A 137,090-nucleotide genomic window follows, 5' to 3' on the forward strand; every position below is an offset into this window, starting at 1 on the left:
AATTGAAGCTCCAGACTATTGGCTTTCCTGGGGAAGGCCGGCTTCTGAGGAGTAGCCACAGCAGTGGTCTAGTCTCTGCTGACCACACAGCACAGCTCACAGGATGCTAACCCTGACTATCACCCCCACCACACCACAAGGCTTTCCTAGTGTCTGCTGAGTCTTTGTACTCAGAATAATGGCTCCGAGACAGCAATCCAGCTCACCTCTGTCTTTCCCCTCTTGTAGACACAGCTCGAACCTAAGCCTCCACCAGAAAGTATTGAATGAGGAAGCACTGGAGAGTGGTGAGGACCATTTCCGTGCTGCTTACCTTCTGCAAGATGTGGCCAAGGAGGCCTATCAGGACGTGGCTTTCACACCGCAAGCATCGCAGACGTCTGTCATCTTCAAGGGGTCAAGTGGCATGGGCAGTCTGGTTTACCCAATATCCCAAGTGCACAGTGCCCGTCTGGAGAGTTACAACTCCGGCCCCCCGAGCGAGGGCACCATCCTGGATTTGAGCACTACCTCAAGCATGAAGTCAGAGAGCAGCAGTCATTCCTCCTGGGACTCCGACGGGGTGAGCGAGGAAGGTACCGCCCTTCTGGAGGACAGCGATGGGAACTGTGAAGGGCAGAGCCTTGTCTCCGGGGAAGACGAGTACCCCATCTGTGTCCTGATGGAGAAGGCTGATCAGAGCCTTGCTAGTCTGCCCTCCGGGTTGCCCATCACCTGCCATCTCTGCCAGAAGATATACAGTAACAAAGGGACCTTTCGAGCCCATTATAAGACCGTGCACCTCCGCCAGCTCCATAAGTGCAAAGTGCCAGGCTGTAACACGATGTTCTCATCGGTCCGCAGCCGAAACAGACACAGTCAGAACCCAAACCTGCACAAGAGCCTGGCTGCCTCGCCCAGCCACCTCCAATAACAAGCCAAAGACTGGCAGGTGTCTGCTCTGATTTCAGGAAGAGAAGCATCCAAAGAATAAGGTAGCTGGAGTGGTCAGTACCATTTCTCATAAGCCAGGCAAAATGACTTGACAGTACGGTCTTCTGCGGCAGGAAAAGCACAAGGCAAGCCTTTTAGAAGTTGACACTGGGGTAACCCTGCCTGTTAATATTTTTCTTAGCCCACTGACACCAGGAAAACATGGAAAGGCAGTTTCCCCCAGATTTGTTTACATGTTCTCTAGAAGACCTCTAGGTCTACAGACCAACTGGAGGGAGTAGGGATCAGGAACTGGGCACAGCTTCACGTGAGGCCTGCAGTATTAAGGGTGTCAGGGAAGAAGTCTCCTTGAACACAACACTGTCACCATGGGCGTGCCAACCAGCCCTAAAGATGTCGTTTTCAGGTTTCCCCCCACTCCCTTTTTTTGGATGAATCCAAAACCCAGACTTAAGTTTAGGGACGTGACATTCAGAGACCATCCCTCCATTGTGAGTCAGTAATTGCTACCCTCACCGTCTCGGATGTGATTCCAAGGAGTTCTCCAAGGAAGCTGGCTGGCCCCTATAATGCCCCTTGTCCGTTCTTGATCTGTAACACGCCTTTAAGAAGCTAGAGGGAAAATATTTTGTGCACTTAAGAATAGTGGACTTCAGTTTAATTTAAAGTTATTTTGATAATATTTAACTTGTGTTTATATTATGTAACTATTTTTTGTGAGTGCAGACATGTCCGTGTCACCGCTGAGTCTGTTCAGAACTAGAACAAGTGACAGCTTACACTTCAGAACCACAGCCTGGCTTCCAGTGGTGAGCTGCAGTCTGTTGACCCCGTGGAATGAGCGCCAGTGTGGTTCTGACTGACACGTTTGTATATATCCACCAAGCTATTTAGAGAACATGGTTCTGATAGCTGTCGGGTCTTTTCAGTATCACTGGATCTCTCATTCTTCACCCGTTGGTAAATGTATATGGTTAGGATGAACTTTGAAATTTATTTGGTAGAAAGAAAAGTAGGGACCTTACTGCCGTGTTCTATGTCTTTAATATTTAACTTATTCCAAGATCTGTTCCACACTGTTAAATGTGCTTTCCACTATTGAAAGGATATGTGATCAGCCCTGTGAAATGAGACCATCTCTTGGAATTCAGCATTTGCAATATTCTAAAGGGCTACACAGCTTTTAAAGAAGTGGATTTTGTATTCAGAGTTTTCAAGTTAACTGTCTGTTTGACTCACGTTGACTTAAATTAAAAATCCTTAAAGGAAACTGATGGTTATAGAGGTATTATTTCCCTGGCTTAACGACAGGAAAGGCCAACAACCTGTTAGTGATTATTTCAACTAAAAAAAAAAAAAAGATTACTTAAAAGTTGTCTCTGCTTAAGGAGAGATTGCATCCTTCAAGCTTCTTTGTTACTGAGATGTTTGACATTCTAGTTTCTCCAAAATGGAAAAATTTGTATGCAGTGTTTTCTATGATTTAATAAAAATATATGGCATACCTTTTGTTTAAAGGGCAAATATTTATAACTGGTTCTGTTATATGTCTGTCTTTTTAACGAGTGGATTTTCTCATACATGCAAACACAGAGACACTGTCGTAGCTGAACGTCTACAGAGGACAAGACATTACGACACCAATGCAGATTGCAGTGCAGAGGTCACAGAGATGATGTAGGTCATTCAATGAGAAGATGAGCTGAGTATTGATCTTTAAAAACAATACAGACTGTGGTGTCTCATAAATACAGTACTGTCCGAGATAAGCCCAACTGATACCAAAAATTGAACGTCATGGAATGAATGGTTAGGCCTTTTTTTAAATGTGACTTAATCTCTTCACTTTTTGCCCACCCTCACGAATCCAGTTTCCCGGTTAAACTGGCATAGTTAAAGTATCTGGCAACTCTCCGTCAGTGCAGGAAGCTACACGGCCATTCAGTGGTGAGGTTGAGAACGACATATTCCCAGTTTGCAGACTGCTGAGTTTCCTGGGAAATGCTCACTTCTGAAAAGCAGTGAGTGACAACCCATACAGAACTGTCCATCCCACCTCCGTCCTGTCTTTGATGCCCTTCATACTTTACTGAGTAAAAGATGTCATTGGAGAGACACTGTCTGCTAGTTTCATGCTAAGCCATTTCATCTTTCCTGGATGGCAACGATGACATCCTAACTTTTCCTTTGTACCCTACAGCAGCTACAGTGATCTTAACCAGTTGTAAATTAGATCATGTAATGCCCAAACTCAACCCCACCTCCAGTGACTTCCCCTAACAGATAATACAAAACCCAACAGCATCCCAAGGCTCACAAAGACCTGCAGTATCTCTCTACCTCTGTCAGCATCTCCATCCTCTTGCCTGTTACCCTGCCACCTTTGTGCGCACTCTCTCTCGCTCTCGCTCTCTCGCTCTCTCTTTTTCCTGCAGTAGCCCTTCTAAAACTTCACAGGATTGAATTCCAGTTGACCTCAGTTCTTTCTTCCAATAACTAGACAGGACTCTGTCCACTCTTGTCTCAGTGCCCATATTCACATCCATCTTGAAGGGTCACATCTGCCTAGACCTGCAGAAGAGGCAGCTTGCATTTGGTGTGCCACCAGGCTGAACTGCAAATCCCTATGAGAAGGTTACCAGGATCCTTCACGACCCGTTTTTCTGTCACAACTCCGTTCCATCTCAGTCACTCTAGAACCACTGGTGACTGAAGGGTCCAGATTTCCCTAGTTCCACCCGTCTGGGTGTTGTTCTTTCTCCCATTTACAGGTATGTAGGTCTGAATCCTGCATGAAACAGATTTAAGGGACTGGGAGACTTTATCACAAGGAACTTCTTTGAGACAGAAAAGGGGTGAGAGAAAGCAGGACGGACAGCATTCATGGTGCATTTCTACCATGATGTATGTTCTGAAGGGACAGGAGGGGAGATCACATGAAAGTACCTGCTACACAGTCTAGGCAGCCCTGGGTGCTTGGGTGTAAATGCAGCTGTGAGCTTCAGAACACAGTGGTTGGAGCCCTCGGCCAACTGTCTTCTTTCTGATGGCCCTGTGTCCTGTTCAAAGTGAATTAAACCTACACTTTTCTCCAGACTCCACAGAAGTGTTCCTCCTCTCTGCAGGATGCCACTCTCTACCCACCCTCCAGGCTTCTACCCCATTCCCCCTTCAAGGATGGAATCCTGTTTGTTTCTCTCTGTCCCGTTCAGTGTCAAATTTACTTTCCACTAATTCCTCTGTTTGAAAAGACAAGTTCTCCCCACACACCCCTGCTGTCTTGAACTAGAGATCCTCCTGCCCCAGCCGTGCGAATGCCGGGATTGCAGATGCTCACCGCTGTGCCCACCTTGCTTGCATCTGTTCCTTTCTAACACTTGCAGGTCTCTTCCATCTGTGCAGGAATGCAAACCAAGCCCTCTGCACTCTCGTCCTTCCTCTTGGTACTCTCTCTCCTGCATCCAGGGAACTCGGATCGTTGCACTTCTCCTTGTCAATCATGCTTCTCTCTTTAGCCCACTCAAGACCCAACTCACACCAGGGTTCCCAGGGACTTCCTGATGGCTGCATTCAAAGGACATTATTGGTTCTTTGGGGTCTCTTGGTTCTCACTTGAACTTTGTCTCCTCTTCCCCTAGGTCGTAGCATCTCCACAACTGACTCTTGTCCATAGCTAGTACCTTCTAAGTCTTCCCCTCCAGACAGTAAATACATGCCCATGGAATGTCGCAGAATAATCCACAGCCTTTCCAGCTCAGCTTACCCTAAACTCAGTTCAAGAGCACTTCCCTCCACCTCAACTCAGCTGTTATCCTCTGAATACTTCCTCACCTTGGAAAAGATGTATCATTATCAGTGGAAATTGACTACCTGCGGGGAATGGGACCTCCAGTCAGGGATGTGGCTCTTCAAATTCAGCTGTCCAAGGTTGTAACATGAGGGGTGGCTACTTGTTTGTGTTTTCTGTCCCGCCTGGTACCCCACAACCAGCTTGTTGGGGTTTTCTGTCCTGCCCGGCCCCCCAGCTATTTAGTCCCAGAGAAAATCACACAAAGAAATCTCTGTAAGTTATAAAGCTGATTGGCCCATTAGGTCTAGCCTCTTACTGGCTAACTCTCAGATCTTGATTAACCCATTTTTCTGATCTATTTTGGCCATGTGGCTCAGTACCTTTTTCAGTGGGGCAGCTCACATCCTGCTGCTTCGGTGATCTGGGTAGGAGTGGGAGGAATCAACTTCCTCCTCCCCAGAATTTTCCTGTTCTCCTTGCATCATTTCCACTTCCTGTCTGGTTTTCCCACCTACACCTCCTGCCTGGCCAATCAGTGTTTATTTAAAACATGATTGACAGAATACAGACAATTCTCCCACACCACAAGGTCAAGCCTCAGCTACTCTACATTCTAATCAGGTGACTTTAATGAAACAAATCATTGTTTCCTCATCAATACCATGAGCATAAAAAATGGTCTCCACTTCAGGAGTCATGATAAGACTCTAATGACAGTGGGTATGTAGCATAGGCCAGTGCCCGGCACATAAGCATCCAATAAATGTGACTTATGGTGACACACACTAGCACTTTGTTTTTACCTCGCTCCCAGTAGTCTGCAACCACCAAATCCCAATACAGCTACCTTCCCCACACATTCAAATCTCCTTTGTACCTGTAATGAATCTTGTTCATCACGACCATCCTTTCCTCCTTTCCCACTAAGACTATTCTAGTATAGCTCTACTCCTCTTTGCTCTCAAATCCAACCTCTCCAGAGCAGTTGCAGGGAGTTCCACAATCACGTGCACCTGACTATGTCCCCACCTTTAGCTGTACCCCAACACCCCACCATCAGGCAGACTCCAGCAAGACCAAGCCTGTCATCTCAGACTGTAACCATGCTCAGCGGCTTGGCCTCTCCAGGTGGCTCCATCTGTGTTCAGCCTCTTGTGGTCTTGCATGTGACACCACTCTGCAGGAATTGCCTTTCCAGCCCTTGCCCACCAATCCTCAGTCTTCCTTGAGATATAGCCCAGCAATCATTTGTCAGGAAGCCTCTTGGTTCCTACCTGTTCCTATTTTCTACACCTGCAGCACCATGGTCTCAGGGTTGGCTCACAGATTTCCCTTACCCTGTGTCCACCCCCTGGGTGACCCTCCTTTGGTCAGTAGTCACTCACCTTGGTTGTGACCAAGCTTGACTGTGGCCTTCAGGTTGGTTTCCATCAACAGAGAAGGATCGAGAACCCAAGAACTGCTAAGTAAATACATAGTGGTAAGTATACTAGGCATGGTCCCTATCCTTATGAAGGTTAAAGTCCATCAAGAAAGGCAGATTTCTAAGCCAAAATTAAAATAAAAAATAATATAAGCTTAAATGTTATAAGATAATTATATTGTATTGTATTTTATTTGCTATAATCTCTCTCAGAATATCCATCTGCAGATAACTAAGAGTGAGGGTTATGACCCCTCCTACAGCTTTTCTTTAAAAAGAGGTTAAGGGCTCATACTGCTTGTGTTGGTTTGAATGAGAATGGCCTCCATAGGTTCATGTATTTGAATACTTGGTCCCCAGATGGTGGGAAGTTTGGGAAGGATTAGGAGGCATGGCCTGGTTGGGAAAGGATGTTTGGTGTAGGAGGTTCTTCTGTATTTGTGTTGCTTTTATTGGTTAATAAAGAAACTGCTTTGGGCCTGGTGATAGGGTAGAGCTTAGGTAGGCAGGGAGACAGAACTGAGTTCTGGGAGGAAGAAAGCACAGTCAGAGAGAGCCAACATGGAGCCACCAGGTCAGATATGCTGAATCTTTCCCAGTAAACCTCGTGGTGAACACAGATTAATAGAAATGGGTTAAATCAAGATGTAAGAGTTAGTCAATAGGAGGCTATAGCTAATGGCCAAGCAGTGTTTTAATGAATACGGCTTCTATGTGGTTATTTTGGGTGTGAGCTAGTTGGGCAGGATGGAACAAGGGGCCCCACTTCCTACTACAGATGTCACTGGCTTTGAGGTTGCAAAAGACAACGTTTCAAGTTCGCTCTCTCTCCTTCCTACTTATGGATCAAGACATGAGCTCTCAACTGTTCCTGTGGTCATGTCTTTGCACTGCCATCATGAACACTAACCCTCTAGAATCATAAGCCAAATTAAATGTTTTTTTTTTAATGTTACCATGGCCGTGATATTTTGTCACAGCAATGAGAAAGTAACGAGACACTGCTCGTGCAGAGGGCCCGAGTTTGGTTCCCAGCACCCATGTCTGGCAGCTCACAAGCTTGTGATCTGATGCCCTCTTGTGACTTCTGAGGGCATGCACGCTCACATGTACATACCCAAACACAGAAACCCATACCCATTCTTAAGAGTCAGTACATAAATTGCTCCCTACATACATGTAACTTAAGTGCCAGTTCCCTATAGTGCCCCAAGCCTCCAGTCTTCTGAGGACATCTTTCCGCCTCTGTTGTACAGAGGGCAGGCCCCTTGTTCAGTCCTGCCCGGCTAGGTTACACCCAAAATAGCCACACGAAAATTGTATTCATTGAGACACTGTCTGGCCCATTAGCTCTAGCCTCTTACTGGCTAACTCTCACATCTAGATTAACCCATTTCTATTAATGTGTATCACCACTTGACTGTGGCTTACCGGCATGAGTCTAACCAGCATCTGTCTTGGGCAGGAGAAGCATGGTGTCTGCGACACTGCTCTTCTTCCTCCCAGCATTCTGTTCTGTCTACTCCGCCCACCTAAGGGCTGCCCTATCAAAAGGCCAAGGCAGTCTCTTTATTCAACCAATGAAAGCAACACACAAACAGAAGACCCTCCTACACCACACCTCTATTCATATTAAATAACTGAGACTCCACCGGACACTTGAAGGAAAATTGTCTTAGCCATGACTCGCTCCATTAATCTCTAAATACCAGAAAAGCACAAACCTCATTCTGAAGACAAATTTTCAAATCAACAAAATTTTAGCTCCCAGACAAAACTTGCATCTTGGCTCTTCGTCACAGATCTGATCATAGACACTCCAGTCAGACTCCAAGAGCATTTTACTCCCTCTCTTGGCCAAGTGTTCAAACCCCACGGGTCATGTTGTCTATATCAGGTTGTTCTCCGCTGACTAAGTTAATAGATTAATAGCTGAAGGTTGGTCCTGGTTTCTTAAAAACCTTCATTAGGAAAGCTCACAGAACGCTGCGGGGAGCTTTGTTGGTTGTCTGGGTTTCCCCTTAAATAAAATCTCTATAACATAAAATTTACCATTTTAGCCATATTAAGGCATTTGCAGTGTTGCACCACGTCTATCTGGTTCCACAACGTCTTCCCCGTCCTCAAATAAACCTGGCTGTCCACTAATTATTCACTCTTTGGACATTCCCAACTCACACCAGCCGCTAGCAACCACTACTGTACTCTCTGTTTCTGTGGACTCACTCATTCTGGCTACCTCATGGAAATGGGTTCATACAATTTGTGAATTTTTTGAAACTCGTTGCCTTCCTGCATTCAGTGCTCATCCCGTGTGGTAGCGTTTCATTTCTTCTTGTAACTAGACAACATTCCACCATGTGTAGAACCCATCTATTTTAGTGTGTTGATCTGTCTGGATGCTGTGCCTGTGAACATCTGTGGGCAAGTTTTCGTGTAGGTGTGCATTTTCAGTTCTCTTGGGTGGATATCAAGAAGTGAATTTTCTGGTCATTGGGAACTGAGAAACTGCCAGACCATTCGGAAGTGCCTGACTCTTAATTGTGGCTGCTGGCTGCATATTGGAATCACCTGGGCTGCTTTTTTGTTTTTCCTAATGTATGTCTGTATGAGGGTTTTGGATCCTGGAGTTACAGACAGTTGTGAGCTGCCATGTGGATACTGGGAATTGATCCTGAGTCCTCTGGAAGAGTAGTCAGTGCTCTTAACTGCTAAGCCATCTCTCCAGCGCCCCCTCCAGGACTGCCTTTGAAGCACCAGTTGCTAGGTCCTGCAGAAGTTATGATGGAGTTCACCTGTTCTGTGGCCTGGGCACAATGCTCTGAAACTCCCCAGTTGATTTTCTCCATCCCTGCTCAACAACTGCTGTAGGCTTGAGGAATTCAGAGATGATGTCATTAATCAGTAACTCCTGAACCTACCCCTCACCCCAAGTCAGTATTTTCAACCCTGTTTGTTTATATTTTCTAACACATTTATGATTTTTTTAATAATTAAAAATTTAAAGCAAACATATCCCTAGGTCCTTTCTTTGGAGACATCCTCCTTTTTGGAGGGAATCTAAAGTGCCCATAGGCAGGTGGGCTGTGTTTCACACAAGCAATTGAAGCAGTATCTTGGGTTGTTCTCAAAGTGTGGGCCAGGACAAGCCCTGTCAGCACTACCCGGAACTTGTTAAGAAATGTAAAATCTCACCATAGAACCCTCATCTAGCGATGGAGGGAGATGGAGGCGCAGACCCACGTCGGAACACTGGACCTAGCTCCCTAGGTCCAATCGAGAGGCAGAAGGAAGGAGAACGTGAACAAAGAAGGCAAGAGCAGAGGAAACCTTCATCCGACGATGGATGGCGATACAGACAGAGACCCATATTGGAGCACCGGACTGAGCCCTCCACGGTCCAAATGAGGAGCAGAAGGATGAAGAAAATGAAAAAAGAAATCAGGACTGCGATTGGTGCCATCACCCACTGATACAAGGGGACTGATCTAATGAGAGTTCACCAAGGCCAGTTGGACTGGACCTGAACTAGCACGTGATCCAACCAGATTCTCTGAATGTGGCCGGATTCTCTGGATGTGGCTGGCCCGGAGTCTTCCTGAAAAGCCATTGACAATGACACTGGGACTAGTTTCCTCTGCATATACTGGATTTTTGGAATCCAGTCTGTTTGGATACTCACCTTCCTGGACCTGGAGGGAGGGGGGAGGAACTTGAACTTCCCACAGGGCAGGAAACCCTGACTACTCTTAGGGATGGAGAGGGAGGAGGAGAGGGAGTGGGGGAAGTGGAAGTGGGAGGGTGTTGGGAGGAGGGGCGGAAATGGAAACTTATAATTTAATAAACTTTGAAAAAAAAAGAAATCAAAAAAAGAAATGTAAATTCTAACTAAACTTATTCAGACCCTTTATCTTAATAATTCTGCAGAGGCAATGAGCAAACTGGCTTACACGGATGTTATTACACTACCAGCCTCCAGCAATGTGTTCCCTAGACAGGGCTCCCAGCTTGAGTGTCCTGTAGGTCATCTGGAGACACAGGCGTTGTTCTCAGCTTCTGGTGTAGCCTGAGGTGGGGCCCCAGACTCCACAAGTGTAAGAAGTCCTCAGGTAATGCTGATGTGCTAAGTCTCAGGACCACACTTTATAATTCACTAGTCCCAGCCCTTCCCCTATAATCAGACTGATCACCGCCCTAATTGTCATCATAGAACCTTCACCCAGCAGCTGATGGAGCAGATGCAGAAGTTCACAGCTAAGCTCTCGGCTGAGCTGCTGAAGTTCAGTTGAAGAGAGGGAGGAGGGATGATATGAGCAAAGGGGTCAAGATCATGATGGGGATACCCACAGAGTCAGCTGATCTGAGCTAGTGGGAGCCCACTGACTCTGAACTGACAACTGGGGGACCTGCATAGGACCGAACTAGGCCCTCTGAATGTGGGTGACAGTCCTGTGGCTTGGACAGTTGTTGTGGGATGATAATACTCTTGTACGCTGTAAAGATTTGTCACTCTTATTAGTTTAATAAAACATGGATTGGCCAGTAGCCAGGCAGGAAGTAGAGGCAGGGCAACCAGACTAGGAGAATTCTGGGAAGAGGAAAGACTGAGAGTCAGTCACCAGCTAGAAACAGAGGAAGCAAGATGAGAATGCCTCACTGATAAAAGGTGCTAAGTCATGTGGCTACACATAGACAAGAATTATGGGTTAATTTAAGTTGTAAGAGGTAGTTAATTGTAAGCCTGAGCTAATTTTCCAAAGAGTTTATAATTAATATAAAAACGTCTACGTGTTTCATTGGGGCTGAACAGCTGAGGGACCAGGTGGGGCAGAAACTTCTATCTATAGACACGTCTGTGGGACCACTGGCAATGAAATGAGAATTTATCCCACCGTGCATGAACTGGCTTTTTGGAGCCATTCACTATAGAAGGATACCTTGCTCAGCCTTGATGCAGGGAGGAGGGCCTTGCTCCTGTCTCAACTTGATATGCCGGACTTTGTTGACTCCCCATGGGAGGCCTTACCCTTTCTGAGGAGTGGATGGGGGCTTGGATGGGGGGAAATTTGGGGGAGCAAGAGAGGAAAGGGAGGGAGAACTGTGAGTTGGTATATAAAATGAAAAAAAAAACCTTTTAAATTAAAAAAAAAGAATCTAGCCTGAAGTCTAGACTACATTTCTCAAACTCAGCACTACCGACATTTCAGATCATGTCATTTTGTCTTTGGATGGCCTGTTCTGTGCACTGTAGTGTCCAGCTGCTTCCCTGACCTCAGCCCGCTAGATGCCAGTACCTCCCTACAACACTGTGACTGCTAAAATGGCTCCATATGTTGACAGATATTCCCTGATGGGGGCGGTGACAAAGCAGCTCCCAGCTGAGAGCTGTCAGTCTACCGAAGGTGCCAACCATTTCACATCACGACATGATGTCATCATCGGTAAATACGTCATTCATACAGCCATCCTGGGATATGCGGAGGGGCGTCGGGCAAGGTAGGCGTGAAAAGGAGGGCTTAAGGCATTCATCCCCCTTCAGAAGGACCGTGTGACGGGTGCCTGACTCAGGCTGCTTCTCTCTGCCTGTCCTCACACCACACAGATCATGAGACATCTACAGAGGAGCTGGAGACCCGTGGGAGCAGCCCTGTGGACATGGCTCTCTCCATGAAGGGGAGAAAAGCGTGTCGCTGAGTTTTTGGACACCAGCTGTGTCATCCTGAGAGGTCTCCTGGATCCCTGTCCTCTTCCACCTCTCACCCACGACTTCCGAGAGCTGTCAATTAAGCCAGCTTTACCAGGGATCTTTAAACGTAGCTTCAGGGGAACTTCAGAGGAAGGGTTCCGACTGGTCACCTGATACTTTCACCAAAAAAAATCTGTGTCTTTGGCAAGTTTTGTTTTGATTCTGTATTGGTATATAGTCATTGTACACAGTGGTACATTTCATAAAGACATTTTTAAATGTATAGCGTATACTTGGACAGTAGTTGCCCTCTGCGCACTCACTAGGGCCCCTCCTCCTCACTAGGGTCCTTTCCTTCCCCCATCTCACTTCTGTTTCCTTATATGTATGTATAACATCATTTGGTATATTGAATATCTACTTTCGTGTTTATTTATGTGAAGTATGTATGGGGGGAATGTATCTATATAAAATCTAGGCTCCACAAATGAGAGAAAACATTCAAGATCTACGTTCCTGAGTCTAAGTTATGAGTTTTCGTTAGTCATAATGATGGCGCTTTATCTCTATAGAGGGTCAGGAATAACGGAGGTCAAGAAAAAATGTTTTGCAAAAGAATAGTGTGGCTTTCCAATCAATGCTGTTAGCAGTTCAGATTATGAGGGAGGAGTGCCCTCTGCTGGAATTTGTAGGCTATTGCAATGGGCACTATGCACTCAATGAACTACGCTGGAATCCTCCAGATTCCTGAAAAACTGGAAAGTCCCCCTGGGGCTGCCATCCATGCCCATCAACTCTGAGGACTGCTCAGAGGAGGGTATGTCTGTCCCCCGCACGATCTTGCTCCCTCTTCCAGGAGTTAAACGCCTTAAATAAAACTTTAACCCAGGGCTCCAGCCACCACAGTGCTCGATATTTGCCTTTTGGGAACTCCACAGCGAGGAGAAAGACGCTTGGCAGGAACCTCTCGTTCCTGGCTCTGGCCCTGGTGTCAGCTTCCACGTCAGCCCACCTCGATATGAGGCCTTAAACATCAACTCTGGAGTACCCATCTCCCCATCTGTGACACGGTGGCTTCAGATTACATGTTGGGGTGTTCGGGGGGGAACCTCAGAAACGGCATTATTGAAGGACAAGAGGATGTAGAAGGTAGCTGCCATCCAGGAGTTCACTCTACTTCCTTCAGATAGAGGTCACTCAGTTTCCATCTGAGTGGGACTTTATTGGGGGGGGGTTGGTATTTTCTCCTTGGGGGGTGGAGGGGGGTGATTGAGGTTTTTGTTGTTGCTGGGGTTTTGGTTTTCCTTTGTGGTTATTGTTGTTGAGACAGGTTTTCTTGTAACTCAGGTTGTCCTTCAACTCTTGATCCCTTGCCTCCACCTCCAAGGGCTGGACTTAGAGGTATGTGCATTATATTCTCCAACATCGGTTCCTTTAGGTGCTGTTGATGTTGTTTGTTTTCCACGTCTGCTGTGAGAATTCCTTCTCTGTGGACATGTGATCAATGTCTACCCGCTCCTCATAGGGTCCCAATAACAAACCAAAGCATGAATCCACTGAAGTTCACCCTGGGGAATCAGTGAGTTTACTGGGCTTACCAACAGTGGAGTAAGGAGCCTGGGTGACCTCAGAACACTAGTACTGCAAAGTCTTCAGGCAACATGGATCCCATAGCTCTACAGAAAAAAAAAATCTTTAAGTTTCCCAGAGACTCCTAAGATCTAGAGACTCTGAGGTTGCATGCAGTGAGGGCCAATCTGGATGCAAATGGCTGGGAAGAGTGGCCGGGATCTCAACGAGGCATCAGTGACCCTTCCCAGTCTCCCATAAGAGTCATCGGGCTACATCTTCAGGGCCTCTTGCACGCAGGCACAACTGGCTTGGGGAATATGGCGGCTGTTTTGCTCAAAAGATCACCTCCTAGAATACATAAGCACACATGTACGGTCTAGTGTGTACTAATTCAGTGCAAGTATGTGGCGTGCGATGACCCAACCAAGCCTTTTCCCTCCTCAGACGTCAATTAGTCTTGTGCTAGTGACCTTTGAATGTCTAGCTGGTAGTTACTCTAACCCTTTCCTAACTCTGCCTCCTACCTTTCCAACCCCCACCCTACCTGGTTTATTCATCGGCGCTTTTCAACGTAGGACAAGACCATCTTCTAAACCTGCTCGCCTACCAAATGGCACAGATGCCCTGTTCGGCCTTGACGGCACTCAGAGCACCTGCGTGAACCTAGCGGGACTATCATCTGACGCGCCTTTCCGTTATAAAGTGTTAACGGTCGCACCGGATAGACACTTTTGCATCATCGTAAAAGCCACAGACCATTGACTATTTTGTGCATTGATACTAAAAAAGAGACTTTTCTCTCCAAAACCATTCAGAAGATAATATCTAAAGTCCCTCGTTCTCTGATCCCTGCCCTCAGCTTCCCTCCTCCCCGCCTTGCAAGCTGTGCTGTGGAGAACAAGGAGGGCAAGGGTGACCGAGTTTTCCCGTGAACTGCATCCGGCTGCTCAGGGTGTGTGATGACACCGGGTTCTACCGAAACCCGTTCCCTGTCAAGCTCGCTATCTTGTCCTAGACGCCAGGGTCACTCTGCACCTTCTGTGAAGAAACTGTGTGGTTCAATCAGATGCCACCTCGCTGGAGCTGCTCAGTAAGACTCATAATGGTACCATTTGGGGAGGCTGGTACAGCTCTAAAGAGTCACGTGGAGAATGCAAACCCCCAGGAAGGGGGAGGAGGCCCACTGGATGTTCACACTTAAAATATAAGACCCCAGGAATAGGGCGATGACTCAGAAGATAAAATGTTTGTCATACAAGCGTGAAAAAAAAAATGAGTTCAAATCCCAGCACCCACGTGAATGTTGGGTAGGTGTGAGGACACACCTGTAACAGGAGGCCCCTTGGGGCAAACTAGATAAAGAGACCAGCTTGATCAGGGAGCTCCAATTTCAATGAAAGACTACCTGAGGAAATAAGGGGGTGAGGGAATGGGGAGCAGGGGGCCTGGACAGATGTGTGAGCATACACACACACACACACACATTTAAACCCTTGACGGGATGCTACTCAATGGCAGAATACTTGCCTAGCATACATGAAGTACTGAGCTCAATCCCAGCACCAGAAGAGGTAAGGGGGATGACCCAATGGCCACCTGAATTCTAGACACTGTGACGCAACACTGGGTTCACACTCTGTGTAAATGGTAACGTGTGCCTTCTTCTGTGGATTTGCATGTCACATGCATATACATGTGTTCAGCATGTTGCTAAACCTTTCACTGGTGATATTACCTATTTTCTTCCTTGATGTTAAAATCCGAGGATTGAAGTCTGCCGGGTTTGTAAAACAGATAAGATTTTAAATTCTCACAAGGTCTAGTGGAATTCTCTGGATCAACAGTAGCTGCTGGGGAAAATCCACTTTGCATATACTTGAGAGGCCCCAGGCTCGGAGCTAACACCGCTGTTCCGTGATTAATTATAAACTACCAAATTATTCCTTTGGTTTTTGGAAAGCACCAAATAATTTGCAGGGCTCTTATGAAACCGCCCCCGCCCCACCCCAGGCAAGTATCTCAAGAAACAACAGAGCCAGGACTGTAAACCCTAGGCCAAAGCCCATGGCTGGGGAGGTCAAAGGCCCTAGTCGATTTAGTTTAACTAAACTGACACAGTGAAAACCTGCAGCCTAAATATCCATGTTTACACTCCTACACAAACACGACTCACATTCGTAATCAGAGAAGCTTGTCCTTGCAGCTGCTCCGGATGCCTAGGGTATGTGATGGTTGAGCGCTCAGCCCTAAGCAGGACACTTATACAACTCCCTCCAATGTGCAGGGAACATGGCAGGAGAGGGAGCAGAGCCCGAAGACAGGGAGGAGAGCTGCAAGATGCTAGTTTCAGGGCACAGCCGTTGCTAACACAGTCTCGTGGCAGCTGTGGTTGCTTCCATTGGGTCAGCACAAGACCGGGGTCCTGGCTTTCCCTGACAAACTATTGGCAACTGAATGATTCTGGGCTAGGGGGGAAGGGGTTAATCTTTGCCTCTGGTTATGTGTGTACCAAAGAGTGACCCATTCAGCTCCAAATGTAGTTCCAAGGAAAAGTTTCCTTTTCCCATGGCCAAACAGAGGGGTCTGGTTAAAAAACAATGTGTCACCAGATGGTGGTGGCGCAAACCTTTAATCCCAGCACTCAGGAGGCAGAGGCAGGCAGATCTCTGTGAATTCAAGGCCAGTGAGTTCCAGGACAGGCTCCAAAGCTACACAGAGAAACCCTGTCTCGAAAAACCAAATAATCAAACCAAGCAAACAAACAAAACCCAATGTGTCAGAAACAAAAGGCGTGAGTGTGAGAAGGGGACCCGTGGGGCGGAGAGAGCGGAATGACAGGGGTGGGGAGAGGATAAGAGAGGTGTTGAGGAAGAGTAAACAGAGTACCCCAAATACATGTATGACCTTGTCCAAGAACAAGCTTAATGTTTTAAACCGACTTTCTCCTAGAACTTTATCTTGGATTACCAATTTGCTATACAAGGCCAAGATTATTCCCAGCTGTGCACCTCGGCGAGCTCTCCATGCAGCTTCTTTTGCTGTGCCCAGGGAGTTTGGACACAGAGCACGCTACGTCCAAGTTGGAAAACCCTTCATGTCCATCAGTGTCGTGTGAACTTTCCCTGGGGAAATGCGGACCAACATCTACTCACCCAGAACAGGGTACCAACTACAGACCAAAGTAATGATTCCACCCAAGACCAGTGGGATGAACCCATGAGTTTGCTAGGCTCATTTACAGGTGATCCCCCAAACAGCCATTTCACCAAGAAGTTTTACCCAGGATGGATAACTTCCCCACGGCTGCAGAAATGGCGTCTCCCCACCCTCCTCAGTCGACTTTCCACATTCTCTATGTTCTAGGTCCTTCTGAAACCACACGCAGCTGGAGCAGAAGAGCTGGCAGGGGTGTGAAGACAGGGCGGCTAGGATCCCAGGTGACAATTTAATGACCCTCTTCCACCTCCTTCTAAGTAGGGATAGCAACAGGCCAGTCTTGAGGGTCACTGTGGTGGTCACAGCTACCCAGATGATGGTGCTGATCGCTGTTATCCTTGGAGGAGGGTTGCCCCTACAATGGTTCTTGCCCCCTAGCTCATCAGGCAGGGATGGAGTAGGAAGAACTGGGGGCAAGGGGAGGTCACCTCATCCATCTACTTCTCAATAGGAGCGATGGAACTTTCCTGAGGCGTGATTGACATTGTCTCTGTTTCGTGACTGGGTCACCAGGATTGATTTAGCCAGTAATGGGAAGGTGCCTGGAGCTGTTGCCTTCTGGTTCACACAGAGGGGCGGGACTATGTCCTCATGAGGTATCATTGCTCAGTCTTGTCAGTAGTGCCCGATCAGACGGGGCGTGGAGGTCTTCACTGTTGGGATCCACACAGATTCTCAGACAGTAAAAAATGAAGTTATTCCTCCCTGCTGCTAGCCACAAGCGACCTCAGGCCTCCCTGGTGCTTGGGCTTGAAAACAAGGTATTGACCAGGACCTTCTCTCCCTGTTCCTTTTCTTGTTGCAGCCTCCAGGGAGCAATAGTGAACAGGCCGCAGCTGGCTCCAGGCAAAATTCCTCTTGGCTGAGGATCTCTCAGAAGAGACTGAGGGCAGATGCTACCAACACCAGAGTTTCTGGACATTCTTAGGGTAGACATTTGGAGCAAGGCTGCAGCATCATGGCTGGATGGATCAGTCAGGCTTCTCTAGAAGAACGGAACTAATTGACTCTATGGCTATAAAGAGAAGGTCCCTGATTTCGATGGATCTTCCCACATCAAATGATTTAATTAAGAAAATGCCTCACGGGTGTCCACAGCCACTTGGGTTCTATTCATTCCAGATGTAGTCACGTTGGTGGCCAAGAATAGCCATCACCCTGGACATAGCTCTAGCACTCCACTGTGGATTTGTAGAGACTAATAGTTCTTTCTCCATCTTGTCAGTGATATGAACACCTGTGTTTGGCATTGAGACAGGGTTTGGACAACTGCTGATGCCACTGCCCTGGTCCTGGCACTCACGGGAAACTGCCCCCAGACTCAGCCAGCTGGCACCTCACCTCCTCATCCCTTGGTTCCTCTAGATGGCAGCCTGCATCCCTTCTGAGCTGTACTGACCCCTCCCTACAGTAGCACCCTTTGGGAGTCTGTGTCCATTCTGAGCTACAAGCCAGGTCTGGTTCCTGAGGCGGCCACCTGTAAAACCGATGCAGCAGAGTGTCTGGGGTCCCCAGGACAGGGATACGCAGGAATCCTAAGCAGCCTAAATTTGGTCAATTAGGGTACCTCTCAAGAGTGCTCCAAACTACTGCACCCTCAGGAGACAGCCAGGTGGGAAATGAAGTCAGTTCTTTTTCAGAAACAGGCCGCCATGCAGATTTCAGGGTGCATCTGTCTGTTCAGACTGTATGCCTTCAAGGCTGCAAAACGATCCATAGCCAATATTAGCACCATCTGCCTTGACTCCTTAAGAAAGAAGACTCTCTCACCCTGGTTTTGGAGCCGCCGCAGAGGAAGCTGGGATATTTTGTTTCTCTTTCTATGCTATTATCCATCCCAGGGTTGTTTGTTTGTTTGTTTAAATTTTACAAGGTATTTATTTGCTGGTTTTTAATGCCAGGGTTGTGTAGATGGAGGTTCTTCTCCATCTTGCCTGGTCCTACTTGGCCGGTTTCCCTCCGCCCACCGGGTCCCTGCAACCACTCATGAAATGACCCCTCTGAGATTTATCATCAGTTACAATTGTTTGGACTTCCCATCTAGCTATATTTTGCCTGTCCATCGCCCGAAACAGCTTTATCCATCAACCAATGAAGGCACCATATATACAGAAGGATATCCCACGTCAGGGTTGCTTTTATGACCCCTAGAAAGTTCTGATTCTCATTTCTCCCCCTACTCCACCCCTATTCTCCAGAAGCAGCCATTCTCAACTATTTAAAAAATATATAATAATTTATTTTTAGGGCCTGTAGAGATGGCTCAGTGGTTAACAACTGCTGGACGGTCTTCCTAAGTACCCAAATTTGATTCCCAGCACCCACAAGGCAGTTGATAACTGTCTGTAACTCCAGTTCCGGGGGATCCAGCACCCTCTGCTGGCCTCAACAGACACCAGACACACACAAGGTACACACACATGCATGTTGGCAAAACGCTCATACACATGAAAAATAAAGTAAATCTTTTTAAAAATTAATAATCTCTTTTCAAAAAAATGATTCATGTGAGTCTGTGTGGGAGTGTGCTATGTGTGAACGGGTGCAATGAAGAGACCTGCAGAGGCCTGAGGAGGCTTTAGGTCCCCCTGGAACTTGAGTTACAGGTGCCTGTTAGCTACTTAGTTAGAGTGCTGAGAACCAAACCCCAGCCCTCTCCAACAGCAGCAAATGCTCTTAACAGTGAGCTACCTCTCCAGCCTTCAATTCTTTTCACATTGTTATTAATGAACTATGAATACATTTGCATCTATTTTACACACACAGTAGAAATCAGCTTCAGCACTCAGGAGACTGAGGCAGAAGGATCACACGGTCAAGGCCAACCTGGGCTACTCAGTGAGACCAAGAAGAGTCCTGGGGTGGGGCCATAGAGAGATCAAGCTAATTAATACATGCATAGCCTCAGACAATGATTACTGGTTTGTAGTAGCAGAATTTGACCTTTCCTGCAGCACTTTTGAAATACACAGTGCCCTTTCAACTGGAGTCACCAAACTGAGCTAATTTGCGAGTTTGCCTCAGATCCTGTCTGAGCCTGGTAGCCTTTGCCCAGCGTCTCCCCATTCCCACTCCCTAGGCCCCGTAAGACCCCTTCAGTTTCTAGGGCTTTATTGTTAGATCTAATAGGCAAATGAGGTCACACATCTATGTCTTCAAAGGCTGACTTAATCCACTAAGTGGAATACTTCCTAACTCCACCTCTGCCGCCGTGGGTTGCAGGATTTCTTTCCTGTGAAGGACTGCTGGGGTGGGGGGCACATTCTTTAGTGTCTTGTCTGCCATGGGTACAGGTTGATCCCAAAACTTGGCTATTGTGAGGAACGCTGCAGTCACATGAGGTGTTGATGTCCTTTTGACACTGACTTTAACCCTTTGGGGTTAAAAAACAAATCCTCTGAAGGAGGATTTCTGGGTTATATGGCCATTCTGTTTTGAGTGTTTATGAGCCTCCATTCTTTTCCATGTCTGAATTACTATATAGTCCCATTGACAATGTACAAATGCCCCACACACACACATTCTCACCAATATCTGTCACCTCTCACCTTATGGTAATAGTTGTTCTGGAAGGCTTAAGTTATCTCACTGGGTCCTCTTTGCTGCCGGACGTCCGCTGTCGTGGGCCGGCACGCTCCCAGGAAGGACCTGTCCCAGTCCGTGCTGCCCTCATCAATGTCCCTACGTGACTGAAGCTGACAGTTGGTGGCGTGAAAATTTACACACTGGCCAAGAAAGGGACTCCCTACCAAATAGCTGTGATGCTGGGGGGCTCCCATGATGTGGCACAGTCCATTTTGTGACTGGGAATAGAATTTTGAGAATCCTTGAATCCAAAGGCCCTGCCCCAAGCTCCCTGAGGATCTCTACAATTTGATTAAGAAAGTGGTTGCTGTCTGCAAGCATTCTGAGAGAACCAGAAAGGATAAAGGTGCTGAATTCTGTCTGACTCTAGCAGCAGAATTCACCTATTGGCTCATTATTTTAAGACTAAGCCTGTCTTGGGAGTTGTTTTCCCATTTTCCAGGCTCACCTGTCATTGGTACATACTTCCCATCATGTACGTCCTGTCTTAGATTGCCTGGGGCGGGGAGATCTTACCCATCTCTGACTACCAGCCTCAATAAATAAAAGGTTAAGGAGGAATCCATCTCTAGGCCCTGTGCACCTCTTAGCCAACTTTCTGTCAGGGGAGTTAATCATATTCAAGCGGATAATGTTTGTGATACATATACTCCTATGGCTACAATATCTCCTGATAATGACCTGAGGTAGGATTGCCTTCTAAGGACTTATCATGTCAAGTTTTTCTCAGACAAGCTCTAATCTTTTTCTAAACAGTACCATCTTCATAATGAACTTCAGACATTGACAGGTCAATACCATAATTCTAGCGTAAACGCAGTTTGTCAAATCACAATTCTCTTACATCTGTTCTGATCAAAAGACAAGGAACGGTTTCTGTGATGGGTGAGCTCTGCGTCTTTTCTCTCCTTTAGTCCAGCTGCATTGCTGCCTCTAAGTTTCTGAACTGTTCCAGTCTCTGAACAACAGCAAAAACCTTTATGTCCTCCTCATCATTTCTGGAAAGGGGCTTCAGTGGCTCCCAGCCTGCACAATAGTGTTTCATGGCCTCAACAAGTCTCTTTCTCCCAGAGGGGACATTTTCTGAGGTCTCGGTTCTCAGGTCCTTTATTTTAACAGCAAATTGAACACCACACCGGCAAAATGAGTTCTGTGTCTCAAGATGAAGTACGGATAAACTGTCAAACATTCAGTCAGTGTTCGTGGACCAGCTCCAAAGTGAACAGGACTCACTAAGGTCTGAAGTTTGTGCAGTAGCCTCCCCAAGAAGCTAGGGATCACCAGTCCTCACCACGACCTTCCTTCCCTTCTTAGATTGCAGCATTGCCACTTTAAGAAAGTCAGGAATACAGCTTCAGGCACCTCGTTCTGCCTCTTCTGTGGGGACTTGAGTGGCTACGATGTCATCAGGACTGACAGTCTTCTATTTTACATGCAGTCATTTCACCACGGTTTATTTTCTTCCTGTGGAAAAAAGCACAGATATGCCCTCGACCCCATATTAAGACAGAATCAGGTTCGTTTTAACGTAGATTGTGGGCACCTCCCCGGTTTGTTTGTTTGCTTCTTTTCTTTTCAAAACTGTGTTCTAATCTCACCGAAGGGCTCAGGATCCCTTGTAAATCCAAGCTGCGAGCCTCTCTAGCTGACAGGCTTCCGCAGACACCTGGCTCGAGGTGCATTTGCATTTCAACAGACACTTGACTGCTTGAGGCTCCTTCTAGCCGTGAGGCTAGAAACCGGTCTCAGATCACAGCTTAAGTTGGGAGCAGGACGGACGTAACTGCGCTCTCCTCGGCTTGGCTGTCCACAGGGAACTTGGAACCAGGTGGCTGAGCCGCCCCGTTCTTCCTTCACCGTCCAGCGTTCCCAGCAGTGACTATAGTTGTGGCGTAGGCAAGGCGGCATCTTGACCTCTCCGAGTCCTGGAACTGTTTGTAGTTGTTGACTATGTCGCCAGCACGGAGGAGGTAGCCTATTAACAAACACTAAAAATCTCTGCTGCCGTCTCTGCTCCACTCCAGCTCCTCTAGCAATCAAAATACACCCAAGTAAATGTGCACACCGTGGAATACTATTTCCTATTCCCGTATTTACAGTTATATACAGTTTTACTCCCCATATAATCCCCCACCTTTCTTCCTTAATTATCTTTTATTGTCCATTATTGACTATTATTGAAAACTCAATTCTCCCCTCTACACCTGTGGTATAATACTCACTTTGCAGAGCCCTCCACGTTGTCTCCTGTATCATTGACCAAATGTCTGCGCGTTATCTATTCTGAGTCCTATGCCGGGCGTTGGTGCGCGAGATGTCGAAGATCAGTTTCGACAAAACTCGAACGTTCCAGGGCAGGAGCATGAGGATGAGAATTATTAAGCAAAAGGAACAGAGATTTAAAAGAAATAAGAGACAGAAACACAGAAGACCATCGGGAGGGACATTCAGTGACTACTGAACCCGCCTTGCTCATTAAATGCATCACGCCAAAGGAGAGGGGGGAGGGGCAACAGACTTCATCGACATGATAAAAGGAATCAACTTGAATTCTCCAACCTTTGGTCCAGGTGGAGGGGATCCACCTCTACACCCAAAATATTAATTAACCACACTCTAAGTCACAATCTCTCATTTGTAGCCACACCCACTGTCAACAACTTGGAGAGAGTAAAAGAAGCTCAAAGTCTCTGACCTCCAGTCAAGGTGAAATAGACTCTGTGGGCCTCACAGAACTCCATGAAGGAAGGAAGGGAGGAAGAAAGGGTGGGAGGGAAGAAGGAAGGAAAGAAGGAAGGAAGGAAGGAAGGAAGGAAGGAAGGAAGGGGGCAATCGAAAGAGGTAGAGAAGCCAGACCAAAGAAGTACATTTAGTATGGTTCCATTTGTATGAAAGGCACCATTAGAAAATGCACCCTGATGCATTGTGACATGGAGCAGATCCATGATTGTCAAGGAGATTATTGTTATACAAGAATGTGAGGAAACTCTGAAGACTTTGGGTATGTCCATAGTCCTCTTGGTTATGTTGAATCTTCCATGATTATAGAATTGGTCAAATGCTGTAAATTGTATGCTTTAAATCCATATTTTATCAAGGTTTATCGACTGTCTACTAAGCCTTAGTTGTTTCAAACCCTACATGGGACATGCCGTGGACAATGATAACTCCAACCAGCCCTGCTGGTGGAGAGCTGGCACTGTGCCATTGGGAGACTCAGCCACATCATCACACTGATTCCCAGCTAGTGACATCATGTCTCATGCCTGAGATTTGAAGTCTTGACAATGCCCACTGCGGTGGTCAGGGCAAGACTACCCTACCTTATGTCATCTGTCCTCCATGGCAGTCTCCGGGCCCTTGAGTATACGTAGGCTCTCCCATGTTTTAGCTGCTATGAAGTAGGGCAAATTGTCCTGGCCCCTTCTGTCCTGGCTCACGCAGGTTTCTCTCACAACACAGGGGAGACTCAGCAAGTCAAGGGACTGAGCAAGTACATCAGAGACGGAAATGCCAGCAGCCTCTGCATGTCGTCTCCCCCAAATGCTAGAGGTGATTCTTTGTTTAGGCTCCCTGATCTGTCTTTGATAGGGAAACAGTGGAAAGACAAAGACTACATGGCCCAGACAGTGTCTTCCTTCTTCCCAGACTGCTGTGGGTGGGAAACCCTGTGCCCCAAACTATACATGTTTTTTCGACTCTGCTCTCTGTAATACAAGTCCTTGAGCTGTTTCAACACTAAAGGATACTTTGAGTGAATTCATTTTAAATGAGCACCATACTCTGTTTTAGTTAAAGACTCCCTTCTCTTAGATTTTTCCCTTTTGATGAGAGTCTGTAAGCATATTAAAGGCTCTGAGAATTCCCAAAGATGTCTCATCTGTGCTTTAATTTAACATGTCTAAAGCTAATTTGTCTATGAACTTCATTTGCTGTATATTTACTGTCCTGGTCACAAGTCCGAGCAACAGGAATCTTTGCCCTGGATCCCACGTGTCACAAATATTGCTAGGACCTAGAAATTAGGTCATCTATTACTTTTCCAGTTTTTGCATCCTCAAACTCAAAGGTGACTGTGCAAAAACATAATTCAAGTGTGTGGGTGACTCTCCTGGGAGTGTGGATGATCCCAGCTGGCTAGGAGTCTGGAAGAGAGCCAATTTGGCGAGGCACTTAGGTAAAAGAAAAGAAAAATGATTGTACCAAATCCCTCGTCAGATAGCTGGAAACATTCCATCTTTATATAACTAAGTACCTTTTCCTGGTATGAGAGACTTCCTTTTTCTCCTCCTTCTTGATATTCTGAGTAGGCCAGTTATTCACCCACAGCTGATGCCAGAGTGATTGAAAACCATTTTGCATACTCAACAATTAAAATTATGTAACATGTGACATCAATACTTTACACTGGTAACTAACTGGACCTTTTATGCTGAGGAGGCAAGTACTTTCCTATTCATAAAATTATGTTTAACCCGATAGGTGTAATAATGGCACACATACCTTGGCAGTAACCAATGACTCTCTAGTTGGACTGAAGACCCTCAGAACAAGAGGGATCCCATGTGTGGTACTGGAAACCTAGCTAACTAATCAGTGCTAGTGAAATCATGGTTGTTGGAGGAGACTCCACAATCACTAATTTGTTAAACCAGCAGAATCCCTATATAACATTCCATAAACATTTGTTTGATAACCACAGGTAAGTACAGTCTACATCCCTCATCAAAGAAACTTCTCTTTGTAATAGATTTATATTCACAGACCCCCCCCAAACACACATATAATTAAAAATAAATTGCTAAAATAAAAGTATTTAGAGATGTTGTATGGTTCCAGATATCATTTTAGGAGACAGTAAAAGTCACTATATAGAAAATAATACGCAATGAAATTAAAGTATTTTGTAACATATTCTGTGATAATGCTCATTTGCATAAGTTAACCCATTATAATGATTTACATGTCATGTAAACATGCTGCTCTGTTTTAAATCTTATTTGAAAATATTATTTGCAATTTGGTGTGGGAGAATTATCTGTATTCTGTCAATCATATTTTAATAAAACGCTGATTGGCCAGGCAGGCAGTATAGGCGGGAAAGCCAGACAGGAAGTAGGGGTGGAACAAAGAGACTGGGAGTATTCTGGGAAAACAGAAAGCTCCCTCCGCGAGTTCTGCCCAGACCACTGGAGAGGAAAGATGTAACCTGCCCAGCTGAGAAAGGTACTGAGCCCTGTGGCTAACGTAGATAAGGATAATGGGGTAACATAAGTTATAAGAACTAATAAGTAGCCTGACCTAATGGGCCAATCAGCTTTATAACTTATAGAGATCTCTGTGTGATTGATTTTCTTTGGGACTTGCTGGCTGTGGGGTACTGGGCGGGACAGATACCCCAAGCTAGCTGGCCCATCCTGTTACAGCAATTAAAGCTTTTACAGCTCAGGGAAAGCAGTGGATTTTTTTAAAACTTTTTTTCCTTAAATTTTATGTCTATGAGTGTTTTGCATGCATGTACATTTGTGTACTGCATGCATGTCTAGTGCCTGCCCTGGCCAGAAGAGGGCACTAGATTCCCTGGAACTGGAGTTTCCGATGGTTGTGTGCCATCATATGGGTGCTGGGAACCAAATCTATGTCCTCTGTGGGAGTAGAAAGTGCTCTTAACCACTGAGTCATCTCTCCAGCCCCCATTTTTATTTTTTGGTGTTTGTTTATTTGTTCTCACGAAACGGGTACTTGCTTTGTTGTACAGTCTGGCCCTGAACTCCTAGGCCTAGGTAATCCGCCTGCCTCAGCCTTCCAAATAGCTGAGAATTCTGGTGTGTGCCACTGTTCGGACTCTGAAATAGCTTTTAGAAAACATCTCTTAAGGCTTGTGTTCCTCGACAGTTCGCTGTGATGAAAGAGCTGGTTCCCAGGGTGCCACTGCCAGGCGGTGATGGAACCTTTGCAGAGCGGGGTCTGGTGGGAGGTCCTGATATCATCTGGAGCCCCAGAAAGGCTGGCAGGTGCCAGTTGCTTCCTCCGTCCCTCTTCTTTCCTTCTCCTTTTGGATCGAGTCTCTTGCTTGCTCATGCACACCGCCACCACTGCGCTCTGCCATGATGGATCAGAGCCAAGATTTGATATTCTGAGCAGGCCTACTTTTGCTTATAAACAACCTAAAGCTCAGTCTTCCTTGGAACATCTGCCTGGGAGAAGTTGATGGACAGCGTTGTTTCCTGTTCTATTTCCATTCCGTGTTGACGCACTGCCAACACCCTTCACTATCCTTTGTCTTTCCATCAAACTTTGTTTTCTTCACAGTAATTGTATGGACTGGCTCACTGACTTTGCTGTCATAATATCCAGTATTAGCTCAACATCCTTTTGTTCCTACTGTGAGCTCCTGGACCAACAATGCTTTTAATTCAGTGTTCTGCATCATCCACCAGCATCCTGTGATTGGGGAATTTTAGGCCCAGATGACTAAAATGGCCTTGGGCCCCATTGTTTTGTCTTTAGCATCTACATACATTGCTGAGGAGAAGGTGGACTATTTCCCACTGATGCTATGTGTAGGTTCAAGATGCATTCTTCTATAATGTCCCAGGTAGCCACTGCTGATGGTTTGGAATTGGCACAGTGGATGAAATCTATTTGCCTACCCTAGCCCAAAGCTGGGTCAGTTTTCTGATGGATTCTCTCCTTTTGGAAAGTTTAAATACTATTGATAAGTGACTTTATTGGCCTGAACAAGATTCTAAGTGTCATCCAAGAATCCTCTCTCCTATTCCTGAAGTCATTTTGAAGCTACAAATCCCCTTCATCCCTCAGGGACTTGTTCAAAGAAGGAAACATTAGACACACAAACCCTTATGTAGCCTTCACTTCATAGTTTTGAAGCCACAGTTCCAAAACTTAATACCTGTTTTTATTTGGAAGCAAACTTTATTTAAGAAAAATAGTTATAGTATAGAAAATCTTGTGAGGAGCGTGATGGATCAGTATAAAATGAACATACCTGTGCAGCTAATCCCCCATGAGAAATAAGTATCACTTAGCACCCCCAAAGCCCTCTGTGCCCTTTCAGATTCCCTCTTTCTTCCTGAAAGCAGCCATTGTCCTGACTCTCAATGCCATGGACAAATTCTGATCTTGGTGTCAGAGAAATGGCATTGGGGTTTACTCTTTCACATGCCTGACTTCTTTTGGTCCATATTCTAATATAATCAATGCTACTGCATATAGGTGGCCCTTTGTTCCTCATTTCCATATGCTATTATATGGTTATCTCACACTGTGTTCATCCCTTTAGTGCTCACAGACAGTTGGCTTGTTCCCAGGTCTTGACTACCACGAATAATGTCTCTAATAAACCTGTTGTGCCTGACTCCTGTTGCACACATGTTCACATTTATAAACATAAAAAGCAAGCCCCTTCAGCTGTGGTGGAGATCTCCAACTTTAGTGGAAATTGGCCATATCATTTCCAATTTCTTGAAAGTTGAAATGGGAGTCCATTCTTAATCTCAGGTTTTTGTGACACTTTTGAGTTATCTCCTGGTCACCTGTGGCTGGGGACATAAATGGGAATTTTTCAGAAATAACTTGACTCATAAGTTGAAACTTTTATCACAGCATGGAGTTACAATCATTCTGCTCTTATTTGGTTGTTGTTAATCTCTCACTGTGCCTAATTAAGAAATTAAACTTTGTCATAGTATGCATGGTGGAAAATAAAACAGGACTTAGGACATAGGATATCCCAAATGTGAGACATCGCCCTTAACTGTAACTCCCAAGGGTAAAAGGGTGACTGGAGGGAGGAGGGTTTCGGTTTTCCCACCTCCTTGCCAGCACCTATAGCAGAATAGTATTTGTGTTTTAATAAAGTTTGCCTGAAGATCAGAGTGCAAAGCAGTCACACTAGTCAGTCACACAGGCCAGGCAGTGGTGGTGCACGCCTTTAATCCCAGCACTAAAGAGGAACATAAAACAGGAGGAGACAGGTCTAGGGCTCAGTTTCAGTCTAAGGTTTGGTGGAGAGCACAGTCTGAGGTTCGGTGGTTCACACCTTTCGTCTGAGCATTGGTAGGGGTGAGAACTCTCCAGTGCCTTGGCTGCTTTGCTTTTCTGATCCTTGGCTTGAACCCCAATATCTGTCTCTGGATTTTTATTATTCATGTTACAGCACTTTCTATTTTCCCATGTGTTTAACATCTTTTGCAAAGAACTTATTCAAATTCTCCACCCATCTTTGTTTTGGTACTTTTCTTACTAATCTAAATATTTTTTTCATACAGTCTGGATATAATCCTCTTATTACTTCTGTCTTAAAGACACTTTTTTCCACTCTGTAGTTTTTCTTTTCACTTCCCATCTAAACTGAAGAATCTTATGATACTGTATCAGTCCTTTCCTTCACAGTTAGAGCTTTTATGTTGATGGGGATATATTCTGTTTTAGGAATTTTATCTTCCTTGAGATCATCAGCTTGTTTTTCCAGTTTTTTTCACATTTAAATACATAAGATTTTTGATATGTTATATGAGATAAAATTCAAGATTTGATGTCAGAGAGGTTACACACACACGATGTCTCACCAACATGGTTGCCTAAAACAGACCTGAACAAGGACACCACTACAGACATTCTAACAGAGAAGGGGAGCGCTTAGAAGCCTCATCAAAGAGCTACAGGCAATAAAGAATGCTGAAGGCAGGAGAAATAGTCTTCCCCAGGGAAGAGAAGATTAATTCACTCTCCAGAACCAAACGGCCAGCCTCGAAAACAAATACATACAAGAAGCATCATACAGATTGGGCAGGTTGTGTCTATGTACTTAGGAATGCAATAACAAATTTGAAAGGCTATGAATTTGAGAAAGCAGAGGGGAGGTGCGTAGGAGGGACTGGAAGAAGGGAAGCGAAGAAGCAAAATGATGTGATTACGTTATAATCTCAAAAAAAATTTAAAGAAAATTAAATTTTCTTTACATATAAAGAAAAACTTCAGGACTTGAGAGAAGAAGTATCAGCATCTCAACTGATCCTGAATTATTGATCTAAAACACAGTACTCTTTCCAGGGTGCCATCTTTCTCGGAAGCCATTCATCGATATCACGGTGGTTTGTTTGCTCATTTATTTATTTAGCTTTGAGACAAGATCATTACACATAGATCTGGGCAGCCTTTTGGTCTAATTTCCCTTTTTTACTATTCTGTTGATAAGACATTCCAACCAAAGGCAGCGCCAGGGAGGGAAAGTTCAAGCGTACAGGTTGCAGTTCATCATCAGGGCAAGTCACGGAAGGAACTCAAGCAGGAACTTGAAGCAGAAATCAAGGAGGAGCTCTACCTGCTGACCTACTCACAGGCCCTTCTTCCTAGCTTGCATATACAGTCCAGGGCCAGCTGCCCAGGGAATGATGCTGCCCACAGTGGGCTGGGCTCCCTGACAGCAGGTAAGAAAATAATCCGCCACAGACATGCTAACAGGTCAGTGTTATCTGGGCAGTTCCTCAGCTGAGGCTCCCTTCCCAGACAACTCTAGGCTGTGTTAAGTAGACAGGTAAAGCTCACTAGGACATCTAGATTTTACTATATAGCTCAGGCTGGCCTCAAACTAGTGGTAATTCTCCTAGCTCCGCCTTCTGATTGCTATATACCTGGGTTACAGGTCCACGCTATCACACAGGCTCAAAAATTCAGACAGGTGTGGGTTAGCGGCTGATCCTGCAACTTTATCTCCTTGTCTGTTAATCTACTTTCATGCTAAAACTTACTCTCTTGATTACTGTATATTGAACTAATATTGAAAAATATTAATATCTAGGAACACCAATCCCCCAAATTTTTCTTTAATATTTTTAAGCTTCTTTTTGGTACTCATTCTATATAAGTTTTAGAAGCAAAGATCCACATACCCCAAAAAGTCACTGAGATTTTAATGTGGCTTAATTAGAACCCATACATCAGTTTAAAGTGGAATAATGCGTTTATAATATTGAGTTTCCAGGCTAGGTACATGAAATTCACGATATGTTGATATTATCTTTAATTTCTCTATATAATACTATATAGCTTCCTGTTTAAGGTTCTTATAATCTTTTGTTAATTTGCTCATAAGCAATTGATTTTTGGTGTTATTAAAAATGATAACATAGGGGATTGAAGAGATGGCTCAATGGTTAAGAGCATTGCCTGCTTTTCCAAAGGTCCTGAGTTCAATTCCTGGCAACCACATAGTGGCTCACAACCATCTGTAATGAGGTCTGGTGCCCTCTTCTGGCCTGCAGACATACACACAGAATATTGTATACATAATAAATAAATATTTTTTTAAAAAAGATAACATAATTAAAATTTAACTTTATAATTGTTGCTGTTGTAAATATCTTTATTTTTCTTTAAAAATTAAAAACTGATGCTTATGTGTATAAGTGTTTACTTGCATCATGTGAGTGCATTGCCCACAGAGGCCAGAAGAGGATATCAAATCCCAGATTTGTGCCCTAATTCTGACAGCTTCCAGTTTTTAAAAATGACTGCATTGCATAATTGCATTATCAGTGAAAAAAGTGGATTTATTATTTGGCATTCAAAATACTTTTTAATCAATGGCTTCATATCTAAGTCAATTTAGACTGTTACTCCCAAAGTCCAGATTCCCCCTAAACATCACCATGAGACCAAATCCGATGCAAAAGCAGAATCTTTATTTTGAGTTAACTTGGGCCTCCCTGTGGGTACATCTGGAGCAGAAGGAGAAGGAGCACAACAGGAGAGGGGGTTTTATACAGGAGAAGGCTTGGGCTTGGCTGCCCCCTATGGGGTGAGGGGACTGCCAGCTCCTTATTGGCTCCTCCCATAAAGGGGCGGAGCCCTGATGTAAGGGTGTCAGAGAGGTAGTTACTTCCCTGGGCTGAGGTCAGGAAAAGGCCATGGCATCTTTCGAGGCTAGAGGTTACTGCTTTCCTACATACCTGGGCTTAGGTCCAGAAAGGTCATGCCTCTGACTAGAGGTTACCACTTTTCTACTCGGGGATTGGTCAGTTTTTCCTACTCAGGGATTGGCTGGTCTCGTGCAGGAATAGCTAAGATTTCAGAGCCAAATTTTGTTTCTTTTTCTGGTCCTTTTTACCTTTTCGGCTCTAATTTTAGGCTCAGGGTGAATTCCTTTAATAAGCTCTGGGTCCAGGGGCAAAGTGTGTTCCTCTGGCTTTGGTTTCAAGGTCAGGGTGTTTTTCTCTAGCTCGGGTTCAGGGATGAAGTGATTCTCTCCCCGGCTCAGGTCCCTGATCCAGGGTCTGTTTCTTTCACTGGCTCTGGGTTCAGAGCCAGGGTGCTCAGGGATTGTGCTACAGCTACAGATCTGCTGGGGCTGGGCCTCGCAAGACTGCTATAATAAAATACTACAGACAGGTTAATCTTCACATTCTGGAGGCTGGGAAATTCAAGGAGCTGCTGTTTCCCGCATCTGGTGGGAGTGCTCCTTCCGGTTTGCAGATGCCATCTAGTCACGGTAGATGTAGAGAGGGGAAGAAACTCTCTTCTACCTCTTCTTCTAAAGGTATTATTAATCCCGCCCTAAGAGATCCACCTCATCCTTAGTGGGTGAGGGCTCAGAGATCGGGGTGCAGAGGAGTGTGGGTGAGGGCTCAGAAATAAGGGTGCAGAGGAATGTCGGTGAGGGCTAAGATAGGGGTGCAGAGGAGTGTGGATGTGGGCTCACATAGGGGTACAGAGTACTCTCGAAGGCAGATGCACCACCGGAAACCCTACCCTGCTTACATAAGCACTCACTGTTTGTTTAGCCACAAGGTAGTCCTTTGTGAATTTCCTCAGTTTTAGGGGCTTCCTGAGATCTGTAAGTTTCATTTGCTTCCGGAGTCTTCAGGAGTCTCTTTCTGGGAGGGAATCCTCCAATCAGAGGAAAGAGCTACACAACACAACAGGCCCAAGCAACTAATGCTACTGCACTGAGAATTAGTGTTTTGATATTCAAATGGGGGGGGGTCCTCACAAATATTCGATCCATACTGATACCTTCTGCTTTAGAAAACTGGTAGCAATAGTACTTCCACCTCATTCTCCCTTTGTCCCATCACTCGGGACTCCATATCAGACTAAAACAATTCATAGCTCACAGGTACTTACAAGCACTAGTAGCAGAATGTCGAAATGACTATATTAAATTCCTTAAGTCTTCTTTTTAGCTCCAAGTACAATTTTTTCTTCTGACCATTTGACTCTATTAAACTGCTATTAAACTCTGACTTTTGTTTTCTTTTCTTTTCTTTTTTCTTTTTTGTTTTGTTTTGGAGACAGGGTTTCTCTGTAGCGTTGGAGCCTGTCCTGGAACTAGCTCTTGTAGACCAGGCTGGCCTCTAACTCACAGAGATCTGCCTGCTTCTGCCTCCTGAGTGCTGGGATTAAAGGCGTGCGCCACCACCACCTGGCTGTTATCTTTTCTTAAATTACAATCTGCTCCCACATTAAAAATTATTTTTTTAGGGTTAGAGAGATGGCTCAGCAGTTAAGAGCGCTGGCTGCTCTTCCAGAGGTCTTGAGTTTAATTCCCAGCACCCACAGGATGACTCATAACCGTCTATAGGGATCCAATGCCATCCTCTGGGGAGCAGAGGAACACGCAGACAGAACAATCATATAAACAAACAATAAATCTTAAAATTTTTTTGCGTGTGTACAGGCATGTCGGTTTTGATATGTGTGCCATGTGTGGAGGTTAGAGGTTAACCATGGGTGCTGTTTCTCAGGAGTCTTCCACTTGGTTTTCTGAGACAGAATTGGTATAGGAGGTTCTGTCTATGTGTTGCTTTCATTGGTTGAATAAAGAAACTGCCTTGGCCTTTTGATAGGGCAGCATTTAGGTAGGTGGAGTAGACAGAACAGAATGCTGGGAGAAAAGCAGGCAGGCAGAGAGATAGCTGCCATGAAGCCTCCAGGTCAGACATGCTGAATCTTTCTGGGTAAGCCAAGACCTTGTGGTGTTACACAGATTGGTAGAAATGGCTTGAATCAGGATGTGAGAGTTAGCCAATAAGAGGCTAGTAATAATGGACCAGGCAGTAATTCAATTAATACAGTTTCTGTGTGGTTATTTCAGGTGTAAGCTAGCCGGGCGGGACAGAACAAGGGGCCCCGCTCCCTACTACACAGAATCTTTCAGATGTTGTCACCCATGGTGGGTTCCACACACACACATCAAGTAAATCAAGACATCTCTCCACAGATACACCCACAGGCCAATCTGATCTGACAGTCCACCAACTAGACTCCCCTCTCAGGTGACGAACTAGGCTGTGTCACATTGACAGTTTAAGCTATCTAGGACACCATCTCTCCATATGCCCCACCCCCATTCTACAGCAGCAAAGTACTCACAATTCCTGACATGGCATTGGGACTCTACGAGGACTCAGAATGGAAGCACTAAGCCTCTGAATGCCGCAGCTTGGAACTATCAAAACATCATTCCTTTTATGTCCTTCATTCCACATCCCCTTGAGACACCCAAAGTCAGATAGCCCAGTCTCCCCAGAATCCTGTACCACTGCGTTCATGACTTTGCATCCGGTACCATCACTCTTTGCTCTCTGTGGTCCTGGGTCTCTAGAAAGTGACCAGTGCGCACCAGTATTCAACAATAGTCATTGAAAAAAATGAAGGAATGGATGCTAATCCTAATTGACCTAATGCTTTCCTCATCTACATACATACTAACATTAGAACTACACTGACAAAAGTGACAGGCAATTTTGCAGATTCTTTGAGCATTTGATGTACACTACATCTTGAATCTCTTCTCTCCAAGTAGCAATTAACTCATCAAACCTATCCACTTTCTCTCCCGGTCTGGAACAGGACAATGAAAGAGGAAGAGTGGAAATGACCTCAGTGAAATAGGTTTTAAGCTCAGATTCAGAATTCCCAAGACCTGCAGTAACCTCAGACAGTCCAAGCAGCATTATCTGTGGCTTTTGCTACACCCTAGATTATTGAAAGAGCATCCTCTGCTTCTCTACCTTCTGACCTCCGTGTGGTTGCTTCTGTTATCCATCCTCACTCTGCTAATGCTGCCTGACCCCTGATCTCTCCAGTTCTAGCCCATGTAAGCTTTACAGTGCCCTCTGCCCATTTGACACTGCCACCAATGCACACATCAAGTGTGAAGTGGAGTGTGTGTGTGTGTTACATGAGCATTGATGGGGGAGTTCTCTCACAGCAATTTGCTATGACTTCCAAGAAGATGCCAGTGTCTGTAAGTCCATTCTCCCAAGGAGGATAAGACTTGGGATTGAGTTGCAGGCATTTAAGAGATGCTTCAAGTAGCAGAGTCTATTGAAATGAACTTATGCTAGGTCACCAGTGTTCTTGCCTAACACAATGATTGTGCGGGGAAGATTAGGCGCACCTTTTCCAGAATCCTTTTCAGTTACTCTCGACCCTTGCCATGTTAGCAATTAATGAGCAGTTACTGTGTGCTCGGCACTGTCTAACTTGTGTGGGTGTGTGTGCGTGTGTGTGTATGTATGTATATATATACATATATATAATGTACGATATATAATGTACTATATATATATATCATACATAATTTTCGTACATAATTTCAGGCAAAAGAACAGGTCATTGGAATGGGTGAATTTAAGGGCAGGGTGTGAAGGAATGACTAGACCCTTATTGGATGCTAACTTATCATATGAAGGAGAAGGCGAAAGCAGGACCAACTCAACAAAATACATAGATGAATATGAATGACATAGGATTGCAGAAAATAAACCTGGAGCCAAGACAGAGAGAAGTATTAGCCTGGGGGGGTTGAGAATACTGAATTAAACGTGATCGATGAACATGGATACTATTAAAAATTTTAAGTGGATTTCCCTCCAAGTTTCAGAAATAAAATTAATGTGCTTTTGTTGTTGTTTTTAGACATGGTCTCATACAGCCCAGGCGGGACTCACATTCATTTTGTACCTGAGGCTAGCTTTAAACTTTTGATTCTCCTGCCTCTGCCTCACAAGTGCTAATATAGCAAACAGACCAACTTCTGAGACCACACTGACTAAATAAATACATCCAGTTCTTTCTGTATGGTCCTAATGATACCTCTAAAGGGTTTCTTACGATAGTTACATATTGGATCGAGCATTTCCACAGCATCAGTCCTTTGTATAACGTGGAGAGACCATTCAGGCCGTTGGTGAAACCTGCAGTGTTTCCTCCCCATGAGGTCAGCATCCAGCCTGGCTGCAGAGACAGACGGGCCCTTAGCCAGGCACATCTGGCAGTCCTGATCATCATCCAAAGACAACCCATAAGGGGAGTCCCTGATTTGTGTTACTAAGTCTGGCTTGCTTAGGGCCTGAGAGTCAGGCCAATGATATGTGCTGAGCAGTAAGGCCAGGCTCAATTGAAAACGAGAAACCAAAAGACTGGGGTAAATGTCTGTCTCCTCAAAGTAACCAAAGCCCTGTCCATTATCCTCTGTACACCGCCTCTAACCACCTGGTTAGCTGTTTCCCCGTTTACAGACTCCTATCTTTCCTATCTTTAAAAACAAGCCAAGCACCATACAGAACGGCCCCCGTCCGCTTTCTTACTGTCTTTTCTCCACTTGTGTTGATTTAGTTTTTTTTTATCATAGAAGACATTTTAATACATTTATTAAAAATCAATACCAAACAGTGAGATATTTACAATTTCATCATTTTAAATATGATAGATTTACATCATATCCATGTTAGATACTTTACTTCAAACCACTGAAAAAATATTGGAAGGCCATTTTATTTACTCATTGGGCAAAATATGACATATGTCTTAAACATAAACAGATCAAATGAAATACATCTATGTAAGTCTTTAAAAATTATTAGTATAATGATTTAGTTTTTATTAGAAGCTGATGTGTTTACTTCATGAGAATGAGTGGTCTGCACCTTCTGCGTCCATGTTTTTGCCTCTGACACACCTCAAGCCACCTCTCTGGTTTCTTTCCACCTCTATTCAAACCGTCCTCAAAAGGTCCCCAGCGACCTCCCAGTCAGCATAATAAACGGGCCCGTCTCCTCCAGCAGCTCGCTTATCCTCTGTGCTATTTACCCAGACACCCCCTTTCCTCTAGAAATGCTTTTTAACTCTGGCTCCTACAACACTGAACTTCTTCTACGTGACCCCAAGAGTTTGGGGGCCTGTCTCCAAACTCGGCAGTTGCTTCTCCCCTTCGACACACTCCTGGACCCTGTAGACAGATGTCATCCGAATCTCTACATCCTGCCTTAACCAAGAGCCCACCAGATATGACCCACAGAAACCTCAACACACCCAAAACTCATTCACAGTCTTATCTGCAAACCTGCCAATTCTTCACAGACTTCCTAACCTTTCCCCAATGCTGACAATCCTGCTACTTTATCTAGAAACCAAGGAATCAGATTTCAATCACCATCTTCCTACCTACTTGCCTCCTCTGAGCAAGACGTCTGAGACCATGTCTTCTCTCTCCTGATGAAAGTCCCACAGTGAGGGTCCTGGTCCAGCCTCACTCCCCAATCCACCTACTCTACACTGGCCACCACTCTGTGTAAACCAACTACGATCATGTTACTTCCCAGCTCAACTTCTTTCCATGGCTTTCATAATCGTAACTTCTCCCGATTCTCTCCTCTACTCATGACCACCCTGAGCCCACGGGGAGACTGGACCATCCCGCCTTTGAACTTTTAGGGCTTTGGTAGCCTGTCAAGAGATGTGGCCTAGGAAACACTCTACAGGTACCTATAATGGGCGTGACGTGATTCTTAGAAGCACATCATTCACCTGATAATGGTACATTATCAGGCCATGACAGCAAAGGCAAAAGGCCTAGGTTAATTTTGCAGCAGAAGAGAAGGTGAGCCTACAGGAAAGGTGAGGGGTGGGAGTAGGGGACAGGAGAATTAAGAGATGCAAAAAGAAAAAGTGAGGGGTGTGTGTGTGTGTATGGTGGAGGGGGATTAAGAGACGCAGAAAGGAAATGCACTCGTAAAGAAATGGCTAAGTACAGCGAACAAAGTAAACACTCCACAGAAAGTCTACAGACTGCGCCCGGGGTCACTGGAAGCCTGCATTAAAACAATTTCCACAGCGCAAGCCAGGGAAACCGATGCCTGGAAAACCCACCTTGTACAGAGGGGAGAAACGGCAAAGAGGGTAGTCCCCAAGTCAGAACTGTCCTCTGCGCGACGGCGTGCAGGCCACAGCCGCGGCAGCGGACCTTCTAAGGAAGGTCTGTTCTAATGATGGAAGGAAGGAGCAGCATTCATTCATCCGTCGGGACAATTCGGAAAAGAGTGAATTCTCTTATTTACCTCTCACCAAGATGTTATCAAGAGTCTCGCTCCCAGAATGTCTTTGAAAGAAGTCAGCTGATTTCCAAATAAAACAACGGCGAACCCACGTTCTAGACCTACGGACCTGTATCAAGAAATCACCAGAAGCTGCTGTCCAGCGTGTCGCCAGAATCGAAAACAAGTGACTGGTCAGGCTAAGTCTTTTCCCCCAAAGCTGTTGGCCCATGAAGCCCCCACATAGAGAAGCTTAACGGCTATGAGCACTGGGCCATGGGTCCATGTTCAAAACCCCGACTGTGTCATCCTGTCGGTGAAGACTGGCCTTGACTCCAATGAAGCAGGCCGCCCTAGGTGGGTCACACTGCATTCATTGTTAAGGGCAGACCTGGGGCAAAACCCTAAGGAGGTCGCTAGCTCTTTCCAGCAGTCTAGTGACCAGGCAGAGTCTACCGCGCGGCCATCCCCAGGCCTCGGGAGCCTTTTGTCGTCCCCCTAGCCCCCCCCCCCCCACTCACCAGAGAGTACCCACAGAAGTGGCCCGTGGGTGGGGGGCGGTCGGGAACGGGGAGGGGGGTGTAGCCCGTGGGGGGTGGGCGCGGGCAGGAGGGAAGAGGGGCGGCCGAGTAGTGATTGGCTGGGCTACACCAGGCAGCTCCCGGCCAAGAACAAAAGAGAGCAGGCGGCGGGCGTCCTCGGAGTAGGCGCTCCCACCCGCCGGGCACCGACTCCGCTGCTGCGGGAGGACGCGCCCACCACCAAGCCGGCCGAGCGAGCCAGCGAGCCAGGCGGCGCGCGCGGTTTCTCCGCGAAAGCCGGCCGTGCACCTAGGAATTAACCGGCCGGCGCGCGAGGGGAGGGAAGCGGGGCGGGCGAGCGAGAGGGCGGGGGGGATGCTGAGCGCGCGCGAGAACAATAATAAGATCGTGTTTGCGGTCGCTGCCCGAGGAGGAATTCGGAGGAGGCGCGAGGCCCGGAGCTCGCACGGAACCCAGCCAGCCCGGCGGGGAGGCGGCGGCGGCGGCGGCCAGAGGCTGGCGACGCGGCTGCTGTGAGCGGCACGCGGCGGCGGCGGCGGCGGGATTCGGTGCGGCCGGACGCGTGCTCCCCTCCCCCGCAGCCGGGCGGGGATCTGCCGGGCCTGCGGTCCCCCCCCCCCCCCCCCCCCGTCACCGCACACACAGCCAGACGCCGCTCGCCTCGGCCGCCGCCTCGCCGCTTCTTCTCGTCGGAGCGGCGGCTCGAGGCCCGGCGGGGAGCGCGCGGCGCGGCGCGGTCCGTCGGCCCGCACGGGGCGCTGCGGGAGGGGGCGGCCTCCCGGCATCTTCGCGGCAGTGACCAAGGACGAGCGGGCAGGGGAGACGACTCGGGATGGCGCGCCCGCGGCCCCGCGAGTACAAAGCGGGAGACCTGGTTTTCGCCAAGATGAAGGGCTACCCGCACTGGCCTGCCCGGGTGAGTACGGCGGCGGCCGCGCGCGCGGGCCCGCCCGCCCACCATTTTCCCTTCATGATGGCACGCCCGCCCCCTTTCCCCATCAGCACCTCAGCGCGAGCCTGGCCGCCCGGCCGGCCGCCGCCTGTGCTGAGCCTCCGGCCGCGCTCGGCACCGGGCTCAGGGCCGAGGCGAGGGATCCGGCCCGGTCGGCGGCCATCGTGACGCCCACTTTGGAAGGCGGGTCCGGCCGGACAGGCCCGACGTCGCCATCGTAGCCGGGAAGCGGGGCCCGGCCGGGGTGGAGGCGCCGACTCGCGGCACGGTCCTGGGTAGACACCCTGGTCCCGGGCGAACGTCGAGGCAGGTAGGAGAGCCAAAAGCTGTCCCCCCGAGCCGGCGACAGTGTCGCCCGTGACGCTCAGCCCTGGTGGAGCAGAGGCCAGCGGGAGCCTCGTGGCAGCATCTTCTACCACGGTGCCATCCTTCACCTTCCAGACTTGTTGAGTTTTCCCTGAGCGCGATTCCCTGTGCCCCGCCTGTGCCCTCTTTGTCCAGGTGCCTCCCTGGTGCCCCTCGTCCTTAGAAACTGACGCCAAATAGCCTGTCACAGGCTGATGAGCTCCAGAAGCTCCTTGTGCCTTTTCACCTCCATATTTGTTTTAGGTCAGTTTCCGAACCTTGTTCTTGGCCCCGAACCACAGCCACGATAGCTCTCTTCCTAAATAGCCAGGGTTTTCTCTCGAAAGCATCTGCATTTAATACCTGGCATTCGGTATTTTTATTATGCTCCCTGACTGAGAAAGCAACACACTACCGGGTATGTGCGCGCTTCGTGTTTTAAAAATAAACCACTTTTACCTTCAATTTTGTAATAGTCGGCAGTTGACTGCTGAAATCTAAAGGATAGTCAAGGCATCTTGGAAACAATGTTGATGTCCCTGAGGAACAAAAAAATAGCCAAGGGAAAAGCTGACCAAAATTGGGAGCGCAAATTCTAGTGTTGTGTGGTAATGAAGTGAAGCTAACAAGACCAAGGGGAAAACACACTCATTCAGGAAAGGAAGTGACATCAAGAGGGGCAGGCTGAAATTTAGTGAAGTTGAGGTAATGGATGGACATAGTCATTTTTGTAAACGTTTGTTTTGGGCAAGGTTTTAAAATGGAAAGGACACTGGGCTGGAAATTTCGGGGATCTGGCGTGTGGTTCAGGCACTGTTAGGAACCCATCATTTTAAGTGCCTGCACGTCCATGTCTGCAGCTCCAACATAGTCGCCTCCAGTTTCCTCCCAATCTAACAACCTCAGGCATCAGGAGAAAACAGGCTTCACTGAGACTCCATGAGGTGCAAGAAGTCCTCCAGGTCCTAAAATAAGGAGAGATTTTCAGAGCAGGATTACTGCTTGTTGTTTGGTTTTGTTGTTTTTGATGCTACAGAATAGTATACAGTACTCACAAGGGCGAGGTCTTTTCGGGAGCCCCATGTGCACTTGTCAAGTAAGAGTAATGACAGCTTTGAGGTGGTATTGCGTAGTCAAAAGTGGAAGGCCACGGTCATTCCTTACACTCTCGCCTTTGAAAAATTTCTTCTCGTGGCCCCAAAGAAAATACTGACAATCTCATTAGCATATTGCTCTCACAGGTTGGCCACCTGTGGTAATTTGTGAAGCCAAGTGCTAAGGCAGTGTTTCTAGTTGTATTATCTAGTTGTACAAAAAAAAAAAAAAATCCCTGAAGATATAATTCCAAACCGAGATAGAAAGGGAAATGAGAAAGCAAAAGTCCATTAGGTTTTCAGATTTAAAACGATGCATGGAAAAAGAAGTCGGCGTGTGTTCAATTTAACTTTAAGGAAAGGGTCTGACGATGAAAATTCTTTTATGATGAACAACATTTTGCATTCCAGGGAGTGGTGAAGGTTAGGAGAAGAAGCTCTTTTGAGGTCCTACTCTTGATTCCACATGATCTCATCTCAGTTTCATGTAGCATTTTCCCTTGTTTTATCCCCACTGAGAGCTGTCCGCTGATATTTAAAGTACTAACTGGAAACCACAGCACCTTCACATTTCCAATCCTTTCACCGCACATAAAATGTAGTAATGTGGGGGTTGCAATGTGTGCGGCCCCAAAGAATCACACCTAGGCAGGAGGAGAAGCTGGGTCTTGTAGGAAGGAGCTTCTGAGAAGTCAGAGCTGGTCGGTACAGGACAGGAAGAACAGTTTCCGTGCTTGGGAGGAAGATGTTTGGTTCAGGGTGGCACCTTGTGAGAGATGTGGGTCCAGAGGACCCAGGACTTGGAAAAGTTGTCTTCCATTCCTGCCTGGCCTTGACTTTTAATGGTCTGGTCTACTTCTATAATCTTTCTGAATTTAAATTTAGTAGTCTGTAAAATAAGGATAATTCTCACTACATAAAGAGTTTATTAGTCTCCTTTATCTGTGCTTTTATGACCCACAGTTTAAAAGTACAGTGCAGCGCTATACAGTATTTTGGGAGGCAGGGAAAGACTGCATTTAAGTAACTTTTATTACAATATATTGTTTTAATTTTTCTTTATTGTTAGTCTCTTTACCTAATTTGTAACTTTCACTTTTTCATAGTTATGTATATTTCAAGGAAAAAAAAAACAGTGTTTATAGGCTATGGTACTGTGCCCATTCCAGGCTTCCACTGTGAATCTTGAAACACACCCTGAGGATAAGGAACTGCTATATCCCAAAGCAACGTACTTACATATTTGTACCTTTTCCATTATAGATTTATAATTTACATTTCACCATTGTACCATTTTAAGTTAATGTCTGTCAGTTTTCAGCTCTTTAGTAGATGTGTTGAGAAAATTATTTTACCATGAAGAACTGCAGAGATGTTCAGTTATTCAGTGAACATCCATGTATCTTTCACCTAGATTTTTATTAATTATACTGCTTTATGACATATCTGTTCATATATCAATCCCTCTATCCATACAGCAGTCTATTTTAATTTGATATATTTCAAAGTAAGTTATAGACATAATTATAGTTTACTCATATATGCTTGTCATTAACTAGAGGTCAGCATATTTAATGAATTATTTTCCTTATGTGGTAAAATTTACATAAGGGAAACATAAATTTACATTCACTGAGTTTGACTAATATATACACAGATACAATAAAAAATACCTACTGAGATAGAGACTAGTACCAGTAACTAGGAAATGTCCCTTGTGTCTCTCCCTGGCCAGTCCTGTCTTCTTCCTTCTCTGCTACTGTTTGCCTATGTTATTTTAACATTAAAGGCAGCTAGACATTTCTGTGGACTATTGTATATGGCTTTAAAAACTAGAAATTCATCTGTGTATAAAGATTTGCTAGCTTAAAACTAAAAAATTAAAGTGCTCTAAACAAGGATCTGAACTCTTGACTGAGAATCCGGTTGGTAAAATTTCAGTATGCATCCCTAATATATGTAAATTTACCTTAAAATTGTGTATACCTCTTATTTTATACTACTACTATGTACATTACAAAATAAACATGAAAATGATCCAAAGGGAATGAGATCCTTTTTTTATAGGGTATTTTATAGTTCAAATCTGTTATGGTCAAGATATTAACAGTAATGTATTAAATCCATATTTTTAAGCCTTAGTTTTTAGAATGTTTTTGGCCTGCTCCTTGTGGGACCCAATTGATGAAGTGGTCACAGCTTTTAATCTTCTAAAGAGGTTTTGATTTGTTTTTTAGGTTACACATTCCAGTTAAGCCATTTTTAAAAGCTGTGTGCTTGTATTCATTAATATTATCTGTGTAGAAGTTTTTAGACATTTGTCTGTTTGGTGAAAGCTAGTTGAATTAAATACTCAGATTCTGTTCAACCAAGCTCTCACAAATGGCAGTAAACCACAGCAAGGCTAAGGTAAGGGCATTAATGTCAATTTTTATATTAAATTATAGTGAAATTGACTTTTTAGAATAGTCTTTTCTTGCCACACTCCCCCATCCACCTTGAGTGTGAGTTATGAACACCCTGTTGCGCAGTACAGAGAATAGCCTCCAAGCTGTTGTGCTTCAATTCAGAAGCTTTTTCAGTTGGAAACCTTGATATGAGACTTCAGTAGTAAACCATGTGCTTTGTATGCATGAGGCCCCGAATTTTATCCCTAGTGTCCACCCCCCTCATTGTGTGTGTTTTACTCTTTTGACTTTTGGGAGTCCCACCACCCAGCTTCCAAATAAATCACGCACAGAGGCTTATTCTTAGTTAGGAATGCCCGGCCTTAGCTTGGCTTGTTTCTTGCTAGCTTTTCTTAATTTTAATTATCCCAATTTCTTTTTGCCCCTGGCCTTTTTCCTTTTCTGACTTCTGTATGTCTTACTTTCATTCTCACTCCATGGCTGGTCCCTGACGTCCTCCTCCTTGTTCTCTCATTGCTGCCCCTTCTCTTCAGAGTTCTTCTCCTATTTAAACTGCAGCCTGCCAGCCCCGTCTGCCCTCGCTCCTGCCTATTGGCGGTTCAGCTCTTTGTTAGGACTATCAGGTATTTTAGACAAAGAATCACAGCTTCTCAGAGTTAAATGCAATATAGAAAGAAAAGTAACACACCTTAAAATAATATTCCCCCACACCCCAAGTTATTTCCAGGCATGCTAGCCCGAGTCTTTCCCAGTCTTTAGTTGCACTACTCAGGAGGCTACCCAGGAGGACGGCCTGAGTGCAGGAGGCCAAGGCCAGTCTGGGCAACACGCCGAGACCCCCCCCCCCCCCTAAGGTTTTAGTATATCTTTATGTGAGCTCTAAAGCACTGTTCTCGCTTCCAGTTTATGTCCACCGAAAGGTCTGTGTAAAAGTGTCTGTAGGAAGCGACTTATCCATAGTAGACTAGTAGAAACAACCCAGTGTCCCTTCACAGGAAAGTGATTAGACAACTCTGTCATGTGTTACTGATACCCACCCAAAAAAAAATGTAAAGTTGAGAGAAAGGAGCCAGACATGACAGTATACTGCGTATAAATCTGTTTATATAATACTCAGAACCAAGCAGAGCTGGCGGTGGAGATCTCATGCAGTGGGGAGAAGCCCTGCAGGTACTCTGTGCCTTCGCCTGTTGGTGCCGGACAAGCTAGAGCTCACAGGAAAGCTTACCGAGCTGCACGTGTAAGATTTGAGCACTGTAGTGGGGTTCTACCTTCATTTTTAGAAACACGTTTTGGAACAGTATGTGGTAAAGCGCCCTCTCACACAACTGATCCTGTAAACTACATGGATTCCATCTCGCCATTTTTAGTTTCCAGTGTTTTGCTTTCCTTTTACTGCTAGAGATTTAGCTCGGTGCAAGTGCTCATTCAGCAATGTGAAGCTCTGGTTCCATCCCAAGGTATTGGAAGACAGAAAGACAAAACAGAGAATACCTTTGCTACTTTAGAAGTTTCTCTTTGGTCTCCTTTCAGTTCTGACCCCAGCCTCATGTGTTTGCCTGCATCTGTCTTTCCGTTCTGTTCTCACTAAATCACTTTTGATCGTGCTCTGGATCTGTCTCAGCCTCTCCCTCATGATGGAACTTCACAGCAGAGCGTGCTACCTCACCCTCCTGTACTGCTTGAGGTGTCGAACTCTTAATGAAATTTTGTTCTGTGTGAGGCACAGTGCTAGGTACAGTTCAAAATTCAGATAAAATTTGTGACACTTAGTTAAAAGCATAAATAAAACGTATTTTTATAATCTTTATTAATGTAAATGTTTTTGGAACACTGTCCAGGTGGTGATGTTAATATATTTGTTTGTTTGCCTTTGGCAATAAAGTATTAGACATAAGACTTTATTTCTGGAAAGCAGGCCTCATATTTTCAAGAATTTAAGTTCTTTTAAATCTCAATATGAAGTAAGATGTCCATGATGTTCACTACCCTGGCCTGCATCCAGAGAAATTGTCTTCAGGTAGAAAAAAGAGGCCTTCTAAGCCTCTTCCCTGGGGACTGCATTGACCTTGCCAAGAAATGGGCAGTTTGTCTCATTTCTTTTACATAAACTGAGAGCAAGTAGGCAACTTATCCTTAATACCAATATGTGCGTTAATTCTCTGTCATGAAATCTCTACTGTAAGATACTATTTATGATTCTTTTGTAAGATGACTGATAGTTCAGAATTATAGGCAACTTTATTGGAAGTGTCCTTTAGTATTAAAGCAGTTAGGCTAGTAAACAGAAGAAAGTTTTCATTGTTAAGAATATTCAAAAGTCAAATCAGAACCTAGTCTGTTTGATGTGGTTATTGGTATAGGCCTTGGCAGAATGCTTTGTGGGTCATTTCAAGCCCTGCTACCAGGTTGCCAACTTTCACTGGTGAAACAGGTAAAGAAATTCCAAATAAGAATGTGAAAATGACATTTGGTGATGCACGCTTTTAATTCTAGGACTCAGGCGGCAGAGGCAGGAGAATCACTAGGTTTGAGACGAACCTGGTCTGTAGAGTGAGTTCCAAGACAGCAGAGCTACACAGAGAAACCCTATCTTGAAAACAAAACAAACAAAAAAAGAATGTGAAAATAATTAGGCTAGTTTAGTTTGTGAATCTAATTATTTTAGACCAAGGCTTAATTTTGTGTGACTTTTTATTTTTACTTTCTAGTTAGTCATCACTTTATTTATTTATTTTTGAGGCAGGGTTTCCTCTGTGTAACAGCCCTGGATCTTCTAGAACTTTCTTTGTAGGCTAGGCTGGCCTCAAACTCACAGAGATCCACCTGCCTCTGTCTCCCAAATAGTGGTATTAAAGGTGTGCGCCACCACCATGAGGCCTGTATTTATAAATACCAACAGATCTTTTAAATGCCAACAGTTCAGCATGAGAGGTAAAATAGGACTCTTGCAAAGTGGATTTTCATCCGATACAGTTAGCTTAGTACTATAAATGATTTGAACTATTATCAGCTTTTTAAAAAGAAAATGCATTGAATTTCATGTTGTAGATACTAATTTCTCCTGAGTAAAAAGTTATACTGTGTGAATAATATTCATTATAGAAAGATTAATATCCCTGTACCCAGTTATGACCGTGAGTATGCATTTAGTATGGTTATAAATGATTATAGTTCCTGTTATATGACATAGGTTATTCAAATTTATAACTATAGAACAAGATTCAGAAACATTCTTTTAGCTAGATCATTAGTTATTTTCTTTTGGTGAGTCTCTAGAAATTGTATTTTTGAGTCATGGGGCACGTATGCACTTTAGAACTTTGGATCTATGCTACCAGCATCGCTTTAACAGAGAAGTTTGGGCTCCCACATGTTCACTAGCTGAAAAAGGACACCCGTTTCCTTCCTAATCATTCAGAGTAAATGGCTTGGTTTTTTAAGTGTAGCATGCATAAGGCTCTAGGTTCTATCTTCAGCACCAGTAAATAAATCTGTCAGCTCAAATGCACACATTTACTCGAATTAAGTTATTAATTATGGTTAGGTTGATTATGTCTGAGAGTGTACATATTACATGTATATCTTGATAATAGGGTAAAGTAAATATAATACTGCAGCTTAAGAAATGCACTCAAAATTAACAATAAATGTCTTATTTTTGTTCTTGTTTTAAAACAGAGTCTCATATTTCCCCAACTGACCTCAAATCCACTTTAAAATAATGAATATCCTTAAACTTCTGATCTCTCAGTGTATACCCTCTGAGTGCTAGGATTATGGATATTCATTACCATGACCAGTTATAGAGTGCTGGAAGTCAAACCCAGGGCCTCAGTATTCCTAAGCAAACACTCTCCCGTCTGTCTTAATCCCTAACCATTAAGAACGCCTTAAAAATTTATCAATTGTGCCATTAGATGAAAGGGCTGACTGAAGAAACATTTGGCAGTATGTAAGAAAGTCAGATAGATAGATAGATAGATAGATAGATAGATAGATAGATAGATAGATAGATAGATTGATTCTACATCAGTGATGCTGGCAATCTTAAATCAGAACATTTATTATATTGGTTTGTATTATATTTCTCTAGTCTATCTCTTTAAAAGCCCTTTGATTCAAGGAAATATGAAATAAATAAGGCAGTAGTTGTGCATTTAGAGAAATCAGAGAACTATTAAAATCATTTCTGAGTTAATTGCACAGTATTATTGATTTATGTGAAGGATTGAAAATCTGTATGTATAAAAAAGAATAGGTACTCTCCAAACTTCAGGTAGGTTAATTATGAGTTTCTAATTTTCTGGAACCTACAAATTAGGTTGTAAGACTGACCACTGGCCAGTGTAGATTCTACCACTTTACCACATTTCTGATCCTGAGAACATTTTCCTGAATTTCCCTGCCATCTGTATGGTAATCTTTCAACTTAATTAAAAGAGTTAGTAAATGATGTTTTCTATCTCTCCCCTGCCCAAATAAGAATTGATTGCAGTTAGTCTGGTAAATAACTGTGATAACAGAGAGCCACATAGAGAGGGAGGGAAGGAGGGAAAAAAGAAAGAAAAAAAGGAGGGGAAAAGGAAAGGAAAAGAAAGACAAGTTCAGACCTGTGGGACAACATCTTGCTGACAATGAGGAAGCCTGTGATATACAGAAGGAACTAGATTGAGTTCTAAAAGACAAGCCCCTCACTCTACTGCTGTTCAAGTATGTTAGGTTGGGCGACAGTTAGAAGGGTGATAACTTTGCAAATCTTTTCCCTAGGGATTCACTGCTAAACTATGCATAAAAGAAATACTAAGTGACTGCACCAAACTCTACTTGCATAATGCAAGAACCCTAGTAAAAACTTCAGTAAATGCTTGTATGGCTTGGTGGGTATGTTTTTCAACAGTTTCCTTGTAATTTTATAATAATCGTTTTGGCACTACGTTATGGGAATTGTGGGGACTTCCCATTGTAAGATTCCCAAGTGTAATGAGCCATTTCTAGAGCTTCCCCATAGCTTCAGAACTGAGGGTGTGGGGCAAGATATATGACCATGTTGATGTGCAGATGGGCCAATGAATAAATCAACTTTCCTGTTTGGTCATTGGGGCTCAAGCTTCATAAAAATTCTGCCACTAGTTTAAGGCTACCCAGAATTGGAGATGTCCAGTTTCCACAGAATGGTAAAGTCAGTGGTAGCAACAATGTTTCTTGTATTGGCAGTAGAAAATTCTTGATAACATAGTAGTAAGTTTCTAATGCAAAATAATGCTTAAGATTAAAGTTGTTAAAAAGATTGGTTCAATAGTGGTTAGCACATATAAAAATAAGTTTCACAGAAGATTAAAAATTATGTAGGCAGGAATGTCAGAAAATAACTCAGCTTTAGAACTCTTCTTTTTTGATTCTGAAGTAGAAACTTTGTACTAATGACATCTTTAATTTTAGAGGGAGCGGTATTATAAATTCTCTGTTAGTTTTTTGAATTCACATGTTATAATGCATTGCAAATGAATTTTCTCTCTACCTGCCTTTGATTTTCAGTCTGAGACCAGCTGTTTTCAAAGTAAAACTGTCTACTTCATTGGCTGACGTAACAAGGTTGACTCACTGGTCCTGAAGATCTGGACTCGGGAATGAGTAATTGTTGGTTCACTCGGCTGTTGTTTGCTATCCTTGTTTCTGCCGTATCCGACAGTAAAGACAAATGGAAATTCCCAGAACACACACCAGGATTTTTTTTAACCAAACCATAATTCTACGTGTGATGCAGCCTGATGCAGCCTTGGTGTAAAATTAGGTTGACTACCAATAAATCAGTTTTTACTGATTTAAAAGCATGGTTTTGGTCTGCTAGGCCAAAGGAAGTTAATCTGTTGTGTATTCTCTGTGTTTATATGGAATAATTGTTGAGTTTTAGAAAATGATGATTTACTTACTTTCCTGAACTTTGTATTTTGATACAGCTACAATCTTATATGAAAGTTGTGTAAATATAAGGAATGAAGCTGGTATTCTGTTATATACTTTAATCATCCAGGCCTATAGATTCCTTGTTTTCAAATGGTTTTAAAATACAAACTGAAACCTTTCTATGTTCACCTTCCTTCTAATTTTTGACTATATCTGTAACTACCTTGAAGCTATTATAATTTCATGTATGTGACTTACTGACTAATAAGCACCATGTATTTGGTAATTGCATATTTATTTACAGGCTGACTATATAATGTTCCTTGGATGATACTGAGGCTCTAGAGTTGGCTTGAATTAACAGTGCTAAACCTTCTGTGACTAAGGATAAGGACTGTTAGGTTCACAAAACTGACAGGTCTCCAAGGCAAGTTTGTGGAATAGAGACTGTGGAAGGAGAGAATCCACTCCCAGAAATGACCGTTTACCTGCAAGCACTAGAGCACTCACACACGAAATAAGTGCATGTGAGAGGAGAAACATGTTTAAAGGAGGACTCTTGAAGCTTTTTATATAGTATTTATGTGCCATTAGTCTGCATAGACACACTATATAATAAGTATTACTATCCCTCCTTTTACAGATGGAAAAACTAAAGTCTAGAGAGATCCTAAGTATCTTCTCCAAGTTGCAGAATTATAGTAATTGATAAACTCAAAACCTACTTCCCATTCTTACTTTAAACTAGCCAGTGAAGTATGTGCTTTGCCTCTGGCAATACAAGTGTAGCGAAAATTCTATAATTAATCTTAATTAATCAAAACCTAGAGTCAGACATAGGGGTTAAAGCTGAAGGTCAGAGAGACAGCAGTAAGTCACTAGAGAGACCTTTCACCTCCAACTGCCTAAACTATGCTGTGGCTGTGTCCCCACCAAACCTGACTCCACACTCCAGTGAGTTTCTGTCTCTTCCCCTTTATATTCCTCTCTCTGCCCAGCCATATTATTCCTGTCTCCCCCTCCCTAGTGCTGGGATTAAAGATGTGAGCACCACCACCTGGATCTGTTTCTGAGATCTTGTGTAGCTCAGGGTGACCTTGAACTCACAGAGATCTGTCTGCCTCTGTTTCCTGAGTCCTGAGATTAAAGGTGTGTGCCACCACTCCTGGGCCTCTAGTGATTTAGCTTTGCACTCTGATCTTCAGGCAAGCTTTATTTATTAAAGTAAAAATAAAATTATCACTACATGTTTATTCGTCTTTTCATTGAGCAGCTGTTTACTGAGTGCCCATGCTCCAGGCCCTGGTCTAGAGGCAAGGTTTACACATGGGAATCTGGCAGAAGACCCTGTCTCCCAGCATTGTAAATAGCCAAGGAGAGATGCTATGGTGCTACCAGGACTGAAGAATGCAGGGAAGATGTTCTGTGTTACATAGAATATTCAGAGAAAATCCCTTCAATAAAATGGCGTTTAAATAAAGCTCTGTAGAGAGAGATCACTAAATCCTGAATGAGCCCACTTTTACATTTGTTCTGTTTCTTCTTCCCTTCCTGCAGGCAGTACTTAAAGGTAAAATGGTAGTACTTTCTGAAATGTACAGTTTAAGATGACTTCCAGTGTTGTTATTTTGGAGATGAGAAAATTTAAGTGTATTAATCTAGGCAACCAACTAAGTTGCCTAGAATTACAGTCAGTTAATAGGAAGTTCTCTTCTAAAATTGGTGATCTTTGTTCACTTTTCTAACATAGAGGAAGAAGTGAAAGTAAATAAGGAAATCACTCTGGTTTTTGACACTCTGCTTTAGAAATCATGTCTTGAACTGGAGAGATGGCTGAATGGGTAAAAATGCTTGCTCTTCTAGACAACTCAAATTTGATTCCCAGTACCCACACTGGGTAGGTCATAACTGCCTCTAACTCCAGCTCTAGGAGATCTGACATCAGCTTCTGGCCTCCTTGGCAGCACACACATGCCTTGCTGACACACAGCACACACACATACACACATAATTATTTCAACACCTAGCTGTCACAAAACACACATTATTTTAAATATAATTTTAAATTTCACGAATCATTTAATTAGGAAAACTAAAACGTTTATAGAAAAAAGATAATTCAGACTTATAGTGAACTATTTATGTGCTTATTGTAATTGTGTTTTTTAAGTTATGGTATAATACACATCTTAACTATAAATAAGATGGTCTAAAACCATCTTAACTATATCTTGTTTGTTTCAGATGGAATGTTGGTATTATTAGAGCTGTGTCCCAGGCTGCAAACAAAAAGGCCACTCTTCCAATTGAAGTATCTCAGCAGGACAAAACTTGACTCTTAATCAACTCATGAGAGCAGAAGAGCAGTGGGGCAGTGGCAGACGGACGTTTAGATTTTATTCCAGTGCAGGTGGTGACTGTGTCTGTTCCCCACTGACTGGGGTCCAGTCTCACGGTCTTTCATGACTGACTAGGTTTAAAAGAATCCACATAAAGGAAGTGAAGAAAAGCTGGCTGAGTGTGCCACTTAATTTATTAAGTTCTGAGAATGCAGCGTGTTCTTTGTGTAAACAAAGGTTTTACCGAGTGGGAGTGATTTTAAAATTTGCATTAAAGTCTTACAGGAGGAGGAGATAAAAGACTTGGGTTCCTTGTCTGAAACACAAGTTTTACAGTGTTTGATAGAAAATTTGATATTTTATATGTCTTATACTATGTAGCTCAGGCTTGCCTAGAACTTTTATTAGTCTTCCTGTGTCAGCTCCTTGTTAATAGAGCATATACCAGCTTAATAATCATGCACAGGTGTGCAGTTTAGTAATGGAATATCACCTCTGTCTATCTCTAGCACTTATTTTCTCCTGTAAAACTGAAGCTCTATGTTCCTTAAACAGTAACTATATCCTGCCTGCTAACCGCTGGCAAATTCTGTTCTACATTCTGTGTCTATGTATATGTGATTTGTCTAAGCATCTCCTATAAGTAGAATTATATATTATATATGTTTTTGTGACTGGTTTATTTTACTTAGCATAATGTCATCAAGATTCATCCATGTTGTGTCAGAATTTCCTTTTCTTTCAAAAACCAAAAAAATGTTCCTTTGTGTGAGTGAAGAACTGGAGTCCTTGGACAAGGCCTGGTTCTCGTGAGGTCCAGTAGAATAGGTATGGCCACTTACTCTCGGAAAACCAAACGGAAGAGGTTATGATGAAGCATGTCTTAATCAGAGCTACCACTGCTGTGATAAAACACCCTGACCCAAAGTAGCTCAGTGCACCCTCTCACACACACTTTATTTTATTAGCAGTTATATTACTACATCAAAAATAACGTTAGCTTCCTAATCAAAATACCTAGAGTTGTGTGATCCTAAAACTACAGCACGCACTGATAATTTATTCCTCTGTTTTCTTTTCCTATCAGGAGCACACACCCATAAGAAGGGTTTTTATTTTGTTTTGATTTGCTTATTTTTGTGTTGAAACTTTTCAAAAGACATCAAAACTACCTTTATATTTTGCCTTTAAAAAGAGATATTTTACAGAGGGATGCATTAGATCCTTATAGTGGTATTATATTACTACTGCAAGTTAAACTTTTCAGACATTTGATAAATTATAAGACTTGTGCATTGCTTCACTGATTCTTGCCATTTGTCTATTATCATTTAGTGCACATGTCCTTGTTTTCAGAGGTATGTAAGGTAATTGCTACAATCCTGAACTGAAATTATGTAGGGTATCTCTCTCATTGGTCTTTGCATTATTTCTTCCTTGCCCAGAGCCTCTGTGTTTCTTTGTGCTGTGCTTTATCTCCATCTAAAGCCGTTCTTTCTGGCATCTTACCCACATCTATGCTCCTTAAAATGTTTTCTTCGGTTAAGAAAAATAGAATGTTAACAATAATGACATAAAATAAGAAAAGCCAGAGTGGAATCTATAAACACCCCAGATAACTTGGAGGGCCAATGCTACAGAAAATAAACTAGCCAAATAGAAGCCAGACTTTGAGAAGAAAAAAAAAAGAACAAAAATAAATTATTAGAGGGAAAGTGATAATTAATTAATGAAGTATACTGTGAAAAGGTCAACTTTCTGAAACATCAATTTCAAAAGACAGAGCAGATAAATCAAGATTATCAGGAAAAGCTCAGACTTACTTTACAGGAAAGGCATGAGTTTAGAATGAGGTGACATTTAACATGTTTTACAGAACATGCTGTGAAAGTCTTAGACTTATAATTCTGAATGTTCCAATCAATGAACTGTGTTGGGATTTTGGATTTTAATTGGATTTAAATTCCCTCTATGGGTTAATATAGGAAGACTTGATATAATAGTGTGGTTTTCTTTTCCATAAATGTAGTTTACTTCTCTATTTATTTAGACCTTTAAATATCTATAACTTTCTACACATCTATTTTAAATATATTTTAGTCTGATTATAGTTTTGCTGATATTATTATGTTTTATTTTTGTTTCTATTCTTTGAAATGTATGTAAAATAACAGATGGCCAAGACAAAACACTTCTGAACAAGAATAAGATGATGAAACTTTATAAGATAGCAAAACATAAAAGTGAGTCCAGAAACTGATCCCCAGATGGTGAGATCCACAGTAGGCGACAAGTGTGAGGTTCCAGATAGGGAGTGTTTTCCTGTAAAACTGACATGCTTAGTCAGTCATGTGCGTGTGTTAGGGTTTTCTGGTTTTGTCTTTGACAAATAACCAAACTGGTTTAAAGAGCATTTGTTTTTGCTCATAGCTTTAGAGGTTTAAGTCCATAGTCCTCTGATTCCATTTCTTTTTGCCTGAAGGAAACAGAACACCATAGTAGAAAGGGCATGATAGAACAGAACTCCACTTACTTCATTGTAGCCAGGAAGCAGTGGGGAGTAACATCGTGGGGCAGGGGCTAAGTTAGACCCTTCAAAGGCACGCCTCCAGTTACCCACGTCCTCTAGCTAGCCCACACTGCTACAATTTCATTACCTCCCAACAATCAGTTGGTTGACTGAATCAGGGCTTCATAATCTAATCATATCTGAAAGTGCCCTCACAAGCATCCAGAGAAGTGCTCTACTCACTTCCTAGGCGTAGTTAATCCTAACCAAGTTGACAGTCAAGGTCAGTATCATATTAGATATCCAGATGAGTTAACTGTCATGGGCATCTGTGTAAAACCATGCATCTGTTTTTATACCATAGACAAATGTCAAGTAAAACATGAAGGGATTTTCTGGATGTCTGAGGACACAGAAGAGATGAACTATAAAAGGAAAGATTGGTAAAATTTGAAATCATTAAAATTATCTTTTTAAAAAATTCTGTAATGAAGTTTCAAGGGTAAGCCACAGATTGGAAAGGATGCTCACAACACATGGAACCTATAAAGCTCTAGTGTATATAATGAACGAAGTAAACAAAGACTGGCAGCTCAATAGAAAAATGAACAAAACTACACAAACAGCCATTTCATTGAAGAAATATATAATGCCTATAAGTATAATACCTATAAAAGGTTGCTCACAGAAATGCAAATTAATGTTATGGGAATGCCAGAAATTAAGAAATTTATAAATATCATATATTGCTGATAGTGTGATTCAAAAGAGATTCTTTAACAGGACTGATGGATTATGTAAGGGTCCAGCACTTAGGAATACAATTTATATTGTAAATTGAATGTTATGTATTTTTCTGATTCAGCATCTGTAATTTCCGTAGTACATATATCTCTACCTCTAGACTAGAAATGTGGCTTTTATATATATGGGCTTTATTAGAGTGGCTTACAGGTTGTGGTCCAAGTATTCAATAATAGTTATTCCCCAGTAGGCCAAGGATTCAGAAGTTGTTAGTCCATGAGACAGGATGTCACAGCAGTCCCAGTCTGATGCTAGAGTCCCCACAATCATAGAAAACAGCTGTTCTGCATTCTATCTTGGAATCCCAAAGTTCTAAGTCTAGTGTAGGAATGTCTCACCAGCAGGGTAGATGAACTTGCCAGTGAGAATGAGGACAACCAGGCAAAAAGGAAAGCCTCCTTCTGCCATGTCCTTTCAGGTGGACTGCTACCAAAAGATGTACGGATTTAGGGTGGGCCTTCCCACCTCAGATAATCAATCCAGAAAATTCACAGGTGTGCCCAGCTGATTGGTTAATACCAGATCAGATGTACTCAGGTTGACAACCGAGATTAACCACCACACCAAACCTCGTTCCGGGTGCTAGGAATTAAACACTGAACAGTATGGAAAATGTTTCTGTTCTTGCGACATTTTTAGTTTAGAAGGAACTTGTGGATAAGCCAGCAAAATCACACGTAATGTAACCATATGAGAACAGGAGATGAAGCAAGCTTAAGAGGGTGCTTCTGATGTAATGCTGAGGAGACAGGGATGAGGGGGTGTATGTGTCTGCGTGATCGAGGGAAGACCAATCTAAAAATGACTATGTTTCAGCAGATTTTATTCTGTGGGAGAAATCCATACAACTGAAGGAAAAGCAGCAAAGAGGTTGGAATAGTCACGAGCAAGTAGGTGAATGAAGCTCACGCGACTGCCCTGCAGGTGACAAGTTCTGCCAGGTGGACCAGAGCCTTCTAATAGAGGATCTAAGATGTCCAACCTAGTTAGAGTGTTTTCAGGGGTGGAAAGTCATTGGGGATTTTCAAGCAGACAAATGACAGTCTGATTTATCTTCAGGAACTGAAGGTTTGAAGTTGGGTGCACAGTTGGGCAGGGTAAAGATTGGGGATGTTGAATAGAAGGGCCTTTCTGGAGACTTGTAAAAGGCCTTAGATGATTAACAAGGACTGGGGAGAACAGTGGACTTGGAAAGAAATGGCTTGTTTGGTGATGCTTCTTAGCAGTATAATTGGAAGAAGTTAGTGGTCACCAAGGTAAAATGCCTTTGAAGAAAATTAAATCAGCAATGTCTCTCCAGTGTCTGGTAGGAAACAACTGAGTAGATGGTGATGCCGGTTATTTGGGCAGTAATGAGCAGGTTAGGAAATAAGATCAAATTTTTTAGGACAATCTCCATATGTGATCTTAGGCTCAGAAAGCTCTGACATTTGGGTATTTACAAAATGAGACTCATCAATTTACAGATTATAAGATGAGACTTATCAGTTTACAGATGACATTTAAAGTCATGGAGATCACTAATAGAATAAGTGAAAATACAGGCGACTCATGAGAAGAGGTAGATTGTGAGGTGTGTGTGTGTGTGTGTGTGTGTGTGTGTGTGTGAGAGAGAGAGAGAGAGAGAGAGCGGGAGGAAAGAAATTGGTCCAGGAACTCAAAAGAAGTAGTATATCCAAAGATATAGACTGTATTGGGAGGTCTATGTGCTATGAAAATAACAAATGTGAGGGTAAAACACAGCAGAAAATAATAAAAAAAGGGAATTCTGTATAGAAATAAAGAAATGATATAAATAGGCAGTTTGATGAAGGGCAAATTATAATGGCCAATAAAGCTATGAAAAGATGTTTAACCTAACCCATCAATCAGAAAATGTCAATTTAAAAGAGAAGTGATATCCAAATGGTATCAAAAATGGGAAAGGAGTTCCTTCTTATACCTTGGTGGAAATAGGAGTTGCTGCAACCCTTTTGACAAGAGTCTATGTGATTATTCAGGTCTGGACGGCTGGGAAACAAACATGCGGTCCCTGTTTACAAATTGTATCTGTGCTGTGCCACTTGGTCTATGCCAATTTCAAGAATTTTCACAGTGAAGAGAAAATAAAATTCCTTCTTTCTCTGTGTGTGAGAAGCATCATAGACACCATTCTTCCCCTCAAAAAAACACCCACCATTGCTAAACATATTTACCTGAGAGTGCACACACCTGGGGGAACATGGAAAAGTAAGCCTGTCTCTAAAACCAAGGCTCTCCATGATCAAACAGCACCTGTGACAGGTCCGTTTGTGTAATGCAGATGCACATGTAGATGATACCAACAGATAGTCATCACAGTAACGGTCTAAAGGGATAATTAATTTTAAAAATAAAGGGCTAGTTGGTAAGCACTCACTACCTTTTTAATAACCTCCCAGTGTTAGTTCAGGTGGAAAAAATCTTTACATTCGTTGAGGTTTAAGTCATATTATTTTGCTTGAGAGAAATAAACAGAACTGTTATTATTTTATGCCTTTTACTATGGTTTATTTCCATGTTCATTTTGTTACTTTCACTTTTCATTTTTAACCATCACCTTTATTTTGGTATAAACTAAATAATAGGAGACTAATATTGAACATTGGGACATTTTAATAGTTAAATCTACAAACAACAGTGCTCAACTGAATGTGAATTGTGATACAATTATCTGATATCCTCTATTGTTAAACATATTTACTCAGTAGACAGAAAGGTCTACATACTGTTTGGTTTTAGAGAAGGTTTAGAGAAGAAATATTTAAATTATTATTGATTTTTAATTTTAAAAGGAAATAGCATAGTACCTGTCAGCTTGTTGGATGTCTGTGTTTGCTAACTACCGTTCATAATATGTTATATGTAACCTAGTTAGTTTTCTCTTGTCTTTAAAATGTCTTCAAGCATAATTTTGTGTTAAGCTATAATTTAACTGATATGACTTCTTTGTTTTCTCATTTTTCTCTGTTGAAACTATGTTTTATCTCTACTTACATGATGCTGGCCTTTCTTCTGCCTCTTTGGGTGAGAGCTGCTAATGAAAAACCTGAAATTAGTTCTAGTTAAACACACAAAAATCATTAATAAATATAGTGAATTCTGTGTAATGAATAAAACTTTGTTTTACTTTCAGCTAGTTTTTCCTGTCTTTAGGCAATTTCTTTAGGCCTCCTGAATGCTGGCCTATTACAGTAAGAAAGGGTTCAAGTAGTATTTCTGACCTTGTCTACAAGGACACCCTCATTCTTACTAACCGGGGTCTTCAGCTGTCAGTCACCTCAGGATGGAACTGGGGTAGACAACAGCATTAATGTTTTTTGTTTTGTTTGGGTACAGAGTCCTGAAAGTTCTTACTTGTACTTGACTAACAACTGGGGAGCTGGTGTTTCTGCTGCCTGGTCGAGGCAACTGTTTAAAGCCGATTCTTTGCTTGTGGGTTCTTTGCAACTTCTTCTTAATGACTTCCTAATTGTCTTTATGATATTACTTACTGGTCTGTTTTATATGTTACTATTCCAAATAAAATACCTTCATAACAGATTACTGTAAAATTTAGCTTAAAACAGCACACATTTCTTATTTCATAGTTTCTGTCCGTGTGGACTCTTTGACTCTGACTCTTCACAAGAGCAGTTATCTTAAGGCTTGATCTGAAGATAGACACACTTTCAAGACGTATAAAGTAGTTGGAAGGAATGGTTTGTTGACCAGAGGAGTTCATTTCTTCACAGCCGTCAGTCAGAGAATGTCCTGTGTATCCCATGCCTTGTGGGCTGGGTAGAACAGGGTATAGCACAGCAGAAGTCATTGTCCTGATACACCTAGAAGAGGCATCCAATCACGTTTGTCATGTTCCGTTCATTACTAACATGTAGCTAGATTTAGCCTGCACTCTAGGAGGGAGATTGCACACACAGCAGTGACTCAGGGATGGAGTCACTAGGAACCATTTAAAATCAGCCTACAACTCCAAAGCAGTAGCCTTCCTGGGATGACCTCATCTTCAGCCCCTGAGTAAATGGACATCCTGTCAGTGGTCTTTTCCCTGGTCATCTTTTGGTGTTTTCAGCTTGGTTTTCCCCCTGCAGTCACCGCCTTACCTCCAGATGGCCCTCTTGGACAGGATTTAATTAAATCCGAGGCAGAGTCTTGTGGGTGAGCCATGGAGTTTGGCATTCTTTACAGGAATCCCTGGCAGTCACCCTCAATTTATGCTGCCATCAGAGTACCTAATCAAATGATTCTGTCTTCAGCCTCTCTCAAGGATTCCATAGATTCAAATCATCTAAAGATCTAGAAGACATACCTTGGGCTGTCAAGGGACCTTATTTATTAGTTGAAGTCCTGGAGAAAGGGCAAAGGAGAGCCACAGCATACCAGAATCTTCTCCATTTCTTGCCGCCTCCACCTTGTTTGTTCTGCTAGAGTAAAATTTATGTGGATTTTGACTATATTCTTCCCAAATGGGAAGTTCGTTCTTGACCTCTTTGGGGGCCATCCTATCTTTTATTTTGCATCTCCAGCAAAAACTGACACTCGGGTAGCTTTGTGTTCACATCCTGTCTCTTGGTGTTTGCCTATTCCTGCTTGTTTACCCTCAACGTAACTGCAAGAAAGGCAGTTACTGATTTATTAAACCAAACCCTACAACCTGACGAAGAGAAGGGGGCAGGTTAATATAGACTGGGGCAGGGAGGGCAGGATGAGAAAGCACTAAATATCTCATTTTGGACTATAATAAATATCTTAATATATAAACATTATTTTGATCATATTTTTAAAATAATTACTGATAGAATTTTAAATGAGGTATTTACATTACAGTTTACAGGGAAAATGCATATAAAGAAAGAGATTGTGTTTAAAGGTTCGTATTACTAGCATAAATTATTTTTATTTGGACTAACAAAATCCAACAATATAACTTTTATAAGAGACTGACTTCACAAAAGAGAATAGAAAGAAAAAAATAGTCCCAAATTGGAGAAGAGGTTTAGATGAACAAAAAGATGACAATATTTACATGACATAAAAAGCACACATTGTCACATATCTTGTGACCAGGATTCACAAGTGTCTAAAGTAAAACAAGTAACTTCACATGGTCATCTTTATTTAAAATTTTTAGCGAGCGGTCATTGACAGATCATAATAAAGCGTTAGGTTCTTTGCCTTATTAAAATATACTCTAGAAAGTCGTGCCTATGGTTAGGAAAACTTCACTTGGGGAAGACCAGCTAAGAATCCTGCCTGGGGAGCTATTAAAGTTCCTAAAAATAAAGATTCTTTTTTTAAAAAAAAAAAAAAAAGTATACTAAAATATGATAAAACAAAAGCTAACACGTAGGAATTGAATAGAACAAACCAGTAAAAGGAAACGGCTTGAGAGAAGGCACAAGAAACAGACCCACACATTGACACACTCAGGATCCCATAAAAATACCAAACTGGAAGCCATAATATGTACGCAAAAGACCTGATGCAGACCTGTGCAGGCCCTGTGCATGCTTTCTCGGTCTCTGTGAGTTCATATGTACGTTGATCATGTTGATTTAGAGGACCTTGTTCTGGTGTCCTCCATGCCCTCTGGCTCTTACACTCTTCCTGCCTCCTCTTCCACGGGGTTCCCTGAGCCCTGAGAAGAGGAATTTGATGGAGATATCCCATTTAGAGCAGTATGTTTAGGGTCTTTCACTCTCTGCATAATGTCTGGCTGTAGGTTTATGTATTTGTTCCCATCAGCTGCAGAGGAAACTTCTCTGATGATGGCTGAGCACTGATCTATGAGTATAGCAGAATGTCATTAGGAGTAATTTTATTGCTACTTAAAAAAAAAAAAGAACAGTATTATTTGGTTTTACCTAGGTCCCTGTCTATCTAGTCTCAGGTCCATCCAAGCAGTGGATAGGGGTTCCACCTCATGGAGTGGGCCGTAAATCAAATCAAATATCATTTGGTTGTTCCCACAAACTTTGTGCCACCATTGCCTTAGCATATCGTGCAGGCAGGTAGATCAGAGGTTTTGTGGCTGGGTTGGTGTTTATGTTTCTCTTATAGTAGCATGCAGAGTACCTTCCTGTACCAAAGACGCTAGATCTTGGGGGTGATAGCTCTATCTAAGCACCAGTTTGACTTCTCCATGTTCAGTGAGTTGTGTAGGTGTTGTCTTCAGCAGTGGGGCCTTGCCTTTAGTTTGTGGAGTGCAATCTATTGCCTTGGGAACAGTCTGAGTTCTATTGGGATTCCAATGTAACCCCTTGGCCTACAACTCAATTAGATGTAATCCCAGTATTGGAAGCTTTACTTGGTAACAAGAGATGGCCAGTTGGGGCTCTGTCTCCCTATTATTTTGTGATTCTATTTAGATCACCTTCACATATGTAAATATTTTAGGAGGCTTCTACTATATTAGGTTTCCACACTACCCCTCAGATGGCCCTTAATTTTAGCTGGCTCTCTCCCTTTTCCCTCTCTCATCCTCGTCTCTCTCTCCCCACTTGATCCTCACTGTTCTAGCCCCGTCCTGTCCATAACTATTCTATTTCCTTTTCCTAATGAGATCTATTTGTCTCCCCAGTTCCTTACTCTATAACTAACCTCTGGTTCTTCAGATTGTAGCTTGGTTATCATTGACTTAACTGATATTCACATGTAAGTGTATGCATACCATATTTGTCTTTCTGTATCTGAGATACCTCACTTGGGATTTTTTTTTTGTTCTATCAATGTACCTACAAATTTCATGAATCCACTTTTTAAACAGCTGAGTAATACTTCAATATGTAAATGTGCCATATTCTCTTCATCCATTTGTCTGTTGAGGGACATCAAAGTTATTTCTAATTTCTGGCTTTATGAGTAGAGCAGCAATAAACTAGTTTGAGCAAGTATCTCTGTGGTAGAATGAAGTGGTATATGCACAAGAGTGGTATAACTGGATCTTGAGCTAGATTGAGTCCCATTTTCCTGATGAGTTGCCATACTGATTTCCATAATGTCTTATCTATACAAGTTTGCACTCCTACCAGCAATGAATGAGTGTTCCCCTTACTCCACATCCTAACCAGCATGAGCTGTCATTTGTTTTATTGTTCTTAGCCTTTCTGAAGGGTTTAAGATGAAATTTCAAAGTACTTTTGATTTGTATGACTAATGTGCTGGCTAGTTTTATGTCAGCTTGACACAAGCTAGAAATACCTGAAAGGAGGAAACCTCAATTCAGAAAATGCTTCCATAAGATCAGGCTGTAGGTCATTCTTTTATCTATGATAGATGAGGGAAGGCCCAGCCGATCGTGGGTGGTGCCATCCTGGGCTGGTAGTTCTGGATTCTATAAGAAAAGCAGGTTGAACATTCCTCCATGACTGCTGCATCAGCTCCTGCCTCCAGGTTCCTGCTTTTGAGTTACTGTCCTGACTTCCTTTGCTGAACAGTGATATGGAAGTGTAAGCCAAATAAACTCTTTCCTTCTCAGTTTGCTCTGGTCATGGTGTACTCTTTCAGTAGTAACCCTAAGAAAGCTAACGGTATTTAAGATTTCTTTGTTTTTCAGCCATTTGAATTTCCAGTTTTGAGACTTCTGTTTAAATCTGTACACAATTTTTAATTAGGTTATTTGTTTCTTTATACCTAGTTTTTGAGTTCTTTATATACTTTGGATATTAATTTTCTATCAGATGTGAAGTTAGTAAAAAAAAAATCTTTCCATTCTGTAGGCTGACACTTTGACAAAATGATTTGACACTGACAAACGTTGATGTCCTTTGCCATGTAGAAACTTACCGGTTTTATGAGGTCCCATTTATTTATTAATTGTTGATCTTAGTGCCTGTGCTAATAGTGGTCTGCTCAGAAAGTCTTTTCTCTTGCCAATGTTCAAGGCTATTTCCTACTTTCTCTTCTGTCAGGTTCAGTGTATCTGATTCTATGTTGAGGTCTTTGATCCATTTGGAGTTGAGTTTTGTGCAGGGCAAGGAGTATGGATCTACTTGGATTCTTTTACATGCAGCTATCTGGTTTGATCAGCTCCATTTGTTGAAGATGCTTTCTTTTTTTCAGAGTGTATTTCTGGATGCTTTATCAAAAGTCAGATGTCCATTGGTGTGTAGATTTATGTTCAGCTCATGAATTCAGTTCCATTGATCAGTGTGTCTGTTTTTGTGCCAGCACCATGCTGTTTTTATTACTATAAATCTGTAACACAACTTGAAATCAGGGATTGTGATAGCTCCAGCATTATTATTCAAGATTGTTTTAGCTATCTTGGGTTTTTATGTTTCCATATGAAGGAGAATGTTGTCCTTTCAGTCTGAAGAATTGTGATGGGGTTTTAATGGGGATTGCATTGAATTTGTAGATTGCTTTCAGTAGGATGGCCATTTTTACTATGCTAATCCTACCAATTCATGAGTATAGGAGATCTTTTCATTTTGTGATATCTTCTTCAGTTTCTTTCTTCAATGTCTTAAAGTTTTTATCATACGAATCTTTCACTTGCTTGGTTAGAGTTAACCCAAGATACTTTATATTCTTTGAGGCTACTGTGAAAGATGTTCTGTCCCTAATTTCTTTCTCAGTCCATTTGTCATTTGAATATAGGGCTACTGATTCTCATGATTTAATCTTGTATCCAAACACTTTGCTGAAGGTGTTTATCAGCTGTAGAAGTTCCCTGGTAGAATATTTAGGGTCACTTGTGTATACTATACTATCATCTCACCTGCGAATAAGATTCTTTGACTTCTTCCCTTCCAGTTTGTATCTCCTTGATCTCCTTCGGGTGTCATATTGCTCTAGCTAAGATTTCAAGTGCTATGGTGAGAAGGTATGAAGAGAGTGGAGAGCCTTGTCTTGTTCCTGATTTTAGTAGAATTGCTTTGAATCTCATTCCTGGCTCTGTAGTAGACCTCCTCCTCATGAGGCCTCCTTTTTCTTTTTCCCCTCATCCCACACAAATCTTCCCCTCACCCCACACAGACCTTCCCCTCCCAAGCCACATTGCTTGATCCCAGCCCCCAACTCCAGCAGGAGCCCACAGGCCACTCTGACAAGTAGGCTAACTGCAGATTTTCACCTCTCTCTCAACTCCCTCAAAACTAATTAATACCCCAGTCTTATCCCCAGTTCTGCCACAAACCACCTTCTGTGCCCCTGACATACCCATCTACAGTGGAATAAAGATTCTTTACAATTCCATCCTTGTGTTGAATTGGAGGCTCTAAAAGCGGTCTGTAGTGGGAGAAGGTGTTCTCTCCAGTCAGACAGGGGTTTCATTGGCTTGTACTGAGAAAAGTTGGCTAAAGAAATAGTCCTTGGCACATGTAGACCAAGAATAGTCCTTGGCGCATGATAGGTTCTCTAGCCATTTTTTAATGAGAATTCCGTGCCCTGGGCTATTTTTTTTTAGATAAGGCTTTGTAAGAACTGGTGCAAAATATGATATGCATGACCATTTTATGTACTTGTATTTTTGATTTCTAAAGAAAATGTAAATCTGTAGCACTGATTACTACTACAGAGATAACTGGTTGTCACAGTTCAGAACATACCCTTTCTGATGTTTTGTGTTTAAACGAACACACACAGAATTTTATGGGATTGTCTTTTTTTTTTCAGTGTGTATCCCCTTGACCTTGATAAATTACTAGCTTTACAAGTCCATACATAATATATCGTGACTGAGGTTTATAGTAGTATATACTACTTAACATTTATTTAACCATTTCTACCTATGCTAATGATCTTACGTTTCTTTGGGCTGGAGTGGTCCAGTGAACATTTTGGTTTCTTTACGTTTCCAGGCTCTTCTACACGATAGACTGTTTGCTAGCAGTAGAACTGTTAGACTATGGCGTGTTTTTTAATTTTACAATAAAAGGAATGGTATCAATTCCTTAAATATCTGCAGTAGCATTGCTAGTACTTGTTTTGTCCATTTCCCTGTACCCAGTGTGAGGCACATTTCTAGGTTTAGAAAACAATTCATTAATACCACAAAAGTAGCCTAGCATTGTCGCTTGTACCTATATTCCAAACACTTGGGATGCTGAGGCAAGAAATTGTTAAACTTAATAGCAGAGTGAGACCCTGTCTCTAAATAAATAAGGAAAGCAATGATAGAGAAAACATAAGAAATGTTCTTCATAATCTTGAACTAAGAAATGCTACTAAGCAAGATCCAGACTCATAAGCCACAAAGGAAAATGATTAGTAGTTTTAATAAACAAATGGTGATGTCTGCTGTATGCAGTGACATGTGCAGCCAGTCCTAACTCATCAGGAGGCTGACTTAGGAGACTGTGAGCTTGAGGCAACCCTATGAGACACAGGAAGAACCTATATCAAAGAAGGAATTCTGCATATGTGAGTATGGATGTGCATTTGGCACAGCTTGCATAGAGATGAGAGAAAACTTTCTGGAATCAGTTCCTTCTGTCGTGAGTTCCTGGGGATGAACTCAAATTCATGTTGCCAGGCTTGGGCAGCAGACACTTTCACCCTCTGAGCTATTTCCCAGCCCTCATTCGGCACTGTGTCCCCATCTCTATCTCTACCCCCCTTTTCAGATACACAGAGCGTAGAGTTAGGATTCCACTTAAAATGTCTTCCTCTCGAGCATTGCTGTATGCAGTGGGAGTACAGCGGGGAGTAGGACAAGAAAGATTGTCTCAGTGCCAAGAGGCAGATGTGCACAGGCATGCATTCCTGTGTCAGAGAGTGCTAAAATAATAAACCAGAAGGGAAAAGTGATAGGGAAGGAAGTGGTTTTGAGGTAGGTTGTGAAGAGTCTTTCTGATGGAGTTGAACAGAAATATGAGTGAGGGGAAAGAGCTGAGCGTGGTCCCTTCTAAGAGAAGAGATCTTGCCCAGGGAGGAGCCTTTGTGTCTTTCCCTGGGCCCTGCCCCTTAGGACTTCTGACCCCCTCAGCCTCCAGCTAGACTCTCAGGATGAATGGGCACACAAATTATTCACATTTGAGCCACCATGTGAAATCCAATCCCTTGATCTCCATGTCATGATTACATTACCCTCATGTTGGTGCATTTTAATCACTAATTCGTCCCCTACTGAGGGAGAAATTCCTACTGTGTAGCTGTGGGGATGCCCAAATACCCAATACTGGCAGATGTGACAGGCAGCAGACTATTAATTGTATTACTCAAAGGCTGGAGTGAAAAAGACACCATGCCTTCCACAGGCCCACTGGTAGCTCTACTCACAAGTGGTGGACAGTGTAAAACAGGGCTGATAGTTTCAGTAGGATCAGGTGCCATGCAGTTACCACAGGAGAATATGTTTGGTTATTGGAGTAATTTCAAGGGTTGACAGGGAACTGAATGCTGATCCTTGGGGATAGCAGGAGCTCTGCCTGTTATCTTTGATTGGAAAAGATTCTTTGTATGAGGGCCGTATCCATGGGTACGGGTTGGGAGAACTGTCAGCTAGTGCAGTAGAGGCCCTCTTAATTATATTAATTATATTAGATGTTGTTGAGCTTTCAGATCTTCTCATTTAAGCCAGTTGTGTTCAACCTGTGGATCACAATTCTCTTTCACAGGGGTCACATATCAGATACTTCTACATTACAACTCATAGAAGCAATAAAGTTGCTGCCGGTGGTGGCACAGGCCACTAGTCCCAGTACTTGGGAAGCAGAGGCAGGCAAATCTCACAGTTCGAGGCCAGCCTGGTCTAGAGTGAGTTCCAGGACAGCCAAGGCTACTTAGAGAGAGACCCTGTCTAAAACAAAAATAAAAACAAATAATAGCAAACAAACAAAAAAACAAGTGAGCTCCATGTTCAGTAAAAGACCCTATCTCGACAGAGTAAAATAGAACAACAGAAGAAGACACCTCGTGGCTGCCATGCCCTCTGCACAGGTGTGCATAGTTACACACAGAGAAAATGGCTGTGAGGAGCTAAGTGTGTGGAGCATGCCTGTAATCTCCGCACTCAGAAGGCTTAGTCAAACGGATATTGAGTTTAAAGTCAGGCGGGTTACCTAGTGAGACCTACAAAGAAAAAACAAAAAGCAGAAAACCTCAGAATTGTAATTTGCTTACATGTTCATTTATTTTAAACATGCAGAAGTAATACCAGCTTCACAGAAGTGTAAGAAATTTTAAAAGTTCACATTAAAACAACCCATCTGATTCCTCTTTTTAAAATGCTTGCAAGTTTTCAGTTTCTATAAGAATTTTTTTCTAAAGGGATACATATTTAACAGGACTTTCTTAAAGAACTAGGAAAATAAGCTTGCAGTCCGAATACAAAAAGCCTGAAGATTTAGAGAACTTTATGTTAATACAAACACCATGGCTCATCTACAAGAACCACAAGAGACTGACAAGGGTGTGTCAAAATCGCCTAGAGCCTTCTTAAAACACTGATTCCTGGGGACTATAGTCCTGTGCCCTCTGATGTCTAGTATCTAAAAACAGTATATGCATGCATTGACTAGCTCTAAGATTGTTTACAGTCAGCAGACTAATTTTGGAACATGTTACAATTAGAAAATCTGTTCTTTTTTTTAATTTCAGAAACAAATGAGGCAAAATTATTCACATTGAAATGACTTGATTTTATCTTTTTGTTTGTTTGTTTTTGTTTTTCAAGATAGGGCTTCTTTGTGTAGCTCTGCTGTCCTAGAACCAGCCATGTAAACCATGCTAGCTCAAACTCACAGAGATCTGCCTACCTCTGCTTTCAGAGTGTTGTGATTAGAGGGATGTTCCACCACCCGGCTTCAATCTTTATGGGTTTGATTAAAACAGCAACAGTAAAGAAGTACAAGAAATTTTCTATTTATATAATAGTCATTTTAGTCCTCTGGCATAAAGGTTTTCTTTTGTAAATTATGACAACAAAAAGGAAATTGAAAAGGGAGAATTTTTCTTCTTTAATACCACTGACCTTACACTTAGATGTTTATATTTTCCTATTTCTTCCTAGTTTCCATCTATAAAAATACATACATATAATTATAATCAATGATGAACATAAAGTATTTGTTTTCTTTTTTGCTTAACAAAGTCACGAGATATTTTCCCATTATGATGTGGTAGATTTTTTATCATATGACAACAAAGATTGATAAGCACTATTTGCCATACCTAGATAAGTGAACCAGCCTGTTTGTGGATGATACTGAAAGTCCTCCCAGCATGTCAGCAGTTCTGGTGAGGCTGCTTCCCTAGTCACAGTGAATGGTAGATGACGGTAGAGTGTGAGGGAAATCCTTCCTAGAAGACAGGAAGTGGCAGAGAACTTAGGAGATGGGCTCTGACTTTTATAAAACTAACTCAGGGATCCTGTGAGAATACCATGATCTCTTTCCCAGGACAGCGTCCCAGGAGCCTCTTCCAGTAGAGGTGCTACTCCCTCTTCACATCCTACCTTGGGGAACCAAGCTTCTAACACATGAAGGGTTGGGGGGTACTCTCAGACTGTATTTAAGCAATAGTATTGAGGATAACATTTTAAATATGATATAGCTCCTACAGGGGCTAGGGAAATGACTATTGGTAGGGAAATATGAGCGCCTGAGTTCAGATCCTAGTGGAGTAGATCTGTGAAGCTCATTGGATGGCCAGCCTAGTGGAATCAGTGAGCTTCAGGTTCAGGGATAGACCATGCTTCAAAAAATAAAGGTGGACAGCAATTGATGAAAGGCCCCTGGTGTCCGCCCCATGCCTCTGCTTGCATGCACATGCCTGCATACAAACAAGATACGGCCCTGGAAAGGTTGATAGGCTAATAATTATCTTGCACCTATTTATTGAGCACCTGGTGCTAGGAATGCTAAACTGCCTTTCATTTGATTGTCACAGTAGTAATATGTGTGTTGTGTGAAGAGATGAAGAAGCTACAGTTGAGTAATTTGCCCAAGATCACACAGCCAGTAAGTGACAGTCATGACTTGTACCCATATTTAGCTAGCTTCCAGAGGAAAGCATAACCAACAGGTAGATTTACAATGTTAATCCTAAATTTCAGAGCCCCTCATTTGTCAATGCAGGGTTTGAAATGTTCATGATAGAATTAGAAAGCTGTATTGTAACTAGAAACCATTTCTAGATAAGCATTTTGGGAAATTGCTGATTATTTCTTGGAGCTTATTTTGCTAACAAAATATTGTAAACAAATGTTCATTTTATAATTGAACAATATGTGTCTCTAAAAAATGAGAAGTTTAGCCATCAGAGAAGATAGAAGGAGAATAGCTTGCTGTTGCTTGTCTGTAAGCCCAGTACTCGGGGCAGAGGCTGGAGGACAGCCTGGGCTACATAGTGGGTTACAGGCCAGCCTGAGTTACAGTATGAGACCCTGTCTAAACACAACAAAATTAAAAATAGCATGCTTATAAATAATCGCATCTAGTTTCATGTTGTTGTATCATGATATGAGGAGAAGAATGACCATTTCTTGGAATATTCTAGAGAATTTTGACCTTATTCTATCTGAAGTTTTCAGCCTCAGTGGCACTTAGAACTGGTAGCTCCTGCTGGGCAGTAGTGGTGCATGCCTTTAATCCCAGCACTCGGGAGGTAGGAGGATCTCAGTAAGTTCGAGGTCAGCTTGGTCTACAAAGTGAGTTCCAGGACTGTTATATAGAAAAACCCTGTCATGAAAAATAGATAGATAGATAGATAGATAGATAGATAGATAGATAGATAGATAGATAGATAGATAGATACAAAGTGAGTTCCAGGACTGTTATGTAGAAAAATCCTGTCATGAAAAATAAATAGATAGATAGACAGACAGACAGACAAATAAATAAATAAAAGAACTGGTATATATTGAGAAGTGCTGACTTACCTTTATTTTTTTAAAAAAAAATGGCCAGGTAGTGGTGGCACACGCCTTTGTCCTGACACTTGGGAGGCAGAAGCAAATTGATCTCTGTAAGTTTGAGGCCAGCCAGATCTACAAGAGCTAGTTCCAGGACGAGCTCCAAAGCTATAGAGAAACCCTGTCTCAAAAACAAAAACAAGAAAAACAGAAATTGCTCAGATACGTAACTAGGAATGATGGATATGCAACAAAAAGCTATAGAATCTGCAACATGGAAGTGAAATAATAATTGTGTATCTTTAAGTCTTATGTGGTTGGAGAGAGAAACTCAGCGTGGTCCAGATCAATGGTTGCATAATAGTACATTATTAGTTCTCATACCCCCTATGCTAAAATGTATTCTAGGGATATGTGTTTGTCATTACTTTTAAAAGTACAGCTTTTGATGTCAGACAGTGGTGGCTCACACCTTTAATCCCTGCACTCTGGAAGCAGAGGCAGGCGGATCTCTTGTGAGTTTGAGGCCAGCCTGGTCTACGGAATGAGTTCCAGGACAGGCTTCAGAGCAACAGGGACACCCTGTCAAAAGTCCAGCTTTTGTTTCATTTCAATAGAGCAGATTTCCAGGAGTAGGAGTAATTCTGTTGAGTCAAAAGGCATGAATAGTTCAGCCTCAAATTTACAGCTTTAAATAGAACCAAATAGGATGTTTAGAAGAATTTTGCTAGGTTTGAGAAAAAACTTAGAATTTTTATTACACTAATATTATTTTGAAATTGGCAATAAATTATTAAAACATTGTTTCTCTTGTGTTTACAACATTCTTTCATAACTGAATTTATCTTTAATAGATTGATGAACTCCCAGAGGGAGCTGTGAAGCCTCCAGCCAACAAGTATCCCATCTTCTTTTTTGGTACCCATGAAACGTAAGTTAACAAAATAGCCTAAGTTTCAACAGCTCTGATCTGACTCCACTAGATTACATATTAATATGTGATCTATACTGTTTTATATTAGTTATTATGTCCTCTTATAAAATAACAGACTTAACACATTTTATTACTGTAAGGTGCATTAGTTATTTTTGCATGTTGTAACAAAACACAACAGAAGCAAGTTTGGGAAGAAATGTTTATTTTGCCTCATGGCTTCAGGGGATTTCAGTTCCTCACGTCAGGGAAGGCATGGTGGAGTCTGTGCAGGAAGAATGTGTGGTCATAGGTTTCTACATGTGGACTAGGACCAGGCCATGCAGAAAAGGCAAGCCGGGACAGGCATGGCCGTAGCTTAAAAGGTACATTTCTAATGACCTATCATTCATGCCTCACCCCATAAGACTCCACAACTTCCCAAATTAACATCACTGTCTGGGTACTAAATGTTTGAACATAAAAGCAGGGGAGAGGGGGCATTTCAAATCCAAACCATAAAATAAGTTTTTATTCATAGAAGTCTTGATTACTGAAAGCACATCTTTGCTTTGAATGCCATTTCTGTTTCTATTTTAAGTGTTGGTTATCAACCCAAGTCTCCTTTCAGGACACTTGTGAAAGTCCTAGAGCAATTGACTTGCTGCTGGGACTCTGTACATGTCACGTTTAGAGAAGCGTCTTTTCCCTCATTTTTTATAGGACAAAGTTATATTCTCTTAGCTCTTTCAGCTTTAGACCTAAAACAAATGTACTGCCTTTTAAAGATTTTATAATTACATCTGTTAATATATGGATTCTAGTAATATATACATTTATTTCCTTCTTTCACAGTAATCCAGAAGTGTGGGCACAGGTGAGGGTGGATAGACAGATTTGCTCTAAGTGAGTTCTAAGAGTTGCACCCTCTCTCAGATCCTACCATTCCTTGATATTACCCTTGTGTGCTTATTCGTGAGAGCCTCGCTATGTAGACCACATTGGCCTTGAGCTCACAGAGATCCCTCTGCTTCTGCCTCCTAAGTGCGGAGGGTAAAGCCATTTGTCTTCACACCTAGCTCATGGCTTTAGTTCAATACTAACGTCTCAGTTGTACATGTGCATCTCCTAGGGAGAGGGGAAGAGAGACGAAGAGTGAAAAACAAGGCTGACTTGTGAGAAAATGGCAAGAAAGGTCCCTCGGTCACTTCTGCTTGCACTCATTCCAGTGTCAAGAATTTGGTCATGGAACCGCACACAGCCATAGGGAAACTGGGAAATGGTTTCCAGTTTAGCAGTTCTAAAATATGGGAGAAGAAATAATCTGTTAATGAAAGACAAAAGAAGAAGAAGAGCATGGTTTTGGGGGACAATTTGCAGTCTGTCATTTACTTTCATTTAAATGTTAGCAGAGTTTGAAATGAATCTTAGCTTGCTATTTCTCCCATTCTAACTTCACCTCATTCTGGTCTTAAAAGCACCAGGGTAAAGTCCTGAAGACAGAAATTTATTTTCTTGTGTGAGAGATAATGTGTATCTTTCAGGAAATAATTTTTTAGGGATTTTTGGTGTTGTTTTGAGTTTAGTTTATTTTGGCTTAATGTTGTTGTTGTTGTTGTTGTTGTGTATGTGTGTGTTGTTGTTGTGTATGTGTGTGTTGTTGTTGTGTATGTGTGTGTTGTTGTTGTGTATGTGTGTGTTGTTGTTGTGTATGTGTGTGTTGTTGTTGTGTATGTGTGTGTTGTTGTTGTGTATGTGTGTGTTGTTGTGTATGTGTGTGTTGTTGTTGTGTATGTGTGTGTTGTTGTTGTGTATGTGTGTGTTGTTGTTGTGTATGTGTGTGTTGTTGTTGTGTATGTGTGTGTTGTTGTGTATGTGTGTGTTGTTGTTGTGTATGTGTGTGTTGTTGTTGTGTATGTGTGTGTTGTTGTTGTGTATGTGTGTGTTGTTGTGTATGTGTGTGTTGTTGTGTATGTGTGTGTTGTTGTTGTGTATGTGTGTGTTGTTGTGTATGTGTGTGTTGTTGTTGTGTATGTGTGTGTTGTTGTTGTGTATGTGTGTGTTGCTGGACCAGCTGCAAGTCCTCAAGGAGGCAAGAAACTAAACCCAAGTCTTATTTTCATCTAATAAGCACTGTATATACCTTTTCTTAGGTTGCTAGAAAGCTTAGAAGTAAATGTTTTACCTATAAATACAATATGCTTTGTGATACATAATTTATTTACCTCACTCCTGACCTTATTTTATATGCGTATCGTTGTTTTGAGTTTTCTTTAGAATAACCTGTTCCAAATTATCTGGGTGCATTTTTTGGGACAAGGCAAAAGTTAACTTAAAAAAAAATCTCACTTCTACTGTATGTACCATTTACTAAAATTATGTGTTTACTTTTATTCCCTTGGTAAGTATTTGTTTTTTAAGGTATTCCATAAATCAGTAGAAGTGGAAAGGTTCCCTTAAAGACCTGCCAACTGGCACACAAACTTTAGGCAGCTTAACCCACAGTTAAGCTGTGCATAGATCAATGATTTTAAAAGTCAAAGGCAAGAGTAATAATTCCTGTTAAGTTTCCTTGAAAGTGAAGTAGCCATATAATGTCCACTTTTTCTCATGTTCATGTTGTTCATCAAATAAAACTTTAACCTACCCATCCCTCAAAAATTTTATTCTTGGTTGTGTATTTGAGAATTTCATTTCCCGTCCTGTAACTCTTCCTGGACCCACACCTCCTTCCCTACTCATTCAACTTTGTGTCTTTTCTTTTTAAACCACCAAGACCAATTTGTGCTGCCCAAATATTCTTGGATGTGTGGTATCTTAGTTTAGATTCCTATTACTGTGAAGAGACACCATGACTACGGCAACTCTTATAAGGAAGAACATTTAATTGTGGTGGCTTACATTTTCAGAGGGGCCTATGGAAGGTTCTGTCCCACACAGTCCCTCAGCCATTCAGTCCCAAATAAACACACAGAAGCGTATATTCATTATAAACTGTTTGGCCTATTGCTAAGGTTTATTACTAACTAGCTCTTACAACTTAAATTCACCCATAATTCTTGTCTATGTTTAGCCATGTGCGTTGGTACCTTTTCTTAGTAAGGCATTCTTATCTTGCTTCCTCTGTTTCTGGATTATGACTGCATATCTTCCTAGAATTCTCCTCATCTGGTTGCCCTGCCTATGCTTCCTGCCTGTCTACTGGCCAGTCAGCGTTTTATTAAGCCAATATGAGTGACAAATCTTTACAGTGTACAAGAGCATTATCCCACAGCACAGATGTTTAGTCCGTTATCATTATGGTGTGACATGGCAGCATACAGGCAGACATAGTGCTGGAAAAGTAGCCAAGTGTCCTGCATCTTACCTTGAAGGCAACAAGAAGTAGTCTGAAACATTGGGTGTGGCTTGAACATTTATGAGACCTCAAAGCCTGCCTCCATAGTGACACACTTCTTCCAACAAAGAAGAAGTCCTAATAGAGCCACTTCCTTTGGGGGGCATTTCCTTTAAAACCACCACATGTGGTCTTCCTGGAGTATGGCTAAATACCAGGTCTGCACTCTTCTCTCTGATAGACAGGGTCTCACAGAGCCCAGAATGGGCTCAGACTCCTGCCTTCACCTCCCATGTGCATTGTAAGTGTACCAACACACTTAGTATACATAGATTTGTTAGTTTATTTTGTAACCATCTGGAGAGATCATGGCTATACCCAGTCAGAAAATGGAATTTATGAATTACTTCTAGCATGTTGACTGAAAAGTTTCAGTATCATCTTTTTCTGATTTCTAAATTCCTATCTCTAGCTCATAGTTTTCTCTAATCTCCAGAAAATATTTTCTAGCTCCCTACTTGATATCTTCTTTTAAATGTTTTAACCGGGACTTCAAGTTTTACAACTAACAATATGCTTCATCCCAAATTTTTTCCTGCAAGAGAAAAATCGTAACATTTCGGTAACTAACAACTCTAGCTTTCTTATTTATCATCCTGAGCCCTTAAAGGTAGCCTCAAGTCCAGTTTCTCCACCAAGGTTTCTTTCCTAAGAATGAAATCTGAATTTGATCATTTCTTCATCAACTACACCCTGGCCCAAGTTGCCATCATTTTTTATTTCAGTAGCCTTCTGTTACTTCTTGCTTACATCCTAGTACCTAACCTTCACTTGGTTTCCAACATGACAGCCAAATGATGCTATTTAACACATCTCAGAACCTTGTATGGTTTCCCATATTACTTAATACCTTTGCAATGAGCTCCAAGGCCCTAAACAATCTGTGTTAACCTGTTTCCTCTCTAACTGTGTCCATACTGGTTACTGTTGCTCATTTCACTCTAGCTGCCCTGGCCTCTTCTGTGTTTCTCAGACGCATAATTTTTTCACAGGTAACAGCACAGAGGGTGTCTTCACCTCCTTTACTTTGAAATTCCCTTTCTGGTGATGCCTTCTCCAATCTTTATAGCTGAAATTGTAGAAGTCATCCCTAAAACGACTCAACCTAGACTCACCAGGGAAAGAGTTTCAGTGAGAAATTAGCTAGACGAATAATTTATCTGTGAGGGGTTTTCTTAATTGGTTATTTGAACTGGAAAGACCCACCCACTGTGAGAGCACTATTCCCTAGGATGAATTCTGATGTATGAGTGGAATGAGTTGAGCTTCAGCGCACATGCGTTAACTCGTTGCTCTCTGCTCTTGACTGTGGATGTGATGTGTCTAGCTGCGTCAGAACCCTTGACTTCCCGAGAGTGGTGGATGTTACCTCGACTATAAGCCAGGTCAACCCTTCCTTCCTTAAGTTGCTCTGTCAGGGTGTTTTATCACAGCAACAGGAAAAGAACCTAAGACACCATCCTTCTTTGTATACAAGAAATGTGTGTTTAGTTTGCCATTTTAATTGGTCTACTATCAGCACCTGTGCTTCCTGAAGGCAGCAATTGCTGTGCCTTATTCCCATACCATTGCAACAATGCCTGACCCATTATAGGTGTTTAACTGGTATTTGTCATATTAATAGCTACGTAAACTTTAATTTGAAATGTCTCAAAGATGTCAGCCAAAGTGAGCCTTAGTAGTTTTACTCACTAGATTAAGATCGCAAGTCACGATGTTAAAGGTTCTGTTCAGTGTGCCCCAGTCTGTTAGCTACAAAATTTAACTACTTTTTCTTGATTATAATTAATTTAGTTAGGAAAACTTTAAATTAGATATAATTTTGTTTACTTTGCTTACTTCTGGGTTGTTTTCCCCTCAACCAATTTACAGAAATAATATTGGCTAACTATTCTAAAGTAGTATACAGAATTAAATAATTTTTATTCCAGTATTTAAATTCCTAATATAAATCTCACAAACCCTTACCTACAGTAAGATTAACATAAATACTAGTTTAAAATGATGATTGACACAATCAAAGTAAATAACTCTAATTCTATATTGTGTAACTAGAAATTTTAAACGAAGTATATTGGTAATATTAATATAAGGTCAAAATTGGACAGTCCACAGTTGCTGACTTTACATACTCAGATATCCATTTTATTGCCTTGAAATATGTTTCTAAAGCATCTTGTGATATGTGTTCAACCCAGAGGGTTTATATATACTTTAAATAACTTTATTGTAATGTGCTCTGACATCATATTTGATCTTGATATTTACAGTACCTTGTATTTGAAGGTCAGCGTGTCAGTTCTATTTCTGATCTATCTCTGCAGTGCATTTCTAGGTCCTAAAGACCTTTTCCCATATAAGGAATACAAAGACAAGTTTGGAAAGTCAAACAAACGGAAAGGATTTAATGAAGGATTATGGGAAATTGAAAATAACCCAGGAGTGAAATTTACTGGGTACCAGGTAATAGTTTGCATCACAGTCTCTTGTTGTACTCTTATTCCTTGCTTTTAACTCTTATGCCTCTTTGTAAAATGTCCTTCTTGTTAGTACTTACCTTCCATTCATTTGAAGTCAGAGTTCTTCTTTGGCTATAGCAGCATTTTTTGATTAAGTACCAACTCTTGCCCAGAAGAGTTTAAGTTAAGTGGCCATTGAAAAATTGACTCTGACAGTCATTTGGGTCATTAATTGAATCAGGATTGCCCATGCTACTGAGATTAGCTTCAAATTCTTGACTACAAGCAACCCTCCTACCTCAGCCTCGGTTGGAATTAGAGATGTGTGACGCTATGCCTGGCTGTCATAGTTCTTTATTTTGAAAATGTTAGAAGTAGGCCAGTCTTTGAAATTTAAGCATAGTGATTGTTTCCACAGTTTGTGTTCTTTTTTTTTTTTCAAAATGTAATTGGCTGATTTTTTTTTCCCTTAGACAATTCAGCAGCAAAGTTCTTCAGAAACTGAGGGAGAAGGTGGAAATACCGCAGATGCCAGCAGCGAGGAGGAAGGCGATAGAGTAGAAGATGGAAAAGGCAAAAGGAAGAACGAGAAAGGAGGCTCAAAACGGAAAAAGTCCTACACTTCAAAGGTCACTGACGACCTCCCTCCCACTATTCATGTCTCATGCATGTATCTGGGTAGGAGGTATAGTTCCTTGGCAAAGTGCTAACCTAGAACATGTAATTCAGCCAAATCTTCTCCCCACCCCCATATACACACTACAAACTCTAGAGGCAGAAAGACAGAAGCCCTGAGGTATTCGGGAAGTCACAGCTGACCCTTCAAGGCTGATTGCCCTGAACGTACTACATGCTTAGTTGAAGGAGGAAGCTTAAACATATAATACTGTAGGGTGCATCCGTACCGGACATTGAGTTAAACTGGGCATGCAGGACTGAGGATTCCAACTCCATCGAAAGGGAGAGGGGGCACAGTGAACAAGTAAATAATAAACAAATGTAAACTATGAAACGAGGAAGAAAATGAGTGCGATCGAGAAAACAGAAAGCACAGGGACCCTTAGGTCTTGAGCACAAAGACACGAGTGAATGCTGAACAGTGCAAACTTGCAAGCTTGTCAGTGAATGAGTCCAGGTACTGTTCCAAACGTAGCAGCAGTGACGTGATGGTAGATTCACAGAGGGAAAGAGTAGGTTTGCTATATGGTACTTAGATATGAAGTCAAAATACCCTGAGATTTGTGAAAACTTTTGAAAGTAGGCTGAAAGTAAGAGAAATGGATTCTTGAAGAGCTAAGATTGGTTCAAGGTTCAGTAGAGTCTGTCACATGATTGAACTCTTGAAATTATTTCTATTTCAATTCTTGTATTTATTGGCTCTATATAATTAGGAACCCCTGAGAAAACAAGTACCAAGAGCTTCTCATACAATTATAATTTGACTTTGGCACTTGTTAAAATCTACCTACTAACATATAGCTAAAATTATATCCATTCATTGTTATTTCCTATGTATCTAGTTGTGTGATTACTACTAGGGCTGGAGAGATGGTTCAGTAGGTAAAATGCTTACCGCACAAGCATGAGGACCAAGTCTAGATAACCTAGCACCCACCTGAAATTGGGGCCCATGTGGCTGTAACCCCCAAGCTGGCAGGGTAGGTGAGACAGGATGATCGCTGGAAGGGGTTTCTGGTCACCCAGTCTAGCTCAATGAGGGAGCTCCAGTAAGAGACCCTACCTAAAAATATAAGGTAGATTCAGGCCCTTTGAGACCATCGTGTTCTATATATATATATATATCACTAAATGTATACAGTAGGTATTAAATTTTAAAAAAAGCACAAGCACATGTAGTGGGGAGGGGGTAGAAGAAGTTGGACATGTGCGCACACACATAAGCAAACAAATGATTGCTTTTGGTGAGGGTAAAGTTGGTTAGTTTTAAGTTGAATTTCTTTTAGCATTTGTGCTTTCCTTAAACATACATTTGAATTTCTACTTAATTGATTACCTGCTGAGCTTGTATGGAATGTGTTTGCAACCCTAAATTATGTGAAAGCTACATAAGGCTTCAAAGACTTAACAATAGACATGTTGCCTTTAAATGTCACTATTTCATTGCATGTTTCCAAGATCAACAGTACCAAGACTCATGGTTAGGGTAGAGTTAGCACTTTACAGCAGTAAAGGTGAGGCCTAAAATTTACCATTTAAAGGATTATTTAGGGCTGGAAAGATGGCTCAGAGGTTAAGAACACTGAATGCTCTTCCAGAGGTCCTGAGTTCAATTCCCAGCAACCACATGGTGGCTCACAGCCATCTGTAATGAGATATGGTGTCCTCTTCTGGCCAGCAAGCATATAGATAGACAGAACACTGTATACATAATAAATAAATCTTAAAAAAATAAAGGATTATTTAATTTTAATTAACTAGAATTAACTAATTTATTTAATTGAAATTTTCATGATCACTTAAGAACTGTGTTTAATTTTTCACTGTTACTGGCTTTCCACAATGTTAGGAACTCAAACTCAAAGCCTTGTACAGGCTAGGCTAATACTCTACCACCTGAGCTACTTAGTACCCAGCCCAGAATCCTAACTTTTTTATATACATTTGTGTGTTGAAGTGGAGGTAAGGTGTTTGGATTTTTTTGTTTGCTTGTTTTTTGTTAGTTAATTTTCTTTGTAGAGGGTCTGTCTCTGTACTCCAGTCTAGCCTGAAACTGAATTTATATCCCAGACAAGCCTTGAACTCATGGTGGTCTTTCTGCCTCAAACTCTGAAATGATGTGATTACAGGTAGCTAAGAAGCCCAGTCAGACTGTGACTTTTTCCTGTTAATATCACACAATGGGTCTCAAACTGCAGATCAGAATCCTGGTAGTTGCTGCTGACATTTCTTAAGGCCCCAGAGGAAAGGCTGGGAATCGGGTTCATAAGTTGCTGACACGGAGGTGACTCTGGGAGAACCACTTCCTACTGGAGCCCTGTTACTCTCTCTGGGTTCCCAGTGTTTTCTTTTGTTGAGTACGTGAATTTCTCTTAAAATTGAATAGTCTACTTCTGTTCTTGAAAACTAGTTGTCTGTAAACCTTCTGTAACATCCAGTTAGGTAAAAGGATTGTCTCATATCTCCTCTATCTACAGAATTGCATTTACCTGTGAGAGGAAAAAACTCAGTAATCAAAATGAAAAACCAAAGTACAGCAGGTCTGAGGAAAATGACTTATCTTTTAACAAGTGTATAGCTGGTTCATGTTAAACAAGCACTAGCAGATACTAGAAAATTGTAAATTAAAAGTATTTTTATGCAAATGATTTATGGTTAAGGCTTATCAGATCCTTACAACAAATTAAATTAGTAAAGATGCTAAAAGAGCAAGAATTTTAGTTAGCAAAACAACAGTTAAACATAAAGCCAATTCAAGTCCACACTGATAAAACAGATGATAAACACCAATTTAAAAGAAACTTACAGGACTTATGATCTGAAGAGCTTTACAGAGTTAGTTTTGCAGGCAGATTTCCTGCCAAGATACTAGTGCCACTCATTAGCAGATGTCTAAAAATGCTCTAGCTCTCATTGATGTAGACTCGGTGTTTGCATCATGCCAAGTGCTGAGAAGCATAAACTCAGGGTTACTTACAAACAACCTGCTCAGGCATGTATGTACATTATGATGTTCTACGTTAGGATAAGAGTGGGAGGTCAGCACTGTTACTTGAGGCTGTTGCCTGTTTTTAATCTAAAAAGGTAAAAACGATAACATTTTAAACTAACAGTTTGGCTGTGGTTGGTAGTTTTAATCAAGTAAAATAGAAGCAATCTATTCATATGTTCTGTAACTAGAAGATCTTTCTCTTTGTATTTTAGATTTATTTCATGTGTGTGTATTGCCTGCAGACCAGAATGGGAAATTGGATCCCCTGAAACTGGAATTATGAGTGGTTGTTAGCCACTATATCAGTGCCGGGAACTGAACCCAGGTCCTCTGCAAGTAAGCTCTTTTAACCACTGAACCATCTCTCCAGCCAATCTTTGCATTTAAGAAAACATTATATATGTAAGGGACTGGAGAGAGGGCTCAGAAGTTGAAAGTGCCTGTTCTTGTAGAGGACCAGAGTTTGAGTCTCATTGCTCACATCAGGTTGCTCACAAGTGCTTACAACTGCGCCTGCAGCACACGCACACGCACACGTACACACACGTACAAAATAATTTTAAAAAAAATGATTGTATGAGAAGGTTCCAATTTGCTAATTCATTTCTGGAAAGCCAAAAAATGATTGGGTTAGTCAGTTTACCTTAGTTTTTGTTTTTAAAGTATTTAAAGATTGATCTAAAAATATTTCTCCTCACCTTCCTTTTTTTCCTCTAGAGAAATGGCCTCATGTAGCCCTGGTTGGTGTCAAACTCATATGTAACCCAATCATGTTGTTGAACTTTTGAGCCTCCTTCCTCTTATCTCTGGAGGCTGGGATGACAGATACCCATCCTCATGCCCAGTGTACATAGTGCTGGGGGTCAAACCCAGGGTTTCCTGCATGTTAGTCAAGCACTAGTAACTGAGCTACAAGCCCAACCATTAAAAATTCTTCAGAGAAATACAGATTTAATAGATAAAAGGGCAATCTGGTCAAGTTCAGAACATGTTAAAGGGACTGCATTTGAACAAGCAGCTTAGCTTTTGTGTTTTCTACCTAGTAGTCGTTCACACAAGCCCATTAGTCATTGTTTATTGTTTATATGCTTGTAATTAAACTTGCTTTTTACTTTAAAAAAAAAAAACTTCTTAAGAGGAGTCATCATGCCACCAAGCCTGATAACCAGCTCAGGAACCACATGAGGGAAGGAGAGAACTAGTTCCCAAGGATGTTCTCTGACTTCCACACATGCCGTGGCAGGTGCACACACCCATGCAAATACATACACAATACACAATAAATACAAATAATTCTAAAAATTCAAAAAAAGTCTTTTAAAGGGAAATGTTAAAAATGTTACATCTCACCATCATAAATAAGACATACAATCGAAGCCATATTTTTCTAACTTTATTACTGTTCTGCCAGGTGACTTCTGCTGCAAACTATAATTTGATTTCAAATGGAAGATGACAAAGAAAACGCACTGGCTCACCAGTGTACCCTAGGTGCTTAAGTAATTACCCGTAGTTTGAAGATCAGATTGCAGTGTCGTGTTGTGGTGGGAAGGCTTTGTCAGAGTCTTTCTAAGTCTGTCCCTGGTCAGACAGCACAAGGTCTTCTGCCTTGGATGCCAGGTTCTGTCTCGGGAAGTTCACCTCAACTCTCGGGACCTTGGTTTCTGTTACTGTAAGGTGACTTTCAGTTCTGATGTCTACTAAGGTGGTAGGTTCTCACCCACTTGTGTTTAGTCATGCTGTGGGTGTCTGTAGAGTCCAGTTTTTAATATCACATTTCTTGCAATAATTAGGTGGTTGTCTAGCCTGTATCCGCTTCCTTTCCAGCCAGTTAATCAAGGCCCTGAGAAGTAAAATGTCCAGCAGCACCTAGTCCAGCCTTGATACACTGAACATGTTCTGTATGTGCTCCATCGAGTCAGACAATATGCAGAGAAGCTCCTAATGCACCTTTTTACTTATATTTGTGCATTTGGAGCTCTGCTTTTGACTCTAATTTTTAACTTTTAATGTTTAGAAGTCTTCTAAACAGTCCCGGAAGTCTCCAGGAGATGAAGATGATAAAGACTGCAAAGAAGAGGAAAACAAAAGCAGCTCTGAGGGCGGAGACGCCGGCAATGACACGAGAAACACGACTTCAGACTTGCAGAAAGCCGGTGAAGGGGTGAGGATGTGCTGATGATTTCCTTCCCTCCTGCTAACCTAGAAGACATTTCCCTGTGGAGTCAGTGTCCATGACTTAGCCTTAGTAGATGGGTTTGTTGTATCCATTCACAAACCTGAATGAGCGGTCAGATGTTTAGAGTCCGAGGACAAAAGAGAGCCACGTGGAAACTGTACCTTCCTGGAAAATTGGAGCTCTGAATATTTATTTTTCAAACTACTTTAGCAATTTTCAAGTATTTTAAAGTAGTTTGCAAGTTACTGAAATTGAGATTTAACAGTTCTGTTTCTTTAGTCACAAAGTCAGTAGCATATCCAAAATAGAATATAAGTATTCAAGCTGGATTTGAGTACTGATATTTAAAAGACCTATAGGATCAGATTTACTTACTTTGACTCTAGTTAACTTCTGTTGACTTTGGCATTGCAGGCAGTGCAGGCAGGTCCACATTTGTGAAAGTGGTAGTAAGGGAGTTTGTGCACCGGGGCCTTTCCCATAGCAGTTCTCTCTGTAGACCAGTTGTCTTCACAGAATAACCTATGAAGGCTGAGCACTTGAGTGCACAGCCCTGGCCCGACAGACTGACTCCCAGCAACTATCCTTGATGAAATAGTGGGTGAGCGCTGGAGCCTGGGGAGTGCACTGCTGCTCCTCTGTGAACTTGTTTTCTCTCGTTCTCACCTGCCCATACTGGTCCGCCTGCCTGTCAGCTATCCCTCTTCATCCCAGTCACCTGCCATCACTCTCCAAGTACACTTAATTGTTCTCCTACTCACGCCACACAGGTTAGGCTTCTGCAACCTCCACCTGTTTTTCCTCCTCTCAGCTTTTGAAACAGGGTCTTGCTATATGCCCCGTCTGACCTAGTACTCACTGTGCAGCTCAAGCTGGCCTCAAATTCATGGTTCTCATGCTTGAACCTCTTGAGTGCTGGGTCTACAGGGTGCATCACCATGCTTGGCCTTCTTCTTCAAGTCCCCTTCTCTCGCAGCATTGAGTACCATGTGCTCTTCTCTCCTCCTGCCTCTCACCAGTCACCGTTCTCTTCCGCTCCCCTCCCTCTCCTAGAGCTCTCCTTCTACAGTCTGCCATAGTATGCTTGCTTAAAAGTTCACACATCCACGGGGGCGGGGGCATGCCTCTAATTCCAGCGCTTTGGGGGGCAGAGGCAGGTGGATTTCCTAGTTCGAGGACAGCCAGGGCTACATAGAGAAACTCTGTCTCGATAAACAAAGTTCGTATTTTAATTTTTATTAATATTGTTTAGTGTGGCTTGTTTATAAACATTTGATGATGGCATTTACTCACTGCTGTGCTTTTAAGTTCATTTGCTTGGTTATTATGTAGCAGCAAGTTTGATTTTTTATTTTTAATTAAAAAAGTTATTACTCATGGGGGGTGCTGTTACAGCTTGCCATACATAGTTCATGTATGGAGGTCCCAGGACAACTTTCAAGGATCCATATTCTCACATGAATCCTGGGATCAAGCTCAAATCTTGGGCTTAGCGAAAGTACCTTTACTCACCAAGTCATCTTGCCAGCCCTTATTCATTTTTCAGTGCTGTATAATGCTCAGTTTATATAGCATATATAATGCTGGGGATATGCCAGATTTATATATTTAGTCTACTGTTGATAGGTTTTTGGGCTATTTCCAGCTTTGGGCAGTTCAAAACTACATTGCTATAAGCATTCTGTCTCCTAGCGTACATGCTCAAGTTTTCTTAGTTTGCACTAGAGCTGGGGGTGCTGAAGTACAGGTTCATGGCTTTCCGTTTCACCAAGTCCCTTTCTGGGGGATTGGCCAATTTATGCTCAGACCAACAATACCAACAGTGTATTATTTTGGTGTCATCTGATTTTGGTTTTTGACAATATATCGGTGTAAAATAGTCATTACAGTATGAATTTGTAATGCAGTATGGTCAGTGATATGTCTCTTTTTATGCTTACCAACTGGCCATGTTTCTGCTCCATGATACACATTTCCAGGGTTCTGCCTGTTTTCCCATTAGACATTTTTCTTACTTTTTTATAGGGCTTTGTTTATGCTGTAAGATAATGTTTAATATTTGTGTCTTATCTATTAACTTTTTTTGATTTTAAAAAATTACTTTCTTAGTTTTACTTAGTCAGCTGCTCACTCTTCTTCATGGGGTTAGAATTGTCTGTCTTTAAGAATAACCATCGTAACCATGTACTGAAATCATCTGCCACCTAGCATAAGGTTCTGCCTAGGTTCTCTTGTGTTCCTTTGGTCAATTACCCACTCTACGCTATAGCAGCTTTCTAACAAGTCATGGTATTTCATAAAGCTGATAGCTAATGTTAAACTTATTTTTAAATATGGAATAGCCATGAGCTGGGATAGAATGTCAAATGACCTTGATGCTCAGATTGTTAAGAATGATTCGGTAGATGGATTATCAAAGGAGCAGTTGCTGGAGCAGTGTCCTTTACGAGGGAAAAGGCATGAGATGAGTACGCCTTGTGAGGGAATATTAGGGCACAGATACACATAGGTGAGGACTTGGGAGGAGAGCTTATCAAAAATTCTTGCAATTGCTTCCATTTTCTAAGGAAACAAGGTCATGACCTGAGGAAATGCAGGAAAAGTGCTGAGGTTTCACAGAAGGGAAGAGGTTTAAAAAGTCCCTGAGAAGAATAGGAGGGTGAGTGGGCTTGAGAAATGAGGTGATTGCTAAGGAAGCGGGACTCACTTGGGGCTGGTGGGCATGAACTTGAAGTAAGCAGAGGGAGTGACTGTGTTTGCTCCAGGCAGACTGAGCTGTGCAGGCACAGAGAACACAGAGTGGAGCACGGGACAGGAGGTTGAGGCCAGGGAGCTGCGTGGAAGGGATCCAAAATATGTTAATGTAGTAATTGAAGTTTTTTGGTGTTCAGTTTTTGCAGTTTCTCTTATGTTAGCTAGCTCCTGGGAAGTGTGTAGCTGGCCAAGATTTTCCCACTGTTGCTTGGCTCCCCATCTTCCTTGTTCTCTCTTTCCTGTAACAGGAGATGTGGATTTGGTATGATCCCATTTACCAGTCCTGGGATTGTCTGCCAAAGCCTTCAGAAAGTCATTGTCTGTGTCTTGAAATACTCTGTCTGTGCTTTTCTTCACTTTTTTTTTTTAGGCTAAAAAAAAAGTGTTGCATGCATACATACACTATGTTCTGATCAAACACTTCCTGTTTCCTCCTCTCCAGTTCCTCCCCTATTTCGTAGCACCACTTTCTCCTCTCGACTTTAGATGCTGTTTTCTCTAACATTTTCAGATTACTAGGTCTTACAAATCTTTGATTCCCTTTTGAATTTGTTTCTATACAGGGTGGGGTACAGATTTAGTTTTATCTCCTACAGGTGTGTACCCGGTTTTGCTAGACCCACTTATTGAAAAGGCACTTTCCTCTTAATATATGTTTTGACAAAAATAAAAACTGGGTGCTTGTGTCTGTGTGGTTTTATTTCCAGGTCCTCTGTTCTGTATTCGCTTGGACTTCGTTTTTTTGTGTGTTTTGTGCTGAGACCCTGCAGTTTGTGTGGCTCTGTGGTATAGTTTGAGGTCATGGGTTTTGTACCTTCAGCATTATTTTTCCTGTTGTAAGATCACTGAGGCTAGTTGGGGTCTTTTACGTTTCCATATTTATTTTAGGATTGTCTTTTCTAATTCACTGAACAATGTCTTAGAGTTTTGATGGGAATTGTATTGGATATGTGTATCACTTTCAGTAATGTAACCATTTTCACAGCTTGGATTCCCTGCCATCCCCTGGTTTCCAGTTCTTTCTTCAGTATCATGAAGTTTCCTTGTGAAGGACTCCCACCTCCTTGGTTAGATTTATTCCTGGGCTTTTTACTTTTCTTGGAGCTATTACAGATAAGATGATGTTCTCTGATTCTCAGCAAACTCATGGTCAGTGTGTGGCAAGTTTTCTGATTTCTGTATGTTGTTTTTGCATCTCACTACTTAATGCTCATCTGGCCTAAGGATTTTCTGGTGAATTCTTGGAGATTTTTTAAGTATAGGATGATCAGCTGCATATAGGGATGATTTCTTCTTCCCTGTTTTTAGCCCTTTTATTCCTTATCTTAAGGATAGCAGTGTCCTAAAGGTGCTCGCTTTAGGAATTGGTCTAGTTTCCTTCTGTTGCCATCATTGAGGGAGGTCAGGGCAGGAACTCAAGCAAGGCAGGAGCTTGAAGCGGAACCATGAAGTAATGTTCTTTGTTGTCCTGTGCACTGGCCTTCTCACAGGTGTGTGGTCAGTTAGCTTCCTTTCACAGCCCAGGTCCACCTGCCTGGGGGATGGTGCTGGCCACAGTGGACCGGGCCCTGCCACATCAATCATCAGTCAACACAGTAAATCTTATCTGGGTAGTCTGTTGTTGAGATCCCCTTAGATGGCCCTAGGCTGTGTCAGGGTGACAGCTGCTGCTTACTAGGACAGACCTACAATCCCTCAGACCATTTGGATCGCACACAAATTCTACTTGTTTGGAAATCCTGGTTACTACTTCCTCCAGTGCTGACCTTTGTGGTGTTTCTTTTAGAAGTCTTTAAATGTCAAGAAGCTATCATATGGAGGATTTAAAAATTATAATTTTCACTTAATCAATTTTTATCACTGGCAACAAATACTATTTTTTCTTAGGAATTAGTAGTCACTATATTTTTCACAAAGTAGTCAATACTAAAGCTTTTTATTAGTGTATAATAACCATACAGATTCATTAGGAAGTTTTTATCCATATACACTATTACTATGTTTATCCAGGCCTGATCCCTCCCACCTCCACTTTCTCCCTTTTCCGATTTAAATCTATAATCTGCATGTAATTTTTTTAAAAAGCTTTATTTGTCTAAGTCTTATTTATATCGTTTTGTTCCAGTCATTTTCCTTCAAACAGCATAGTTTCATTTTTTTGACTGACTAAAACTTTTATGTGTGTCTGTGTGTGTCATGTTTTCTTTATCCTTTCATAGACCCTAGCATGGTTCCATGACTGGGCTATAGTGAGTAAGTGCCACAGTAAACATGGTGTACAGGTACCTCTACTGTATGCTTTGAGTCTTTGTGTGTGAATTCAAAAGTGGTATATATGATCAGCAGTAATTCTGTCTTCTTGTTGTTGCTATTGTTTAATTTGTATGCATGCCTGCGCATGTGTATAAGAGAGGGCAGCATCATTCTCAACCTTTTAAAAGAAAAAAAAAAGAAGATAATTTCTCACTGAGCCTTAAGCTCACAGACTTTGCTAGGCTGGCCGGCTAGTGCCCCCACCCATCTCTGCTTACTCAACAAGCACTGGCATTGCCACTATACCCTGCTGTCCCCAGCTGCCCCGGTGCTGGGGATCCGCTCAGTCCTCATGCTTGAGCAGCAGGCACTGCCCTCGCAGATCCCCCTCCCCGGCCCTTGTTCTTAGTCTTCTGAAAACCCTTCACACAGACTCCATGGCAGCTCTGCTCGTCTGTCCCCCAGCACTGTATCCTCACAGCATTTCTTGTTTATTTCCTTGGTGATAAATGGCCATCCCTCCTGGGGTGAGATGGAAGCTCACTGTCATTTCAACTTGCATCTTACTGCTCAATTTGCCAAATATCCAAATCTTAACATCAATTTTTTTCACATAAAAATTGTACTCCATGAGAAATCCTTTTGGCTTCTGCCTGCCATATTTGGGGTATCCATTAGCTTTGCTGCCCTGTAAAGCCTTTTAGTGTGCCTCCCAATAAAGTACCTCAAGGGGGAATCTGATTGAATCCTGTAGATGTCAGTCAAGATAGCCATGGAAGGCACAGAAGGGGATCACAAAGCATGAGCACGACATTGACTCTTTGAGTAGAGGAAGTGTCAGGCCTGGCGGATAGCCAGAGTGCTGTCTCCAGTGTGGACACCATCCTGAGTTAGGGTGACTAGAAGAGGACCGTAGCCGTCGTGCGCATTTAAAGCTGTAGCCTCCGCAGCTGCTCCACAAGCACCCGTTTGACAGTGCCTTATTTAAAAATAGAGAGGTGTGTCCCAGAAGTGCTCACACTGGTGCCGTCATCTCTTCAGTGCATTGACACTACTCTGAAACTACTGCTGATCTGCTTCACAGTAGTCTTTAATATGAACTGACTGTTAAATGAACTTCCTGCTGCATAAACATAGATTTTATTGCCTTTCACATTATATTAATAAAATATACTGTTAAAGGTTTCTTTGGTTGAATAATAATTTTTTATTATTTGGGTATCTTCTTCCTTCCAAAAGAAGAAAGAGTCCTCCAAAGCATATGTGAGTATAATCATATGTCTAGTATTTTTATTTATTAATAAATAAATCAATTACCAGGCATTGTATTTTTCAGATTCACAGGTTGTAAATATGATTTAAAAAATAAAGATCCACTAGCTTCCTTGTTTGGGGCAGGGGTAGAGAAAGCTAAGAAGTCTCTTTCTGCCCTCTGCGAATGACCTTCTCTCCTTGTGAGGGTCCTGAAGTGACTTGATGGGCTGTGGGTAAGCGGGGACGTCCCACGGGCACGTGTGTTGCTTGAGTTATCTATGCAGTAACTCAAACTGTTTTAGGGGAAATATGCGGGGTCTGATTTCCCTTTTTTATCCATCCCATGAGAACTAAAAGTTAATATTTTTAGGTTAATGGGATGGAAAACAAAAATAGCATCTCATTGGGGAAATATAACCTGACACAATTTAAAGTAGAATCTCAGTTTAAATGCAATTCTTGGGTCTACAAGAGGAATCAGTGGATAAAGCTACTTGCCACCAAGTCTGAGGACCTGAGTCTTGAACCCAGACCCACATGATAGGAGAGAACCTACTACTGTCAGTTGTCATCTGATCTTCATGTGTGCACTGCAGCGTGCACACACATGCACACACACGCACACATACGCACACACACACATGCACACACACACACATTAAAAAAATAAAATACAAAACCAAATTAAAATTTAATTCTTTTATGAAACAGGAATATTTTATTTTTGCTATGTCTATGCCATATATAATGTGAAAAGAAATCTAGACTTTGTTTCATCTTTTATTCTTTTCCTCAAAAGCACAAAGTCAGAGACTAGACACACTGATGCTGTTAGCTTTTGTACCTTGTTATGCCATATGTACTACAGAAACTAAAGTATTTTGGGTGGCCTGTGTGCACCCATGTGTACCAGCAGTAGATATGTCCTTGAGGGCACAGCATGCCCACTACTGCAGAGAGTAGACAGTTTACTTTGGGTTTTTTTTGCTGTTGTTTTTGAGACAGGGTTGTTTCTCGGTGTAGCACTGACTGTCCTGGAACTCACTTTGTAGACCAGGCTGTCCTGCAACACAGAGATGCACCTGTCTCTGCCTCCTAAGTGCCAGGATCAAAGGCAGGCGCCACCACGCCCCACTGACAAAGTTTACTCTTTGGGGTTTTTGCTTGTTTGTTATAACAGAATGCCAAAAAATTGCCGTTAACTTTTTGCTAGCTAAAAGGCAAAGCCTCTGAAGCTGTGTTGCTAAGTATTGCTGCTGCTGTAATGCTGATGCTGATTCAGACCTCAGGAAGATAATGCTGTGCCCAGAGGTGTGGATAGCTCCCTCATTAGTATCCAGCTCATCTAAGGCTTGTCTTATTTGCTTTTTTACAGACCTAACTACCGTAATGAATGCTGCATATTGAGAGAAACCACAAGAAGGTTAATGTTTGATTGTCTAATTCTTGGATTTGCTATGAACCAACACATAGTCTTTGTTGTCACTGACAGAACCCACCCAGTGTGTGTGCATAGTCACATTCCTCTCTGGTCTGTTGAAGGAAAAAAAGACACTTTGACCTTTTTTAAGGTTATTGACTTAATTTTATGTTATTCGGTTGCATGAAGTTTCCCTTAACCACTAAGAATTATCAAGATTTTTGCACAGACTTTTCCATGTCTAGGCTCCTCTTCCAAGGCAGTTTTGATCATCAGCTTCCTGCCTCTACCCCACCATCATCAAATACTCAGTTAAATAGTAATTCATATATTTAGATGACTACTCAACATAATACTTAAGGATGGGATTTTCTTTCTAACAGAACCCAAGAGCCAACTCCTAGATACTTATTGCTGGTCTGTTGGAGTGGAGTTAAGTCATCTCTCAGTCTGAAGGCCATGTGTAAAGTTTAACCTCACTGTACAGTTCCTGTCTGTAGTAGAAGTAGATAGTGAAACTCACGCTCTCAAAACTCATGTTGCTGTGTGCACAACCTGAGTGTGTATGTGAACCTAGTGAGTCTTTTGTGTTATACCCAAATAAAGCAAGGATTTATTTTTTCCCAATGCCAATATGATTTGAGCTAATCAATCAAGGTAGTGACTGTACACTTGACAGCTGAAATCAGCAGGAGCACTGTGGAAAACAGACAGAACATTGACTCTTGATAAAGACTTTTAACATAAACTTTTCTTTTGGAACTAGAATTAGAGTAGTTAACTTTCATCCACAAATGATTATTATGTGTACATTATTGTCGCTATTGTGATAATAGAGAGTCTTATTTATTTTTATGCCAGCTTATATTGTGAGAACACATTAGTCAGTTTGAGTTTCATCAGCTCTGTTATGCTTGTCCTTGGAACATCTTCCGTGTATGTTTGCGGTTTGTAGCTGAAAAGTTTACTGTAAAAAAAAATCAAAAACAACAAAAAAATGTATTGTTTTTACAGAATAAATTTATTGGAATGTATACTGGGAGTAAGGTTTGAGGTTGTAAACAACTGAGTTAGTGTTATTTGGCTTCATACGTGTAATGTGAAGTATTGATGTAATTCCTATATTAAAGCAAAGATTGACAGAAAATTGACATAAGAATTAAGTGTAGGTGAGGATTTTATTTTTTCTATCTTTTTCTTTTAAACTATTCTGGATGTTAGGTTAATTGAAAACACTGGGAGGGACAGGAGGGAATAACAGTGTGACCTGCCTGCACGTCTAAGAGCACAGCAGCTCCGTGGACCCTGGGTTTACACACAGCCTTATGTGCATCCCACTTTCTTTTGGTTTCTTATTTTATTGAAGAACAAATGAACATCAAGACAACATATGTGAAGATCTAAAAGCCCAGTGTGGTGATGAAGGTGATGCTGGGCTGTGGGAGTTACCCCTTCAGGGCATACTGAGGAGGCTACTGTACTTTCGACTTGTTTCTGTCATTTAGCAATTAGTGGTTTCTCTGTTGTTCGTACACAGTTCCAAATGCCGAAAGTTCATTAAGAGACAAGTTGCAACATCAGGTTTTACTTTAAAAGGTACTTTTTAATTTTAAGTATTTTATTCTAAAATTAATGAAATTCGCCAGAAGACCTCTTCATTGATCACACTAAAACATGTGGAGAATGTGGATAACATTTTAAATTGGAACATATGACAGATTTCTTAAATAAAAAGTTCAAAATTTGTCATGAAATGTATACATAAAATGCTTCAAATTTAATAAAGTTTGTCTTCATAAAATATCAAAAATAATTCTGTTGAAAATATACAGAGAAGAGAAATATTACCAGCCACCAGTAAAACAAGTATCCATTAAGGCTACTAATAAGGTCGACTTGTGTCATCTTAGCTATTTAAATTCACAATGGAAGTTTGGATAGCAACTTTTTTAAACAACAGTAATGTACTTTCCTTATGAAGACACTTCAAACAACTTAAGAATATTATGCTGATTTGGCATTTATATTAAGGTTGTCAATGAGTCTTACATTTCATATGAAGAAGTTATTTCTTCAACCTGTATTTGCTGTTTTGAGTTCTTTCATGTACATAGTGAATATGGTTAGTCACGTCTGAATAGTTTGATTCTGTGCTATTTGTAGGCACTGGAGTTGTAACTTTCACACCGTATGTGCAATGTTAAGATCCATGGTCACATTCACAGACAGTTTTTAACATATTTCTTTAGCAGGCTGTTGTTCACCTTCAGTTTCCCTCAACAAAGAGAATATACCATACACATGCCATTATTCCCATCACACCTACAGCACAGAGCATGAGTCTGATTCTCGTGGAAGGGAATGAAGTAGAGCATCCGTTCCATGTAACAGGACCAGAGATAACGTGAGGTATATTTATTCCACCTTCTCATCTGCCTTTGTTCTCATGAAGAACTCGGGATTGTAGGTGCAGCGATAGGCCAAGAGCTGAGGAAGAACGCCGTATGCTATGTTTAATGCTAAAAACAGGACTTTTGCTTCTTCGGGGACTCTGTAGACATAAGCAGTTCTAGCATGGAGAGAAGCACCAATGTGGGAAAACTGCGCCTGTTTGCATCAAAACAAGAGCAGCGTGAGACCTGACTCTTGGATTAATGATGAGTTCTGGGTGACTCATTCAGACCATGTCCCCTCAAAACCTGCCTTAAAAGCAAAATACCTGTAGATAACCCACAGTCTCAATACATAGCCTTTCACTTGAAGGTCATTCTTGATATAACTATTAAATAATGCCTCCTATTTCAAGTGTGGTTTTATCATTCCAGGGTTTTGTATTTTAACCTATCAGTGCCCAATACCAAACATTTCTAATTTGAATTCTAGGAATACTACATAGACACTCAGCTAACTCTCATAAATGGGTTCCAATTAAAAATGAAGTTGAGCTTCAAAGCTAAACTGTAGTTAGTATAATGAGCTACGTACAGAGGAGCACTGAGGATCTCCGTGTCAGTGATCAGACACAACTGAAGCAAGTTCTCAGCCCTGTCAACATGTTGTTTTGTTTAGTCATGTATTTGGTTTTGCACAACGTATAGCACTGTGGTTGTTTGTAAGATACACTTGTTAATAGCTTGGCTGTCGATAGCAGTATGATTATAAATGACAAAACATACACAGGCAACCTTTTCAAACCGGACGGAAATCTACTCAGAATTGTGAGTGACCATCATAATCCAAGTTTCAGAACAGAAAGGCAAGACCTCCCTCTGTTTATATACACAGACTCTATCCAGAATGTGCCTGCTGAGTTTTGCTTGACTCATTTGTTTTTAGTACTTTTCATAAGCACAGAGAAAAACTATTAGAAAAGTAATACAGGTCATAGCAGGATTAAAAAACCAAGAAAATATTTTCTCAGAAAACTTGGGTTATAATAAAATGCAAACCCAAGTTTGCATTTTTATGTTTGGCTGAAATTCAAGGTACACATGAATAAAGGCTGAAGATTTAAATGTAAGTCATAGTGGTACTGTGGTCAGAGTGAAAAGGTGGAGGGTGCTGTAAAGAATGGATCACTAGAGACGGTGTTTAGTGTGTGTACTACCTTACATTTCCTACACTGCTGAGGGTTAGCAGATAAAAGTGCTACTTAGCAATCGATTTGACCTTGACAAGAAAAGGGCAAGCTTTTATAAAAAGCATGTTTGGGAATTTGTATCAATGGCAGATATTTTAATGGGCTACAATTTATAAATTACTGATATATTCTGGATACCTCTAATACGATTTTGCTACTCTGGAGATAAAAAGTAAATTCCTGAGATGTGTTGACAAGGACCAACAAGTGGATTACCTGCATTGTAATCCACAGGCACTGAGGGGGGCTCTGCCCTCAGACACACCTCTCTAGGGCAGATGGCCAAAGGCCCAGCAAAGGTTTGCATCTCAGGGCTACACAGACAAAAGACCTTGAGAGTAAAGGGCACTTTGGAGGCTGCCTTGAGGAGCTGCGGTTGTGAACAGTCTGGGAACTCTAAACAAAACCTTGGCTCCTGACACTTTTTCTCTGGGCCCTACTTTAAATAGCTGTTGGTCTGAATATATAACCATTTTCTTCTGGACTAGAGGCCAGTTTTGAACTCTGATGTTGTCAGATTTGTGGGTTTAGTGATTCTATCCCTATAGATTATTGTGTACCTCATAGAACGACCAGAAAAATAGCATCCATGGTTTCCAAGAGTGAGAAACGTGTTGTGTGCACTTGTGTGGGCAAGCCTGCCCGAAAGGTCGGTGAGTCTGTGGGCCCTTCCTGCACTACACAGTGCGGATAATACCTCATTTTCATGAACAGTGAGCTCATGGCAACATTAGAAAAATGACTTATGTCCTTAGATTAGATTGTACGCCCATTGGGCAGACACTGTGTCTATTGTTTTGTGTGGCACCTATCACATTGTTAGAGTTCAATAAACGTTCAACAACAATGGTCTTGTGATTGTCAGCTACGAAAAGAACCTTTAAAGCATTTCTCTATACCTACAGTGGTAGGCATTCTCAGAATTATTACCAAGGGTGAAGACTGTAACACTCCTTACCAAAAGGTGTGTGCGTGTGGGAAAAGAGCCTGGAGGCCAGTTGTCCGCAGCTCCTGGTACTGAACAAGGGTGTGTTTGTGGTAGCCAGCTGGGCGGGCCCCCAACAGTAGCCTCCTCTAGTATGAAGTGCTCAGGATTCTGATACCAGAATAGCTGTTTCACTGAAAAGGGTTCCTTTCCCAGATATACTGGTAAGGAGTGCCCAGCACACATGATCTGTGGAACTCAGCCTGGGGATGGCACCAGAGCCTAGGGAGTGAGTGAGTGCTGCTGTGCGGAATTCTGCATCTCGATTATAGCAGCAGTATCCAATGATCTGGCCAACACCCCTAGTCAGTTCCCTTTGACTTCATTCCAAGTTTTCTACCTTGAATAAATAAAAGATACTGGGGATTTTTTTGTTTGTTTGTTTTTTGGGTTTTTTTGGGTTTTTTTGGTTTTTTTTTGATTTTTGAGACAGGGTTTCTCTGTAGTTTTTGGTGCCTGTCCTGGAACTAGCTCTTGTAGACCAGGCTTGTTTTTTGTTTTTGTCAGATTAAATGTTTAGAATCTAAAATGAGCCAGGTGGTGGTGGTGCACGCCTTTAATCCCAGCACTTGGGAGGCAGAGGCAGGCAGATCTCTGTGAGTTCGAGACCATCCTAGTCTACAAAAACTAGTTCCAGAACAGGTTCCAAAGCTACGAGAAACCCTGTCTTTAAAAAAAAAAAAAAAAAAAAAAAAAAAAAAAAAAAAGGTAATGAAAGTCAGCAAAGGCTGCATTGTGATAGCTCCTATTCCTGACAGAGAAAATTGGGAAAGGGTGACCCTATCCTAATCCCTGTCCTCCCTGATCACAACCCTGACTCCAAAAAGAAGTGACTCTGCCACGTCCACATGAATGTTAGTGGGCCAAACCTCTAGGCAGTGGACCCAATAATATAAGTAGATGATCCAGAACCATGTTACCTTGGGCTTTTTCTAGTAACCACGTAGACACTGATAATACTGACTCCAGAAACATGTGGCCAGATTGGATTCTTTATCCAACACAAGCTAAGTTACGGGGCTCACCTCAGGTGTGTGGGTGGATACAAAACTAAATACCTGCTCATGGTCTGGCACCCTGTTGACAATTGACCTTTTAATTCCTTCGCTATCAAAGCAGAAACACGTAAGAAAGTGAACCCCAATGTCAAAGGTGCTTGGTAATAAAGTACCAGATGTGGATGGCAGAAAGATTTATATCTGAAGGAAAAATGTCATGAAACTTAGTTCCAGGAAAGTCAGCGCTTTTCGGCTAGACTGTCCACAGATTTACCTCCTGGTCCAGGAGTGGAGGAGGCGGTGAGCTGGAGAGATGTCCCCTGACTCGTGCCCCCCCTCCAGTGGATGTGAGGTTACGGAATGCCCAGTAGGCATCTGTCCCTAAGTCTTTGCCCAGGTTGTTTTTATTTTGGGAGCATCATTATATGTGAGACACACTTTGGTTAAATTGTCAAAGAATTAATCTCAGTAAGAAGGCATTCTTCTCTTTCTGAGACTCTATACAAACAACTATAACCAGGAGTCGGTAGCTTTCACATGTCAGGAACAATGACTAGCTCTTTATGTAGCACCTGTTTAACTCTCAGCAACTTCACAGAAAATTGGTGATCGAGAGAAGTAAAATACAAGTGGTGCTTGGATTAACTAGTGACAACAAGGGGCTCGAATCAGCCCTTGCTGTTAATCACATTGACTGCATTTACTCAGGTTTTTGTTTTGTTTCCTTTTCAATGATTCTAACAATGTGCAGTCAGCTGTTGGCATCCAAGGAGGATTGGTTCCAGGACCTTGGGACATCCCATATATGTCAAAATCTTTGGGTCCTCAAGTCCCTTGTATAAAATGTGTGTGTATCCTGTGTACATGTCTTCCTTTAGATGACTTACAGTACCACACAGTGCAAATGCAACGTAAGCCGTTGTGCTGTGTCTTTTAGGGAATAAGAAAAGTCTCCTCTTTGTTCAGTACTGATAACCGTTGTAGCCTCAACCGCGTCTCCTAAGCTGGTTGAACCTGCACATAACGAAGACCTGACTGTACTCCAGCTGACGGGAAACACTGTCAGGGTCTGTCTTTCTTCCCAAGTTATCCTACAGCTCCAGTTCTATAGCAGGCAGTGCACATGAAGAGAGATTGTACTTTAGGTCCCCCAGTGGAAATTGACCTAAAATATAGTCTGATTTTTATTTTTAAATGGTTAACTGAGCTCGTAGTTTCTGAAGGTAACAGATTTGGAGGGTTCCTAACAGTCTGAAATCAAGGATGCAATAATCACCCAGTGTGTCTTCCAATGACTTAAGAAAATTTGAAATTTTTTTGTGCCTATTCTGGTCTCCACAGCACCAGGTACACAAATGGTGTATGAATCCACAGACCGGTTTAAAACATCCATATACATAAAATAAGATTCCAGGTTTTTGGCTTGAGCTGGCCAATAGAAGCTGAGACAATTGCCACTGACCAAGTAAATGGGCAATAGGAGAAATGGGGAGAACCAAGAGTCCTATTTTTAGTTTCTAACATGCTACCTGGGCATGGTATGAGGTTGAAACAGGACGGTTTTGTGTTTAAGGCTGTTCTGGGCTACAAAGCAAGACTAAACCAAACAGGAAAATAGGTTTTCTTTTGTAGACTGACGCTTGCTTTGCAAATGTGTTTAAAAACTCAAGTGTGCCTGTTTCCATTACAAAGGTGCTGCTTCCGTTTCAGAAGTTTCTCAAAATGCCTCCAGAAATCTTATGTGCTAGTGAGCCATCCAGGTGAAGTGAAAGTTTGGAATTAAATTTAGGAGGCAGCAGTCGGGGCTGAAGAGACTTGTCACCAGCTTTCAGTTGATATCAAAAGATGGAGAAACAAAAACCCAAATCGAGGCATCGAGGATCGGGGATTCAGAGGAGGACAAAGAGCAGAGCAGCTAAGTGACTATCCAGGAGGAGAGACGGCAGGTTTTATCTGTTCTTCTATGACTACTCTATGCAAGGAAGGATTTAGCCCAGTGACCCTGTAAATACTGTATTTTTTCAACAATATGAATTCTGGGATCTTTCTGCCGTCCTGGTTATTGTCCCCATGATTGTATAATCACTGCTTTGCTTCCAGGTGGACCCCACTCTCATTTCCTGGTCAATGTTGCGTTCATTAAACACCAGCTATCAGGCAGGGACTTGGCGACGTGCCAGAGCGAGGGATGAAGGGCAGACTCAGATTTCTCGAAACAGAACTAACACTAAACCAGCCTCCGTGGTTCTGTTGAGGATTGTGTAGTAGAGCTCTGGACTCTTTGTTTAGACAGAATAGACAGACAGCCTATGCTTTACACCTTTCAGCTCTCATCAGTAGTCATGTTCCTAGATCGTGAAACCATCCTATAACAGCGGTGCCCCTTGCTACTTCTGTGACCCCGGGGCACCCTGGTTTTACTAGATGACTATATCTACCAGGTGGCATCATTAGAGTGAGAGAGAGAGTGGGTGTATGTAGCAGAAACGTCTTCCAATGAACTAGAAAACTACTTCCTATTCAAACACTGAGCCGAGACAGGTTTCTTAATTCCAATGACAGCTGGTCACTAAAGAACTTTCTCAAAAGGGAATATTCTAGCCCGGCGATGGTGGCCACTCCATCAATCCCTGCACTTAGGAAGCAGAGGCAGGTGGATCTGTATGAGTTCGAGGCCAGCCTGATCTGCAGATCCAGGACAGCTAGGGCTATTACACAAAGAAACTGTCTTTGGAAAAAAAAATGTGGGAGAAGGGAATATTCCTGAGTACCTGAGCTAGACCTCCAGCGTGGACCAGCGTTATGTCGGGCATCCATGAGCATCCAGGGACCACCAAGCCATACAGTGCAATCACAAAGTAAGGGACAGAATAGAACATGTATGCCAGCATCTGTGTGACAAAGAAGTGAGCAAATTAACAGCTTGACCTTAACAAAAAACAAAAACATGAAACATTTTCAAAGATAAATGCTAACTCTTTTTCCTGTGTAGACACCTCATTTTCTCATTTAAAATAAGAGAGAATTAACTTTAGGAAAACCTTAGACTTTGTAACTACTTGACCTGAATTTTAGGATAAGCAGCAGGGTCCTTTAGGTAAGGCTCTTGAAACTGTGTGTAGAGTCGGCAGAGCTCAGCTGGGCAGTCCAACGCAATCTAAGGACAAAATGAGTTCATTATAAATAGTCACGTCTGGTTCTTGGGTTTGCTGATGAGGCTGTGTGCCAGCTTCAGTCATAAGCTACTGTGTCTTTCCAGGCTCATTGGTAACAGGAAAAACAGAAATATTCCGACTTCTCTAAAGGACTAAGCCTAGATTAACTGTGGAGCATTGTTCTTGGGACAATGATAGTCATGGCTTCAGCATCTAGGTTTAGTGAGCCAAGGCACAGCTCTCAGTGTAGATGACCAGTTCCACTCACTTGGGAATAGCTAGCCAACTAGTCTATACCAGAAGAAAAATAACACTTCGGTGCCAAATTAATCATACTATGCTTTGCAAGATTCAAAAATAGCATCTGCCTCTCTCTCTCTCTCTCTCTCTCTCTCTCTCTCTCTCTCTCTCTCTTTCTCTCTCCCTCTCCCCTGTGCCTCCCAGAGCATATGGTCCTTGGAAACAGCAAGGGATGATTCGAAAGAAGGGTCCTCCTGTGGAGCTCCGCCCACCCACTTCAGGAAAGAGCAGAGCGCAGTCCCTGCAGAGTAGACTCTAGGTCAGAGACTAGATTTTGGCACGCCACTGAGACACTTCCCCCTCAGGCACCGTTCCTCGTCCTCGAAGGCCAATGAAATGTTCCTCCTAGATGGCAATGTAGATTACAGGCTAGCAGTGGAGCTGGACCTTTGCCCAAATGCTCATCTGGGGCAGTCCCGCCCAGCACACACGCGCACATCTTTCTCGGGGCAAGAGAGAAGGACATGGAAGGATACAGTTGGATTTCAATATGTGGTGGTGGTTGAACTTGGGAATTAGCACAGACCAACCAAAGATCAAGTTCCATGACTTAGTCTCAACTTGTGCAACACCAGCAAGTTTAGAATAGTTGGTGACTGTTTCAGGTGAATATGATTAACAAATAATTCTTAGATATTAAAATATTTCCTCTAAGAATAAATTATAAAGCTAGGCCATTGTGAAGGATCACTGACGTATTAAGAAAGACAGTAACAATGGTTGTTTATTGAACACTTTCTTTGTGCCAGGCCCTATACCAAGAGGGTAGTCACTAATCTTCAAAACGATGTAAGGCAGGCACTCGTAGTTTACAGAGAAGAATATGGTAGGTCAGAGAGACTGACATTTACACAGCTAGCAAATGCCTAGTGTTCCCCACAGCTCCACAGAGAAAACCTGTCTCCAAAAACAAGTCACACACACAAAAACTGACAGAGAAAAGAAAAAAAAAGTAAACTAAAGAGCCCTTTGAGTTATCAATCTCCAAACCTGAGCCTAATTCAGCATTACTCTTAGCTGTGAGACGCTCACATGATCCTGCATGGGGGAGAACTGTTGCCCGGGGACCTCTTCCTTGGTCCCACCGCTCGTACTCCTGAGGGCACCTGGATACTTTGGGCCACAGCTGAATTGAGGTCTTAGGGTATCACCCTGACCAAAGATGGTTGCTTTAAATCAGGGCCGGTGGGGGCGGGGGGAGTCAAGGAAAACAAAAGAATGAGATTCTAATCACCAGTTTTTCAGGTACCCTAAAATAAGTTAGATATTTCTAGATAGAACTTGATCTGGGGACCCAAAGGAGGAAGTATGAGATAGCCCAGGACGAGCCTTCCCTTGTGAGTGGGGTATGCAGAGGGCTGCAGGAAACTAGTCCAGAGCTCCAGGCTATGGCAGGAAGAGGAGTTTGTCAGTATGGTTTTAAACACGTGCACACACTATATATATATACATATATTCATTCATACATACATACACACAAGCATGGACTTTTTTTCCCATTTGGAGTAGTATATTGCTATTTTGATGTTATGCTTACCAGGCCTCTGAACAGGCAAAATCCAGTCGCCAAGAAAAGACACACAACCAATATTAGGTCAAATGGTCTTCTCAGGAGGGCCTTCGCGTGGGCTTCTTGAAGAACCTAAAAGAGAGTTTGTTGCTGGAGAATACTCCCGAGACCAGGGCCAAGTCTGCAGCACTAAAGGCCAAGATGATGAAAAGTGAGTCTGGAAGATGCTCAGTACACATCATGGACCACTGACCACGGAACTTCCAGAGTTCCTCCCCTCCTCCCCTCCTCCCTACTACCCTCCGGTGCATTCCCTCTTCCATAAAACAAAGGTACTCAGTCAGTCAGGTGATTTGAGGCTCATCCCACACTAGTCCCACCATATCTTTTCTTGAAACTACATTTTTATGGTTATAAAAGTAAGCTACATGCATTTGAAAAATGAAACTTTAGAATGTAAGCCATAAACTGCTTCACTGCTGTCAGTGGTTGATACACACTCATTTATGGTTTTGGTTGGCTGGTCAGCTGGTTGGTTGGCTTTCTGAGACAGGATCTCAGCTACGTGGCAGAGACAAACCTGGAACTCCCTGTGTAGCTCAGGTTGGCCTTAAATTCATGATTATCCTGCCTCCCCCCGACCCAAATGCTAGGATTAGATTTCATGTGTGCCACCATCCTGCCTCACTCATTCATACACACACACACACACACACACATTTATGTGTAAATACATACCTATATATTCACATATAACCTTGTTTGCAGAAATAGAATTTAGAATATAAACTGTTCTGCATTCTCCCCTGAACAACTCCCTATGAGCATGTGCTCACGTGATTAAAGTTGAAAATACCGTAAGAAGACCGTACTTGCTGTCCTCCCAGTGCAAGACACTGGGGCATTTTTTCACTCCGACACTGAACATTGAGGAGAGTGACCCTGCACAGAAATCTCCGCAGGGTGTCAGCGATGACGGTCTCGGGACAGGCCCCTGATGTGGAACTGGGATGGAAGCATGGCTAAACACCCCTGCAGAGTGAGTCTGCCGCTGTTGGGATTTGTTGGCCGACTAGGGTTACAGTTCACCCTTTCTTCTAACACCCACTCACTCCTCAGAGAGATGTACGCGTGTGACTGTTGTTGGCCTGAGTTTACCCAGCAGTATCTCATTTACAAGTTAACTCCATGTAAATTATACTGTATGTAGAGCAAGAAGTAAACGCCAGTAGTAGAGTGGTTGTATGGCACACAGGTGGCCTTGCATTCAACCCCAGCGCTCCCCTAAACAGGGATTTTAAGGAATTCTACTTGTAAAAATAATCTGGGATGGGAGGAGGGGAAGAAGTGTAAACTTTTGAATAGAAAAAAATAATTAAAAATAATAGTAATAATTTGGGCCAGACATGGTGGCACATGCTTTCAGTCCCGGCACTTGAGAGACAGAGACAGGTGGATCCCTGTGATTTTGAGGCCAACCCAGACTACATGGAGAGTTCAAGGCCAGATAGAGAGGGCTACATAGTAAGACCCTGCCTCAAAAATAACTTTAAAAAATAATGATTTTAAAATCAAAATAATTTTGTCAGGTGGGTGATCATGTCCTAACTAGTACTTTGTTCTCACACATCAGATAGAGTTAGAGGACCCTACCCAAGGATATCGTATATAAACCGAAGAGAAAGAAATCGCTCTCTCAGAAAGGAAGACATAAGCAGACCTGCAGGGCTAGCCTTACTTCATACCGACCACCTCGGCCGTGACTGGAAGGGGAGGAGTCTTGGGAGTGCTCCTGCAGCCAGAGTCCTGGTCCTGCATCCCCAGAGGTCGGACCCCTTGGCCCTCGTGCACTGCCTTGACTAGCTCAGCAGTGAATGGGATTACCAAAGGAAGTGTCAGACTCTCACACACAGGACACTGACAGGCCAGGCAAACCACTTGCCTGGACTTCACCTGTCACGCTAACACAGAAGGGTGACGAGAGCCAAGGTGATCCCTGCGAGGGACGTCCCCCAAAGTGTAGCCTGGACAGTGGATTAGGGACAGTGGAAAGAGGCAGGTGGATTCGGACAGAAGCAGACCGTCTGCCTCACTGATGAAGATGCTAGCAAATGCTAAGCTAGCAACACAGCCCCGGGGATTGACTGCCCCAAATGCTCTGTCCTCGCAGGAGGTGTGAGCCCCGTGACCCTCCCTGAAGACATGGAAGAGTTACCGGCTGCCAGAGAGCTAGCCCGAGTTTACACACCAGTAGCCAACTGGTTATACTTCGGAGTGATAAAATTACCTTTGAGGGATAATTATAGTTTTCTGATGGCTGACTGTAGATCCTGAAGCCAGCCCAGACCGGAAGACACGTATATGGTATGCTTAAGAAAAACGCTGGGCAAATCCGTGTTCCATATTTTCCTATTTAAAAGAGAGAGGAAAAAAATGTATAGCTCAATAAGATAAAATTTTTAAAAAGCCTAAAAGAGAGAGGAAAAATAGAAGTCTGTTGGTGCATATATACACACAATGATATTTAAGCTACTTCCTGCCTCAAATCACATAAAATGTTGCTATGAACCAGGCACTATTTTTTTATCAGAAAAGGCAAAAAAAAAAAGTCAAAACCATTAGATGTTTCTTAACAGTGATGTCCTGTTTACAATATGAAAAACTATATTAACACATATATCCTAATTTTCTGCCTGTCTAAATGACTTCTTTTACTTCAGCCTGGAAGAGTCTTTATTTCCGGTGCATTGACTATGGGTTCTCATGACGCATGAAAAGCGACATGAAATACAAAGAGCTACGAGCAGCGGCCACGCAGCAAATGCCGACTGCTTAGCTAACTTCAGTGCACGCTTCTCAGCATGGCTCCAAAGCACTTCTTAAAAGATGGGAGCACCAAAGGGCTGGAAATAACTTTGCAAGATAGCTCTTATAAGCTTGCAATCTATTATAAAGCTAAAAAAAAACTTCTCTATTTAAAAACCCCATCATTGCAAAGATAAACAACAAGGAAAGTGTGGCTGTTAAAATAGGGCTTCTTACCTACAATGTTTCCGGGCACAAAGACCACAATGCTCATGATGATGGAGCCAACCCAATACAGGCCGATGGTTCTGTAGCTCTCCCTGCAACGAAACATTGAGATTCAGTGTGCTTGGGATACAAAAGGCGATCCCCAGAATGATCTTTCGTTCCTGTTGCTGACATACAGGATTAGAAACTCACTGAACCAAGTGATCAGCACAGGGAACCCCAACAACCAAGGATCACTTCCTTTTGTGGCACAGCACAGAACCCTTTGTGGCCTTTGTGGGCTTGTGCATTCATGCATGCAAATGTGTGGTATGTGTCTATGCACATGTATGTGTAGGCCTGTCCATGTGCATGCTTGGAGAGACCAGGAGGCTGTCAGGTCCCTTTCTCAAGCGCCCTCCACCTTATTTTTTGAGACAGGGCTTCCTCACAGAGCCTAAAGCTCTGGCCAACTCAGCTACCCAAGCTGGACGGCAAGTCCCAAGGGTCCTCTTTTCTCCTCACTGCACCCCCACTTCTGGGGTTCCAGGTGCAAGCCCTCACCCCAGCTTATTATGGGATTGAACTCGGGTCCTCGTGCTAATGCAGCAGGCACTTTACTGACTGAGCTATACCCCAGCCCCCTTGGTGTCCTGTTAAGTAGGAAATTATGCTTTCCACACAACGCGCATGTTGACCTGTGACATAGTCTTCACTGATTAGGACTGTATTTCCATATTGTGTGTAAAACGCACAGCACAGGCCAGGCAGTGGTGGCGCACACCTTTAATCCCAGCACTTAGGAGGCAGAGACAGGTGGATCTCTGAGTTCAAGGCCAGCCTGGTCTACAAGAGCTAGTTCCAGGACAGGCTCTAAAAAAATTACAGTGAAACCCTGTATCGAAAAACAAAACAAAAACAAACAAACAAACAAAAACAGAAGAAAGAAAGGTTCAAAGATGGAAGTTTAGGATGTAAAATGGACTTTCGGTGGCAACATGGAGTTAGGGCTAAAGCCCCAGAGGTGGCATGTCCCTGTGTTCTCAAGGGGCTGCTCTAATCTCAATGGTGGCCAATGGCCCTTCAACTGATAACCCAGGAAACAACTCCACACTAGAGGCTGAGAGGAATCCAAAAGGAGGGGCTGGTGTGGACAGCGCCGTGTGTCTTCTGTTCTGCTATGGGCCCCAACCCAAACGGAGCAACCCCACCAGGGCAATGCTTAGTCTCAGAATGCCACTGGAAGACAGATTATAAACTGGAGTGTCCTGGAGAGCATGATGGGGCGGGGACAGCTCAGGGGCCCGCATCGTAGCCTCTCAGGGAGCAGACCTGAAAGACCATTTCTACCTTAGGGCCACAGAGAGGCCGGGGAAGCTGGAGCTGTTCCGAGAGAGTTCATAGCTAAGATTGCCTTTAGACCCGTGGGAAGCCACAATGCTCAGGCAGTGAGAATTCAGTCAGAGCAGCTGGCTACTTCTGCAGGTGGCGTGGCACACAGGTTTCTACCACAGGAGTCCCCAAAGCGCCCATGTGTGCGGTGAGATAGAGCTAGCCTGTCATAGCAGGGAATACAGGTACCAAAACACAGCAACTGTCCCAGAATCTTCCCTTTTCTTTAGTAGCAGAGATGTGCTCCAAGAGGAGCTGGCTACAAAGAATTGAGGGGTATGTTCAAACCCCAAATCTGTGCAATTTCCCAACCCTAGAGCCACACCTGAACTCGAGGAGAAACGGAACTGAAATGGGGTGGAACCTTTGAGTTAAAACGTGCTGGGCTTTGAGTTCTAAAATGGAGGCGCTGAGGCATTGGGAGAGCACTTCCTTCCTGCACAAGCATGAGAACCTAGGTTCAGATCTCTAGCACCCGCGTGGAAAGCCGAGCGTGGTGGTCATAATTTCGTTATCAGGGTTAGGACAGAGACAAAGGAGACCCAGGTGCTTGCTGGTCAGCCAGTCTGGCCAAATAGTGAGTTCTGGGTTCAGTGAGAGAGAGTCCTTATCTCAGAAAATAAGGGGATGAACCAGTGAGATGGTTCAGTGGGTAAAGACATGAGCTGCCAAGCCTTTCAACCTAAGTTAGGGCTCCAGGTCCCACATGGTGGAAGAAGAGACACCCTCCATCCCAGAAATTGTCCTTTGACCTCTACATACCTCCACAGAGCATACATGTGCACATGAACACACACACACACACACACACACACACACGCACATAAAAAAAAATAAGAAATTGAGGAATACTCCCAACATCACCCTCTGACCTCCACACTAGCCTACATGAATGAGCACACACTTCCACACAGGTAAGGCACATACATACACACACACACAAACAAATGAGCACACAGTCACACACAAGTACAGGCACATGCAGACACACACACACACACACACACAGAGTTTATTGTTGATATCACGTGGTTGTTTATTTGTTGAGACAGGTTCTCACTGTGTAGCCCTGGCCAGGAACTCACTCTGTAGACCATCCTGACCTACAACTCAGAGATCCTCATTCCCCGCCTCCTGAGCGCTGGAACTAAAGGCATACACCAACACACCCAAGAGAGATTGTTCTGTTTTGAAAACATCAGCAGAAACCTAAGGAATCACTCTGCCTGAGCTGCCACCAAGGTAGAAGGACAACTCAAAGGGATGTGTTAAAAAAGACAGTGAGACAAAGACAATAGACCTTTATCCAACTCATAGAACTTTCCTGCCCTGGCATACATGTGTGCATTCGCCTCCCTACATGTTTTCCTTACATACCCCTTATCGGTTGCAAAGACAGCACACGCACCAGGAGAGCTAACTTACTCCCATGCGATGGCGGCCACCATCACCAGGTACATCAGATAATGAACAGAGCCATCCCAGTAGCAGATCATGTGCCCGTAGGCCGTGTTCAGATACGGTTCCCCCTAAGGAAAGCATTAAAAAGTTAGTTCAGTTTAAGGAAGACTCGAATCTTTAAACGCAGGACAACAGACATGTGTTACAAGTAAAACAACAGAACTAAGTGCTGTTTGTTCATTTGAACTGAAACAGCTTCCAAACAGTTGGTAGGACTGCAAAAATGTGACTTCACCCCAGGGCAGCCAGAACCAAGGTTTTCCACAACATCAAATAGGAGAACTCCTAACAAAATGGCATTTGATTACTCGACAAAGGTTTGTATAATAACACAAAGGCATCAGGTGACTGTGTGAGTAATCCCAGTCACTGGAACAAGGCCAAACTTGTGTCTGCAAGAGCTTGGCCCTGGCCAGAAGGGTGGCCCAGGAAGACCCTGTTTGCTGGTGCCCCCAGCTGACCTTAACCAGCCATGTTGATCTTGTGGTGGGCTGGGCAGTACATGGGGAGGGTGCCCACGTTCAGTTTCACATACAGCTTCCCCCTGCCCCTTATTCGACCTTCCCAACAGGCTTGTGGGCTGGTCAGGACCATCTGTCTGCAGAGGCGAAAACATGTTTCAAGGTTTTAAGACTTGCCTGGGGTCACATAGCTACTAAGGAGCAGGACAGGCATTACCAACCAAAGCCACACTTCAGGGATATTTTTAGTTTCATGAACCCATGATTGTATGATGAACTATGCATGCTTCCCTTTCCCAGGTAGTCATGTTTCAGGGTCCCGTCAGCCGTAAATTCTTCAATGGTGTTCTCTGCCTTTCTTCCTTGTCCTAGGACCATGTCCTCCCAGATTGTTTCCCGTGTCTCCCTAATATGCTTGTTGTCCTTTCTTTAACTAGGAGAGGTCTGAGCAGCTGAACGGTACCAACCAGACAAGGAGGCATCCCCTGAAACTTTGTGGCTCCCCTCAGGCAAGGACATCAGCACCCCCCCCCAGAAAAAAGTCATATCCAAATTTTAGCCTTATGCCTGGTTACTGCCTTTTTCTCATACCCATGGTGCTCTAGCTGCATAATTCCAGCTGATTTCATGGCTCTGGTCATTCCTGCCTACACACTCAGTTCTGAAAGTCAGCACTGGTCTCTTTGGGAAGCTTGACAGACACCCACGGGCTCTTCAAACCCATGTGAACTCTTTCAAGCCACCTGCTTCTCCCTTCCTGACCCCTGCACAGTCAGCTCAGCCAGCTCCAAGCTCGTCTATGCAAATCTCACTGATCTACGCTGTCATTTTAGGTGACCTTCCCGTTCCATCACTGCGTAGGCTCATGCCTTCGGAGTCCCACATTGAACCGCGGCTGCATTCCCAAACGGGCACCCCATCTCTCCTGCTTCCCATCTACCACACTGCAGCCGCAATGCGAGATGCACGCAGCGGCTGTCCTCCTGAAAGCCTGTCGGTCAAAGCCCCATCTCTTCCACTAGGTCCCCAAACCTTACCGCTGTTATACCTCAGCTTCCTTTCTTGTGCCTACTACCCAAATCCTTGCCAACCTCACCCGGTAGCCATCCTGCCCCCTGAGCAGCACCCTCCCTCCTGAAAGCCCCTCCTCTGAGTTCACTGGCCCTCTGCCTTTCTCCGCCCACCATAGTCTATCATTCCCCCACAGAAGCAACTGTATTTGGGTGGCTCCTGACTCTCTGTGACAAATCATTCCTCAGAAGTCCAGACCTGCTCAGCCCTGCCAGCCAGGCTAGTAGATGTCCCTCAAGCACTCAAAACTCCGCATGTCCCCAGATGAACTCAGCATTCCCCTGCAAACATTCCTGGAGAGGTAGACACTAGTAGGCCACTTTCCAGACCTCTGCCCAAGCTGCCCCCTTGCGCTGGAAGCCCTTTCCCTTCCTTGTGCCCTATAGAAGTATGTGTGGTCCTTTCCCATGACCACTCGGAAACACTATGGAAATTCCAGCAACTCAAAGAGGCCTTCCAGGGCATTTCCAGAGCCCCTTCATCTGTACTGAGAGTGTACCTCTGTCATTATACCCAGGCCAATGCCATTCTCCCTTCACACTCGACAGTAAACTCCTGAGGGCAAGAAATGGAATTAGATCATGACCTCTTTACAGAGCATCACTCTTCAAGCCTCTGACTTAACAGCAGTATTCTAACAGACCCCGAAACAGGAACCAGGACATCGCCTCGGGCCTTCCTCTCCATCAGCCCCATCTGGACCCAAAATCCCACTCCAAATCCCCAAAACTCTCTCTCTGTTTGCCCTGCACCGCTTCTGGCCATCTTTTTGCCCTTGCTAGCCTTGAAGATGCCACCTTATATATAAGATGTCCCACTTCATGAAATGGCCCAATACCCACAAACTTGCCTTCTTTCCTGGCTCAAAAGCTCCCCTCTCACACTCCTGGGGAGACATACAAACTCCCCATTATTTGAAACACAGAAAGGCAATAGACAATATTGTTTTCACCTCTGATCCTGTTTTCTATGTGACCTTGAGGAGGTCACTTGTCCTCTCTGGGACTGGATTCAACACACTCTAAATTAGAAAAATAAGACTAATTTCCTCAAGAGCTATGATTTTGGGGTAGACTCAGCAAGTTTAAGTAACTTGATATTACATGTATATATATACATATAATATATATATTATGATATATATATATGGGACCCTGTTTCTCTGTGTGTGTGTGTGTGTGTGCGCGCGCGCACACACACACACACACACACACACACATGCATAAACAGGGTCCCATACTGCAGCCCAGGCTAACCTGGAACTCACCATATTGTCAAACTGCCTTCAAACTTTCAGCAGGTCTTCTGCCTTAGCCTTTCAACTATACTGAGTAAAATTGCAGGTGTACTAAACTTTGGCACCAGAGATGCTTAAGATGGGTTTGGGATCTCTGAGATGATAATTCACTAACAGAAACCCAAATACTAAAGTCATTGGAAGTTCTTCACTCGCAGGGAAAACAGTTCTGGAGCCTTGAAGGAGGCGTGGAGAAGAAGGTCTCCCGGCCTTCTGTGTTCCGTCGCTGGCCTGTCATGTGCCTGGTCAGGCTGGGACAGTGCTCCACCAGCAGCCTGCATGTGAGCCACCCGGTCACAGCACAACCCTCGAGCAGCCCCGTACCTCTCTCAGGTAGTGAGTCATAAACCCATCAATGATGCCATCTTGCTCCAAGCCTATGATGAGGTTCACCACGCTGGTAAATCCGAACACCGCGTACACTGGAACAGAGGAGACAGCAGCTGAAAACGCATGCCATGGGAGACAGCAAGGATGGGGCATCCACCAGTTTTCGAGGAGTGTTGCCCATGTTCTTCCAGGAAATGCTGCGGGCGTTATCCACACAGACAAGCAGGCTGCATCTACCGCACACCCGGCTGGTCTTCCTGGACCACGGCTCTCACTTGGGGAACTCATGTCACAGAATCAGAGAATCACAGTGTGCCAGAAGATTCTTCCAGGCCACCTCCACCATCCTCACTCCCTTCAAGTGAAACTCCCACCCCCCCTGAGCATCAGGAGCTACACCAGTGTAACCAAATGGCCGTCTAGAAATGGTGAGTCCTCTTAGTGTGGCATGCAAGCCAACGAAGAGTCCATGTGCCCAGCATGCTAGCCTCGTCCTCTCTGGAGGTCCTGAGGGTAGGCAGGTGGCTGATGTGCAACTGACAATCAATAGCTTTGAGGGAAAAGGCAGAAACGTTCTGCTTTGGAACCTGGCCTGAAACTTGCTCTGTAGACCAGGCTGGCTTCGAACTTGAAGATCCGCCTGCCTCTGCCTCCCAAGCACTGGGATTAAAGGCATGCACCACCACTGCCCAGCAAAAGGCAGTGATTTTTAAAAATGCACATGAGATGGGACAGCTGAAGATGCAGGAAGGAAGGCTGCTGCATCTACAGAATCTGGCCGGTTGTTTGAAACCCCCAGCAGGGCTTCAAATACTACGTGTGGCCAACAGTGAAGGACCAGAGCTTTATAACAGCTGAAGATCCCACTCGGGGCCTGGGAGTCCACCAAGAAAACCGCATTTTTTTTAAGTTATAATAAATGGGTGTCTGAGACTGTGGAACGGGAAAGGGCGGTAGAAAACCCTGCTTGTGAATACAAAAGATATGAAGAAAGCAAAAAGAGAGAGCGGAAGCTGCCTTAGGGGAAGCCAGTAGGAGTGAGGGGTCCCTGAGCGGGCATCACCAGGCTCCACTGAGGCCCCATGGCTGCTTCTTGCTGGTGCGACCAGTTTGACTCCCAGGTAAGCAGCCATCATGGCTCCTGGAAAATGTAATCCACAAGGATGGGTGACACCCTTGGAAGTGATAGATGCTGTCTTAGAGGGGACAGAGACATAGTCTCTGCCTCCTGGTAGGTAAGGAACCTGGCCTAGGGCTCGACCACAAGGCTGAAGGGTCCTCAAAGCTGGATCAGAACCACGGATACAAGAGTGGTTGCCTTGCCTCAAGGATGGGGAAATGCAGCAGTAGGCTAAGTGTGGGCTCCCCAGGTGGGGAGGAAGTGGGAGGATAGACAGCGGTGTGAGACTCTCTGGGACCAGATCAGCTCTGAAGTCAGAGAGACCAACCAGACACAGAGCCTCACGACTTCTCCAAGCTCCAGTTTTGGGCGTGTATCAGCAGGGAGACTGGTCACTTACAGTTCCCTCTCCGCCTTTGCCAAGGCTCACAGAGGGCAGGGACTGCTTCCCAAGCCTTTGATGAGGGCATGCGGTTTGCTGACCTTAGGATGGAGGTGGAAGTGACTGTGGCACTGGGGACATTCCTTTCCTTCCTTGAGCCCTCTTGTAGGCTTTGGGGAACTATGAAGAGACAAGAGTACAGCCCTAAATCTACCCACAGCCTGGAGCAGAGCATCTTAGCCAACCCACAGGCCAGTGAGCAAGAAAAATAAATGCCCATTGCTAGAGATGCACATGAGGAGTGTTTGACATCAGCAGAAACATAATGAATGAAATGCCCAACCGAATTCCTGGCCACAGGAAGTGCTGCGAGGCCAGTCACAGCTGTGCCTGAGGCAGTATATATGTAAAACGAGTCTGGTGGTGTCCCCCATGATCCTGACTGCATTTCTGGCATCTCCAGCTAGCTGAGTGAAGGGATATTTGTTATGAGTATTAAAATACTTCTGAAGGGCTCGGAGCCTTCTCAGGCACATGATGTGCTCAGCCAATGACTTTTTTGTTTGTTTATTTAATAGACATATTTATTTGTCAGGTGCTGATCAAAGTCCCTAGCATATACTAATGTCTGACCAGCTCCCCATGGTATTATCCTCCCCTTTAGACAAATGTATGGACCAGCGTCCTCAACCTGCGGGTCACAACCCCGATACGCAACCTCCATTGCATATCAGATAGCTACATTATGATTCATAGGTAACAAAGTTGCAGTTATGAAGTAGCAACAAAAATGATTTTATATGGTGGGGGGGGGGTCACCGCAGTAGGAGGAACGCGCTAAAGGGTTGCAGCATTAGGAGGGTTGAGAACCACTGGTGTAGACGTGGCACATTCAATCTCACATACCAGCAGCCAGCTGAAGGCAGAAAGCCCAGCCTGGAGGCTGAGGTAAGAGCATGCCAGGGGCTCAACAGGGTGCCTAGAGGAGGCCCGCCTGGCCCTGCCAGTCACTCTCTAGAAGAACTCTATTTAGAAAGGGGACACCACAGCCTTGAGGGAAACCGAGAGGCAAGGGCCTTGTCCTGGACAGCCCTACAGTTCCAGTTTCTGTCAGCAATGGGCTCAGTGCAGTCACAGTCCAGCAGGAACGTGTTCCCAATGCCCGGCTCCCTGCCAGCGTGGATACAAGCCCTTTCCCTCTGAGGAATCTACCTACCAGCCCACCTACCATAGAACAGAGGGTCCCGCGGTGGTTTTCTTTTGACGAGGACCCGAGCCAAAAGGGCCACCAGGAGCAGGATGAGGGCAGCAACCCCAACAATGGTCCAGGAACTGTCAGGAGCAAAGCAGGGAGGTGGTCACTAATCACAATAAACACAACAGTGCCTGGAATTTCCTGGCTATTGAAGGCACTGGCTACCCGTGCTGCAGAAGGCTCCTGGAAGCCAGCCTCAACTGGGGCACCGAAAAGTTGCTGCCCTTTGTCCCCAGCATGCTGCCTGGGGTCACCACCCCACAACACTCACAGACCAGAAACCCAGGTCCCCCCTTTCTTTCTCCTTCCCACCTGTGTCCCTAATATGGCTGCAGCTCAGTTGCTCCTGCCCTCTTTTTTCTCCAACCCTTTACCCTGGAAGCCAACAGGCCTAACCACTAAGTCTGCCACTTCCCCTGAACCAGTCAATTAACCCTCTGACTGAGCTTCGTTGGGATTGACAGGCCTCCAGGGAGAGACTTGAAATTCGCAGTGTGCTTCCCCATGTGGTAGGCACTGCTGCTGGCCTAGAGAAGCTTCTGTCTACAGGGAGATACTCATCTCCAGGAGTTCTGAGCTCTGCTGGCCGGAAGGTCACTCCAGCCCTACAGAGATACCCAGATGGCCAACACACGTGGGACTTCCTATTCTGGACAAATACCTCCGTATTTGCCAGCTCTATACAATCAGCTCCCCACGACCACTCAGAGATGTTACAAGCACCGATCCTCAGCTAGGACACCTCCACACCATGGCCTAAAAACTGGGATCTTCAGATAATCTCCACCACAAACCCCTGGGGAAAGAGGAAGACAGTGGTGGGGAGAGGGAAGGGGGTGAATGGATGGAAGAGCAGATGATGGACAGATGAACGGTGACTGGGTAAGGGATGAATGATGGATGGGGGGCGGTGGATGAAGGACCAGATGTGCATGGATGGATTCTACCGTATGATGAGGAGGAGACCGGCTCTGTGTGCTGGGAAATTATAGGAGGTTACTGAAGCCTCATACCTGGGGATTCTCCAGGCTCCTCCTAAAGGGCCAAAGCAGAGGAAGGGGGAGCTGCCATGGCTCACAAGTATGATGCTGCTCTATCTAAGATACCCAGGGAGGAGAAAGACAAGTCGGTGAGCCATATGGCAGGGTGCAGACAATGGACCTAGAGGCCGGTGCCAGTCAGCAGACAACGCTATCCCTGGACTCTAATGGCTGAGTTCACAGCCTGTGCGCTCAAAGGGCTAGGCTCTGCCGGAGTACGACAGGCAGCATGAATTAGTTCAGGGCGCCCTCTCATGCTCTCCACCTCTGAGTTAGGAGGACACGTGAAGGTAAACTGGGGCAGTAGGTCACGTCTGCCCCCCAGCTCTGCTCCTGGAGACCCTCTGGGAAAACAGCCCACACCCAAGGCAAGCAGAAACAGGTCTAACCGTGCAAAGGGCGATTTGAATAAGCCAGGGGTTGTCAGCCTGGACTGGTCAGAAGTTCCTGGTGCTCTTTGATGAATCCTCTGGGCTGCCATACAGCCCTGTCTAGGCTGCTCTCCCGACAAACACCAGGCTAGCCCTCCCCCTGCCTTGCCTAGCTCACACATACCCCAGAACACCTGCAAGGTTCTGTCCCCAGAGCTCCCATAACTGAACATATGCAGGCGCATGCAAGAGCTCCCCTCCCCCAACCCTTTCCTGACCCTTCGACCTCTCTGACCATCCTGTTTCTCAGAGTTTCATAAAAGACCTGAGCAGGCAGAAGCTCCAGTTAGGAAAGGAAGGGTAACTGAAACCCCGCTGCACATGGGGCTGGGCGGAGCAGCGGCCAGAGGAGTTGCTGCCCAACAAGGTGGGCTCCCACAGGACGAAATTTTGTGGGGAAAGTGAGACGGGAGTCTGAGGGGATTCAAGGCAGCAATCCCTGCTTTGGGGGGAGGACCCACAAAAGGAGAAGCGGCAGTTTCATTTCCGCAGGGTTGTCAAGTTAAGTGTGTCTTCAGTGGTGGGGAGAAAGGAAGAAGGAACAGCCACAGAGACAAGAAGGTGGACCAGGTGTTTAGGGGAAAAAAATCAAAGAGAGTTGACATTCTGGGGATGGAGGTGGGGTGGGGTGGGAGTCGAGGCTCAGATATGTGCAGGGGGCTCAGACAGGAGGGGGCCTTTGCCACTGTCTGTGCCAAAGAGAACTCAGAGGAGGGCGTGGACTCCCGAGTAGCCAGGCGACTTACCAGGAAGGGGGGCAGGAGGAAGAATTTAGGGAACAACAATGAGGGAGTTGTCGTGGAATGCTGGGTTTATCCTATGTATAGAAGGATAGGGTGAAGGGCTGGAACTAACTCAGTCCAGCCCTTCCTAGACTGCTCGTCCAGCAAACACCTGCCTATCACAACCACTTCCTTCCCCTCCCGTGTTCACCCCGCTCCCTATGCTCACCAAGTTCTGCCCCCAGATCTTGCCATAGCCGAAGCGTCCCTATCTCCAAAGAACCTTCCCAAACCACTAGCCCCCTCTGCGTCACCCCGTTTTGTTGTCTTCGTAGCATATGTATCTATTGGTCTCTATTTTGACTCATGGCTCCTCAGTCATTCCTGGCCTGTTCTCAGCTAGTCCCCAACTTCTGCGAGGGATCAGAGCACAGAGGTGTTTAATAAATGTCCGCTGAGCTGCTCTCACTTTAGGAGCCAAGGTCCCTGTGCACTCTAGCGACAGGCACAAAACATCTGACTGCCCAGAGCCTCTGCTTCAGGAGATGCTCCAAAGGTGAGGTCGGTCCAAGGGCAGATGCAGCCTGTGCCTAAGCTAACAGAGCTTCTCGGGGCTCCGGTTGTCTGCAAGAGGTGACCAGAGCAGGGCAAGACGGTGCACTGGCCGTGTGCGCACCCTGCTAGCAGTCTGGAGGACTGGGGGTGGGGGGCGTTACAGAGTATAGACTGATGCAATTTCCTTAGCGCCAACCGCTGTGGAAAACATAGCACGTTACTTCCTCCTCCAGCAGGCAGCAACCAGCTTCAGCAGGGCCACAACTGGCGCTTTTCCAGTGACCACCCGAGGGCTGGTCAGTCAGTGATCCCTTAAGAGAAGTTGGAGGCCAGACTGGGAGCCAGAGTTGGTATAGACTCCTTCGGCTCCACCCAGCCTTAGCACTGAACTACGGTGCCTTTATTAGGGCCAGCATTCCAGTCACAGCGCCCCTCCACAAAGTTCTCACAAGAACCTTAGGGTGCAAATACCCATTTGACAGACTAGAACACTAAAGCCAGGTCACCCCGTTAGTAGCTAAGCCAGGTCCAGAGAACCAGGGCTATTTCCGCTAGTCTCTCACAACAATTTCTAAAATTAAAAAAATGATTAAGTATGTGAAAGTCCATACAAGGAAAACAATCCTATCAAATAGGGCAGGCTCGTGCCTTTCCGTGTTGCTCTGAACCCTTTGGTGTCTGAGAGCCTCGGAGGCAGGAGCATTGCGGTATTGACCTGGGTAATCCCAGCTACCCACACAACACCAGCAAAGAGCAGGCGCCCAGCCCTCAGACCTTGAACTGCCCTAGCCCAAAGGAGGACCTAGGTCCGGGTGACCTGGCTGTCTCCCTCGTGCGGCGGGCGTGGAGTGCCTGGACGCGACCCCAGAAAAGTTGCAGGCGCTTGCAGACCCCTTGCGCGCTCACTCACTCGTGCTGGGCAGCCAGGTGATTGAAGATGTAGGTGACCGGGATGGCTGAGAGGGACAGCACGAACACCCCGGTGGCCGCAGAGGCACTCATCGCCGCCGCCGCGTCGCTCGCCCTTCACTGCATCGCGCCTGGGTGCCCCCACCCCAGCTTCCGGCGACGCCGCGCCCCTCGCCGCCGCTATCCTTCCAGGCGCCCCTCTGCGGCGTCCCCTCCGCGCGTCCCCGCAGCTGCCCCGCGAGCGCAGTGCCACCACCCGGGTGCGCTAGAGCCGCGGTACGATCCCGAGAGGCGTCCCCGCCCGGCTCCTTCTAACGAATGCCGTGGTTCAGAGGCCACCGCGACGAGACAAGCGCCCCAGGACGCTTGCTCTCAGGGAAAAGGAGTGGCCGGGCGAAGGACGCGGGTCACAGTCGGGAGCTGGGCATCCTCGAGCTGGAGCGGCGCTGGGCTGAGCCAAGGGCCAGGGGAGGGTGGAGCCAGACCCGAGGGTGTCAGAGCGTGCAGGCCCGCGAGATCGGGCTCAGAGACCCACAGGGACAGATGCTCCAGGAACCTTGGAACGTCCCCGCCCCCCCCCCCCCCCACCCTCCCGGCAGTCATCAAGGGCCGCAACCAAGGTTCTGGGGCCAAGTGGAAATATTCGGTTTCCACCCTGGCTACTCGCTCACCAGCCCTTGACCTTGATCAAGTTACTACACGTTCTGTATCTTTTCTCTCTGTGTGTGAAACGGAGATAGCCTGCTGCATCGTCTGATGGTGGAAATAACGGAGTTAACAAGTATGATTGTCTTGCCCTGATTGCTCAGGGCACGGGTCTGTTTCCCGCTCCCTTTCTTTTTTGGTAGCAGAGTGGACCCCTCAGAGGAACGCCCTGGTGTAGGACGCTGAGATAGTGTTCATTCCTTGCCTGGAAGTGTTCTTGGAGGCCAGGTTAGCACCGACTAGCCTGGCAGGTCCGCAGGGTACAAAGACTAGAAGACAAGAGCTCTCTTCGGAGAGCCCAGACAGATAGCGGGCTGTAGAGCATGGTGGTGAGCGTTGTTCTCCTGGAACCCGCCTTACTGGTGGGGGTGCTCCAGAAAGCCCCTGGGGCAGAACCTGGTTGGTATGGCCTTGGGGAAGCGAAGAAAAGTGGGCTCTTGGGCGACGACCGGAGCAGCAGAGTGCATGTCTTCCTGTCTCAGCCACCGAGTCCCATTTGGTTCATTTTAAAAGTGAATGAGCCTCTGGTCGGCAATAACCTGCTCCAGGCCACTCAGTTGCTTCAAAGCCAGCTCTCCTAATCCCCGTCCTAGCTTTTCTCGAAAACTCAGTCAACAGTGGACACATAGCGGTAAAGTAGCCTCTACCCAAGCTGTGGTGTCTTCGAGGTTTCTCTCGGAAGTCTGAGGGAAGCCTGAACAGCACCCTCTTCCATGATTGCTCCTTATCTTAACCACCTCCTTCATCTCCCAAAGAGCTTTCTCTTCCTTGGCCAGTCCCCTAGGCCAGCTCCCCAAGCCCGCCCAATCCGCCATCACCTCCCCATCCCATACCTGGATGCTTTAGCACTCTCTATATACCCTGAGTGCCTCTGGCTGCCCTGCCTTTCCTGTCTCCCTGGACACTTGCTGAACCTCAGTTATTACTTACTCTTCTTTCTCATCCCTACCTGGTTTGCTCTAAATTCAAAATTATATTTATGAAAATTGTTCAGTTGAGGCCAGGGATGTAGTTGGTGGAGTGCGTACCTGGCGTTCACAAACCCCAAGGCTCTATCTATTCTCCAGCGCTTCATAAACAGGGTTTGATGGGACACACCTTAAATCCCAGCACTATGGAAGCAGGGGGATTCGGGAGTTCAAGGTCATTCTCAGCTACCTAGCAAGTTCAAGGCCAGCCTGGGACCCTGAGACCCTGTCTCAATGGCAACAGAAACGGTTCAGGAACATACCACAGAGCTTGCCGTGCATGGACTGCACATCATTTGCTCTGGGTAGAAACGTGAAGCACTGGGACAGAGAGGAGAAGAAGCTGAAGATGGGGGGGTGATGAGGGCTCCGCTCAGAGAACCTCATGTGCAGAAAGCCAAGCGAAAGGTTGAGGAAGGGCTGCCCTGATGAGGTAGGGCTGCCCTGGTGAGGTGAGCATCTTAAAAGCCTATGGTGCACACAGCAGCTTACCAGAGGGAAAGGACCAATCAGGAAGCTCCTACCGTTTATCCTGGCAAGAGATGATAGGACCAGGACCAAGCCAATGGCAAGGAGAGGGAAGAGGAAACAAATGTGGAAGATGCCAGCAAGAACCGGACAAAGTGGGAGGACGCTATACAAGAACTTGTTCTGGGCTTTCAGTATGAACAGGGACAATTGGGAGGCACAGTCTGCCAGCAAAAAAGGCAAAGGCTGCAGATGCAAGTCTGGGTCCCATCAGTACAGAAGCAGACCTTAAACCAAAACCGTGTGTTCAACCTAAGAGTCAGACAGGCAAAGAGGAGCTCCCTGAGAGGTGGGCATGGCCTCCAGCAGAGCAGTTTATTGGCCTCTACCCTGACAGCATAATCAACCAACATCCCTGGGCCAAGATCTGTCAAAGCTTCAAAGTTTATGACAGGCATATTGGACTTGTGTTTTCAGGGGGGATTTTTTTAAATCTTGAAGCTAAAAACAAAAGTAGCACGCGGGAAGGTTTCACAGGAGCACCCCTGGGCTGGGGAGTAGTCACAGCCCAGCAGGTATAATGCCATCTACAGCCGGTACCCCACGAATTAAAAAGCAGAGCTTGCCCTCGCCCCTCATTATCCTCACAGCAGGTCTCTAAGGAGCGCAGAGCTATCCGAGGCTTCCAGCTGCTGTTTCTCAGGATGCTGCCGCCAGCCAGCAGCAGAGCGCTAGGAAGGAAAACGTGGGTGCATGGACCCCAGGTTTGCCTAGATAGCTCATAGCTCTGGAGGTCAGAGTCTCACCCAGCGCATCTTAGGAATTGAAGTTTGAGGGAGGGACACATCCAGATTTTAGAAAAGGCATTTGGAGGGCCTGGAGAGACGGCTCAGGAGTTAGGAAAACTGGCTGCTCTTCCAGAGGACCCAAGTTCAATATCAAGCACCCATATTGCAGCTCACAACCATCCATAACTCCAGTTCCAGGGGATCCAACACCCTCTTCTGGCCTCCATAGGCACCAGGTACACACATGTTGCACAATCATACATGAAGTTTGGATGACCGGGTTTGTAGCTCAGTGATAGAGCGTGTGTCTAGTGTATACCAGGCCCTGGATATGAGTTCCAGTATTGCAAAAGGAAAAAAAAAAAAACCCTGAGTTTGTGTTCTTACAAAAGGTTGCATGCTCTAGACGAGAGTGCATGTGGCATTCAGAACGCGCTGTGGGATCCACTGTGGCAAGCAAATGGCATGCAAGTGATGAAAGCAAGGACTGTATGACTCACGGGGCAGAAAATGAGGGCACCGCCTGATGACAGAAGCCAGGAGAGAATAACCCACCACTTCCCTCCCTAAACCTCAGGACTGGCAGAAGCTCTCAGTGCGGATGACTGCTTAACCCTGCTGTTGCTGGAAGTGGGGTGGAATTATTGATAAGGATCTTGAGGGGGGATGCAGTTGCTGTGTGTCCAGCCCGCAACGGTGCCAAACATAGACCATGCTCAATACTGAAGCAGCGGAGAAAGGAAGTGGGGATGCCAGAAATAGAAGTGATGCGGAGAGGAGCAGTGGGCAAACAAAAGGAGACCAGGGAGTGTAAAGGTTTGCAAAGGTTCCGCGCAGTTGCCGGTGGAGGTCTGCAGTTTTGCCCGGGGTTTCCTAGCAACCAGAGCAAAAAGAAGAGAAGCATATTCAGTTATAACATTCACCGTGCCCGGAAGATAAAAAACAGAGCAGTTGCTCAGAAAAACTCGTCCTTCTATCATTTTTTTTTTTTGAGACAAGGTTTTTCTGTAGCTTTGGAGCCAGTCCCAGAACGAGCTCTTGTAGACCAGGCTGGCCTTGAACTCCCAGAAATTCACCTGCCTCTGCCTCCCTAGTGCTGGGATTAAAGGCCTGCGCCACCACTGCCCAGTCCCTCAGTCGTCTTAAGGGAGCATTCCTACAGTAAATATAGGCTGTGGTCTGGACAGCTGTGGACAGCTGTTGTTCAGCACAGCCTCCTGCAGGTGACTGGCATTGTGCCAAGTATCACTCGGTATACTTCAGCCATCAAAGCAACCTCACAGAGATAAGAACTCTGAACATTTAAACTTGGTTTGGAGGGAGATCTTGTTAACGCTTGGGGCAGTGATGTATTGAAGATGCTTTTCCAGCCCCTGTACCATCACTTCCGGTCTAAGTATAAGGTAAACACCGCTACCTGACGATGGCACGCTTTCCTGTTTGAAGTCTCACCTCCCCAGCAGAGCACACTGGTAAGTTTCTCTTGGTAAAGTATTTACCGAGCAACCCTGTCTCAAAAAACAAAACAAAAACAAAAACAAAAAACAAACAAACAAAAGCCAAAGCACTTAACAGGGACTTGCTTACACTTTTAGAAGTTTAGTCCGTTAACTTCATGGCAGGAAGCAGGGCAGCGTTCAGGCAGACATGGTGAAGAAGCAGCTGAGAGTTCTACATCTGAACCCATAGGCAGCAGGAACAGAGACTGGGCCTGGTTTGGGCTTTTGAAACCCCAAAGCCCTCCCCCTCAGTGACACACTTCCTCCAATAAGACACATCTACTCCAACAAGGCCACACCTCCTAATCCCTTTTAAGTAGTGCCATTCCCTGATGACCAAGCATCCAAATATATGAGCCTGTGGGAGCCATTCTTGCTCAAATAACCACACCAGCCAATCTAGCCTAATCAGCAAGGTTCAAACTGGAAACAGATTCTATCTCAAAATAACAAGGGGGGGGTACCTGAAGAATGATACCCAAAGTGAATTCAGGTCTGCACATGAACACACATTTTTGTGTGCACACAAATAAGTGCACACACTCCCAAAGAAAGTTTTAAGGCCAAGCTCAGTGACCTATCCCTGCAATTCCAGGACAGGAGGATCAGAACTCATAGTCAGTCCTGGTTAAGTACTGAATTAGAGACCAACCCAGGATATGAGACCCTGTCTCCAAAAACTGAAAGGAGAGGGAGGAGGAATGGGGAGAAAGGAAGGGAGGAAATTTTAATACAGACAAGGTAATAGGGAAATTGAGGGTTATAGCAGCTGGCATGCAAGGAAAAAACATCGTATGCTTTTTCAGTGAGTGTGGAAAATAGATCATTTGACATTCTGAATGAAAAGGGTGAGTTGTGATAGAGTCCTTTATCAGAACCCTAAGTGTCTGTCATCTTTAGACTGTTCCTGCAGAATGATGAAAAGACTCCACTAAGTGGGTTAGAACTGAGTCAGGCAGGACTTAGAAACAACATGCTTCTCTGAGGAGTGGTTGGGGGGTGGGATGGGGAAGCTGGGATTGGTATAAACAGTCAATCAATCAATCAGGCAAGCAAGCAATAGATTTTTTTTTAAAGTAACATTTTGCTACTTAAAAAGAAAAGAGATATGATTGATAGGCCACAGAGTCTGGAGACTAGGCAGAAGGTTATGGCAACTGTTGATGGGGGCAGGGAGCAGCGAGCCACGTGACACCCTGTCACCCCAGCCATGTGGCATCAGGTTTGGCAGTGTAAGCTGTACCTCTCTCAATGGCACACCAGCACAGGTAAGCTAAGGGACATTAGTGTTTTGCCTCTGGGGTTCACTCTCTTGGAGTGCAGCTCCCACATGGGGAGGAAGAGTCTCAGCAGTCACGTGAAGAAGCCACGACAGAGGACCAGGCCCATGGCTGACAGCCACAGACAATCCCAGCAAGGGGGCCACACTTTCGAACCTTCTAGCCAGCCCAATGCTCACACCACCTGAAGCAAAATTTCTTAGTTGTAAGAATCATTACAAATTACCAAGTTTTGGTTTCCTAAGCCATTGAATTTTGGAGTGATTTGTTGTGCCACCGTGGATAAGTGACGCAGGAAGCAATCATGAGAGACCAGAAGGCACCTAAACCTGAGACACCAAATGCTTCCCCTGGGAGATAAGTCCGAGGTCAGAGTCAACAAAGGCAGAGTAGGAGGTGGCTCTGGATGGCCCTTCAGGAGCTGGGCATACCTGTCCCTTTCCCTGCAAGACCAAGTGATGGCTGAAGTAATGACTTTTCTGTTTGCTCACCAGGATCTGTGCTCCCTGAAGGGAATAGGTGATCTGTCAAGGGACTTTTGGAGGGTGCAGACCCCCTAAATGAAGCAGACCCCAGCTTGAAGTGCTAACGTGCCTTACCCCTAGAACAAAGTCCATTTGATATTCTGTGGGCATCTCTAAGCGGGCTGCTTCCTTCTCAGGCAAACCCAACCCTTGTAAACAGTTTCTATGTTTCCTTAGATCCTGCCACTTACATAGAACCCTCCGACAACCTGTCTGCTAAGGAAGGGCCTGATGAGCAGCCTATACACCTGCAAAGACACAAACGCAGGCATAGTGACCACCATGTAGTCCTTTATTCATAAATATAAGCAAACCCCAGGGATTTCTAGATGAATCAGGAAAGTCAGCAGCACAGAAGAAAGCCAGTCCAAAAGGAAAGCGGGCCTTGGAGGAGCCAGGCTGCTTAGGGAAGAATAGTGCACTAGTAACAACTAGTTACTGTCTGGAAGAGGCTGGGGTGTCACCCTAGGAGGCAGGAGAGGTGTTGTGGACTAGTTTAACTGGGCAAAGATGTGTTACATTTGTTTGCGCTGCAGGGTATCACTTTAACTGTGTGGTGGTGTGTGACTCTTGTTTATGCTGCATTTGTTTAACAACGTAAAGATGGGTGTTTAATTGTGGAAAGATGTGTTACATTTGTTTCACCTTGCCTGCCCAAGGCACCTGATTTGTCTAATAAAAAGCTGAACAGCCAGTAGTTAGGCAGGAGAGTGCTAGGCAGGGCTGCAGAGCAGAGGAAACAAATAGAAGAAAGACAAGAAAAGAAGGAGAGAAGAGGAGAGGGGAAGGGAGGAAAGGGGAGGGTAAGGAGGAGAGGAGAGGAGAGGAGAGGAGGGGAGGGGAGGGGAGGGGAGGGGAGGGGAGGGGAGGGGAGGGGGGGAGGGGAGGGGAGGGGAGGGGAGGGGAGGGGAGGGGAGGGGAGGGGAGGGGAGGAGAGGAGAGGAGAGGAGAGGAGAGGAGAGGAGAGGAGAGGAGAGGAGAGGAGAGGAGAGGAGAGGAGAGGGGGACACAGCTGGGGCAAGAAGCCAGGCAGCCACCAGACAGAAACACAGGAGAAGCAGTGAAAGTAAGATATACAGAAGGAGGGCTGGAGAGATGGCTCAGAGTTAAGAGCACTGACTGCTCTTCCAGAGGACCCGGGTTCAATTCCCAGCACACACATGGCAGCTCACAACTCTCTGTAACTCCAGTTCCAGGGAACCTGACACCCATGGCAAAACACCAATGCACATAAAAATAAAAGAAAAATTAATTTAGAAAAGCAAAAATAAAACAACAAAAACAAATTATACACACGCACACGGGGGGGGGGGGTAGGAAAAGTAAAAAGACCCAAGGCAAAAGGTAGATAAAGTGAAACAGGTTAATTTAAGTTAAAAGACTAGCCAGACACGTGCTAAGGTAAGGCCGAGCATTCAAACTGATAAGTCACCTTAGTTAGGGAGCTGGCTGGTGGTCCAAGTGAAAGCCTGTTGCAGAGAGGTGTTGTGTAAAAGGAACCAAGGACACAGACTAAGTAGTTGCTCCAGGAATCTCAGAATATAGAGCAGTGGCTCTCAATCTTCCTAATGCTGCGACCCTTCAACATGGTTCCTCATGCTGTGGTGACCCCAACCATAAAATTATCTCCATTGCTGCTTCGTAACTGTAACTTTGCTACTGTTATGAATCATAATGTAAACATGTGCTCTGCAGGATATCTGATGTGTGACCCCTGGGAAAGGGTCCTTTGACCCTCAAAGGGACCATGACCCGCAAGTTGAGAACTGCTGATGTAGGTAGGGCGAGAGAAACAAAGGGCTGAACTTATTAAAGACGAGAGAGATCCAGGAACTGCGCAATCAGGAAAGACGGGGAAAATGCCTCAAGTAATGGAACACCATGCTTGTTTCTGCTTTTTGCTTGGTGGTTGGCTTGGGGGTTGGTCAGTTGGTGCTTTGAGATAGGATCTCACTTTGTAACCTAAACTGTCCTTGAACTTTCAGAGACCCTCTTGTATCATCTTCCCAGTCTGAGATTGTAGATGTGCACCCCCACACCCAACTAAATATTTACTTAAATTCGTGGGTCTTTTAAAATCCCACTGAACAGAATTAGGACAAAACCAGAAAACTCCCCTCCCAGCATGCCCCTGAACCTGGTCCACGTGCTTCATTCCCCCACAGCACCGCCCATCGCTAGCGGGCTGTCTACTTTCCTTGTGCGCTGTATGTGTTAGCTAGGATCTGTCTCCCCTCCTATCCTGCCGGCTCCAGGAAACTGGGAACTGCTGTCTGATTCGGTCACTAACGAACAGCGTCTGGAACCCAAAAGGCACCATAAAAGGTACCTGGCACCCAAAAGGCATCCATAAAGCTTTAGTGAATTAAATTAAAATCGGGACACAAAGAGCAATATCTTACAACTCCATTTACAAGAAGGAAAGCACAAAATCGTTGGTATTTCCTTCAAGAGAACAAAAAGCAGAACTGTCTCAAACATGAACAGCCTTAGATCCTAGAAAACAGTTAGCAAGGAAGATATTGGACCTAGAATAATAAATTCTGCCAAAACTTCAATTACTAGTAGAATACTAAAGAGCAGACAAATATTAAGACATGCTATAACTCAGGATATTTAGTACCTGTACTCCCTAGATGAGAAAATTAATCAAAAATACTGCTCAGTAAAACAAAAAAAATGACTTCCAAGGGAGAAGATATCATAGGCAACAAGAAACCGAAAACCCAAAGGATTGAGGAAGGGAGCCAGGAATTGAGAGACCCCTCAAGAATCTTCTCAGACCAACACAATGTCAATGATGCGACCTTCACGTTATAAATACCTCTGGCTCCGCTTCTGCTAACGTCAGAGCCCATTCCTCCCCAAGGCAGCAGTGGCCTTTCCCCTCACATTCAGCCTCTCCTGGGTTGCTGACCTGCAGAATTTCATAGAGTTCATCAAAGTGGAGCCAGGCGGTGTTGACGCATGCCTTTAATCCCAGCACTTGGGAGGCAGAGGCAGGTGGATCTCTGTGAGTTCGAGACCAGCCTGGTCTACAAGAGCTAGTAGTTCCAGGACAGGCTCCAAAGCTACTGAGAAACCCTGTCTCAAAAAACAAAAACAAAACAAAACAAAGAAAGAAAGTTCATCAAAGTGATTGTGGAGAATGGCTTCTAAGAATTTTACCATAAAATTAATTAACAAAGAAAGAAATAGATGTGGTAAGAGCTTCCAAATAGATGGCTTGACCCCTAAAAGATCAATGGCAGAGGTGGGCTGTGGACTAACCCAGCAGGCACACTTTCTATCACTGACCAGCCCGTTAGCTAATATTCTGGAGAGCCAATGACTTTTGCTTCTATTCACCAGCTATATGTGATGGTTTGAATGTGAGTCCTGTCACAGCCCACCTCCCTCCGGAGGTTCACGTGTTCAAAGCCTGGTCCCCATCTGGAGGCGCTGTTGGGAGGTGACTGGACCATGAGGGCACTAATCTTAACCAGTTCACTGAGGAATTCTTACTGAATGGGCAGTTGAGGGTGGGGCCCAGAGAAAGTAGTCACCTAAGTGCATCTTAAGGGTGTGTTTTGTCTGGCCTCTTCCAGTGCCTCTCGCTTGCTCTCTCCAGGTTGCCTCAAGTGAATGGTTTTCCTCCACAGGCTCCTGACATTCTGCCTCAAGGACAGAAATCCGTGAACCTTTCAGGCAAGTAAACCTTCCCTCCCTGCAAGTCCATCACCTTCCCGGGCGTCAGCGGTAAAGGCTGCTTCAACCCTCCCTCCCCTCTGGGATTCTGAATAACAGATAACCAGACCATGCGATTGCTGGTGTTTGATATTTATTAGCTGTCACATTCGCTCTGCCTTTGGAAGTTCACCACTTCCTTGATCCTAGTATTGGCAAGGCTGTCCCACAGTCAGGAAGTAGAAAGGAGAAGTGGGAAAGAAAGCACAGCACAGAGATTAACTAATTACACCCCTCGGCGCTAGAGAACAAAGCGAACATCTACCTTGGCTACCAGGCTTAATGCAGTGCATCCAAAGGGCATTGTAGCATTGACCGGATACTTCCTGTACCAGGCATTGTGGGTAAGTTACCAACTCAGTCACAGTGTGCAAGGGAGTTAGGCGTGTCACTCATCACGATCACAGTTGTGTTGGGAAAACACGAGGAGTGGTGTAAACCCCACGGCACGCAGGATTGTGAGGGACAATACCTTCCTTACTCGTTGCTAGGTTCATGTCTGAGGCACCTAAAACAGAAGATAAATAATCAAGAGGAAGTCATCTAAGTGGATGTATGACTTCTCTGCAACAGCAGAGCCTTAGAAAAGAAGGCTTGAACAAACACAGAAGCCTGGGTAGTTTTATGCTTTTTGATGAAAAGCGTATGGTCGTGGGAAGATAAAATTGAACAAAGGCAGTAATCACGTCACCAGACCTGTTTGCTCAGGTTATTCTTGGCATCCCTGTGTCTTCAGGGATGAGAAGACCTCTTTCTTCAAGGTCTAGAAAAGGCACCCCTAGAATGAAACTTTTCTGACCTGCTTCAGGGGAACAGAATGAGGGGGGAAATGATGATTTTTCCTGTTTCTGTTTTTTCAGATGTCAAGATGCAGAGGTGTCGTAAACACCATTACCAAGGCAACTCATAAAAGAAAGCTTTGAGCCTTTAACCCCAGCACTTGGGAGACAGAGACAGTCAGATCGCCTAGCTGGAGGCTAGCCAGGTCTACAGAGCAAGTTCCAGGACAGTCAGGGCTACACAGAAAACTCCGCTTCAAAAAAAACCAAACCAAACCAAACAAACAAAAAGCTGGCATTTAATTGGGGCTTTCTTACAGTTTCAGAGATTTAGTCCATTATCCTCATGGCAGAAAACATGGCAGCACACAGGCAGACATAATGCTGGAGAAATAGCTGAGAATCCTACATCTGAATCCACAGGCAACAGGAAGAAAAAGTGGCCCTGGGTCTAACTTGGGTTTTTGAAAATCTCAAAGCCCATCGCCAGCGACACTTCCTCCAACAAGGCCACACCTCCTAATCCCTCTCCAGTAGTGCCACCCCTGGCTATTAAGCATTCAAACATATGAGCCTATGGGGACCACTCTTCTTAAAACCACTACGAGAGATAACATGTCCTGAACCTCAGGGTGCGGGCAAGTCAGCAAATGTGACCCCAGAAGGAGCAGAGTAGAGGAGGGCTTTCACAAAGCACGTGGACCGGCGCAGTGGAGGAAATCCTCAGGGCAAGGGGACTAGAGGGAGGTTTACGAGAGACACACCATCGCTGGGCTATTCAGTAGCTGGGGCTGGTAGGTGTTCAGAGAACAGGCGAGCAGGCAGGCAGCAAAGAGGAACAGGAGACTCATCTCAGCAGGAAATGCGGGGCCCTGTTCTGGGCAGTTAGAGCAAGAGCAGAAAGGATGAGTTAATTAGGAACTGCAGCCTGGAGTCTGGCGATTAATTGCCCGAGAGTAACGGGAGGATTTAGGGGAGGCAGGTGGTTAGGAGAGGGAAGGAGGAAGGGAGCCAAGGAAACCAAGATTCTCTGAAACGTACCCTGTCCTTTTATGTTTTGTTTTTTTTCTGCAAAACCTCCTTCCTTATCCCAGTTTTATAAAACGGGAAGAAAGGAAAATCAATCAGGAAGTAGTTGTAGGATAAAGGTCTATTAAATGCTTTATCTGCTGTGCCAGATTGGACCTTGGCTGTCCAAGGAGTCTCCCAGCAGGTGCGAGACAGACACATTGGAGCTTAAGTGAGAAGTTTTATTGAGAGAAGAGAAACTGGAAAAGGGGAAGCGGGAAGGGGAGACCGGCCTCTTGGAAGAAAGAAGAGAGAGACAGAGAGAGAGAGAGAGAGAGAGAGAGAGAGAGAGAAAGACGGGGGGGGGGGGGGGGGGGGAGACCCGGACAGAGTGGGAGGGGAACAAACGAACAGCGGAAAGACAGAGAGGGAGTGTGGGCAGAGCCTGTCTCTTAGAGAGATCTTTTGCCCCTGCTTAAGTACAGAGCCAGGGTACTTACTGCCTGCCACTCCCACAGGAGCGACACAGGGTGATGCACTCTGCTAGGTCCCCAGGGGGCAGGCCCAGGTATGCCTGAATGCTAACGCTCTCTGCCAAGGTTCTCACTCTGTAGCCCAGGCTAACCAGGAAGTCATTATTCTCCTGCCTCAGTATCTGTACCACAGGAGTCTGTGAATTTGCCATCATGCTAGACCCAGCGCCCCATCCTCAAACAGCTCCCCGAGGCTCTGCTGCCCTTGGGAACACAGGGAGTTCTAAGATCAGCAGGCACACCTCACCTACCTTCAGGAAAACAGGTGATCCTTGAAAATCCCATATGAAAGTCACTGAGAAATAAGACTCCCTTTTCAGCACGAGTAGATCAAGGATGTCATTTAGGACCTGGCCTCTTTAGGCCTTCTTAATCCTATCCGCGGCCTGCTGGATTTTCACCTTTAAGCTTGTTAATACAAGCCCGTTTCCTCTGGGGTTTTAATGTTAACTAGACCACAAAAACCTTCTCATTGGCTGGAACTCATGCTTTGATCGGTTCAGAAGGAGTCACCCGTGGGAAGACAAGGTCAGTCTTGGTTACCCCCTGAGGCCAGAGTCAGGTGCTCTCAGGCCTGTGTCACCACCGAATGAAACCAGGTTCCATAGTCTAGAAGAGATAAGTTGACATATAGCAGTTCTCTGTCCCATGGAACGTCACAGGAGGTGGGGACCTGTTGAAAGAAACAAAGAAAAAGCTAGAAAAGGAGAAAGCCATCAGGCAGTGGTGGCACACACCTTTTAATCCCAGCACTTGGGAAGCAGAGGCAAGCAGATTTCTGAGTTCGAGGCCAGTGAGGCCAGCCTGGGTGCATTCCAGGGTGCATTCCAGAACAGCCAGGGCTATACAGAGAAACAAACAACAACAAAAAAAAAATCAGCCCAACAAATAATAAAAAAGAAAGGAAGAAAGGGAGGGAGGGAGGAAGGAAGGAGGAAAGGGAAGAAGGAAGGGAGGGAGGAAAGAAGGAAGGAAAGAAAGAAAAGAGAAAGCTAAAGTGGCCTCCTAGATAATTCTTGGTGGCATTTAACAATAAGAAATGTTTTTAAAAGCCCTTTCCATACAACACACTTAGCAGGCTATGGCTGGTGTACATGTGTTATGGCACCTGGGGACCTAGCATAGTGGAAAGCGTTAGAGACAGTTCCTTAATTACTGAACTATAAAATAATGGTGTTTCTTAACTCAGTTTGGTGTAAGCTGTGTCCTGCATGCACCTCTTAACAATCTGGTATGTTCCTTATGGGCCACTGTACATACTACTGTGGGAGAGGTTAGCCCTCCGCTGCTGGTCCCTGATGGCAGTACGCCTGCGCAAGACTCAATGTCATCGGTATCTTTTTAATTAGCAGTAAAGGCCAGTGTTGGGTAAGCTCTCTGGAAGTTGTGAGTCTGAACAATTGATCCCTTTGTTATCCCAAGTAAACAACAATGTGATCATGTCCATTAGACAGGTGAAGAAGTAGGATCCTGGAAGATTGAAACCCTTATCCAGGGTCATCAAGGCAGAGCAGGGCAGCATAGCACCAAGGTTTGGAGGCTTTCTGCTAGGGCGGTGGCTGACTGCACTGTGGTACCTTTTCCTGAGCCAGGAATGGAGTCAAATGACCACGTCGGTAAACACCATGGCTGACACACGTTATAGGGGTTTGTTGTATTCTGCTGTGAGTTACTGTTGAGACCACGGGCAAAAGCCAGGTAGTGTGACTTTCTCTCCACTTCCCAACTAGAATCGGGGCAGAACTTCTTACATTTGTTTATATTTATTTACCGTCTGGTGTGTATGTGTGGGTACCTGGGCTCCAGCATGGAGGCAAAGGTCAGAAGACACCTTCAGAGTCTGTGCTCTCTCTTTCCAACGTATGGGTTCGGGGGATCAAATTCAGGTCATCAGGCTTGGGGACTAATTACCTTTACCTACTGAGTCATCTTGATGGTGTGTGCCAGTTGGGTTTTGTTAACGCGTCACAAACCTAGACATATCTGGGAGGAGGCATCTCGATTGAGAAACTGACTTCATCAGATGCCTGGAGGCAAGTCTATATGGTTTTTGTTGTTGTTGTTTATTAAGAATTGATGTGGGAGGACACTGTGGGTAATGTCACTCCTGGTTAGTTGGCCCTGGACGGTATAAGAAAGTAGGCGGAGAAAGCCATGAGTGAGCACACCAATAAAACAGCATGCAATAAAAGCCTGCATGGCTTCTGCTTCAGTTCCTGCCTCCAGGTTCCTGTCCTGGCTTGCTTCAGTGACTGAGTGTGACCTGAGAGTTGTAAGGTGAAATAAACCCTTTCCTCTCCAAGTTGGTTTGGTCATGGGGTTTATCACAGCAATAGAAACCCCAAGGAAGACAGGGCCCTTGACTCTGAATTTTTTTTAAGGTAGCAGCAATTGACTTTATAAGAAAGTTTGAGGCAGAGAGATGTGGTAAGCTTGGTTTGGTGTGTGGGACATGGATAGGACATTTCTAGTAGAAATGGGGACATCCCAAACAAGACCTATGCAAAGAATGGCCAGGGCTGGAAAGAGAGAGAGCTGTGGAGTCGCCTGCATTAGCTGAACTGTAGGTATGGCTGAGATATGAGGAAACTTTGGGAAGGAGATGGTCCAAAGCTTAAAGATGCTGTGGAAGAAGGGGGAGGGGAGAGGCAGGGAAGGGGGCAGAGAAAAATGTAGAGTTCATTAAATATCAATAAAAAAAAAAGATGCTGTGAAAGATGATGAGACTTGGGCTACAAAACCCAGGCAAAGAAGGTTCCGGAGCGTGCGTGTCAGCGTCATACCCCAGGAGTTCAAGTCCCACAGAAGACGAAGACCCAGTGGGCCTGACAGTTAATCACCAGCCAGCAGCATTAGAGCGACTTATGGAAGTGGGGACAGAACCAGACAACACCGCTTGTGGAGCGTGAGGAGATGAGGCGGGGTGGAGGAAGCTTCACAATGGGGACTAGCCATACTTTTATAAATATCTGGAGGAGGAGCTACGGCATGGGAACAGTAACGTCACAGTCACCAGAAGGAGAGCACACAGTAGTTCTGGATAACAGGACGAATCCAAGTGCAAAGATAGGAAAACTCATCTTGAAAAGAAGGGGGATTTCTGCAGCTGGCAGAAAGAGTCAAGCCACTGCTGACAGTAGGGTTCTCTGCTTTCCGAGAGCTGGGGAATAAGTAGAGACAGGCAGAGCTAAATGTAATGTGTTCACATCAATCAGCGTCTATATTTATTTCCCTGTAACCCAAGAGGCAGCAGATGCTCGAGAAGCGGACTCTGAAACCCAGCCTGCTGCTTTGTATTTTGTTTCTGGCCAGGACATGTTTTTCGTGGAAGGTCATATTTAAATCCCCATAGCATGGTCACAGCAACTGTGCTCAGAACACGTGGGACAGGAAAGCGTCCAGTGCCCTGCCGCCCTCAGGTTATTTTTATTATCATGAAAATCTTGACGTGATGGAAGTTGGACTAATGTTTAACTATCTGCCTTATGTTGATCCCATCAAAAACAGTCCAGTACATCTAACGATAATAGTGCAACCGAACAATAAAAGTAGATTAAAGGCAGAAAGGGAGCTAAGACAACAAAAGAATCTGAACAGCAGCAAATGCAGAAATGGGAATTTGGGGGTGGGGATGAGGCACCATGAATTAAACAAAGGCAAAGTCAAATTATTAAGTCCATGCAGAGTAGACCTTGGGAAATTTGTAGCACAGACATTACCAGTGAGAACCTGGGCCTGTAATGCTAACTAAGGAAGTTACCGCAGAAGGGTCAAGGGCTCAAAGCTATACTAGGAGACACAGCAAGAATGTTTAAAACAAACAAAGCTGAAAGAAAAAGAAATCAACAATTAGTATTTAAACTGACTCCTTTTTGAGTAATTGCTAGCATTTTGTGATAAGGAAAATGGGGAATGGAAAGATGTAAATTGGCCATGTACCGTGTAGCAAACTGTGGCCCAGCTGCAACTCAAACCCAGGTGATTCGTTTCCAAACCCTGTTTCTCATTAGCCCCTACTCTACGCCAGCAGCTCTGAAACTGGTCTCAAGTATCTTATTCTTTGGTCTCGGGATCTTAGAAGATATAACGGCTTGCATGGTGAAAAGTCCTCAACAAACAAGGAATAAAAAGGTGACCCCCTCCCTCAACACGGTAAAGAACAGTTGCGAACAACTGGTAATGTTGTGTGACGTTTCACTCTTTGGGCTTTTTTGGCTTTTGGCTTTTTGAGGGACCCACCACCCAGCTCCCAAATAAATCACACACGGAGGCGTATTCTTAGTTAAATGTCCGGCCTTAGCTGGGCTTGTTTCTTGCCAGCTTTTCTTAAATTATCCTGTCTATCTTTGGCCTCGGGACTTTTTATCTTTCTCTATTCCTGTATACCTTTCCTTTCCTTCTTAATCCATGTCTGGCTGTGCAGCTGGGTGGCTGGGTGACTGCCCCCTGAAGTCCTTCTCCTTCTTCTCTTCTTCCCAGATCCTTTCCCCCCAGATTTATTCTCTCTGCCTGCCAACCCCACCTATTTCTCTCTCCTGCCTTGTTAGACCATTAGGTGTTTTGGACAGGAACAGAGCTTCACGGGGTTCATAAACAAAAGCAGCACACCTTAAAATAGTGTTCCCCAACACCATAGTTAGCATGGTTTGGTACTCAATGGGAAAATACTGAAGACATTGCCCTGAAGGTGCAAGCATTCGATGGAGATGGGAGGGTGGTCTGCCTACGACATGTGTGGTACCGTTCATTGATCGCCAGGCATGATTCCGCCAATCTGGCTGGAAGGGCCGTGTTCTTTCTCCCTCACTATCCCATGCCTGTTCCTCCTGAAGCTATGCACCGAGAGCGTGGCCTTCCCTAAAGGGAAGAGCTTTGCTGTGGGCCAGGATATGCAATTATAGCATCCTTCTTCTAGGACCTCCAAAGCAGCTCTCAGGATCAGGCACAGAGATGCTGATTCCCATCTCCCCCAGGCGACTCTGCTCTAGAAATCCCAGACGGAGCGATGGGGCAAAAGAAAAAGAAAACAAACGAGAAAGCATCTAAAATGGAAAGGAGAAAATAAAACAGTTTTTATTCACAGAGTATCTGGTCCTATGTATAGAAAGAAACTATCAAAGAATACACGTACAAAAGCCATTGCTGAATTTGACAGTGTGGCAGATATAAGATCAATGCCCAGAAATATGTTTTATTTTTATTTGAGCAATGGACTATTCAAATAAACATTTTAAAAATTTTACTTGCAACAGGAACAGAAAGAATACTTAGGAATAAGATTGGTGAAGGAAGTACAAGTTTTGTTGTGCGCGTGTGTACGCGTGTATACATTCACGTGTGTGCGAATGCATATGAACATTTGCGAACTTGCATGTGAAGGCCAGAAGACAAACATGGTTCCTCAGGTGACATCTATAGTTCTATTTATTTATTTATTTATTTTGTTTTTCAAGACAGGGTTTCTCTATAGCTTTGGAGCCTGTCCTGGAACTCACTCTGTAGACCCTGAACTCACGGAGATCTGTCTGCTGGGATCCCAAGTGCTGGGATTAAAGGTGTGCACCACCACCGCCCGGCCCATCTATAGTTTTAAAGAAAACTAAATATAAGCCATGTCTATCTTGTTCGGTATTCCGTTTCCATGAGGAGACACTATGACCACAGTAACTCCTACAAAGGAAAGCTTTTAACTGGGGCTGGCTTACATTTTCAGAGGTTTAGCCCATTATCATCATGGCAGAAAAAATGTCCACATGCAGGTAGACATGGTGCTGGAGAGGTAGCTGAGAGCCCTACACCAGATCAGCAGATACCAGGAAGAGAGAGAGAGTAGACCTGGTGTGTGCATTGGAAACCTTAAAGCCCACCACCAGTGACACACTTCCTCCAACAAAGCTGTACCTGCTCTAACAAGGCCACACCTCCTAGTAATGACACTCCCTGGTGCCCAAGTATTCAAATCTATGGGGCAATAAGGACCAATCCTCCTCAGACCACCACACTGTCTCTCATTGACCTGGAACTTGCCCAGTAGATAGGTTGGTTGGTCACCAGCTCCCAAGAACCTGCCTGTCCCTACCTCCCACTGCTAGGATTGTAATCGTACACCGTGTCCAGCTTTTTACACAGATACTGGGGACTCAGTTTAGGCTGTCATGTTTGCATGGTAAACTCTTTACTGACTGAACTATGGTCCCAACCCAAGTTATAAGGTTAATATCACTGAAGAATAGAAAAAACATTAAACTTAAATTGGGTGGTGGTGGCTCACACCTTTAATCCCAGCACTTGGGAGGCAGAGGCAGGTGGATCTCTGTGAGTTCAAGTTCAGTCTTCTCTACAGAGCAGGTTCCAGGACAGTCAGGGCTACACAGATAAACCCTTCCTCAAAAAGAAAAAAAAAAACACAACACTTCTAAAAGAAAATAATATCTAAATTAAGTGGAAAGACATTCTAGGTTCATGAATTGGAAGACATAATGTTAATAAGATGGCAGTTCTTCCCAATACTGTCTGCAGACTGTGAACAATCCTCATGCAAACAATGACATTTTTGAAGAAAATGAAAAAAATAAAAATTGAAAAAGAATTGCAAGGGGTCCTGTTAGTCAAAACAATTTTGAGAAATAGAACTAACATTGGATGGTTTACATTTCCTAATTTCAAATCCATGAAAGTATACAAATTAAACCAGTGTGGTATTGGCAAAATGATAACCATATAGTTCAATATACTAGAATTGAAAGTCTAGAGTTAAGCCCAAACGTCTGTGGTCAATTGATTTTCAAAAAGAATACCAAGCTGATTTAATGGGAGAAAAAAAATGGTGCTTAAAAAAAATGATGCTCAGACAACTGGATATTTACATGTAAAAGAATGAAGGTGGGTCCAGGCAGTGGTGGTGCATGCCTTTAATCCTAGCACTTGGGAGGTATAGAACAGTCTGGTCTATAGAGTGAGTTTCAGGACAGCCAGGGCTACACGGAGAACCCTGTCTTGAAAAACCAAAAAATAAAATAAATAAAATGAAATAAAGAGAATAAAGGTAGACCTTTGCCCCATGTCATATGCAAAAATCAACACAAAATGGATGCATGACACAAGGCTAAGAATTAAAACTATTTTACTCTTAGAATAAAACATGAGGGTAAATCTTCATGATTTAGGATTTAGCAAGCAATTCTTAGAAAAGATGCTAAAATCTCAACTGAAAATAGAAGAATTAGGGGCTGAGAGATGGCTTAGAGGTTGTGGCAGTTTGAACCGGAATGACCCCCATAGACACGTGTTTGAATGCTTGGCCCATGGGGAGTGGCACTATTAGGGGCTGTAGCCTTCCTGGAGTAGGTGTGGCTTTTTGTGTCACTGTGGGGTGAGCTTTGAAGCCTCCTATGCTCATACTATTGCCAGTGTCACAGACTCCTTCTACGGCCTGCAGCTCTAGATGTAGGACTCTCAGTTCCTTCTCCAGCACCATGTCTGCCTGCACATCACCATGTCCCACCATGATGATAATGGTCTAAACCTCTGACACCGTAAGCCAGCCCCAGTTCAATGTTTTTAAGAGTTGCTGTGGCCATGGAGTCTCTTCACACCAATAGAAACCCTAACAACGACAGTGGCTAAGAGAACTTACTGTTTGGGCAGAGGACCTGGGTTGGTTCCCAGCACCTACAAAATGACTCACAACCGTCTCTAACTCCAGCTCCAGAGTGATCCCACACCCTCTTCCAGGCTCTGAGGGCACCAGGCATGCACATGGCACACACACACACAGGCAAACACACATACACATAAAATTAAAAAATAATAAATCTTTGAAAAAAAGAAAGTAGGAAAACTAGAACAGTGGATCTAACCAAAATCTAAACGATTTAAGGTTCAATGACACAAGAAAGTAAGAAGACAGCGAATAGAATGGAAGCCATGTTTGCAAACCACATATTCAATAAAGCACCAGTATTCGGTGCACAGAGAGAGCACTTACAATTCAAAACAAAAGACACCACAATTTTAATTTATTTTGTATTTATTTATCTATTTATTTATTTATGGTTTTTCAAGACAGGGTTTCCCTGTAGTTTTAGAGCTTGTCCTAAAACTAGCTCTTGTAGACCAGGCTGGCCTCGAACTCACAGCGATCCACCTGCCTCTGCCTCCCCGAGTGCTGGGATTAAAGGCGTGCACCACCACCGCCCGGCGACACCGCAGTTTTAAAATGGCCAAGAAACACTTGGAATTAACCAATAGAGAAGTGCATTAGTACCTCGAGCGATACAAACCAAACCCACCCATGGGATAACATGTTACAACCCTAAGATCTTGGTCGGACACAGGAGCATCACATCCTCCACAGCACAGATGACTGCCATCATGTCCTGAGACTCAGAAGCGGCACTTAGATGCTAGGGTGAGACACCTATGTGTCCGCGCAGGCAAGTGGCTGGACCACTGTGAGTCATGTGATGTCAGGGAACGTCTTCTCCATCTTCTCTCTCAGTACCTGGTACATGACTCCAGAGAAACAGCTGCTGCTCAGGATAGACCATTATTTATTTACCAATAAATAAAGGGGAGTGTGGGGCAGTAATGCTTAGAGCTTCCTCCTTCAGTTCTAACCAGAAGTCTCGAAAAATGGTCAAAGTAAACTACTCTCATGGTAACCACGAAAGTTGGCAAAACCAAGGGGAAAATAAGCAAAAGAGGGTGGTAAATGTTTCCACACAATACTCAGAAACACCAAGGAATGGAACTTCCTTATTTATCTTAAAACAGATTGGTCTTAGCAGGTCCCACCTACTAGATGAAATGGGGAAATGTGTTTTGGTAACTTGTCCAAGACAGGAAGACAACCAACCCCTATGTGCCCATCCATTTAGTGAAGTGACTCTCTTAGCTTCCACCTTGCTGCCCAGACTATCTGTAAACTGGACAATGTTCTGGGGAAAGATCACGTGCCCTCAGGATATTGTTGGGCTACTTGGCTACCTTGTCCTTGCCCTGGACCAGAGATATGTATGGACTGGTGATGGTTGACATACTGGCTCTAGCCCTGGTGTTCTGGTGTCCACAGCTGACCTTAGCAGTCACGTTAACCTGTAGCCTAGTTTTGCTTCTCTTAGTCCGAGCCTGAGGGCTGCTCTCCAGCTGGCTCAACCTCAGTTTGGCATTGCCTGATTCATCGCACTCCACTGACACATTGTCTACCAGGCGAGGAGGTCACTT

At 44.0% G+C, this 137,090-nt stretch overlaps 3 protein-coding genes across 7 annotated transcripts in view; 2 read left to right on the plus strand and 1 right to left on the minus strand.

The window, feature by feature from the left end:
- Bnc1 (basonuclin zinc finger protein 1) overlaps window positions 1–2,466 on the plus strand; it is a 26,326-nt gene extending 23,860 nt beyond the window's left edge. The window contains exon 5 of the mRNA XM_087901297.1: window positions 229–2,466. Coding sequence (XP_087757423.1) covers window positions 229–913 — 685 coding nt within the window. The 3' untranslated portion in view covers window positions 914–2,466. The remainder of the gene's footprint in view (window positions 1–228) is intronic.
- A 36,282-nt stretch (window positions 2,467–38,748) lies between these two features.
- On the plus strand, window positions 38,749–94,048 carry Hdgfl3 (HDGF like 3). Of its 2 annotated transcripts, XM_085683053.2 has the most exons (6): window positions 38,767–39,005; window positions 70,117–70,193; window positions 75,897–76,035; window positions 76,505–76,660; window positions 81,719–81,865; window positions 89,517–94,048. In XM_085683053.2, exons 1-6 carry the CDS (start codon window positions 38,922–38,924, stop codon window positions 89,520–89,522), a joined length of 609 nt encoding a protein of 202 aa, XP_085539179.1. In that variant the 5' UTR covers window positions 38,767–38,921; the 3' UTR covers window positions 89,523–94,048. The 2 variants fall into 2 exon arrangements, with proteins under 2 accessions (XP_085539178.1, XP_085539179.1); XM_085683052.2 differs by lacking the exon at window positions 89,517–94,048 and having other exon boundaries at window positions 38,749–39,005; window positions 81,719–88,072.
- Window positions 91,144–116,054, minus strand: Tm6sf1 (transmembrane 6 superfamily member 1). 4 transcript variants are annotated; one of them, XM_085683050.2, is made up of 10 exons: window positions 115,589–116,047; window positions 111,904–112,007; window positions 109,168–109,265; window positions 105,979–106,082; window positions 103,192–103,274; window positions 102,437–102,558; window positions 100,177–100,281; window positions 98,249–98,341; window positions 97,956–98,075; window positions 91,144–92,048 (listed from the first exon to the last, which is right to left on the minus strand). In XM_085683050.2, the coding sequence occupies exons 1-10, from the start codon at window positions 115,678–115,680 to the stop codon at window positions 91,977–91,979; spliced, it is 993 nt and encodes a 330-aa protein (XP_085539176.2). In that variant the 5' UTR covers window positions 115,681–116,047; the 3' UTR covers window positions 91,144–91,976. The 4 variants fall into 4 exon arrangements, with proteins under 4 accessions (XP_085539176.2, XP_048291234.3, XP_085539177.2 ...); XM_048435277.3 differs by having other exon boundaries at window positions 91,144–92,168; window positions 115,589–116,044; XM_085683051.2 differs by lacking the exon at window positions 98,249–98,341 and having other exon boundaries at window positions 115,589–116,054.
- Between the last annotated feature and the right edge of the window lie 21,036 nt (window positions 116,055–137,090).

Source organism: Myodes glareolus, chromosome 24, assembly GCF_982192425.1.
Source record: "Myodes glareolus chromosome 24, mMyoGla1.1, whole genome shotgun sequence".
Taxonomy (NCBI): Eukaryota; Metazoa; Chordata; class Mammalia; order Rodentia; family Cricetidae; genus Myodes; species Myodes glareolus.

Excerpts from the sequence above, each read along its gene's own strand:
- Tm6sf1 (XM_048435277.3), bottom strand. The coding sequence starts at position 115,680 with ATGAGTGCCTCTGCGGCCACCGGGGTGTTCGTGCTGTCCCTCTCAGCC. Across the intron at positions 98,342-100,176 it reads TTTGCCTGTTCAGAGGCCTG|ATTGCGTTGGACTGCCCAGC; the intron begins GTAAGCATAACA and ends TTTTGTCCTTAG. Across the intron at positions 92,169-97,955 it reads ACGCTGGAGGTCTAGCTCAG|GCGCAGTTTTCCCACATTGG; the intron begins GTACTCAGGAAT and ends TGATGCAAACAG.
- Hdgfl3 (XM_085683052.2), top strand. The coding sequence starts at position 38,922 with ATGGCGCGCCCGCGGCCCCGCGAGTACAAAGCGGGAGACCTGGTTTTC. Across the intron at positions 39,006-70,116 it reads ACCCGCACTGGCCTGCCCGG|ATTGATGAACTCCCAGAGGG; the intron begins GTGAGTACGGCG and ends TATCTTTAATAG. Across the intron at positions 70,194-75,896 it reads TTTTTTGGTACCCATGAAAC|TGCATTTCTAGGTCCTAAAG; the intron begins GTAAGTTAACAA and ends CTATCTCTGCAG.